This window comes from Colius striatus, chromosome 1 (genome assembly GCF_028858725.1).
Source record: "Colius striatus isolate bColStr4 chromosome 1, bColStr4.1.hap1, whole genome shotgun sequence".
NCBI lineage: Eukaryota > Metazoa > Chordata > Aves > Coliiformes > Coliidae > Colius > Colius striatus.
In genome coordinates, this window is record NC_084759.1 from 65301088 (window position 1) to 65436953 (window position 135866).

Here is a 135866-nt window from a genome sequence, read left to right on the forward strand (position 1 = left end):
CTAAAGCTGTTTATTAGATATATAGTAGAAGTAGGCTTCTGTTGATGAAGAGGGATTGACTGGAAATGTCATTATGTGTCATGCTCAGTTTGCCAGTCTTATATCATTGTCACTGGATGAGGACAATCTCCTTCAGCACAGGAGGGGTTATCAGGCGCCTTCACTACTTAACATAGATTAGCAAAACAACCTAAGACTAAAGAAACCAGTGGAGGAATAAAAACCCTGGTGGTAAGATGCTGAAGGCCAAATTCTGAGCCTAGTCTATAGCTCTATTGTATTTGGGTATCAAAGCAGACAGCTGAAGTATGCATGAGTGTGCATTCCTTCATTAATAAGGGGTTACTGTAGTACATCTTCTACTGATCCTTTTTCCTCCTCAGCTCAGTGCTTTCACTCACAGTCAGGTCCCCAGAAAGTTTACGCTGATGCAGAATGATAAAGTTGCACTTAAATAATGATGAGGCTTTCCAGAGAGTTCAATGTCCATATGGGCTCACACAGGAAACAATCCAAATTGTGCTGTGACATCACCCAGGAACGCTGGCTAAACCCAGTCTCTAGTTTTGTGTACTAACAAAAGGACAACTATAAGGGCTTGTGTTCCAGTGAAGTAATTTTCCAAGTCCTAGTCATTTCAGGCTATCAGAAGTTAGTGTAAGGGGCTGTGATTAAAAGCTACATTGACTTTGCAGGATGACTAACAGCAGCACCAATGAGACAAGCATTGAAACTGGCCACAGCATAGGCATTTTATCCCGTCTGCTTCAGAGACAGACGAACCATTGCTTTCGGGGAAATGCACAAATAGGTTGTTTTTCTCCAAACTAACAAAGCTTGTGGTTAAACCACACTGAGCTGAAAATGTAACAATCTCACAAGCCTTCAAAATGCTTTTCACTGTCACATGTAGAATCAGCAGCAGTATTTATGAAGAGGGCTGAACAGACAAAATCTGATATTGTGTGTGCTGATTACTTCTGCCCTTGAACAAAACTTCCCAGGTCCTTATGCTTCAGGCATCTCTGCTAGAGTTGAGAGCAAGTCCTTTACATCTGTGTTAAGCTGCAGAAAAGTCTTTCTACTTTAAGAGCTCAAGCACACTTTCCTGTTTTTAACTAAACCTGGATATTGCACCTAATAGACAACAGCACCTCTCTATTTATCCAGATATTTTTAATTTCTTAGAAGCAGTCATCCACATTATTAGGTGGTTTATATAATTAAAGCACACAAAAGAACAGGATAAACTGGCAGAGCATGAGCAGCTACCTACCCCACAAAAACAGACAGGGCAAAATACCACATTTAATAATATTACTAATAATTAAAAATTACTTTAGATTTAACCATGCACATCTTATTACCCAAACTTTTATCAAAGGACTTTGGGCTTTTAGCATGCACTAGTAGTTAACAAATTGGTCTTTGGGAGACTGGAAAAGCTTTGTCATACACACGCTCAAATGATCTGCCTTTCTTTAAAATTAACAGACAGTGAATACCAACCCCTCTGTCATTAATGTGTTCATCCATCCTTTATTTGAGGTTCTTCCTAATTCCTTTTAGTTCTTCCTGAAGGTGATAATCCACTCTTTAATTTAAGAGTCATGTCCTATTGCATTCCTTTTTGCATGAGGAAGAAGAAAACTGAATCAATGAATCAAACCTGTGCAAAGAAGCACTAAGCACAGTACCTCTTGATTAAATCTCATTTTCGAAGCAGAACTTGGCCCCAAGAAAGTTAACATTTCAATAGTAATTAATCATAGCATTTAAAAAACCCCAACGTCTTCTTATGTAGTGCTAAGAGTGCACCGAATTGCTCACCTGAAAGAGGAGCTGTAGATATGGCTTCGTTTTTTGCCTGTTAAAATATGACATTACTTTGGCCATTGCTCGGACACTTTTAACCCAGCTAAGGAGATGATGTGCAAGGAATAATGCTACAAATTGTGCTCATGGCTCCTGCTGTGTTTTACTGTGATGTTTCAGTGTCTCGACTGAGCAGTGAGCACACCGTTTATATGAATTGCTCAGGAGAATCCTTACTTGGAGGTTCCTGTTAGTTCCCAGCCAAGCTTCATCAGCCTGCAGGAAAGGAGTCCTCATCTTGGTATGGTTTTGTTCTCTTATACTGCTTGTGCCTAGGAACTATTAATGAAGGAGGGCAACTGAAGGAAGCTCCAAGATAGAATGGGAAAGAGCCGGGGGTAAAGTCATTTGAATGGCATGGGGCTGTTAAGGGTTTCAGAGATCACAGAATCAGAGTCACAGAATCTCAAGGGCTGGAAAGGACTTCAATAGATCATCTAGTCCAACCCCTCTGCCAAAGATGGAAGATGCCTTCAGAAAACAGTGGGTTGGATATCCTCCTTCACCATGGCCTCCAATTAAAATATAAATTAAAGAACCCACGAGAGTGAGCCAAAGGTCAGAGAATTAAAAACTGTGCATACTCACACATTCTGGAGCATCTCAGTCTCACCTGCAAGGGTCTTGGCGGTTCCCTCATCGCTCAGCTGCTGGGGTGCAGTGCTCCCGGTCAGCCTCTGGCCACTCTTCCTCCCTACTCAGTGGGGAAGAAAACATGCATCCCTCCAGGTCTTGTGACAACAGAGAGTCAGATTATGGTTGGGGGTCCTTCCCATGCATTTCACATGAGTAAATATTAGCTGCACAGAAAACAGCATTTGAATTTTAGGGATGGAACAGGTAAGGAACACCATGGTAAGGTTGGCTCTACATATTATCTATGTATTTTTACCTAGTCAAGCTACATTTCAACACAGACTGTGATGGTAACTGTAAGCACAGATGTAGCTTGGACCAGCCAGCTTGAATAAAGATGGTAGGGATAAGTTAATGCAACTGGCAAGCTACTTCAGAAACAGGTGCTGCAAGTTAATCAATTGGGCCCTGGGTGATCTCATGGGCAGAAGCAGCATATAAGGAGGTAGCTAGCAAAGGAAGGGTGGCTTTGAGTCAACTCTGGTGGTTGTATTATGTTGTCTCTGCATGTCTCTGCATGTCTCTGCATGTCTCTGCATGTCTCTGCATGTCTCTGCATGTCTCTGCATGTCTCTGCATGTCTCTGCATGTCTCTGCATGTCTCTGCATGTCTCTGCATGTCTCTGCATGTGCAGTAGTTAGACTCTCTACGTCTTTGAGTGAATATTCCTTGCACCACTACAACAGGTAACCTGCTGTTAAGATGCAGCTTCTAGAAGGATGATGTCCTGTACTTTCTAGATTTTTTTAAAGAAATGCCTGTGCACAGATCAATACAATACAGCAGTTTATACAGAAGTTCATTTACTATTTGAATCCCTAACTATACTAATGCATATAAATGGTCTGAGTGACAAAATAATTTCAGGGTAACTTCTACAAGCAAAGTGTTTGAAAACTGTTTTGTAGCTAAGGAATATGAAAATTAGAAAGCAACAAGATGACAGCTGCAGAAGCATAAAGAAGTATACCATAAGATTATCTGAAGTCATTCACATAGATCACTTGACTGTGATGGTAAATTAAATCATGCTGTTTTCCAAGAATCACTCATACTTAAAGCTGTGTATCTTCCAAAACAAAAGCTTTGTGCATTCTCAACAATATGTTAGAATCTCTTTTCATCTCTTAGGAAAATGATTAAAGATTTAATTTAAAATATTTTTCTTTGTGGCCCCTGAGGCTTCAAATGATGGAAAGTATTTCTGATTCTAACTTTTTTTTTGTACAGTTCAAAAGGAAACAATCCATTGTCTACTTGATTATTTTCAGGACAGCAGTGAAAATACATTATAAATATTTGAGAAAATGTGAAGATATATCAAAATGGATCATTTTGATTTTAAAAATATGGCATAGTTTATGAAATTAAATCAGAATCTATGCTATCCAATAATAGGGAACTCTAGTGGATAATTAACCAGCTTACTGCAAAACATAAAAAAGATTAATGATTACAAAAAGATATAATAAAAGATAAGATTTTTTCACTGTTCAGGTGAGGGAGTCCTGACGCAGGCTGCCCAGAGGGGTTGTGGAGTCTCCTTCCTTGGAGGTCTTCAAGACCCGCCTCGACATGTTCCTATGCGACCTGATCTAGGTGAACCTGCTTCTGCAGGTGGGTTGGACTAGATGATCTCTGAAGGTCCCTTCCAACCCCTACCATTCTATGAAATCTTGATAGTTGTATAGCTCAGGTTTTTCAATTGTTTTTCCTCATCTGTCAAAAACATTTTAGGATTACAGGAGAGGTTTTATTTAATTACATTTGAACGTACTGAAACCATGAGGCATGTGTCCACAAGATACTGGTCTCTGTACCTTGGAAGTGAAAAAATCTTTACATGTTCACTAGGTTTTCTTTTTTTATACAGCATGGTTAGAAAAAGAAGTTTCTTTTGTACAGCAGTTTTGGGTTATCCATTTGCAATTTTAAACTTGTTTAAGCTGACAAATATGAAGATGACGAAGAGTCATGACTTGTCATGCATGGTATCCTAAAAGTGTGTTACAATCAGTTCTAAAAGGTTTTTTGATTTTAAAGAGTTTTCAATTCAGAACGTAATTATGATGTATGGATTTGTTTATTCACAAAAAGATGAATTATGACTAGAGAAATTATTTGATCACGAGTAGCTGTGTAAAAACCCACTTTGTCAAAACAGCGAAAAAAATATTATCAGTGGCATATGTCTTGTGTTTAATAATAATCTCCACATTTTTATTTCAGCAAACATGATTCATTTCTTTTTCTCGAAAGGAAAAGGCTGCCTTTTGGGGAAACAGTAAGCATTACTGCAGGTTTGAAATACACTGCAAGGCTGAACCTCTGTGGCTTACATGAGGTATTCCTGTAGACTGAGAAATTCTGAAGAGCTGTCTCACATTCCCAGGAAGATTCTATTAAGATTAGCCTGATGTCCTATCCTCACATCCTAGCTTTTTCCCATTTTCACATCTTCTGGTCTGAACACAAAAGCAGCAGTAGAAAAAAACATATTCTTTTACAAATTTTGGCAAATTGCAGAAACTTTTAAAATACTGTTTCTGTCAAGACTGAGCTTCAAAGGAAAATGAATTTTAACTACTGCAGGTAAATGATTTTTTTAATTACAAAAAGTTATAGAAATTTTGTTTTAAAAAGTAGTTCAAGGAGGTATTGAAAATATTAAAACAGGTAATAAAACTCTGTAAATTGCTATCCACAGGAAGCAGTTCATTTGAGAGGAAAATGTATGAGGTACATTCTCTAAAATCATAGAATCATAGGGGTTGGAAGGGACCTTTAGAGATCATCTAGCCCAAGCCCCCTGCAGAAGCAGGGTCACCTAGATCAGGTGACATAGGAACATGTTCAGGCAGGTCTTGAAGACCTCCAAGGAAGGAGACTCCACAACCCCTCTGGGCAGCCTGTGCCAGGGCTCCCTCATCTGAACAGTGAAATAGTTTTTTCTTATGTTTAAGTGGAACTTTTTGTGTTCCAGCTTCACCCATTACCCCTTGTCCTGTTACTATCTTCCAATAAAGTTTTGTCTATTATTTTTCCCATAGTTCTGTCTTTTGTGATGGAAGGATGGTCACACTATCACTGGCTGCAGCTGCAATGACTCTGCCAGAGGAGAGTGGCTGTTCATTAAAGTTGCCTGGTTCCACATTGTACATTTTAATGTTCAGCAGTCATGTCATTCAAAAGTAAAGGGCAAAACCTATCTCTGTACTCTAAAGTGCAGAGATGCTGCGCTCTCCAGGTGTACTCCTGCTTAGTAACTAAGCAACCACATCCTGCATCTCTAACTCACATGCACTGATCTTACCAGAGGATTTTCATTGGCAAATTTTACCTCCAATCACTTGTAGATCTGCAGTTCATGTCTGAAATGTGCTCGTTGTAAAATTGTGAATGAATTACTTCAGTGAATAATTGTAGATGTGCAGATCATCTCATTTCTGAATTTTGTAATCCAGGTTGAAATTCTCAACTGGAGGAGTGTCTTCTATGATAAGTCAAGCAGCACTAATTTATGCCCATCCTGATTTTGTCTGGGATAGAGTTAATTTTCTTCCGTGTAGCTGGATCAGGGCTGTGTTTTGGTTTTGTGCTGGAAACAGTGTTGATAAATAGGAATGTTTTGGTTACTGCTGAGCAGTGCTTGCACAGTCTCAAGGCCTTTTCTGGCTTTCATTCTGCCCTGCCAGTGTGTGGGCTGGAGGTACACAAGAAGCTGGGAGGAAGCACGGCCAGGACAGCTGACCTGAACTAGCCAAAGGGGTGATTCCTACTGTAGGATGCCATGCCCAGTACAAAAACTGGGGGGAGTTAGTGGGAAGGAGTGGATCACTGCTCAGGAGTCAATCAGCGGGTGGTGAGAAATTGCGTTGTGCAGCACTTGGGGTTTTCTTTAGGGTTTTTTTTTTTCTTCAATTTCTCTTAAAAAAAACACAATTTTCACTACATTTATGATTACATTTTATTACTGTCGTCATGATTATATTTAATTTCCTTTTAGTTAGTAAACTGTTCTTACCTTCACCCACAAGTTTTACTTTTTTTTCCCTGATTCTCCTCCCCATCTCATAGGGGAATGAGCAAGCAGCTGCATGGTCCTGAGTTGCTGTCTGGGGTGAAACCACCCATACATCTTTTCATCTATACTGTTACATTTTTTTTAACCAACGAGTGTGAATGTTAATTGTCCCACTGGCTGTTTTGCTTTGCTTCATCCACACAGACCACAACATTTAAGTTGAATAAGTAATCAAAACACTACCAGTTGAAATTTCTGAACTGCCTTTTGGTGACCCAACATTTGAATTGAATATTTGCTTCCCATGAGTAGGTCACATGGGAATTCTCACAGAAAAATAGTTGTGCTAGTAAAGCTCACATGATCACATATTCAAAGACAAAAAAAAGAAAGGATTACAGCCACAGTTAAATTGGAGTTCCTTCTTTGAATGCAAATGAATATTTAGGGTATGTATTCACTCAACTATAGTCCTTGCCCATGCAAAACTTCAACAGCAGCAACCTGAGGGCCAGTCCCATGTTACAAATAGCACACAGCTGAAATAAGAAGTTTGAAGAGGTGGAAATTTTTTATATGAGCCATCTGAGGGACACTGAGCACTAAGAAATTGTCAGGAATACTAGGGTGTAGTTCAAGATCAATATCACAAATCAGGACCATAAATCGGACACTGATCAGTCCAGAAGCCCACTGCAGCTGCTCATACTCCAACTCGCTCAGAGCACCTTCATGTCAATGCAAAGCCGTGGAGGCAGAGTATAAACATGAAAACTGCTCATAAATATATATAAAGTATAAACATGCAAAAGGGGACTTTGTATCAAATGTTTCACAAGGGTTGACTTTGTCATTTATTCCAATAGAGACAGAGAGTATAAATTAATATAGAAGACATCTTCTCATCCTAAACAACATCTTCTCATCCTAAACAACATCAGCCTAATCTAATTTGCTAAATTGGGAAAAAAAATCACACTCTCATTCTACCAGAGCAATTGTTCCCAGCCTTTATTAAGCTTCACGTTTGCTGCTTGCTTTGCTGCAGAACCAGCACGGTCTGTGTGGTCTCACAATATCTGTATCTATTCTAGCTGCATCAGATGGCCTAAGAAAAAGAAACCATCTCTCTTTATAAAATGGCTTTGTCTATATCTTTCCACTGCTGCAGCTACAGCAATGCTACTGCTAGCAACATAAATGAATGTTCTACTTATTTGAACAAAAGCCAAACACAGACAAGTCACAAATGCTTCAGATGCAATTAAGAAAGAGACCGTGCAGCAATTATGGAATAAATTAGGTTGCCAAGGATGTCTGGACGGTGTCTAGTCCACCCCTTGGCTCAAAACAAGATCCTGGTGGATGTGAAAAACTCAGATGGGTCCTGGGACTTTCAAGTTTTGTTACTCCTACAGCGGTTATGTGGTAATCCTTATTAAGTCTGTTAGGGTGTTTTCTCCCTCACATTTACCAGTAGTCTCAGATACAAGTATTATATGAAAAGATCATTTATGTAACTATAAACAAGACATAAATCATGCTATCTCCCATCACATATTCTGCTCTGAACAGCAGAAGATTTGTAAAAGAATCATAGGAATATAGGACTTGCAAGAATAGTTATACAACTGTATACAGTTTTAATTGTATTGCCGCTTCCAACACTACATGCACACAGTACTTCTTTGATATGCCACTTTGGTCTAAGACATTCAAAAGGTGGGAAGATAAAACTACCTCACTCCTATAATACATGCTTTACCTTCAAAGAACTGTTGAGGTAGGATTTGTATTTATTATGATAGAAGTCATTCTAAGAGCAGGTTAACTAACTGCATTGTCATTTAATTATGTCAAATTTAGTATGCCAAAGCTGTCAACAAACACTTTCAAGAAAATTACTGCTTAATCTAGCTGTTTAAGTGAAACTCTTCTACCTGTCAAAAGACAGTACCTCTTTACCCAGTAAAGTCTGTATTTTTGCTGGTGGAGGAGGGAGATGTTTTCTCTCTTTCAAAAACTTTTGTAGCTGGACTTGGGTATATTTCAAAGCTGCCCTTAATGCCATTCCTTCTTTCAAAACTAATTGATTTCCTGCGTAAACATTCCTGATACACAAGCACAGTCAAGGGTCATTTGCATTTGGTCTGCAAATCAGGCACAAGACCTAATGTCAGAGCTGTTGTTTGATCCAGCAGACTCTGAGACTTTTTGTATGACTCACCCCTGCTTTTATTGGAAAGAAAATGTTTCTGTTCAAATTACATGCAAAACCAGCATCACTATTTCAGAGTTTAAGGCACAGCTGTTAATAATGGGTTGTCCTATTAAGTAGAAAGTTAACTCCAGTATACATCCAGAATGTAGAAAACAAAACAAAAAGCACAGAAAGAATCAATGGGGGAAGCACAATAAAATGCCACTTAGACTTGGAGGATCAAACATAGCATCTTCTGCCAAGCAGAAATGAAGCAGTTGCTTTCCCCTACAAGCATTACCTCAGCCACTTCTGGACAGATAGGCTTTTATCCATATCTCCATCTTCATGAGTCACCATATGAATTGTTGGCTGCCCTGAGCTGGTCTGAAGAGGGAGAAATATAAAGAGCAGGTGTCATCAGCACATGGTGGAAACTGCAGTCAGTTCTACAGTCACTTCCTACAAGCACTGCATGTACTGGGGGCACAAAGGGTGGCTGGAAGAGTCTCGGGGGAAGTGTTCACACCACAGTCTCTTAGGATGAGAGGGACAGAGCTGCTTAGATAGACCCTGCTACCACTCGTGGCAGGACCAAAAGCAGTCAAAGAATACAGAGACACATAGAAACGTTGTTGTGGGACCCTCATTCATCTTAGCCAAAAGGAGATCGGTAGCCAACGCTGCCCTGAGCAACACGTAGGATTATTGTTGTACCAACAGAGATAAGTGTCTCAGTTGCTGTGTGGAAGAAATTTCCTCTTAGTATCCCCACCAGGCACTCCAAAACTGGGTGATCTGAGACGGTCTCAGGACTGGAGCGATTGCCAATGACTGTCCCCCATCTCATGTCATCCGACCCTTCACATCTTTCACAATCTCTTAATCATGCAATAATTGCATTGTTTGAATCAGTTCATTCCAGTCCTGACACATCCCAATTTACATCTTATTTTGTGTTCCCAGCTCTGTCATTAATGTTTAATGCCTTAATTCAGCCATCAGTCCCCACTCAGCAAAACAATTCAGCTAAGTACACATTTGAAGTTGAGCACTTTCTAAAACACTTTACTGAAATGAAGTAGTCTTGCGCACATGTTGACATGTTTTGCTGAGCTGGGGTTTCATCCACAGAAGGGTTTACTTTCCATAGGCACTTAGGAGAGGAGCCTTCACCTTCCTCATGTCCATTCATGTGCAAGCGTGTGGCTTGTGAAGGGCACGGAATTTTCTATAACCTCAAAGCACCATGCTCAAGGAGAATGTAGCTGCAGTCCTGTTTTGGTTTTGCAGCTGTTCCAAATGCCATGATACAACCAGATATAATCTTTGGTATTTTCTAAATTCTGACAAGTGATGTATTTCAAACTAAAGTTTGAAAGATAGCTATGTCTCTGAAGATCTCTGTTCACAGTAAACCTATCGAATGGAGGTAATGCCTGGTCATTGGCATTACTCAGATCTCAAGAGAAAGAAAAATCTGTAAACCTTTGCACAGATGTCATTCCATTTCCAGTAGGTCAACTAGTAGAGACAAAAAACTATCATCAAAACAACAAAATGTACTGATTGATTTCTCAAAGCAGGATATTTACCTTTGTCTACCAGAACACTTACTCCAACACTGAATAATTTCTTTTAACTTTTCATATTGAAAATTTGATATTTTGTTGCTCCAGGGCCTTGATTTGATGGGTGGCAGAGAGGGATTTGGGTTCTTGTTTTCAATTTTCAACCTCTTTTACCAATTTCTTTTTTATAGCAGAATAAATTAAATAAATACCATTGAGGCTTTTTCAACTCTAGGGGAAAATACAATTTATTACAGTCATATATTTTTATTACTGCTGGTAGTGATGGAAGCAGTAGTGGATTCACTTGCTTTCATGACTTTTATACATACTTTAGCTTAAGTGCTTAAATAAGCATTTGAGAGATGTTAGCACTTCACTGTTCCTTTACAAGACAGCTGTCACCAGCAAGAGCTCTTACATGGTCTGCTTACCTCACAAACTATCCAAATCTCAGAAGGTATCCAAATCTTCTCTTGAATATTAGGAGAGGTGTGTGGAAAGACAGTAATCTGAAGAGCCAATTTTGTGCTAAAGATATCGACTGCAACAAGATGTCCGGTACCTAAAGTTTGATTTAAATTTGCTCTAGTTATAGGTGAAAGCCAGAGAGGGAAGGATTTTCCTTATCACATATTTTGACCTAATTTTATGTCAACATTTTGATTAGCCGAAGTGCATGATCATTAAATACTCTTTCATTTTACTCAAGGAGGATGTCCATGACAGCGATAAAGAGTACAACTTTTAGCTTCTGCAAGAATAAAGACCTACTGCAGGCTGACCTAGTGTACAACCACCCAGTCCTATCTAACTGGATTAAATTGAAGAAGTAGATTTTAGGTTTTCAATCAAATTCTACTAACTCCTCTTTCTTCCTACCCCCGCCTCCCCCCCTCAACAAAAAAATTATATTTATTTGAAAGGTTAAAGAGATGTTTTCTGAGAAACTAGAAAATCCTAATTAGATAACAGCTGTATCAAATTTGAACAGCACACAGATCTCTTTTATTATTATGATCTGGAAACTGGGTGAGAGAAATTCTGTTACCACTCAAGCCACAGAGAACAAATAACTGGACAGTTTCATTGAGCAACATTCACTTCCTCTCACTGAAACTTTTCTGAGGTGTTGTCCAGGGACTTCTTGATATGTGTGAGTCCCCATGTTTCAGTTTGTCACCACAGAAATAGCCCATTTATCTTTTTTCAGCTTTAGATAAGCTTAAAATGGGGTGTTTTTTCCTCTTTAGGCACCTTTGGGCCTAGAGAGCTTCACAAACTTTGTGGAGTTTCAATAGTACCAAAAAGTCAGTTGTTGGTCATGAACCTTGAGAGCTACAATCAGGATTCAGAAGCACGTGCAAACATGTAAACAAGCTAGTTGTTGGAAACTGGAGATGCGGCTTCTTCTTCCTCAGGTATATATTAAGTGGAAGGCACTGCTATGACTGCAGCCCATGTCAGGCACAGCTAAATCATTGTGAGCGTGCTGGGCAGAGATCTACTGCAAAACCTACCTCAGAAGCTCTGAGAGTACTTACATGGCAAAACCAAGCTAGTCTTACAGTTGCTGGCTCTTAAAACAGCTAGTTTAAAGAAACTTGAGAAAGCTGTCACTCTACAGTATTTGCAGGGGTGTTTGATGTGTAAGCTGAAGGTGAGTACACTTAGGAGCTAGAAAATCATGACCAAGAACTGTAACTACTGAGGGAAGCTTCCAGAACAGGTTATTAAGGACAATTATTGATGACACAGATTGTACTGGTTACACTGTCTACACTAACCTGTGTTTGGGGCAGACATCATTTTCAAAGCGAGGGAAAGTTCATTGAGTGAATAGCACTTTCCCACGAGATTCTCAACACAGCACAAGGCTTTACAGATTAAAAGCAACATGTATTATACATGACATCTGTATGCACTGCTCTCCAAAAGCGAGCTACGTTGAGGGAATAGAAAACCAGCAACCTTCCACTATTAAATTCCCCTGTCCCCTGTCCCCTGTCCTCCCTCAACACTTTTACTTGTGCTATCTACCGACACCTTGGCTTTGGTCACCTCCTCGTAACATAGCACGGATGCCAGTGTGCATCGATACGTGGGCTTTTAGCAGGTAATTAACACGAGGAAGGCAGGGTCGCGGCCGAGAAGCTGAGCTCTGGCGTAACCCAACGCCACCTGCTAGGAAGCTTTCAGGCTGCTCCAGCCATACATAATTTATTTTCGCCAGTCACACGGCAGCGCAGCTCATTCCGCAGAACGGCCACTTGAGATGGAGAAGCGCTGACAGGGTTTCGGTGGGGCCCGAGTGTGGAGGGGAAGGCTCCACGCGGGAGAGCCCCACCGACCCTTCTTGCACGTCGGCATCCAGCCCGACCCCCCACCCCGTCCGCCGCACGGACCCGCGCACGGGGAACCGCACCCCGGGGTTACACAGCGCCCCCCCGCCACACCTCCACCCCACCCCACCCCGCCCCGCAACCGCCGTCCCACTGACCAGTACCCAACGGCCCGTCCCGCCATGGCCGAGCGCAGAGACATCTCCCGCATCAAACAGTCCGTCACCTACTGGTGCGTGGTTGCTTTCCCCTTCCCCGTCTCCTCCACTCCCCTCCCCCGCCCCGGCCGGCTGAGGGTGGAGGGAGGTGAGTTTGGCAGAGGGAGTATGACTGTTTCAGAGGACAAAAGTCCGGTTTGTTGTAGGGATGGTGCATAATCGTTGCCATGAGTGCAGGGCAGTTTCACCGAAAGTCTCCTAGCACGGGTCTTACTGATGTGCAGGCAGTTTGACATGGCAGGGGTGGGGAAACAAGACCCTGAGACCCATCCCTGGCTGGACCGCTGGTGACTGATAAGATGAAAGCACACTTACATGCTGAGGAAACTGGCATGGTTTAGTCTGGAGAGGAGGAAGCTGAGAGGAGACAAGGTCACTCTCTACAACTACCCGAAAGGGAATTGTAGCCAAGGTGGAGATTAGTTTCTTCTCCTAAGTAATAAGTGATAGGACAAGAGGAAATAACCTCAAGTTGTGCCAGGGGAGGTTTAGGTTGGACATTAGGAAGAACTTTTACCAAGAGGATTATTAAACTTTAGAATGGGCTGGAGTCACCATCCCTGGAGATATTTAAAAGACATGTAGATGAGGTGCTGAGGGATATGGTTTAGTGATGGCAGTGTGAGGTTAGTGACTGGACTCAATCTTACAGTCTTTTCCAACCAAAATGATTCTGATTCTGTGATTCTGTACTGACATTCACAGTGATCCTTTGTGTTTGACGTTCTCTGAGGTTGTATTTCCTTGAGGTGAAGGTAATGGTTGAATTCCTCAGTCAGATAGTTTCAAGTGGTGGAGCAAGGTTGTCACCATCATTTTCTTGTGCTTTAGGAAGAGCGTCATCTTCCACATGAGAACAAAAGAGAACAAAGTCAGGGTTACCTCCCTTCTTTCCCCAAGTACACCTGAGTCCAGCTAGTAAACAGTGTTGGAATGGAACAAGACATACAAGAGAATGACTTGATCTCAATTAGCTCAACAGCTAATCTCAATTCTTTTTATTTTCCCTCTTAATAATACTTAAGCAGCAGGAGTTAGTCTGTGTTTTTGCTCTGACACGAATACCACTACTCTCATTTTAAAAGGACTGAAGGAAGAGATTCATCCAAAGTTATCCAACAAATTTGAAACGCTGCATAAAACTGAATCCTTGAAAGGATGAAATGATGATTTAAAAAAAAAAAATTATAACAGCCTTCTGAATCATGTTATGAAATTTTTATATATTCATCTGAGTGCACTGACAATACCAAACCAGGTTTCGATCCAGAAATGGTGGATCAGCAGACGTGCAAACCTGTATAGTGGCCTGACTGCCAAAACTTTGCAGTTAACAATTTAACAACCCCAAAACCCAGGAGTCTATGTGAGATCCTCGAACCCATCGTATTACAAACCCCACAGAAAGTGTGGATTGAGAGTAATAGATAAATGAAGGGGGTCTTTCACCACGGGCTTTTTCTTTAACCTTCGTCCTCTTCCCTTGCCACACTTTCCTCTTTTTTTTTTAGTCTTCACTAACAGTTTTGTTTTAATGTGTGCCATAAACACGCAGGTTTTGATAACCTCAAGGCTAACAGGCAAGAAGAGGAGCACTGTGCTCTTTTCTGTATGAATGGGTTTTTTTCCTGATAGACAGTATTTTTGTATTATGTGTCAGCACCAATAATGTGTTTGACTTGTTTTTTAGAAGAGGCTGGCAGTTTGATAGATGGCAATTTCATGAACTGAAATTCCCAAATATTTCATCACTGTGCAGTTAAATGCTGAGACAAAACTATTGGCAGAAACCAGCTACTGAAGCATGAATTAATTTCTGCTGCACTTCCAATGACTTTTGTTTTATTAAGGATGAATTTGGGCTTAGGTTTAAGGTCCGCTGGGACTGCTCAATTACAAAGGGTTTTGAGATGGTTGCTCTAGAAGAAATAAGATTTTCTGCCTTGAAGAAATTCTTGAAGGCAGAGCTCGGCCAGGTCTCTTATCTAGAATAGATTTAATTTACCTTTCAGCCCTGTGAAGGGAAATAGTCCATTGGCATAGCAGATTCCCTGTCTTTGGTTTAGGTCACGTCTAGCCACAAAACCTTTGCTGCTGGGTGGTAGGGCTGGAGGTGATGAGGAGCTGGTGAGGCACCTAGCACAGCTCAACCCTGATGCTTGGCAATGCCAGTGTCTTGGTGAGTTAGTGAGTGGGAAGGTGGACTCTGAGGAGGTAAAAGCAAGGCATATCAGGGCCTTTTGATAGGGAGAGGGAAACCTGGGAGAGGCAGTTAGCCTTCTCCCCTGGAGAAAGGGGAAGAGGCACAAATAAGAGGTGAGGTAGACATTGTCAGGCTGCACAGCCATAATCTTGTTCAGTCAGTTCTAGAAAGCCAGTTTGCTGAAGACCTTATCCACTCTCTACTTCCAATACAGCTAATACAGAAAGATAAGCACTGGGCCGCATGAAATCAGGCTACTAATAAAAGAGAGGATGCTGATTTAACATCCAACTGGCTTATCTCACCTGATGATTGATTATGAAAAGTCTGGTTTCTCAACTAACTCCACTATCAATAAAGACACAGTGAGTAACTGGCACTGTGCTGCACTAGCATTCAGACGATAAATTAATTAAATATGCATAAATCATTTGGTATAATGGAAGCAGAGTCAGAGTAAAAAAACACTATCACATAATCAGTGTGTCATGCTTTGAAAATTAATCTCTGCTCCAGCTTTCCCCCTGTATTTCTACTGTAGGAGGCTATTATCTTCTGACATTGAAACCATAGGCATTATCTCATAATTAAAGGTCTTTTTTTTCTGGTGAAGATAATACCTTAGGCTAATAAGTAATTAAATTTACGTCTTCCTCACCTTGTTCACGTAAGTAGTTGTATTTACTTGACTATAGCCATTCTGATAAACAGGATGATTAAGGGATTTAGCCAAAGGATGAGTGTTTAAACACCTAAATCACTGTCAGTCCTGGCAGTTCTTTTATATAGTAACTGTAAATTAAAATTCTGTTCTTTTATTAAACTTGTGTTAAAATCTGTGGGGTTCTATGAGAACAGAATTTGGTCCATCACAGTTTCTGCACGCACCATCCCAAAACATCATATGGACATTTCAGATGCAAAAAAGCTCATCATATTATCTTTGGTGTAGCAGAGACCTCTGTAATTAGAAGATCAAAGGTACATCCTATTAGAGAGATGCTAACACTTTGTATGTTGGTGTTAATGTTATAATGATATTACTAAGCTGTATATTTTATTAAAAACTATGAAACCTAGTTAATTTATTAGTAGAGTCTCACATGACCTCTCTTACACAGTGCAAACTAGGAAAGTAGAACTTAAAAAGCTAAAACCAAACATAGAATATAGATATAGATATAGATATAGATATAGATATAGATATAGATATAGATATAGATATAGATATAGATATAGATATAGATATAGATATAGATATAGATATAGATATAGAGATATTTTCCCCCAGAATATAAATTAATATAAAAGAAGTAACTCTTTTTATTTTTATTCTACACTTCTATAAAATCAGAGTAATCATTACAGAGTTCACTGTAAACCTGGTGAGCTATTAAAATCACAAGCTAGCAACTCTCTTCTAATTTTGGTGGTTTTGTTTTAAAGGATCGCTGATAACTTATGTTTGCGTGAAGGATGCACTGTACCGCGTTCTCTGTTCTATGAGCTGTACATGAAAACCTGCAGTCCAAATTCCTACTGTCAAGTAAATTCATCCACCTTTGGAAAGGTACAGAGTAGAGATATATAAGATAAGAAGCAGAGAAACCCAAATGTAAAACCTGCTGATCAAATATACACACTGCGTATCAAAAGGGACTAAATAACAGAGAAGAATGTCCATGTAATGTATTATGCTTGTGTCTTTTCTAATATATTTCTGGTAAGCCCTCATGCAGATGGAGTTATACTCTGAGTATTTTCTATGATGGGGTTTATTTTCTTCAGGAAGCTATGTTCTGTGTTCTCCTAGAAAAGATTTCTTTTGCCAATTTGTTTTACCAAGGTTTACCAGGGTAAACAGCACGAGGCTAATAAACTAGCCCTGAGGAAATGATTCTTTTCTCCTTGGAAGACCCCTTTGGTTGTTACATAATTTTGAGTTTTCCTTTTTACTATACTTGGGGAGATTTTACTTCAAACACACTTCAAAAATGTTGCGATAGAATCATCCAGGCAAAATAAATGCAGAGACAAACCCCAGTCTCCTTTAAACAGTTCCACTAATCTAATACACGGAGTTTGATGCAACCCACAGAACAGTTACCACTTAGAAATCCCAATTGCAACAAACTCTTCAAAGCTATTCAACTTTATTTGTCAAATTAAGGACGACGGAATGCCTGTGATGATTGTTGGTCACTCAAGACTTTTTATTCAGAATTTCCTGGGTTTACTGCTATTCAATTAGTGCTCATGGTAGAAGCTACTGAGCATTGTTCTAATACAAAATCAAAATAATTCAAGGACAAGTTGTACCTGAAATCAATTTCATTTATGCAGATAACCTCATTTTAGGAATCATTTCTCCCAATTCAGTTGAATATATAATTTTTTTGCTGGGTAAGTTAAATCATTCTTACTTAAAATTAAGATTTGAGTGAATGATCCAGTGTGATTTATTCCTGCAGCTTAATGGATCATCACCCATCAGCCAAACCCATGAGCAGAACTTGCCTGGCTCAGGGTAGATGCCTCTCATGAAGCTAGTCACTTTAAAATCTCTTGGTAGTCCATGGAGAGGAGTATGTAGTAACATATGATTCCTCTCATCTTAAATGAGTCATCTCAGGCAGCTCATATGAAATGTGCATCACAACTATTTTTCTCCATTGACAACAGGATCTGTAATGACTAGCTTAGACATCTCTACCTTGTAGCCACATAGGTAAGATTAATCCCATACTGTCTGTACACTTCCAGGTGCTCTAGCATGATGGAGTTACCACCTGTAACCTAAGCCTTCTTGTGGTTTAAGTTAATGCATTTTACTTTTAAGTTGGAACAGGCATGGATGAAACATGAGTCTGGTCATGCACAATAGCTTAGCTGATGAGCCATAGCTGCTATAGCTTGATGCTTGGCAACTGTTTGCTCACAGCCTTAACTGACCATTATGGTGCAAGTTTACATATCCCACGTGAGCAAGCTGGGGTGCAGCTCCCCAGCGGTCCATCCTTCTGCAGCAGAAGGTGGGACCATGCAGCAAGAAGCTGGGGAGGGCAGAACCAGTAACCCTGGTTTAAACTAAAGGTTCACATGTACTTGGTTACCACAGCCTAGCTAATGGGCTAAGCTGTTGATAATTCATCAGGCTGTAGTAACCTGACTGCATTACATGCATGTAAACTGACAAAAGGACTTTTGCAGTCAAGCCCCGTGTGAATCAAACCGTGATGATCTAAGACACTACTAATCTCATTCGCCCTGTCCCCTCTGCCCAAATACACCACCATCTCTGTAGAAGAGACAGTATAAAGAAGTATTTCATGCCACAGAAACCCAAGCTGCACGTGCTGTCCTTTTAGGAGAACAGGATTATGCTAAAGCACCAGTTTGAGAAATGGGGCAGCTGAGGTAGGTACATGTAGAAACATGCAAAATCAGGACAACTCCAACACCATTAAAGTTGGAGGTGCACATATGTGCAAGTTGGGGAAATTTGTCCTTCAGCAGATCTTTGGACCAGCAAACTGCGCTTTGCACAAAGTCCAAGCTTTGTGCTGCTGACAGGAGGCTTGCTCTCACTCCTTGCTAACATTGAGTACTCTTGTTCCTTCTATATAGCAAAGGTTAGCTCCCTCTGTCCTGGGCTAGTCTCTGTCTTCATAGGACAGCTCATGCAGAATAATCACAGTGAAGTGGATTATTGCCCTGACAGTATCTTGTTACTCTGTATGGCCTAACCTTGACAGATGTTGTGTGACCTCAGTTCACATTTCCCACCATGGTGGTCAAAAGGTTTCTTTGTAGCTTGATGATTCAAGTTCTTTTAAATCAGATAAGTCAAGCCCTATCCTGCAAGTATCCCTTGCATGAGTGATTGTGTAGGCAAAGTCCCTTATGTAAGTCCTGCTTAAATGAGTAAAGCTTGCTGGACTGGCAGAGTACCAGACAATCACAATACCTGCAGGTTGCCCGAATTTATATACCCCATGTGACTGTGGGTGGTCTCCTGGTGTGTGCACTGACTGTGTTTCAGTGCACGATAAAACAGACTAGTCTAAAAAAACATCCTGCTGAAGGGAGGTAATCCCTTGAATTATGTAGCTTTCAATCTGGAAAATCCCGATTGAGTTCAACAGCTATCATTTGAGAGGTAAGAACAGGTATTAGCTTGCAAATGATGGAAAGCGAAAGAAGTGATTAAGGAGAAAAAAAAAGTTGCAGATTTGGTTTTGCATTTTAGAATGAATTTGCCAAGTATTTCTAATTTTCTGCTTATTTTTTTTCAGCTTATTCGGTCAGTTTTTCCAGATGTGGGGACAAGAAGGTTGGGCAAAAGAGGCAATGCCAGGTATCAGGTTTACTTCCTTTGTTTAAATGTAATTTATATACTGCTTTAATAAAATCCTAAAATCTCAGAATGTTCAGCTCCAGCACTGTAATGCAGCAGCTGAATTCTTGGTCGCAAGTCCGTATTACATTGCAAGACCCAGAATGATTTGTGATGTCATCAAGTACATTAAAATAGAGTTAATGCCATGAAAATCACCACATCAGAACTGCTTTAGTAAGACATGGATTCTAGATCAGGCTGTTTTTTAAAAAGTTGGTGCTCCAACTTGTACTGTTTATTACAGAATGGCTTGCATGAGGCATCTGCCAGACATCACAACCTTACTCAGAGCCCTTGAGACACCGGGTCAGGAGAGCCTGGCTCCAGGATGCACGGGGGTGGTAGCCATGATTAATGTCTGTGTTGTGCTTTTCATCCTTGCACATATCTGTGGAGTGACCCAGCCTGCACTGGCGGTCAATGGAAATATTGTAAACTGTTTAAAACCATTTAAATCAGACCACCCCAGATCTTCCAGCTACATTTCTTTCTTTTCGCTTCCCTCTCTTATAGAACACAGGGAGTTCAATACTCTTTCATTGATTCAGTGTCCAAACTTACAATCACACTCTGAACACTCAGACTGGAAAAAAGGATGTTTTAAGGGCATTGAGATACAGTAATTTTACAGGCATTTTGAGTAGCTGTCGAGTACTGACTTTGAGACTGACATGCCCTTACTTGATTTGTGACTTTTCTCCACTACTCTGGACTTGCTGTCAACTTGATCCAGCAAGCTCCTTTATTCTGGGAGTGCCTCACTGCAGACACTCCCAGGCTTCTGCCTTACAGATGGCTGGATTTGGGACGGTGCCTTCATGCTGAATGACTGTGGAACGACTGCAACTAAATCCTTCAGCTTCCATGGGGATATGGGGACCTCTGTCAGCTGAGGCTTTGGTCCATGACTTCGCTAACTGTCCTGTACTAATCTGTTGCACTCCATTCACTGCCTTATTTTTTCTGTTGTTTAGAAGAAAACGGGGCAAAAAACTTAAAAAGAGTTTGTAAAGGGTTTGTGCAATTTTCTTTGGTTGAGGAAAACAAACTTTCAATTGAATTTGGAAAAAATGTAGCTTTTTTTTTACTTTCTATTCTTCAAATACCATGATCATCTGCTTTCAAAGGAGGAATATGAATTATTTGCTGGCTCATTGAAAAACATATGGTTGACAGCTCTCTTTTTATTTATTTTTTTATTTTCTAGGTATCATTATGATGGAATAGATGTCAAGGAGAACTCTTCCTTTTATCAACTTTACTGTTCTCTTCAGTGCAAAAGAGTTTCTCAGAGGTTTGTTTTTTAAAATGTTTTAATCACAGAATGTCACATGATAGTCTATATATTGTCTGTTCATAAAAGTCTGTAAATTATCTGTTGAACACTGACAACAGTGTTATCTTTTTCTTATTATTATACACATTGCTGTGCCATTAAGTTCTGTACCCTAATAGAGAAGATCCATTTTGAAAATGTGCCCTGCCTAATCGGGCTTCTTTGTGTTGGACATTTTAGCCATGTAGACCTTAAGAGCAGGAACTCGTGGTAAACCTAAAGAAAGATCTTAATATATTGAGAGAGAATGAGAATTCAAATATATATACTGAAATTGCTTCATGACTTTGTAGCACCTTCCTTATTAAATAGTAGGCTGAAGAGACATGCATTAAAATATAAATGACTGCACTGTTTTCTTGAAGAGTCCTACATTCAGCCACGTTATCTGAGTTTTTTACTGCATGACACAATGAGATATGTTACTTTGAAAAGTTAAAGTCACCTATTTTAAGAGAATAACAATGAGAAAGATGAGTGTAAATTGATTACAAAAACGAAAAGTCTGAAAAGAATTGATGAATGCAAGGTACTTTGTCAGAAGACAGTGTAGACAAGAGCATGGACTAGTTGTGGGCATATGAGGAAGGGTTATGGTTAAGGTTAAGGTCATGGCTGAGATAAACTACAGGCTCACATTTCCCCCCAGAAAAAAAGAAAGGAAGTGCTGACATTCCATAACAGGTTTACACTCCTTTTAAATGCACAGGAGAAGAAAAATACATGCAGCCTATGCCTTGAACTTTGGAGATCAGGCTTGTATCCTCACATACAGATTTGTACATTAATGTTTATATGGATTAACTCTGTACTTTGGTTTATATTCTTTAATATGAAGATACAGCATTTTTCTATAGCAGGAATGTTAGAGGGATGCAAGACAGCCTATTAAGCACCCAGATATTCTGGTGATGAGGAAACTGTTTAATCAGTGTCTGTGATATTTTATATTATAGTTGCTTAATTAAGTGTATGATCTGTAAGAGCATGGAAAAAAAACATAGGTTTGTTGCCTTTCTCCATGGGTTTTATAGCAGAGTAATGTTCCAGAAGTCCACAGAGTAACAATGGTGAAGAATGGGACAAGGCAGAGGATCAGGTTCTGCACATGATCAAATGGCCATCGGTTGTTGTGAGATCAAATGCATTATTCATAGTCAGCTTGAGGCTCATTTCCCATGACACCCTTACTGAAGTGATATGCCTTGCTACCCGTGCACCCAGTATAACCAGACAGGCCTAAGTTTTGATGTCTCTAACGAGGAAGGGTCTTGGCCACTGTCCAAGGAATGTTGCAGGTCTCTGACTGAATCTCTGCTGATATTTCCTCTTCAAAGAAAGAATGGTGTTTCCTTGCAGCATCACTTGAAAACAGCAATCTTGCTGGGCCTAGTAGGAGAACTGCTAGTTTTAGTTCATAGAAGAGAGGAGCAAGAGCACAGAACAAGTTGAATTGGTGCTCTTTTTTCTCACAATGCAGAAACATGCAGAAAAATTTACAAAAAATGGAGAACAAAAGAAGTGACACTGTCTGTGTCTAGGCCAGGTACAGAAACAAGGCCTTTAGCCACTGCTGGGAGCCAGACAGAAGCACCACGTGTGCCAGTATAGCTTGTGTCCTTGGCCTTCCTCATGGAAATGTGCCTTATTCTCTGATGGACTGAGGAAGAGGCTGTAGTCCATGCTTAACCACAGGGGAGAGAGACGCTCGCGCTGGCTGCGGGCCTCTGTCTGCTCTCCACCACCTGACAGAGGTGTCTGCCTGGACAACGGCTCCTGAAAAGCTATATTTAATTTAGTGATACCAAGGAAAAGGAGGTGTATTCCAGGGAGAGGGCTGACACCAATCAGCCATCTAAAGATCATGATATAGTTTCTTGGGATAACTTTTCAGATTTTATTTTAAAAAAAAATCAAAATATAAAGATTTAATTCAGACAAATATCTTTCTAGTTGCAATGGAAAAGCCTCTTAACTACAATATTTTCTTGTCTGATGCTTCCTTCATTTAAGGCAGTTATAAGAAGTCACTAAGCTGTTGTATGGAGCCAGGCAGTTGAAATTAGAACAGCTTCCACTCTAAATGCAGCCACATGTCCTTGTCCCAAGCCAACGTGCAGGCCTGCAACAGCCAGGCAACCAGATGTCACAGTTACTTCGTAATCTCTGATATAGGACAGCAGAAAAACACAGAGAGGAAGCAGTAAAAATGCACAACAAAACATAGCCCGAGAAGCATGAGAAGCACAATTCTGAGAGAAATAATTTGGTCAGATACAAAACAAGCAGCAACCTCAACCAAATAAGGGAGTTTGTTTCCATCTCTACTGAGTTTTGCACATTCTTTACAAATAAATAGGAACACATCAAGGAAACGTCTCATCTTTATTGTCCTCTCAGTAAGATTCAGTACTTTTTGAAAAACAGAATTAATTTTTCATGATCCAACGAAGATGTTAAAACCAACAGCAGCAAATTCTAGGCACTTTTTAAATTTAGAAATTTGAAATTTAGAAAAAGTGGAATGAAAACATGAGGACTTTTCTACCTGCAGGAACAAATTTTATTCTCTTAGAGGCAATTATATAATTGCAGCTGGGCTGTTTGACCCATAACATCTCCGTTTGTGTGAGTGCATTGGTGTGGAAATTTCCAAACTGTAGTGAATAAGATTTTCAGTATACCATTTCAGTGCAGTCCATATGCTGGTTTCTAGACCAGACACTGCTAATGGGATATACTTCTCTGGTTTGTTACCATTTCCTTCTGTCAGAGACAGGGAATGTCTGATTGAGTAGCAAATATATCCTGATAACTATTGCTCCCTCCCACTCCTGAATGGAATCCAATATGCATATGCTTTTCCTGTTGTGCCTACCTCAGGGGAAGGTGGAGCCGAGAGCCCAGTTGAGAGACCAAGGCATCCACCCAGCTTGTGAGTTGGTGAAGAAAGATATGGCTTCAGAACTATGATTCAGTGTGTATAATTACTGGAAAGACTGTTTCTTGACCGTATTGAGATAGTCAGCAATTGACATGGTGCTGGTAGTAAAGAACTAGGCCTGTGAAGGATGTGGCAGGTTGAGAGCTGTGCTTACTGGTATCATAGACATGGCAGTAAGATTAGAATAGTTTGCCTTTGACTACAAAGAAGGCATTTACCTTTTGATAGTGGGGCCTCAGATGTATTTGTTGGCTGGGTTGGAACACATTCACATGAGGGGTGACAGTGATGCCCTTATACAGCACCTGTGAGCAGGTTCATTTGCATTTTTTTTTGAGACAGGTTTACCACAGTTTTGATGATGGTGTTATGAAAGTAGACACAACTGTAATCAATTACATACCCAAATTTATGACAGAGATTTAAGGGAAGATGGTATTTACTGATTTGCATTACAGTAGAGTGTCCTCTAGGAATGAGAACTTTGAGGACAAGTTCACCCTAAAATGGCAGTTGCTCTGGGTCAGAGTATAGCAGTGTTAAAAAAAATGCCAGCGAACATTGGTTTTGAAAGAGTTACTTGATGATTCTAGTACTAGGAAAGATTTGGGCTTCTGACTTTCTAGTGAAGCAAACCTGTTATTTTTTTAATAATAAAAAAAGAAAATCTGATATGATTCTAGCAAATTAGTTTTTCTAATCTCAGTATAATCTGGCAGTCAACCGCATGCACATTCACCATCCTCCCTCCTTTCATTTTCCCTTTGTCCTTCCCGTTCGCCTCCTCTGTTAGTCTTTTTGTCATCACCAGCATTGTATTTCCCATTTTAGCTCTAGTTCCCACCCCATAACATCATCCGAAGTCTGCAAGAGATATGGTGAGAGTCTGTGTAATTTTGCTGTCACCCATTTTCTCATTCTCCCACCCACCTCCTCTTTTATGTGTTCTATCTTTACCCAGCCACTGCTCTCCAGGAGAAGTGAGCAGGTCTGACTTGCAGCTGAGCACCTCTGCAGGTACCTGGTGAGTCTAAACCCCATTTGCTAACAGTGGGAGCACATAGGTGTTAGCTTTCTGTAGGTATTTGTACTTAACTGTCACCAACATCCTGGTTGTCTGCGTGGATGCAGGAGGACCCAGGCAGTAACCCTTCTTGCACCTCTCTATCCCTGTGTTGGGGGAGCAGGGAACCAGCCTGCTGGAGGAGAGTGATGCTGATCCGTGTTGCCATAGTAGCAGCAGCAGAAGATACAGCTGGCCGCCTTCTCAGGGAGAGCAGGAGCTGGAAAATATTCATTAATTTTGTTTCACAGGCTTTAGAAACCTGCAGGAAGGACTCATTTGAAAGAAGCATTATGAAACACCTCTACTTACACATTCTTCCCTTTGTACAGACACCAACTCTAAAACGTCTGAGACAAAGAGTCAACAGCTTTACCAAATATACTCGAGAAGAATGTTGTGCCCTATCTTGGGCAGACAGTGTTTATGGTTTAGGCCCATCTAGGAACAAAGGACCATGATCAGCCATAAGTACCAAGGGCCTTTGGAACTCCTTAAGAACAGGGAGGGCTCAGTTGCCACTTATGATCCTGGGCAAACCAAACAAGACTACTCGACTTGGGGAAGAGAACAAAAATTAATTTAATCCACCACTAAGCAAAATCATATCAAATAGAAAACAATACAGAATGGTATAATTATGAAGAGCACAACCAGTCCTTTAAGGCCACCTTCTCCTCACCCCTCCCCTCTTACCAGGCTCAGAGCCCTGATCCTGGGTCTTTACGTCCTTACTCCTTAAATGGCTCAGGGGGCAAGGAATGGGAGTTTCAGTCAGTCCTTTCCCAATGGCTCCTGCCGCTTGTCTCTCCCCTGGGCAGACAGGCTCCTTGCTGATCCTACGTGCTCCTCTGCAGGGTCCCTCATAGGCTGGACAGCCCTGCATGGGCCGCTCTGACATGCGTTCATCCTGAGGGCTGCGGCTCCTCTCCATCTCTCGTGTGTGTCTCTGGGGCCCACAGGCTCCAGCACAGCCTGCGCCATGGCCGCCTCCTCACACAGTCTCTTGCCCGTCCAGGCACACTCATCCGAAGCTGCTGGTGGCTCTCAGTCCTGCCATTGCCCTCCATGGGTTGCAGGGGCACAGCCTGTGTTCTTGCCATGGGCTGTAGAGGTGTCTCTGGTCTGGCACTCCTCCTTCCTTCCTCCTCCTCTGACTGTGGCGTCCACATGGTCACCTCCATCTTGTACCACTCCTCCACTTCCTTTTCTGGTGCAGATTTCATTTCTTAAATAGTGCTGGCAGAAGTGCCATATTGGCCTGGCTGGGCTGGAGGTGAGTCCATCTCAGAGCCGGGGGGTGTTTTGAGAACTGCTTACTGGGACCAGCACTGCAGCCCCTTCCCCCTGTTATCAAGCAAAAAGCTGCCCCACCCAAACCCATGAAAACAGTTTTGTTGTTTCAGGGGAGTACCACTTTGATGGCAGGGAGTAGTGGCAGAAGGAAAGGTAATTTTTCGAGTGGCAAGGGTCAGTCCTGCAGACAGCAGAGAAGTCAGAAGAGGCAATTTCAGTGGCTTGAGATTCCAAGCAGATAAGCTGCTACATTTTGTCCTCTGTTCCTTCAGGACGTATGGTGGTACCCTGGTTTGTAATACACTGCAGCAGGGAAACCCAACAGCCAGGATCTGATTAAACAGCTTGAGTGTTGGTTGGCAGTCACCAGTGGAAACACATTTTCTACAAAGCTCCTGCCTGTCACCCTTCAAAATAGCCAAGTCCCAAAGGACCCTGGAATTTGAAATGCCTTCACAGACAGTGAGCAGGTGTTAGCAACAGATGGGGGCTTGACTGGAGGAATCCAACTCTCACAGCATGTCCCTTTTACTAGCAACATTGCCTCTCCCTCTCGTAGGATTAACCTCAGTGAAACAGGCAGGAAGAGAGGTAAAAGATGGTAATGTAAGAAATCTGCCTATTGTGCCTGCATCCTTTGTCTTTTCAGCCAAAAGCCAGTGATCCAGCCTTTGCAGGTCCAGGTGAATTCTGACAATGTGGAACATAATGGCTGGCTGGCAAAGTAAGTGTTGGGAGAAAAATGTGCCATTTAAACTGATACAGGGTGCATAAAGTGGAATTACTGTGAAATCAAAGCACAGGGGTGATTATGCTTTCATTAGTTGCATGTTTCTAATTATTATAATAATTCCAAATGAAATGGAACTGCAAATACAAATCCATTATTTTAATGCAAGAAGTTGCAAGACATTTTACTGTTAAATGTCTAATATCTTGCCGGTTTTATAATGAATGGTTCAGTTTTACCTCAAGTTTAAGAAACAGCTCTTTGGACTTGTTAGAAAATCATAGGGATAATGAGTGAGAGGAAGAAGAGAGGGATTTGTTTCCCAAACACAATGCTCCAACCTACAGCATTCTATCCAATTTAAGCTCATTTTCTTACTAAATACAGAATAAATTGGGTTTTCTGTTGTATATTTGTTTTACCACAGTGGAAATACTCGTAGTTCTCTGGATGCATCTGGTTACAGGAGCAACAGCCTACAAAAAACAACAGTGAGTTTCAGATATATTAGACTTATAACCAAATGTCTATCTGTGTGTTTAGATAGTAGAAGTGCTATATAATATGTTCTGATGAAATACAGTTAACTCATCTTCAAAATAATCTTTGCATAATTCCATTAAATGCTTACTTCTCCCACTCTTATTTCACCTGGAAGCTAAATATTTTTTGTTGTCTTAACATTGGCTTAAATAACTTTATCTTTGCCAAGAGCAGAAATTGTGGCTGACAGTCCCAAGTTTTGATTATTAGCGAAGTTAATGGGGCACAACCTTCCTTGCCTGAGGCTCAGAGTAACAGACCCTTGTGCCGTTGAGCTGGTGTCTTTTCAATGCACTCCAAATTTATTGGCATGATAAGTGTTTCAATACTAGGAAATTATTCCAACAAATGAACCCAACCTCTGCTCACCGAAAAGGGCAGATGCAAGGCTAACCCGTGGCAGTTCTCCCGTAAGTGTGCTGTCATGGGATGGCTTGACACCAGGGTTGCTGGAAGTCAGCCAGCAGAGCTCGAGCAACCAACTTGTGTGGAACAAAATGAGGTAAAAAAGGAGAGACTGGACGTCTGTCTTATTTTTAGAGAGCACTTGGGTGCAGTAATGAGTGCTCTGAAGTGGATATAATGACAGCTGATGAGAAATGTGCTGTCACCCCGATAGTGGAGCCAACTATCTGCAGCCTTATTTAGAGGGTTACAACTGTGACGTGAGTGCTACAGAAACTATATGTGGAAGATACGTATGGCATTAAATATTCATTGGTTTCGAAAAGAAATTCATGTACAGTTTAGGATTTAAATATTTAGCTGTGCTTGTTTCTTTCAACTAGCCCTACTTTCTAAAAAAAAAGAGCATGTATTCCTCTGAAGAAATACATCTTATTAAAAAATTGTGTTATACAATTTCAAGAAAATACTGAATACCTTTAACAGAACTGACAAGATAATTATGATTTATTTTTTAATTGTTCAAAATAAATTCTGGTGTGTGAGCAAGAATTTGCACTGTTCTCCATCTATCATTTATTTGAAGAATGAACAAGAAAGATTTCGATACCTTTGGACTGAATTCAGTGGATGCTATCTTTTGGAGCAAGAAATAGGGAACCAATCCCTCTACAAAACGGTACGTTCAAGTATTTGGTCAGCGAGTTAGCTCTTTGCCTGTATGATCTTTTTCTACCCTCTTTTTGGTTACCTTCTTCAGGTTGCACCGCTTGCCAATGAGTACTCCAGCTATTGTCAAGTTATTTTACATCTGGTGAGAAATGGTGAGCTTGACAAGGTATGCCTTTGCTTTACCAACACTCATTCTGACAACAGCAAACAATTCAAAGGACTTTGTTTTTTCTGTGTGGCTTATTTACTTACGTATTTGATCTGAGGTAGACGATCATTTATAGACAAAAGGACAATTCAGTCAAATTGTTCAGGAATTCTTAGTTAACATTAAATGCTCTGAGAACTTGAGTTTGTAGGCATATTGTGAGCACAACAAGCCTGAGTACAGCACAAAACACAAGGCCACAGACATATCTCTTTCATTATATCTGTGGCACAATTCTTTGTTTCTCTCCTCCTCCTCCTCCTTATTGTGAGTTCCAACTTGTAGCCCCAAGATGGGGTCAGGCGAAGAACCGAGCTCCATGGCCATTCTTTTGCTTCTCTGCTTCTTTGTGTTATTTTACTGAACTACACTTTAGGTTTTGCAAGCATAAAATCAGGGCAAATTCGTAAAGGATTTTGTGTGACAGGTGGACAGCTATATCATGTCATTCTGGAGGTCTCTGCAGCCTGAAAAAATCACACTGATGTTCTCACCAGATGTATGCCAGCTGTTAAGCACCTGTGATAGAGACCTCTTCAAGGTACTGCAGACACTTGTTTGTTGTAGTTATGTGATGATGTGTTTGTGTCTTTTTGGTAGTTCCACCTGAGGAGAAGGGCCAGATGTTTCTTGTGTGCTGTACAATGGGGTCTTCATTTGTACTTCCAAGTCTGTTCTTTGGCTTCAGAGACAGCACAGTACAGAATTTGAAAGGAGCCAATGGAAATTAAGATAACTTCCCTTTTACTGCTATGTATTAATTTGAAAGTCCCTAATATCAGCAAAGAATGCTGTTATGAATGTGGTCTGTGGTTCTGGCATGAGGCTATGTGACTGAAATTTCAACTGGTAACTGTTTTACAAATGACAAGAATTATTTTTCCCTCGAGAACAGTACTGCACTTGTTGATGACGTTTCACATAAAAATATGCAGGTTTATGATCAAAATAATTTGCTTCTTATTTGAAGCAGGTCATTAAGTAATATTGAGTAATTCATTCAGGAATCACCATTTATTGTTAGAATCTTTTTCCTTCTGATAATAAATGTGGCTTAGATATTGCTTAATTGGAAGAATAAAACAGACTTGTTTACAGTTAAATTATATCGATACAATTTTGTTTCATGCTGCTGCAAATATTTGTAGTACACCAATCATGCACAGCTCCATGCAATTGTATTCTAGAATATAGACAACATCCTATTTCATGATTTCCTGGAGGACATGCCTGTGCAACACATGAACACAATTCAATTGTTTGGTAAAAATGTTGAACTTTGCCTGTGTAATGCTTTGAAAGAGTTTCCATTACCACTCCAAGAATCCAAATATAAAGGTATGTTTGAGTAATAGATTTTCATTAAATAATCTTTGCTTAAAACTCAAAGAAGATTGTGTTACAAAACTCTTACAGATATTATTTTAAGAGCTTTTTAAGATGATGCAGCTTCAGTAGTAGTGAGGGCTAAAGTTAATTGGGGTACAGTGAAAAATAAATAGTCTCAGATCATGTGTGAAAACAAATTTAAGCCAAAATTATTCCCAATTCACAGCAAACGAAAGGCTACTTGGATCTTTTGAAAGATCCATCTCTTCACCTTGCAAGTAGTTTTGTGCAGATAAATTAATTAATAGCTATAGCACAGTTCAATATAAAGGGAAAAAAGTCGTAGTCCTGTAGGGCAACTGTGACTCAGAAGAGTGATTAGACTCATTAGAGGAAGATTAAAAAACATCTGCACTATACAAAAGTGTGTGCATATGTGTCTATTGCATGTACATACATATATTTCTATCTGATGCTGAGGATTATGACTAAGGCATAATGTTGCTCAGTTTCTCATTGAATCAAGACCAACTTCTCAATGTTAAAGCAGGGCTCCTATGTAGACAAAAGACTGTATTAGCACTAATATGCTCAAGGAAGACTTGCAGACAGTCTTAATTCTGGCATTCCTTACATTTGTATAATTGAGAAAGCAAACTTAGTAATGTATTTTAACACATGTGTGCATGGAAGTATATATAATTAATCAGCTGTGACCCTTTATATATAGATCCTGGTCTTTCTGATTTGTATAAACTTCAGAGAAACAGAAATTTCCACTTGAAAACCATTGCCTGTCTACAGAAGTCTTTCAGTTGCTTTATAATTGATTATCCTGTAACTAAGAATCAGTTATTTTATATTTTATTCTTAAAAAGGATATTCTTGGGCCATGCTTGTCATAATTACCATACATTATGAACAGGAGAAGACCGAACCAAAGAAACTAAGTGCTGTTAACAATGCAGCAGAATTATAGTTGCACGAAGGTGGAAATGTAAACCCTCTACACAAAATATGGGATGTTTAGAACGAGCATTGCTTTCATGCACCTTAAACCCTACATGTAAAAGAATATTAGTCTTGAAGAAGTATCAAATGCAAAAATGTAGTTTTTTTCTGTGAGTCATGGGTTAATAGATTTGCAGTGAAAGAAGAGGGGTGACTTGTAAGCTTCTGCTTACAAGATTTAAACAGTGAGAGTCCCCAACCCAGCCCATAATGCTGGCTCAGTGCCCCCACTATGCCCTCCGTTACCCTTTGTAGCTTCTCTAGGGATCTACTTTCTAACTGAAAAGATTTGCCTTCATTAATGTCATCTTTTAGACTGTAAAATATTAATGATATGAAACACCTGCCTCTTCTTCTTTAACAGAAGTTAGGATGTTTAGGAAAAGACTCCAGAGAAAGATCGAGCTTTCTAACATGGCCAAGGTATGTTCCAGAATTCATGAAACAAGAAAGCTGGGCATCTCATTCACTTAAGCAGTTTGAACTATTTCTGAGATACTGCATTGTAGGACAAATAGCAGCAACACAAATGTTCTTAGCTGTATACTGGCCATGGTTCAAATTGTACTTACCCTCCTACCCACCTCTTCCTACACCATAAGTATGCTGAGGGGTCCTTTTCCTCCCTCTGAGTTCTGTGAAAGTCTCTGAGATACGGTCAGTGGTTCCCTGTGGAGAGGAAAACACAGTAGCTGAAATGATTGCCCAAGGCCAGTTGCATGGGATTCAACAAGGCCAAGGGCCAAGTCCTGCCCTTGGGCCATAACAGCCCCATGCAACACTACAGGCTTGGGACAGAGTGTCTGGAAAGCTTCCCAGAGGAAACGGACCTGAAGGTGTTAATCAACAGCCACCAGAATATGAGCCAGCAGTGTGCCCAGGTGTCCCAGAGGGCCAGTGGCATCCTGGCCTGTATCAGGCATAGTATGACCAGCAAGAGCGGGGAAATGATTGTCCCCCTGTACTGGTCAGGCCACCCAGCACTGGTGAGGCCACACCTCAAATGCTGTGTTCAGTTCTGGGCCCCTCACTACAAGAAGGACATTGAGGTGCTGGAGCATGTCCAGAGATGAGCAACAAAGCTGATGAAGGCTCTGGAGCACAAGTCTGATGAGGAAAGGCTGAGAGAGCTGGAGGCTGAGAAGAGGAGGCTGAGAGAAGATATGATCACTCTATACAACTAGCTGAAGGGGAGTTGTAGTGAGGTGGGGAGTCAGTCACTCTAGTAATGAATGATAGGACAAGAGGAAATGGGTTCAAGTTGTACTGAAGAGGGTTTACATTGGACATTAGGAAGAACTTTTTCACCAAGAGAGTTGTTAAGCATTGGAAATGGCTACGCAGAGAGGTGGTGGAGTCACCATCCACGGAGATATCTAAAAGACACACAGATGGTATGCTGAGAGACATGGTTTAATTTAATGGTGGCCTTGGCAGAGTGAGGTTAGTAGTTGGACTCAATGATCTTAAAGTTCTTTTCCAAGCATAACGATTCTGTGATTCTGTGATCAGATCACAGTCTACAGTGTTTTTGCCCAGACATGCCAAAGCCTATCAGTTAGATAGCTATCAGTTAGATAGCACATACTGGAGTTACTCTAGAACTGGATTTATGCAGAGCCCTACCCATTCTTTCTGACAAGTGGTGCAGCAGCCTTAAAAAAGGAAATCACTGCCAGCTGCAGTGAGGCTGCATGGTCAGAGAATGGGCCATGAAGTCTTTAAGGACAGGCAACAAAGCTGGTGAAGAGTCTGGAGAAAAAGTCTGATGAGGAGTAGCTGAGGGAGCTGGGATTGTTTAGCCTAGACAAGAGGAGGCTGAGAGGAGATACGATCACTCCCTACAACTCTTCTCTCAAGTAATGAATGATAAGAGGAAATGGGCTCAAGTTGTGCCAGGAGAGGTTTAGATTGGCCATTAGGAAGAACCTTTTCACTGAGAGGGTTGTTAGGCATTGGAATGGGCTGCCCAGGGAAGTGGTAGAGTCACCATCCCTGGAGATACCTAGAAGACACATAGATGAGGTGCTGAGGGATGTGGTTTAGTGGTGGGCTTCACAGTGTGAGGTTAGAGGTTGGACTCGATAATCTTAAAGGTCTTTTCCAACCATAATGTTTCTGTGATTCAAAATGGTAAAAAAACAAAGCAAACGAAACCAAGACTTTTTTCATGGATCCTAGGATCAGTTGACAAACTTTTCTCCATCTTCTGACCAGACAGTGTTGGAAGGACCACTGAAGGTAGCATTGTCTGAACTTTCTTCCTCAGGGACATCACTCAGGTTGGCTTTTTCCCTTGGGAAAAAAGAGACAAAAATATCACTGATTATTAACATCTCTGTCTGCTTTTTGCTCTATGGTATCATGCTTCTCAGTTACAGAGGTGCAAGCAAGAGGTACATTTTTAACTCTTTGAACACTGCAAAGTAAATTGTTTCATTCAGTGCTGCATTATGATGAGGGACTGTACCTTCCTTGCAATGTTCCTTCCACTGGTGTCCTTGGTTACTTTGGGGTTTTGATGTGATCAGGGCCATGACAGAATACCTAGATCCTGAGTGGGGAAGAAAGTAGAAGGGAACAGGTGATATATTATCTCTTCTCCTTCAAACAGCAAGTATGAGATTTTCCCAACACACAGCCTGGCTTAAATCACTACATTGTGTCCCCACAGTAAAGGGAAGGAAGGAAAGAAACTGTGGCTTCTGGGACTGCACAGCAATGTCATGTTTTGCCTTAACAAATATAGCTTTTCTTTATGGGAAAAATTCATGACCAGCAGCATGCAAAGCACACACATCACTTACTTGAAAAATGTTCAAAAAATAACAATACACCATCATGTATAGGTCTGCTAACACCAGCAAAAGTTTGACTTCTGTGAAGTGCTGAGCACTTGCAGTTCCCATTTACTGCAACATCCCGTGGAGACAATAAGTGCTTGAAAGGCTCATCTTCGTGTGCTTCTAAACATGTGCTTCTTATACATCAAAGAACATGATCCAGCAAGACTACAAGGATCAACTATTCCCAGTCATTTGTGTTTGATTTACAAACTCAGACTTTACATCCCCCTTCTTGTGCCCAAGCCGTGAGGTCAAGGGACTGGTTGTAGCTTTTTTATTTTCCTTGCCTGTTCTAATGTGTGGAATAGCTGCAGAGAGTCAATATTGAATTTACACCCTCAAGATTTAGGGCAAGATGACTGCAGCTAGTTGAGAGGGAATCTCTAATAGCAGCCTCTTGCTGCTGTATATCCACTTTATACTGTTTAACCAGCACAAAGTGAATCTATCAGACCTGAGAATTGGAGTCAGATCTATGCTTACCGCTGAGCACATTCTGAACCTGGTTCTTGTTCCTGCTAACAAGCTCTTGGCACTACTCTCACAAGTGATGTCTGTACCTTCTCCAGAGCCCCCTTAAAATACAAGAGCAGTGCAAAGGAGTTCCAGTGTGCCTGATGATTAGTCCCACTGTTCAATTTAAAAATAATAGTTTCAGCATGTGAAATTATCTAAGCTGTGTAAATGAGCATCCCCATAGTTTTTAAGTGGCCATGTAGCATCTACAGGAGAACATTTAGCTAGTTTTTGTTTCCTACTCTGTCTCACTGCAGCTAAATGTTCTCCTGCAGATGCATCCTCTTGCCCAATACACACCAGAAGATGGTCAACTGAACACCACAGGTGTCTGAAATTTTCAGCTGGTGAGAAACACATGCAGATGCTTCATCGGGAGATAGACATCTCTCAGAAAAGACCATCAAGTGTTTTAGCCAGACAGATCTGATCCTAACCTTCTGTGAATTTGTATTCGATTTCCCCACATGGCCTTCACTAGATGCTCATGTGAAGTGGGTTTGAGTAGAGCAAGAGATACCTCACTCCTTCATTGAACTCTCCTGGCTCCCATCAACCTGAGGTGAAGGTTATCTGCATTTTGTATTTAATAGCTTGATTTTGGCATCCACAACACCTTAGGGCAATGATTTCCAGGGTTTGGTTATTTATTATGTGAAAAAGTACTTTCTTTTATTAGTGTTAAAATTTCTGCCCTTCTTCATGCAGTTATCCCTGCAAATCACATCCTTCCTCAGCTATTTCTATCCGAAGCTGAAGTTTATCACATCTTCTCACATAGGAGTCATTTGATATTTCTATAAATCCTTCTAAATTTTCTCTGTCTAAAACACACCTGGAATTTCAACTAGAGACTGGTCATCAAAGCAAGTGAAAGTGTTCCTTGTGAGAAGCACTATGGAGGAGCTGTGCAGCTGCAGCCTCTGGACAACGTAACCACATACTTTGCAATAATCCAGCCACCTGGTGAGAAAATATGAACAATTTTGTCAGGGTTGGCATTCAAATTTTAAAAAGTAACTTTCCTATCACATGTGGATAAAGCAGGCTGACAGCTGCTCCTACCTGGACATGCAGAAGTAATTAGAGCATAGAAAAGTGCAAATTCCCTGCGAGAAAGGAATGTGAATATGATTCTTGTCATTTCCTGAGGCTGATTCCTGCCTCTGGTAAACTGTATTTAAGTGCTATCAGAGCTGCCTCTTGGTCATTTAGAGAATTATGTTTAGTATAGTGAAGTGTAATGGCTAAAAAAACTAGTCTAAAACACTACAGCATGGAAATGGGTGCTAGTAGTGTACTCCTCTGGTCCTTCCCAGTGTTGAGGTCATGTGTTATTGTTGCAAGCAGCAAGTCTTCTTATGAAACTGGAAACTGCACATAAATTAAGGAAAAAAAAGTACTTTATTTTTAACTTAGGGAGATTACTGAGTGAGAGTCAGAGTGCTTTTGGTATCTCAGTAAAGCTGGCAGAATGATGAAAAAGAAAAATGGCTGTATTGGGAATTATGTTTACAAACAAATGGGCATCTGCTTTCACTGCTGATTCTGGGGTCATGGTAAACATCTGGTGAATGGGATTTGTTAAAACAATTACAAATCATGAAGGTTTTTTTTAAATTTTGCAAGAAATATCTTTCCTCTGAAAGGCCCAACTGTGAATTACTCATATAAAATCCAAAAATTCAACAAAGGCTTTAGGATCTTACTGATTACAATATGGAAGGGAGAGACTAAATGTATAGATTAACAAATTTTAACAGATTCAGGTTTAATTTCCTTCACTGTTTTCACCATTTCATCAAGAATCTGAAGGAATGCTGTGTGATATTACCAATTATTTTTTTAAAAAAGATGTGTGAAGATGAGGATAAAATGTTAAGCAGAATATTGTTTGCAATATCTGTGTGAGTAATACTTTTGGGGACAATTCTAAGGCCAGATTAATTCAAAATTAGTCATAAACAGATAAATGAGATAAAATCCTAACTAATGTAACTACTACCATGTTTCTGATGTTATTTTTTTTACCTTCTCAAAGATTTGGGCAACTTAAAAAACCTTGCCTTTAATTTAATTGAAACAAGTACTAAGGACATGTAGCATTGAGGGAAAGTTGCCCCCGATACACTATCATAGAATCATAGAATGGTAGGGGTTGGAAGGGACCTTTAGAGATCATCTAGTCCAACCCCCCTGCAGACGCAGGTTCACCTAGATCAGGTTGCATAGGAACATGTCCAGGCAGGTCTTGAAGACCTCCAAGGAAGGAGACTCCACAACCCCTCTGGGCAGCCTGTGCCAGGGCTCCCCCACCTGAACAGAGAAATAGTTTTTTCTTAGATTTAAGTGGAACTTTTTGTGTTCCGGCTTCATCCCATTACCCCTTGTCCTGTTACTATCCACTATAGAAAAGTAGATGTCCCAACCTCCTGACACCCACCCTTTAGATATTTATAAATGTTAATAAGATCTCCCCTCAATCTCCTCTTCTCCAGACTAAACAGCCCCAGTTCCTGCAGTCTTTCCTCATATGAAGGATGTTCCGTAATCCTGATCATCTTGGTGGCCCTGCACTGGACTCTCTCCAGCAGTTCCCTGTCCCTCTTGAGCTGAGGAGCCCAGAACTGGACACACGACTCCAGATGAGACCTCACTAGGGCAGAGTAGAGAGGGAGAAGAACCTCCCTCGACCTGCTGGCCACACTCTTCTTGATGCATCCCAGGATGCCATTGGCCTTCGCCAAGAGGGCACATAGCTGGCTCATGTTTAGCTTATTATCAGTCAGGACTCCCAAGTCTCTCTCTGCAGAGCTGCTCTTCAGCAGTTCAACCCCCAGCCCGTACTATTCCATATTTTAGACAAAATACCATTATTTCATGTAACTATAATAACTCTAGACAAAACCAATTGCCCAGGCAATTGCCCAGATGCTTCAAGCATGTTAGCCCCGTCTGCTCCATCACAGATAACAACACAGAGTGTCATTGAAAAGCATATCTCCCAGAACAAAAAACCCCTTGAAGACAACTTAAGATTCGTCTCCTTTGATTTATTATTTTTTCACCAGTTTGGAGACTGGTTATATAAAGTCTAGTATTGAATAAGGAGAGCTTTTTGACTGAGTTAGGGGCTTGAGAAAATGAAAGGCATTAACTGTTTTCTTTTTATCTATAGACAATGAAAATACTCTTGCAGGATAACAGCAAAGTCACTGTTCTGCAATCAGACTTGCATGCTCTCTTCAGTGAGGGATTTCTAGATGTGCCTGGAAACCTCTTTCAGAATTCCGAGGAGCTGCAGAATGTCACAGAACTGAAATGTAACTTTTTTTTTTTGCTCTATTTCATCTATCCACTGAAGCCTTTGCTTGCCATTGTTAAAGCTCCAGCATTTCCTCTTGTTTATTCATGGCATCTGCCCTAATGGGAAATACAGTCCTGCTGTAACCCAAAGTACTGGAAAGGAGCCAATAAAATAGAGAATGGAGCATGTAATGCTATCCTTTTAACTTTAAAGGTTAAGAATGAAAGGCTTTCCATTCTGACTCTCTCTTAAAGCTTTTGATGACAGCAGGAGTGGGGTTTATGTTACTAAATGTTGTATCTTCTAGAAGAAGGTTGAGAAACAGGGATATTAATTTTTTACCTTTTTCTTTGACAAAAATAAAAGAAGTTTCCAAGACTTGTATTTTCCCATGTTATTAATCAAAGTACACAAAATCATTTCCTGTGGCCAGATTTTAAACTATTGTATTCTGAACTGGTCAAGGACTATTGGCCTTTCAGCTTTTGTGTCCTTTCACTGTATTGAAGTCTGTGGAATCAATGTAAACAGTAAAATATACAGATTGTATGCAGCCATAATGTAATGCATTTGCCAGCTTAATTAAAAGGGATGGGAATATGATGGCAAGCTAATTTTTTAGGTTAATGAGCTGCCATTTAAATCATTAGCAAGAGATGGGCAAGCTGGACTAGGCTGTGCATGGAACTGATAGGAAAACATCTCTGTGTTCCTGGCCCACCACCAACTCACTTGCTGATAAGGGATGTGCCACAGCCTTTCTGTGACTGCTTTCAGCAGGAATAATAATGGGCCTTCTTCACAGAACCATCAGGAGAACCATTTAAATAATATGTATATACAGCTTACAATAAAAAACACTGTGCAGAATGCTTTTATTACATTTACTCATTATATTAATGATGGTCATATTCTTTCCAAATGGGGATTTATTGCATTGTCTGTTTTCAGTACTTTTACAAACTGTTATTTATTAATAAGCAAGTTTTCACAGACCCTATCTCTATACTTTCCTGAAGAAGTAGTCTCACTTAGAAGGCTATCAATTCAGAGAGGTGCAATAGCATTGTACCATCTGGCATTGGGTAGTAGGTTCCAATATTTGGAGTAAAAAAGGTTTCATTTCTTTTAGTAACCTTTAGTTACCTTTAGTTTACTTTTAGTACAAAAGGTTTGGTTTAGAGAATATTCTGCATTTTCTTGTATTGTTTTAAAACTGTTTTCTCCACCTCAGCAGATGAACCAAGATTAGTTTTTTCCTCAGCCATTTAAAATCTCACATAAGTAAGCTGGTATTGTGTATAACCAAATTCCAGCTGTCACATTGGAAGCATTATCAAGCGTTGGCACTGACTATGTCAGTGCAGATATCATGGAAATGGATGGACATATGAATTCTGACTGATTTCAAAGGAGGGTACAATTCCTCACTAAAGGAATACCGTAAATATATTAATCAAAATGCAATAAACAGATGTCTTAATATATTTTAAGATAAAAGAAGAAAGCTGAAAACTGCATAAGCAAGCCAATCACTCTAAGTTGATCTCCCTTCTACATTTCACAGGTTTGAAAGACTTTGTGTCTTTACTGGCATCTTCCACAGATATTCGGGCTCTCCTGAACTGTGTGTCTTCAAATCTTGACACTTTTGTCATTCAGGTATAAAATGAATTTAATAATTTCAGAAAAGAAAGACTGATCACATCATTTATCCTGCTACATACTGACTGTCAGTAGTCTGCAGGAGCTACATCGTACACTAGCAACCTGACCAGACTGCAGATTTGCATAAATACAGTTTATGCACGATGCAGAAAAAGGAAGAATTAATTGGCATATGAAAATTCCATCTGTGCAAACAAGAGGAACCATATTTCTGTGCATATATGCACTTGGACAGTTTCAGTGTCTGCTCTCGTTTCATGAATACATAGTATAACAGTCCTTAATAAACGAAAATTCAGAAGGAAAATGTTAGTAAAAATGAAAGGAACACATCACAATTCCTGAAACTGTTGATTTAACAAACCATTGACTTTCAACAGGTGGTAAAAAAGTGACAATTGCTAGCACAATGTGTCTAGCTCTTGAGAAAAAGTAAGGTATTATCATCCTTGTATATACACCTTTCCATAGGTTATGGTTACCAGCTCTGCCATCCCCGACCCATCACTCAGATTTAGCAGTACCTTGATGTTACTACTCCATTCAGTTGGCTTCCAGACCAATTAACTTGAGTCTGGGTGGTGGTAATATGGGGATTTTTCCCCTTCTGAAGAAGCATGGTAAAGTGTACTTCTTTAGTTTGATTGTTTCCTATTTTTAGTTGGGTTGTAGGGGTTTTTTTAAGCGTAGTACTTCACTACTGTGGTTCCTTCATTTCATAGAACCTCAACTACCTCATGCAATGGTATAGAGAAGGTGGGGAGGGACCTCCTAGGGATTCACAGTCATGGAGCATAAGGCAATAGACACAAGATGCAGCAAAGAAAGTTTCCAATAGATGAAAAGGAAAAAAAAATCTGTGAGAGTAGCTAAGCATGGGAGGAGGTTACTTGGAAAGGCAGTGGAATATCCATCCTGGAGGTGTTCAGAACTTGGCTGGACAAGACCTGAACTAAGATAGCCACTCTTTGAGCAAGAGGTTGCATTAGATTACTAGATTGTTATTATTAGATTAGATTATTAAGTGCTTAGGGCCATGGTTTAGTGATGGGCTTGACAGTGTTAGGTAGTGGTTGGGCTCAATGATCTTAAAGGTCTTTTCCAACTGAAATGATTCTATAATTCTGTGATTCTTTGTCCAAAGACTTCTTTTAACCTATTTTAGTATTCTAACAAAAAAAGCCCTGCTTGTTCCACTTTTGTGTGTAGTTTGTGCAGAGAAATGGCCTGAGAAACAGTAAAGAATTCTTCTAACAAACTTAATCATAAAGCAATTTTTAAAAATCTATTTACAGCCAACCAGGAGTAAAGAGGAGTTTAGAAAACTGGCATCAGATTTCCAGCTGAGATGGAATTTCCTACTGAGTGAAGTAAGCAAGGCTATGACTCTCAGCTATGCCGACAGTTTTGGTAAGCAGGATCTTCATGACTCTCATCTGATAGATTCCTCTGTGTCCTGAGATGGCAGAGGCACCAGATTATTTTAACTGATGTGAATTCATGCTACAGTCAATAGGGACTTCTTCCTGCTGCCTTGCATCAGGCAGCATCATTCACCTGCTGATGTGGCTAGCCAGGTTGGGGAAATTAAACAATTAGTTTTCAAACAGTTCTGTTTTCAAATCCGAACTGTAGGATGCACAGAAAGGAAGAAAGTAGGAGCATGCAGCTGGAGATAGATGGTGGGAAGGACAGGACTCCCTCTTTCGGCAGAAGCCATCATTTGTCTGAAAGAGAAAGGGAAAGAGCAGCCTGTGCTCTCCCTCCCTAGAAGAGCTGCACACTCCGGCAGAAGGGTGTGAGGGAGAGCTGGGGGCACTAATATCCCAAACCATGAAAACTTCAGATCACTCAAGAGATAGCTCCCGGTCCTTCAGATTCTTTCTTTATAACATGGCCAGAGCAGAGACACTGTGATAACTGCTTGCCAAAAACACAGTTAGTTCCCCTGACAACAGCTATATGCACCTCTTCCTTATGTCTTTTACTGACATAAGCACTTGTCTAGCCAGCAGCAAGCCTTTTTAAGGTGTTACACTGACCAGTTATTCCTTTAGCTGGGCTAGTTTTCTCTCTGGTTTAGGGCTCAGAGCTGTCAAACATCAAATCCACCTCACACCAGTGCAAGGCAAGAGAAGCAAAGGACAAGAGAAGCAAAGCAATTATGCAATCACATTCACTCAAAATGGCTTGAAATGGCACAACTATGTCTTGAATCAGTTCAGTCTTTTCCATTTCTAGATCACATCAACCCTACCTGCCATTCTCCTCATTTGTAAAACCTTTCAGAGGCTCTCTCTATTATTCATTCTACAGAAATGCACCATCTCCCATGAGTAGCATCTGAGCTCAAACTGCATGAACCGCTGTCCAGATTTTCAAAGGAGCGGCTTCATATTTTTTCCTCTGTTGGATGAGGCTTCACATAAATAGCAAAAGAATACTTCATTATCTTCTTAGAAATTCCCCTTCAAAGCTGTACTTTCATGTGTTTCCTACAAAGCAAAGGGGTGTGTTAAGGTTGTTGCTTTTTGTATCCTTGAGAATTCTTCGCCTGCTAATGCCTGTGTTTGCACATGTATGCACACACTCCTTTTCCACATCTGGCTGCTATCTTTTGCCTTAGATTTAGATTGCAAACTCTCTGCAGCAGGATCACAGTTTTGGTTTGTGTTTTTGGAGAACAGAGCACAGTAGGGTCCCTTGTCCATTAGCTGCTGCATTATAGTAACAATAAAATAATCATTCCTTTCTCTCTCCAAAGGCATTATTCACAAATGTCTCCAATGTTCCATGCAATATTTTGGGCAATGAGGAAATTAAGAATGAGTACCTAGAATAGCATGGGAAGGATAATGTTTGTGGAATTTCCCATGATTACGAAATCCTCTTCCCTCTTTCCACCACAAGAAGAGGTTAATGAATTGCCTTCCTGTTCTGCACTTGGTGGTGGTTGGGTATAAAACTGATGGAGAGCATCCCTTCCTGTGCTGAGCTTCCCTTAAAGCTAGTTACAAATGATATTTCCATCCCTCCCATGACAGTCTGCCTACTATACCTCACTAAGATTGAATTTTTCTCACATATAAAGAGTTAAAAATTGTTTTTTTAATCTTTCCTTGCGATGCTCGAATTCATTGGATCATTATTACCTTATTTCTTAACACCCTTGGTTCTTTAAGATGTTGGACTATATGGCCTATCGATACCACTTCTTTCCCCTATTTCTGTTTTGGTGGGATTTCAAGTTTTAGTGGGCAAGGCCAAAGCTGCTATGTTAACAAACCATCTGGTGTTAAAATTCTGTACTCAGGGTCACTGCTTTTCAGAAATGTCTTAAGTCTCAGCATTTCTTGCAGAAGTAGAGGGCATCTTGCAAGTGGAAATGTTTGGCATCCACACTGAGGAAATACAGTTACCTAGGGAAATGTAGGAGTATTGTGTTAGTGCAGTGTGCCTCCTCCCACAATAAACCACTTACCAGTAACCAATCCAAACTTACTTCTGTCTGCGCCTCTTCCCTTGGAGCTTGGCACATCTGGAACACAAGATATACTGGTATACGCACACTTCTGAATTTTTAGGACTGACTTTTACCCTTTTCCAGCCCAGCCTCCATATGAGTGTAATCAGAAGAACCGTGCCATTACCCCCACTGTAAGGCAGCAAGGAACAAGCATTGCTATGGCAGTCAGGGCTAATGGGACCTTTACAGAAATTTCGCCTCCACCTCCTCTCCAGCAAATATGTCACTGCATATCTCCATTACAGAGCTTCACATTGGCCAATACACCTCCATTTCCTTGCTGATCTCCCTTCTGAGGCATTCAGGGATGTATTGCTGAGCCACGCTGGCTAGACATGTGTATTCTTCTTTTGCAAGCAAAGCTACTTCAGCCTATTCCCTCTTCAAAACTGTGTCCCTCTGTGTTATCTCGAGGGACAACTGGAATGTTAGCTTTTGGTTTATGCTTACTCGTAGATTCAAAAGGACCTTTAGAGATCGTCTAGTCCAACCCCCCCTGCAGAAGCAGGGTCACCTAGATCAGGTCATATAGGAACATGTTCAGGCAGGTCTTGAAGACCTCCAAGGAAGGAGACTCCACAACCCCTCTGGGCAGCCTGTGCCAGGGCTCCCTCACCTGAACAGTGAAATAGGATTTTCTTATATTTAAGTGGAACTTTTTGTGTTCCAGCTTCATCCCTTTACCCCTTGTCCTGTTGCTAGCTACTATAGAAAAAAGGGATGTCCCAACCTCCTGACACCCACCATTTAGATATTTGTAAATGTTAATAAGATCTCCCCTCAATTTCCTCCAGACTTAACAGCCCCAGTTCCTGCAGCCTTTCCTTGTATGAAAGATGTTCCATTCCCCTGATCATCTTGGTGGCCCTGCACTGGACTCTCTCCAGCAGTTCCCGGTCCCTCTTGAGCTGAGGAGCCCAGAACTGGACACAGGACTCCAGATGAGGTCTCACCAGGGCAGAGTAGAAGGGGAGAAGAACCTCCCTTGACCTGCAGGCTACACTCTTCTTGATGCATCCCAGGATGCCATTGGCCTTCTTGGCCACGAGGGCACATTGCTGGCTCATGTTTAGCTTATTATCAATCAGGACTCCCAGGTCTCTCTCTGCAGAGCTGCTCTTCAGCAGTTTGACCCCCAGCCTGTACTGGTGCAGGTGGTTGTTCCTTCCCAGATGCAGGACTCTGCACCTTTCCTTGTTGAACCTCATGAGGTTCCTCTCTGCCCAACTCCTATTGGATATATTGAAAACACCTGTAAGACTGTTGAAAACACTCATGGACTATTAATGTCAGATCTGTATGATTTGAACTCCAAATATAAAACCTTTTCCTGTCCCATAGAAAAACAGCTATTTCCACTTACTTTGCTATAATTCAAAGATGCTCAAAAGGACAAATAACAGAAGCAGCAGCTTCTCAAGACGCATATGATATCAAAAGAGGCAGTAGTTTTCATTGTTAAAGCTTTGTAAACCTTGGTCATTCATATAAATTGTCATATCTTCTTGTTGATGTCCATGTAAACACATTTGTGGGATGCAGAGATTATGAATTTCTTGATGAATTGCCATGCAGATTTATGATATGGAAGACAAACTGTCCTTACTGTAAGGGCTTTCAACCAAGGTATGATTCAAAAGTCACTGGCTGCAGTGAGTATCTCTTGGCTTTTAGCACTTATGCCCCAAGCTGCAAGGTAGGACATTTAATGCCATAGATACAATACATACAGTCTTCTGTAGGAGAGTTTGCTCAGGAAGAGGTGTTTATCTATCCAAAGGGTGAATGGTGAAGAATTTGAATGGGAAGGAGAAGAAACACCAGTATACTTTCCTCACTACCTAAATAAGAGGGAAAGGCTTTAGCTTATATCTAAAATCTACAGTTGGCACCTATTTTGCTGTGGTATTTGGAGGTATCTAATTTTGTAAGTATTATTTGATGAGTGCTAGTCGTCTGCTACTTTGTCTAGCCCATTACTATAATGAAGCTCTTCAAAAAAATAACACATCATGAAGATAAGCACGTGATGAGGTTGCAAAAATTATTTTTGTTTTTCTTTAAACCTAGGAACCTGGCATTTGTTTACTTTGCTACTCGTGGATTTTGTGGCTCACATTTTCCTGACCTATATAGAGCAGGCGGGAGATGAAAGTTTCTGTATCACAAAGCAAAATGAACCCTCTGTTCTGTGGGTTTATGAGCCCAGTCACGTCTGGGGCTATTTTGCACAGGAGCAACCTTAAGCCAACACTCCAGAGACAGCTGCATAACTGATGCAGAGCCAGAGTAACCAGATGAAGCAACGTTTTCCAGAGTTCTGAGTTGTTTGGTAGGTAGAGAAGGGTGAAATAAACATTAACTTTAAAGAAAATTGCCCCCCCCAAAATTTATGAATTGGGTAAACTGGGAAGGCTTGGGAGGGATATGGTTTTCTTGGGTTTTTTTTACAGTGTGTAAAGTATAACTAATCAAATATAGGTTTGCATGGTGCTGTGTCTAGTGTCACCTAAAGACTCAAGCCACAAAGCATCTTCCACATCCCGCTCTTACCCCAGGATCCTATCAAGGGCTTGCAATTTCCCAACCACCCACCTTCCCATCACCACTGTCCCCTGATTCTTTCCCTAGGTTTCCAGATGACCTTTTCTAATCCTTCAGATTCCTCAAGTATTGTTAAAGCAAGAGCAATGCTGTTCTGGTGTGTTGGGAGCAGCTTGTGGACATGCTGACCAAACAAGCTGCACATTGATCAGAAGAGAGAGCATGTGGTATGGTCTTTCCTTGCTGTTGGAAGCACCAAGAGGCTCTCTACCTGTTAGTTTTAGCAAAAGGTGCAGAAGTATTAAATCCTTGAGACCTTTCTGCTCTGCCAGACTTTCCTGCAGTCGGTCCACTCCTTCAAACTTTGTGGAATAAGGGATGCCATACAAGTAGAAAACAAGACAGACTGTAAGTCTTCCTTGGATGCAAGGCTAAACAATAAGGACATATGGGAACACAGATCAAGCCTCTGTGCTTAACACAAGTGGTGAATTAGATATTCATCTGTTTTGAGATTTTTCTTCCATGCAATAACAGGACTTGCCTTAAATCTCAGAGAACATTGTGTTTTCCAGAAAACAATGCTGGAAAAATGTTAAAGGCACCAAGACTCACAAAGAAAATTGCATTTTGAGAGTTATCCTGCTACAGTTATTTTATTGTTTATCCTACACCTCCCAAGATGTGTTCAGCTTCCACAAAATAGGACTGGGATAGTAAATAGACTCTTTTCAAAATATCTTTACTAAAAACCCTTGGAGTACACTTGTTCTTAAATGTAAGGTATGCTAAAACCAGCTCAACAATGACAAATGGAAGGGATAAAGAAGACAAAAAGGGGACAAATCAAGAATGACTTTTACATGTGATTGGCATGTTTGACTGTTGTTTTTTTCAAAAATGTAATACAATGGCCCATCCTGCCATACCGCTAACCAAACTCAACTATGTGTAGGTGGTAAACAAGGAATCTCTAAACCACTGATGGTCAGAAATTAGGAGATAATCCAGGAGAAGGCTTACTCAGCAACTCCCTTGCTGCTTGTACTCTCACTGTGCTGCCCATATGGGCCCACAATGCCCATCACAGTGATTTATGTGGCTATCAGCAGAAAAGGGGTTTTTTTTGTCTGTTTTGTCCATGTACCTGTAAAAATGTCTATCAATTTTGCATATTTTTAACAAGATCTCAAGAACACAGCAAAGCTGATTAGAGAGATGGGGGATGCCAGAGTAAGACAGAATGGGTATAAATGATGAAATGGAGAATAGGATGACTTGAGAGAAGGTTTGAATTGAATGAAGGAGAGAGTGTAGAAAGAGTTTAGAGATGAAAGACCTCAACAGATAATGGACTCTAACATGCAAGATGCTGCTAATGGTGATATGAAAAAGACATTCTAGTGAGAGCCTGCTGGTGCTGTGGTTCAAGTGCTTGTAGTCTGTGAGTGAGCTGAAAAGCCTGAACCTGCAGCTCAGAAGGGTTTGAGGAGCTGTGACAGACTGTATGAGAACTTCTGCCTACTTGTGTGCTTCAAATGGATGGTAGCTCCCACCTCAACTGTTGCAGGCTCCTCTCTGGGTGTCAATACTAATTCTAAAGGCTGCTGAAAAACCCAGCTGCCAAGAACATCTCCATCGCCCACCACTTTGTTCAGATTGCCACTCCTGTAGATCTCCTGAATAGATTCTCACTGCATGAGGAATTGTGTTCTGTGCCTTTTGATCACCAAAAATCATCATCACGCTCCCAAGCAACCATCTGTCCTTGCTCCTGACTAATCCCCCTTTGGCCACAGCCTATTCTGCAAGGCATCTAAACCCTCAGCAGCCTTAGAGGCACCCTGCAGTAGATTTGTGTGTCCAGGTTTTGGTATCAGGGAGCTACAGGAGTGGCTTCATTAAAAAAGGGCTGCCAGAAGCTTTCCCTGTATCTGACAGGGCCAGTGCCCGTTAAATTTGAGATGGACCCATTGCTGACCAAGGCTGAGCCAATTAGCAACGGAGGTAGTGCATCTGTGATTAACATATTGCAGAAGGGGAAGAAGTTGCTGTGCAGAGGCAAAACTGCAGCAGCAGCAGAAGGGAGTGAGGATATGAGAACAACATCTCTGCAGACACTGGGGTCAGTAGAGAAGGAGGGGTAGGAGGTGGCCAGGTACTGGAAGAGAGATTGCCCTGTGACCTGTGGTGCAGCCTATGGTGAGGCAGCTGTGCCCCTGCAGTCCATGGAAGCCACCAGGGAGCAGAGAGAGCATCCACTCACAGCCAGAGGGGGTGGATGCCCAATGGAGGCTATGACCCCGTGAGAAGCTCATGTTGGAGCAAGTTCCTGGCAGGACCTGCAACTTGTAGAGAGAATAGCCCATGCAAGAGCAGGTTTGCCGTCAAGACTTGTGACCCCATGGCAGACCCATGCAGGAGCAGTTAGTTCCTGAAGGACTGTTTCCTCTGGAGCAGTTTGTGAAAAACTGTATCACGTGGGAAAGGACTCAAATTGGAGAAGTTCATGGAGGACTGTCTCCCATGGGAGGGACCCCACACTGTAGCAGTGGGAAGTATGAGGAAGCCTCCCCCTGAGAAGAAGCATCAGCAAAGTCCATCTATAATGAACTGTCTGTAATCCTCATTCCCCCATCCCCCTCCACAGCTGGACTAGAGGAGGTAGAAACCTGGGAAGAAGGAAGAGTGTGGGGAGGTGTTTTAAGATTCACCTTTTATTTCTCATTTCCCTGCTCAGATTTGATTGATAATAAATCAAACCAATTCTCCCCAGTTGAACTTTTGTTGCCCATGACAGAAATTGCTGAATGATCAACTCAGGAGCCCTTTGTTATATTTCTCTCTCCTCTGTCCAGTTTAGGAGGGAGAGCGATAGAATGACTTGGTAGGCACGTAGCACCCAGCCAGGGTTAAACCACTACACACCCACTAGCCATGCTGCTGTTTTCCTGGACTGCATTTCTGCTGCCTGACATATTGCTCTGTGCATCATGGGCATATTTAATAATTTCTCCTTTTAACTCCTTTACCTCGGGCAGCCTCTGCAGCTCCCTGCGACCCAGTGTCTTTCGTCAGTTCCCATCCTCCACTCCATCCTCTGCCAACAACACCAGCCTCCGTATCTTTTTCATCTTCTCCCACAAGGCATTTCTTTGCCTTCTCTGCAGCCTGTTATGCTTGGGAAAAAAAATCTGTTCATCGCACCTCCACCCTCATCTCATTGAAATTAGTGCTAAAAACTCAGTTTTGCTATGAAACTCTGGAAAAAAGAGGAGGACTGGTAACAGGAATCAGACAAGAATCTCCAAACCTTGCCCTGATATCAGCAACATCAATATGTGTCTGTGGCTTAGCAGATCCTTTCACGATCTCTTAGTTGTCACCTTCATTCTTGCTCTTCCTTCCCCATCTGTTTTGGGTCCTCCATTCCTAGCTCATGCTGAATATAAATTACACTCCTCGGCAGAGAGACCATGTTTTTTCCACTTATTTGGAACAGCATAGCACATTTCTGAACCTTAAATACATATATATATATGTATGATTTGAAGCATGAAAATAATTGTTAATAATTTTGACAATGGGATGCATTCCAAGTCGGTGAGATCTCCCAAGGGAAAGGTTATTTTTATATTCTATGAAAAACTGTAAAGGGTGGGGAGTGAGATGATGCAAGGCTTGAACACACAGGCTTAATGGGGCCTGTGGCAGGTGAGAGCTGCTCTATAGCCAAACGCACGTAGTATGAGCTCAGAATTGCTGAAACCGGTGGCAGTAACAAAAAATGCTCTGAGTGAGCTGTAATCTATAAAAATGCAGCTCAGGGAGCATTGGCTTGATCTTTATTCCTTATCACTGAGCTTGCAGTTGCTTTTTCTCAGCACAAATAACTTTTTTTTTTCATCTAGAAAATCCCATTCTAGACTTCCTCTCTTTGTTCACTTGTTACCAAATTAAAATCCTATTAAACTGCACACCTGCAGTGGATTTATCTGCAGAGCACCGTGCTGTAGCTTTTAATCCAATTCCACACCTTCGTAACACACAATATACTGCAAATCAGGGCGCAGACAGAGGTTGTGCTGTTCATAGCTCTGTTGGCAGAGAGCGAATAAAACACTTTGATTTCTTTAAAAGGGAGAAAAAATAAGGACATGGTTAACTACTTCATTCAAAGGAATGAGAAGTGTTCATCTGAGCCATCTGTATAACCCAGGATACAGAAGTCGAGTGAAATCGTTTACTAAAATGATCAAAAAAGGAGAGTATAAAATCTTGACCCTGCTTAAATTCAGTGGCAAAACATCTGCTGATTTCAAGAAAGGCAGGATTTCAGCATGAACAAGCAGTCCCCATCAGGGAAGAAACAGGCTGAGCCTATTTGTTTTAAAAAAGAATAGAAGGGCTTATAGCAGATGAATAAAGTGTGAATGATGTATTAAAAAGTGGATGTGGCCTCCGATCAGACCTTTGCTACCTTATGAGGAAACCCAATGTGTATCTCCTCTTGTTGGGTTAATTGATGTAAAATAATGTTGGGGATCTGTAAAATACTTGAAGTTCAATGAAGTATTCAGAGAAGAGGGTTTTATTCAACGAAGGGCTAAACAAATTACTTACAGTTCCTACAGTCAAAACATTTCCATGATTCTTTTTATAATTTTCAACTCATTCAGCTAATTTTGGAAGAAAGAATTCCTAAAACTTTTACTCAGTTGGAACTTTAATGGGCAGATTTTTGCCTCTGATGAACAGCAAATCTTCAGAGAAAAACAGTTTGACTTGAAAATTCGTTGTGCTAGACCATTCTTACTTTTTGGTACAACTTTAAGAAACACTGTTTACATTCTCTCAAATTTAAGATCTTTTTTTTATGGAAACATTAAACTGTGCTAGCAACAAAGTTATTTTCAGCTGTCACATGGTTTCATTGGTTTGAATATTTGAATAAATCTTCAGAAGAAAAAGGTGAAATATTTGTGGTTTGAAAGCCTACCTGAACTCATTGTGGTAAATTTATCTGGAAGGTACAGAAGAGACTATGTTGACTTTAAAATTTATTGCATATAGAACTAAGAGTACTATAGAACATTTAAAATATATAGCACTGATTCCTAATCTATATAGCCCTAATTCCTATGTCTTGAGAAATTCCTGCTTTGTTTCCCATTTCTGCAGGATACATATGTCAATATCTGACATATAATTCTATTAACTGAAAAAAAATAGATTATATATGACGTTATTGATTTCTTTATGTTAGAAACTAGATTGTTTGAACTTGCTCTATAAGTACAAGCAAAGACTCGTATAAAGAGACACTGTGGAATAAATGTGCATGAAATTGTAAATACAGAGTATAAAGTTTGTATCTTACATGCATCAGATTGCATGAAGGAATTCTCTAAAACACCAGAGAAATTGGGTTTTACAATATTTTTGAAAAGCAGGGAGTTGACAGGGCCTGGTTGTTATTTCAAGGAGGAGCAACTGCTTCCTTATTTTAAGAAGGGATGTTTCCCCATACTAGAGAAAAACACTTGTCAGGAGCTTAACAAGCTTTTACTCATTTTGGCTTTTGGAAACTTACATTTAATTTCAATTGCATCTACATTCTTCTGTGTCAGTTGAAGCACTGAAGCAGGAATCAATATTAAAAAGGATGACATTACAGCAAATGCAGACAGGGCCATGTGCTAAAGGAAAAGCTAGCAATGTGTTCAGTTTTGCTGCTAAAATTGTTTGATGGTGAAATTATATACTGCGGGGAAGTAGCTTCACAGTTAGAAAAACTCATTTGGGCTTTAAGACCCATGATACCCATTTTCACTGTCCTTCAGATTTTTCTGGTGAAGATGAAAAACAAACTAGGGGATCAAGAAAAAAAAAAATAGAAGCTAAAATTACTCAGTATTTTCCAGTTCACTTTTATTTATAAAAGTTTATTTTGTAGATTAGGTATGCAGTGTATTCTCATGAAGTAATTAAGCAGAAGTTGTAACAACAGCAGACCAACTATGTGGTCTGTTCTTCACAGCTACAGAAAGGTAAAGTCTGTTAGAAGTATCAGAAAATCTTGCAAAAGGCAGTCTCCTGCAAGACTGACTGACTCCTATTGAGCCTGTACTTAAATCATTTGCATAAATGCAATGAAAGTTTACAAGCATAGATTTTAAAGAATTTGCATTGCCATACTGAAGGAGTCTACTGCCAAGAACAGAAAAGAAGCAGGATGCAAAAGTGCCTTTACTAAATAGGACCATTGATACAAAGTCAAATACACATTCAAATCTTTGCCCAGTAAAACCTTGCCTGGGAAACACATCATTTAACTGCAACTCCATGTGTTTATATGTCAAAAAGAATTCCACAAGCACCAGATCTAATGATGTCTGCCTTGTAGGACTTAGGGTCTTGCTGGTGCTTGATGCTGGTGCCCAAATGAATCTTTCCCAATTGACATAGAATCGTATAATTGTTATGGTTGGAAAAGACCTTTAAGATCATCCAGTCCAACCACTAACCTCACGCTGCCAAGCACACAACTAAACTACGTCCCTCAGCACCTCATTTATGCATCTTTTTAATATCTCCAGAGATGGGGAGTCCACTACCTCCCTGGACAGTCTGTGCCAGTGTCTAAAAGTGCAGGTGTGTTTCCTCATGGATTCTCTCTTTTCTAATGAACTGAGACAACACACAGCCTCTGCCCAAGTGCTTTCATGTGCCTACTTTTGCACAGAAGGTACAATAAGGAGAATCATTTCATGGAACACCTGCCCGGCCGCACATCTGCCCAAGACGATCCGACAGCCCCAGGAAACACACGGGGTACGACCGCAGTGAGCCCCATTTCCCGGCCTCTGCCCTGCCTGGCCGGCGAACCCAGAGAGAGGGGCCCCAATCCCACTGCGGCTGCGAGTCCACGCCGTGGGTGGCAGTCCCACGGGTGTCACTCTCAGGTGTGGGCTGAGAGAAGGCCCGAAGGGGCACTACACGAGCCTGGCCGAACAGGGGTCGGTGGCGGTATTCGGGATTACCAAACTGGGACTTCCACCGGTGCAAGTCCCTGTTTGCGACTACTACTGGGGGGCTCGGTGGTGGGGGCGGCGCTGCGGGGCGGGCGCTGTCGGCAGGAGGGTGCTGCGGGAGCGGCGAGGCGCGGGGCGGGCGCTGCCGCAGAAGATGTCGGCGGCGGCGGCAGCGGCGGGGCGGTGGTGGTGGCCGTGGTGGTGCTGGCTGCTGGCACTGCTGTGGGGAAGCGCGCGGGGGTACGTGGTGGTCAGCTCAGTGTCCTGGCCGCTGCCCGAGGCGGGGACGGCGGCGGACGAGCTGCACAGCTCCTCTACCGAGGAAGCGGGAGGCCTCTGGAAGCAGAGCTACCCGGCCTCGGCGTACCGGGAGGATGCGGCTCTGGGCTCCGGGCCGGCGGAGCGGCAGCCGGGGCAGGGGCAGGGGGTCGCCCCTTCCAGGATGTTCTCGTACCGCCGTGAGGGCGGCGGGGCGGCGGGCCGCGCCGGGACCGCCCGTTTCCTCGCCCGCCACAACACCTGGGGCTTCGTGGCGACGCGGGCCGCGCAAGGAAAGGTACGGTGCCCCGCGGTGCCCGCGCCCGACCGGCCCCGCGGCCGCCGGCAGCGGCGGTTGGCTCCGTGCCGCCGCCGGCAGCGCCCGTGGTCTGGGTCTGCCGCCGCCAGGCGCGGGGAGAAAGCTGTCAGCTCTCTCTCTAGGAAGAGAAATCATGCCTGGAGTGCCGTGAGGGAGGCACGCTAAAAAAACAAACAGCAAACCGGAGGGGCGCGGAAAAACCAACATATCTAAGCCAGAACCAGAACCACAGCGTTGGTTTTGGAGAGAAACTTCTTCGTTGCTTGCGGCCGGGGGTGGGTGTTTGCACCCCCCAGCCCGTCCCTGTCCCCAGGGGGTTGACCGGGCCCGAGCCTCCTGTCTCCTGCGGGCTGTCACCTGGCGAGCAGGAGAGAAGAGCGAGGAAGAGGAAAGACAGCCTGCTTGCTGGGCTGCCGCAAAACCCGCCCGTCCCGCAGTGGTCCGGCTATACCAGCTTAAAAGACGATTTCTCTGTCGGAAGCATTCAGCAAAATCACTGGGCTGCGCTGGGCAATCGGGGTCATTATTTTTTTTCCCAGCTTTAAAATATTTCCGTCTTAAAAATGAGAGATTGGGATGAGAAATGACATCCAATACCATTCAGACAAAAGAAAAAAAGAGACAGCTTTAATTTTCTCCTGAAGGTATTAACAGAACGATTAACATGCAATTTAAAAAATGGACAAAGTTCTAAGCACATTAATGTTCAGAAAGCTTGGATGACTTAGGAGCAGTTTATGTTACTGTGAAATACAAAGCAACAGGTTAAAAAATATGCCATTAAATGACTAGGTACACACAAGAGGCATGGAATTCTACATCGGATCATTGGACTCTTCTGGTTTAAGCTCTCACCAGAAAACCCTCAGTGGAATTACAGCCGTAATTTAGTCTGCAGTTAGCTGCCCCTAGTTACAACACAGAAGCAATACAGGAAAAAAAAATCTGATTGGTAATAAAGTTTGGACTTGATGCAGGGAGTGTTGCTGCTGTGAATGCTGAGTTATGCTGCCCGTGATCCCAGTTCTTCTTGAGAATCCGCCGTGATGCTTAACCACGCGTGACAGATTGAGCAGTTTTGGGCAATGGAAACATGTCCTGCAGTATTACTGACAGCTGCTATTTTTATTTTTTACAGTGTAACTCTTAATAATAAACAAGTCTTTTTTGTTTTGAAGTTAGGTAGCTTCATTAAAGCATTCCTTCTAAGGAATGCTAACGAGGAGCATTAATAAGCACTATAAGCATTAAAATTGTAAAGGCATATAAACATCAAAAATCAGAAAGCATGCAATCCAGGTAATAACATCATCCAGGGTTTTCTTATTAACTATTCATACTTAATTCGATTTTGCTGTAAAGGATTTGCCAGTTACATTGAATTCATGCACTGACTGATAATTATACTATTTAACATCTAATTGACTGTGAGGAAAGAAATAATCCGAAGACATGAAAAAACAGTAATTCATTGAGCATCTGTCATTTCAATTTATAACAGGATGAACAGCATAGAAGGAGCATAAATTACTGCAGAGAACATTAATATGTGTCACTACTGAGCCAAGGACATTTTTGCATGTGTTATATCTGCTGTATGTACACAGGTCTGTGGATGGGAGAAAACTTTTTGAACACTTTACCCCTTGGTGTCCCTCCTCTGATGTGGGAGGAAGGTTTGATCTGTCTGGCTTGGTGGTTGAGAGACACTCCCTGCCATAGTTGAAGTTCCTGCCCCAGCAGCTGAGCTGATGCCCAGCTTGATTTCAAGCACAATTCCAGCTAAAATGCTTCCCTCTCTCTTGGCAAACTGATGCCATCACATTGCAAATCGAGGCCGAAAGGGGAGGCAAAATGAGTGTAAAAAAAAGGCTGAATCAAGGCTAAATTCTGCTCTATATTCTGTGTTTGAGAAAAGATATCAGCACTGATTTAGAGTAAACATTTACTGACGCTGCTGACATTGATTTTAATGCACTTAAACATTAAAGCCTTTAAGCTTTAAGCTCAGTGGAAGAGAAAATGTCATGGACAGGACAGGAAAGAAGTAGAGATCTATTTTCATAGAAGCTCAATTGATCTAATTTAGAAAGTCTTGTCTCATGATGACAAGAGAGAGTGGGAGCAACTGAAGGTTCCTGTCCTGCCCTTGAGGGACTCTGACACTGTAAATCATCTATGTGCAAAGATGTAACCGGTTGCTTATTTGGATTTGCAGATCCAGGATATGCCCTACGGGAACTGTTTACTGCTCAGTGACGGTCCCGTCAACAACAGCACTGGAATCCCGTTCTTTTATGTGACGCCAAAGGATAACACAGTGGCAGATCTCCTGAAGAATCCCGTGGCTTCTCTCACTCTGCCAGAGGCAGATGGAAACTTCTGCAGGTAACAAAGTTTTATCTGCCTACCTTCAGCGAGAACAGAATCCTCAGAACAAAGTGCTAGGTCACCTCCTTCACTGTCCTACTTTTATATTTGGCTCTCACCATCAGCTATAGGCTCCTGTTTAAGCTACCCCAGTAAAGCATGGTAAAGAAGAGCAGAAGTATCACTGAAGGATATTGTGGCATCAACAGCTGGAGCGGCTTTCAGCTTGCACGTTAAATGCCCACATAAAATCTAGGTGTTCAGAATCCTATTATAGGCTATGTTATCTAGTCAATAAAGTCCATAGAGTTTTGAGGGCTGTCCAAGTCACCTTTGCTCTGCTGAACAGCTCTTGGGACCCTGCTGGTTGCCTTGGCAGAGCTCTAGCTCTCTAAGCTCTATAAAGGGATCTCAGGCTCTCAGTTCATGAGCTGTACACTCAGGACCATGCCACTCAGTCTGATCTCTGCCCATTCAGAGGGTATGGTTGAATATGATACCATTGCAAATTTTTGACACCTTGTATATCACCTTGTATATCAGTCAGAAAACGATCCAACTATTTCACTGTGAGACTCTTGCCCAGGGAGGGTGTGGAGTCTCTTTCCTTGGAGGTCTTCAAGACCCACCTGGACACGTTCCTAGGTTGACCTGCTTCTGCAGGGGGTTTGGACTAGATGACCTCTAAAGGTTCCTTCCAACCCTACCATTGTATGATTCTATGAAGCGAGTCTGAGATTTACTGGTCTACAGCCAACCCCAGGTTCATTTCTCCAGAGACAGCATAAGCTGACTTCTTCCTAATCACATAGGTGACAAATAGGTTCAGATCACTGAAGCTTTACGTGTGTAAAATGTATGTATGTAAACTCAAAGATAGTTCAGTTTTTCCCTTCCATTTTTGTCTTCTTGAAAAAGACAATCTCTGCCATATGTTTGTTTACACTCAAACAAGTGGCAAACTTGGCTGGGTCAGCCTTGTGTGAAGTGTTATTTCCAAAGGCCTCTGTACGTGATGAGGTACGTGACACCAAAATTGTGTCAGACAGGATTCCCTTACCGAAGCAGATCTTAGCTGATATTCCAGGGGGAGAGAGGAAGAGAAGAACTGGAAATTACAGGCTGCTTCAGAAAGAAATGGCATTGAAAGTTTAAGGCTCTCTTTGAGGGGGGAGAGGTTTATCTTTAAAACTAGATCCCAGGTTTCCCCAGCTAGGGATTGCCTTGGGTGTCATCCCACCTCTCAAGCCCGCTAGCTGATAACACCGGAAAAAGCAGTGAATGGCAAATATAAAGCACATTACAGCCACACTTGCCCATATTTGCCCCCAGAATACACTATTTCTTAAGAGTTATATGCAGCAAAATTAAATGTTTCTTAGTCCTAAGGAGCATGAGTGATTTCAGGCTGACATCCCATTCCTTGAGAATAGAAGTGATGGCTTCCTCTTGCAACCTCAAATACCTAAAAGGAACCTTCTATCGCAACATTTGTTAAGATAACTCAGCTTTGAATGCTTGAGGTCAACAGGGTGGTGAAATGAACACCAAAATGGTTCTTCTTGTTCCTTAAAATGATTTCGTTAAATATTTTGAATTAATCCTTTAATAAATATACCAGTTCTTTCTTAACAGGCTAATGGAGCTTACTCCTGCTTTCTAAGCTTGTTTCATTCAAAAATAGTGAGCTGAATATCTAGACCAAGTGCTTAAAAATGTATATTAAGTCCTATGTCCTATCACCTACCCAATGTCCTATTTTCAGAGGCTCAAGACTCATCAGTTCCATTGATGGTAACTACTGATGTTAAGTACTTCTGATAACTGCACACCCATTTAGGCACTTAAGTGTGGCCTTTCATCCCTGACTTTTAACGGCCCTGCTTGAAAGTCTTTGCCTGTTATGTTTTAACAACATCACCACTGGATTTACCTGCTTGGGAAGTGCCAATTTACCAAAAAAAGTTAAATGCTGTATGATTTATAGAAACAAGAAATTTGTTTACATCACAACCCTTTGAGAATATTTATTCACTGTCTTTCTATTAAGTAACTATTAATTTCCAAATCAAACCATTACCCATTTGTTTGGTGTGCCAGATATTTGCTGCTGTTTGGTTTGCAGTCAGGGCAACCTGGTTTCTGCTACCTAACTCTCTAGCCCTCTCCACAGCCTGAGCTCTCTGAGGAAAAGAGCCCTCTGGAGGGAAGGAGCTAAACCTGGATTTCCAAGACAGCTTAGACCAAATTAATTACCAATCTCTACTCTCCCTTCCTACCACCAGTCGAGTGGTGACCCCCTCTCTCACATCAGCTCTAGACTTTGCCTGACCCCGAGTAACTCTGAAGAAAATTAAGCCAACGATGAGGATAAGGCCACTCCTTCTTCATTCCATCTTCCCTTCCCATGGCCACTGCTGCTCCTGGCCATGCAGTCCCACCCCCTCCCTTCAGCTGACCATATGGCGGGCCTATTTTAGCTCAGGAACCCAGCAGAAATGTCCTTCCTCTTCTTTTTTTCTGGATAATATTTCTACTGGGTTAATAACTTGAATCAGCTCTGGAAGAGCCAAAGGAGTGCAAAGGAGAGGGGAAAGGAGAAGCTAGAGAAAAATAGGATAGCCTCATTTCAGCATGTAACCATACTTTAAGTATTGAGCTTGCTACTGAATTGACTACACAGATTCAGAGTCTTATCAGTGCTGCTTGCATTATTTATTTTGCTCTTACATTCAGTTCGTTTTTCATTATTCCTGGAGTTCTTATCTGGAACAGATGTTGGCTGGCATTAGTGCAAAGAACAAGCAATAGGGAGAAAGAAAAGCTGGGACATTTGTTGAGCTGCAGTTTGTTTTCTTGATGATAGCTGGGAAAATGTGAGCAAGCTTTAGGACTGTCTCACAGCCAGAGTGCATGTGGGCCCCAGGACTTTAATTTTGTTCTTTCCCTTCCCCCTGTAACCAGGGCTAGAAATGAATTTACATTTTAAACTAGCAACATCCTAAACTGCATCTCTCTCTATATACACCATCCAAGAAAGGGCTTCTGTGACCAGCACGACAGGGAGGAAAAAACAAGTGTGTTGGGGTGCTGCAGCCAGTGCTTGGAGTGACTTGTCCCCAGCACTACCCATGGCACTGGGTCTGCCACTGGTAATACAGCCAGCTTACAGCCTCTGCCCAAGCACCCCTTCAGAGTGCACTCAACCTGCTGAGATAGCCAGGCTATGCCAAGCAAACAGCTCATAGCACCCTTAATGCAGAACTCTGTGTGGTGGCTGAGGTTTTGTAGAGCAGGTTTCTGCCTTTCCTGTACTCACAGTATAAAAGAGGCAAGACATTTTGCTCCAAGAGACTTCAGGTGTCATTAGTATTAAAACGGTATCTATGAGCTTTTCTTGTCAAAGGAAAGTGTCATTTATAAGTTACATTTAAAAAAACCTATTTCACTGTTCAGGTGAGGGAGCCCTGGCACAGGCTGCCCAGAGGGTTTGTGGAGTCTCCTTCCTTGGAGGTCTTCAAGACCTGCCTGGACATGTTCCTGTGCAACCTGATCTAGGTGATCCTGCTTCTGCAGGGGGGTTGGACTAGATGATCTCTAAAGGTCCCTTCCAACCCCAACTGTTCTGTGATTCTATGATTTTAATACCATAAGCTCTCTTGGACAAGAGCATCATTAATTGTTTTGGCTTTGAAATAGCTATACAAAACAGCTAAGTGAAGAATGCTCTGCATGAGAAAATTCATGGTCCTTGTATGCCGGCAATGTATTTGGATCTTGTCTTCACGTGGAATTTTATTAGCATTTCATTATTAACCTACTCTGAGTTGGGAGAATTAAAACAAATGTGAAGACTGGTCAATGCCTGTACTCAATGCTCCTGGGAGTATTTGGCACTCTCCTGAAAAATGCTTCTGACCTATTGCACACAAAAGAAATCTCTGGCCTTTGGAAAGAAAACATAGCTGACATTTCAATAGTCGTCTTCTATCTAATGAGTATCAACTGACTTGTGTGCATGTACATTGGTTTGATATTAAATTTATTTAGTAGTGAATTTAATTTGTTTTGCTTCAGAACAGGCTCAAGTTCCAAACCTTGACAATAAAACAAATATTTTGACTTTCAGGTATGTGAGGAATACAGAGTGGCTTTTTTTGGTGCTCCAGCCTTCATACTTAATCAGCTGCAGAGCCTGAACTAATAAGAGAAGTAGCAGTTAATAATGAAAGAAAGAAAGCTGTAGTACTTCTAAATAGGCACTAATTGCAAGATGTTAGAATGTTGCAGTCTGGATTCCTCATCTCTGACCCAGAGATTGCTATTTCCCAGGGGCAAATGGGCTGCACTTCACTGAGAAGACTCTCTGATGGCCAGGCTAGAGAAGGCATTCGTTAGCAACTACACTGCATCCTATCTGAAGGCTGATAAATGGATAATAGAGGCAAGAAAAATCAAATGGTTCAGGGATATAAATGGACTGAGCTGGCATGTCTATGCCTCAGACAAGCTGAAAAGATTGAATCCCATTCTTACAGCTTTCAGAAGGAGCTGTAAGACCAAGCCTGACGTTCAAGAATAGAGAAGCTATTGTTCTAAATGTATTTCTCAACACACAGGCTGCTCAGAGGATCTCCTCTTCCAAGTAAGCTCCTGGGCCTGCCTCATTACAGCTGCAGTCTGGATAACAGGCAATTAATGTTAAACTTATGTTGCCTCCTTGACATAAGGTTCAGTGTAGGGACCAACTGCAGCTTTCTTAGAGAAGGGAGCAGTTACTTGTCTGCCATGGACAGGTTTTCACACAAGGGAGAGAGAAAGGAAGACAATGAGCTTTGGGGTCAGTCTACCTTTTGGTTTTCCTTTGCTATTAGTTTGGAGGATAGCGTTTCAAATCCACACTGTAGACTGTGAATGATTTTGAGGGATTCGGGTTCCTCTCCAGTTTTATGACCTGCATCAGAGGTGGCTCTGTCAGAGCCGTTTTACCCACTGTGCTCATCTGCTGCTTGACCAGCAGATGATGTCTTTGGTGGATGTAAGCTGGCTTCATAATCAGACAGATGGTTTTAGTGGATATAAGCTGGGTCTATAGATTTCCTAAACTCTGCATTTAAACGGCTAATGGGGAGCACTGAGCATTTTTGGTCTTCCTGGATCGCAGCAGACCATAGGAGAGTAATTTGGTGGGTTAGGTGGATTGTCAGCATGTATAAATTGCTGACTTAATTCCTGGCCAATCCTGAGAGGTGATAATCTTGCCATGGGTGGCAGGCACAGCCTTTGAGATGTCAGTCAGCCATCCAACACGTAGCTGCCTCTGACTGTTAATGCGAGGACAAATGTAACAAAGAAATTTAGCACTGCACCTTCACACAAAGAGAAATAATGTGTGCAGAGGACAAAGGCTGAATCCAGACATCCCTCAATTTTTGAGATCCACCTCCTGGTTCTGTGGCACAGACACATTTCTTGTTCTGGTATTTATATTGGCTCTTTTTAGTCATATGCAAATAATTATGTCAGTAGCTGTTCCTGAAAAATCCATATTTAAAAATCAGGAAGATACCAAATTAGAAAGTCAAACATGAAACCTACTATCATCATGACCCAATGCACACAATATAGCTCTAAATTACTATTTTTTTTCCTGTATTCTTAAATAACAAGCTTCCCCAGGTCCCTCGCTAGTGAACTAGTATGTGTTTCTCTGACTCTTGTTCACAGAAATAGTTGATGCTGTGATTCTGTTTTTTCCTGTGAATTGTCTATGGTTAAACTATATAAAAGTTTCCTGTCTGAAACACAGAGTTCAACTGAAGAAAAGAGTTGTTATTGTCAATGAAGGCAGACAGACTGACTCACCTAACAAATTCTAATTAAACCATTTGAGGAAGGGTTGTCTTCTAGGAAGACTGAAATTGTTTAAAACATGAAATATAGGTATAAACTGTAGGTACTGGCTCACTTGGATGCAGAGGAGCCATTGTACCAAAACTCTTTATCTCCCAAGCCTGACTTCAGATACGGAACAGAAGACTGCTTTTCCAAGAGCAAAAGCAAAGATATCTTTTAACTGTCTTTGCTGGCTTTCAAACACAGCCGATAAAGAAATTCTTGTCAAAATCAGAGCAGGGCAGGGCAAAACTGCTCAGCCGTATCCAGCTGAAGGCCAGCAACAGCTTTTCAGATTAGGAAATTGCTTTCAGCAGAGATTTCGTTTGACGTTCATGGCACACAGATTAGCAGCACCAATACATTCTTTCTGGTTCAGAGACTCTGGTAGTTAGTGCTGAGCAAATGAAATGTATGAGGAGGATAACTTGCTTTTCAAATTTAATCACATTTGTGAGTCAAAATTATAAGCACTTGACAAGAATTCTCTGAGGGCACAGCATTTCCTCCCTTCCTTTCCGTGGATTTTAGGGGACAAAATAATCTAACCATGGATTGTATATACTCTTGAGTCTGTATATAATTGTTGAGTCTTCCCCTCATGCCCAGTTTGGGGCTAGGGGAAGAGGAGCCCTGAGCAGGGTGACAGGGTGCTTACCTTGCATCCGTGGGAGGTGACAGGGATGAGCTGTTCCAGCAGCCAGTCCTCACTTCCTACTCACATGGCTTTGTGTGGCAGCGGCTGCTGCTGCTATAGGAAGGTTAGGATCTGTGGAGACAGTCAGTGCCACATTGTCCTTATGCCACACACAAGCTGTATGCTCTAAAGTAGGAAAAAAAAAGTCCCAAACCCCTTCTCTGGGGCTTTCTTCCTGACTCTCTGGCTCTCTTTTTTTTTGCAATAGGAGAAAGCTCTTTCCCAGCTTCTTTTCCATTTTGCTCAAGAGGTAGAGGGGAAAAAGCAGTGCTTTCTCACAAGACAGGGAGAAGTCTGTTCAGGAGGATATACAGATCCTGACAGAGAGAATGGTAGGTCCTGTTTCCTCAGGAGGGTAGAGAAGACTCTGTGGGAAAAGGAAGCAGTGGAAGAAGGAAAGGAGAGAGATTCTCCTCCATAGACACATACTTCTTCCCCAGTCCCTGGAGATTTCTGAGCCCTCCTGCCTTCCTCTTACCAATTCCTTCTTGGGGACATCTGTCTTTCCTTCCCATGTGCCTCCTAAACTTCTGTTTTGCCTTTATGGCTGATCAGTGCAAGAGCTGTTTCACCTCACGAGTCAACTGCAGAGTCCAGGAATGAACATAATACTCAGAGATACTTTCAGTCAGAAACCAGGAGACAGAGCATTGTCAGTCAAAGCTGAGATCTCAGCTGTGAAGTGGAATCCTAACAAAGTCCCAGCATCCTCACCTTGTGTGCCAATATAACCCCATCAGCCTGAACTATGGGTTCATCAGATCTGGGTTTGGCTAGCTGTTGTACAGGAACCTTCTAATTACAATTCAAGAGATAGCTAGTGTAGTAAACAATTTAATGAGTAGGTGGCACTATTTACTCTGAACCACTCTTGAACCATGACCCAGAAAGTGCGGAAGTGGTACACAGGGAAAGAAGTGGAACGTGTTCATCAGCAGTGCACTTCACACCACTGCATCTCTGTTGGGAAACATTTTTCACTTGGACACGGCCTTCTTAAGCTTGGTAAAGCTGGCACCTTTCTAAGTGAATGCAGCTCAAGCTTTCATCTCACATGCTTGGAAGAGACAACTGCCTGGACTGGGTCAAGCTCTGCATACCTGATTTGCTTACTGTAAGCAGAGGAACAATGACAATCAATTCTTCTCTCTTTATAAATCAGATGAATAATTAATATGATCTGTGTTAATGCACTGCATTCTTATAAAGTGCATAAACTGAATCTTATTCCATTGCAACCTGGATTCCCTGATTTTCTGCAACAAGGTGTATGTATTTTTAAGTAAGCATAAAAAAAATACATGCATTCCCTATTGCTTGGTCCCCTTTTACAGTTCCCTGCTTTCTGTTCCCCTCAGTTGGTATTTTATCACTTCAGGGAGACAGAGGACTTGATTCTGGTAAAGACAAGGCCTGAGGAGGCACCTCAGGTTTCCTTGACAGAGACAGTGTCACTGGCCTGCCCTCTCTGCCTTCTGCTCTGCCTCCCCCTTGCCCCCAGTCAGCAGAGCACAAATGTTCTGTAAAGCCACTCCTACGCGCCTACTTGTTCTCGTGCAAACAAAAATGAAAGGAACCCAAGGACTGAGAGCTGAAGATGTGCTTATTTATACAGAAGGCAAGAAGTGACTAGCAAATGCAAGACTAGACCTCTACAGATGTGAGGGAGGAATATTTTAGTAAATATCATCATAGAATCATAGAATGGTAGGGTTGGAAGCGACCTTTAGAGATCATCTAGTCCACCCCCCCTCCAGAAGCAGGTTCACCTAGATCAGGTCTCATAGGAACATGTCCAGGCGGATCTTGAAGACCTCCAAGGAAGGAGACTCCACAACCCCTCTGGGCAGCCTGTGCCAGGGCTCCCTCACCCTCACAGTGAAATAGGTTTTTCTTATATTAAAGTGGAACTTTTTATGTTCCAGCTTCATCCCGTTACCCCTTGTCCTATTGCTAGCTACAATAGAAAAAAGGGATGTCCCAACCTCCTGACACTCATCCTTTAGATATTTGTAAATATTAACAAGATCCCCCCTCAGTCTTCTCTTTTCCAGACTAAACAGCCCCAGTTTCTGCAGCCTTTCCTCATAAGGAAGATATTCCAGTCACCTGATTGTCTTGATGGCCCTGTGCTGGACTCTCTCCAGAAGTTCCCTGTCCTTCTTGAGCTGAGTAGCCCAGATACACCTATTTATCTCTAGTATCCCTGTATTACTTTTAGTAAAAATGTATGTCCCTCGCTATATGCTTTACTCCTAGGAGTCACAGCCTGCATTGACATGAGTTGCACTAGAAATAACCACTGAAAATTCAAGACCTGTCCACAATGGAGTTAGAAGTGTTTTCTGTAATTTGATGACTGTTGATATTTTTAAATGTATAAAAGTAATCACACATTATTATGGAAATACTGGGCTAAAAATGACACTGAGATTTACTTCAGAATATGAAAGGCTCCTTTGATAAAGAAAATACTAATGCTAAAGTAAGATTAGAAATCAAGGTTGCTGTTCTGAAACAGAAAACCTATGATAAGGGGCAGCACTAAAACCAAAACCAACAAAGTAGTAACACAGTGGGCTGAACTCAAATGTATCATTGTCCTCTTCAGCTCTTCCAAAACTTAATCTAATAGAATCTGAACAAATAGTTTGTTTACCTCATTTCCCAGAAAAAATAGATCCTCCTGAATGTTATTCTGATATGCAAAATTCAGCATGAATAACTTTTACTGGGAATGATAGTATTGTTTATGTCAATTAGTGTAACACCTCGATTCACAAGAGGAGAACATGGAGAAAACTTCAAGCAGAAGGAGGCAGGAGGAGAGAAAAAAACCAGCAGAAATAAAGCCATTCCAGATATGGATGTGCAGGGTGTGGGTTTTGTTGTCAGACAAATATGCAGAGAGCAGTTTTTCCTGTAAATCGGGGAGAGTCACATCTGACACTAGTCCTATCAGACAATGATGCATCAGCAAAGGCAGGCAGGATTCACTGCTTAACCACAGCAAAGTCAGATCTATTGCCTACTCAAAACCAATGAGTATGCTTTTAGCATTAACATGTATTTGCAGAAAAAGCTCAAATAATTGTAACCTGGTGAGATGTCAGACCAGAATCTCTCACTGCTCCTGATCACATCCAAATCTATTGCCTTGATCCACTCTGTGAAATGCACACATCCTTTAATAATGATCCCTTTCTAATTCCTCTCTGAAAGTAATTAACAACATCTTACCTAGGAGCTGTACCCAAGAAAGACAAGTGCAAATATGCCAGCTTTTCCTAGCTCCTTGGTTGTTTTATGATATTGTTAGGCTGCAGCAGAAATGATTTTGCAATTATCAGTTTAATGCAGTCTGGAACAGAGGAACCTCACAAGGTTCAAAAAATGCAAGTGCAGAATCCTGCACCTGGGAAGGAACAACCCCATGCACCAGTACAGACTGGGGATTGACCTGCTGGAGAGCAGCTCTTCAGAGAGAGAACTGGGAGTCCTGGTTGACAATAAACTAACCACAAGCCAGCAATGTGCCCTCATGGCCAAGAAAGCCAATGGCATCCTGGGATGCATCAAGATGAGTGTGGCCAGCAGGTCAAGGGAGGTTCTCTTCCTCCTCTACTCTGCCCTAATGAGGCCTCATCTGGAGTACTGTGTCCAGTTCAGGGCTCCCCAACTCAAGAGGGACAGGGAACTTCTGGAGAGAATCCAGGGCAGGGCCACCGAGATGATCAGGTGACTGGAACATCTTTCTCATGAGGAAAGGCTGAGAGATCTGGGGCTACTTAGCCTGCAGAAGACTGCAAAGAGATCTTATCAACACTTATAACCCTAAAGGGTGGATGTCAAGAGGATGGAGTGAATCTTCTTCTGTAGTGTCCAGTGACAGGACAAGGGGTAACGGGCACAAGCTGGAACACAGGAAGTTCTACTTGAACATGTGGAGAAACTTCTTTCCTGTGAGGATGAGGGAGCCCTGGCACAGGCTGCCTGGGGAGGTTGCGGAGTCTCTTTCTCCGGAGGTTTTCCAACCCTCCTGGACACGTTCCTATGTGAACTGATGGAGGTGAACCTGCTTTAGCAGGGGATTGGACTGGATAATCTCTAGAGTTTCCTTCCAACCCTGACCATTCTGTGACTGTGTGAACTGAAATTTTGCTAGTGAGTGGTCCCCTTCATTCTGTATTTTGAAGAATTACAAACTTAAATATAGAAATATATGTAAAGGGTGTTGATTCTGTATTAACATTAAGCACTAAAGATAACAATAGATTAGGAGATCACTTCAAATGCAATTTAAAACTCTACTATCTAGGGCCAACAGCTGGGAGAGTGGGAATCTGCACTGCCTCAGCTGCTGGACATGCGGGCCCTCAACTAACATCCTTTGTGGGATTCAGCTCCTATTTCTACAGCTATATACACTATATTTGCACGTATTTATTCATGTTTTGTGGATGAGCTTCTCATTGGACCATGGATGGTGAAGGGCAACACAACACACAAAGCCTACACAAAAGAAATATCAGGAACTGTGGGTGTCCCTGGGGCATGGAGCTGCGTTGTTCAGAGACAGGATGCTCTCAGGCCACTGTTAGCTAGCTGGGAAACTGCATCTTCAGCAGTTAGTGTTGAAGATCTACAGTGTGCCAAGGAGACCAAGTAGACAAGTTTATACTCTGAATATACACTCACAGAAATAAACCCAGTGCCAGGGCAGAAAAAGCAGATTTCCAGGTACTCAGAACATCATTCATTTATTATTTCATAATAACAACAAAAAATGTACTAGAGAAAACGAGACGATTATTTATTGATGTGAACAGATAGTTTGAGCTTGATCTTTGGCAGCTGCCCTTCCTCCCGTGCGGAAAGTGCAGTAGAGGAAAAAGAATGAGTGGAGCTCGTCCAGAGGTCATTAAGCTGAACACCCCCTTCAGACAACTGCTGCTCCAGACTGAACAGAATGCCAAAAAAACATCCCAGAGATGATGTGACTGCAAGTGGCTCTTTGGAGCTCAGGCAACAGACGGTGCCAAGTGCTTACTGGGCATAGCTTAGTATCAGTCAGCCTGCTATATTTCCTCGTTTATCTCTTTTTGTGGCCTTACCTATAAGAGCAGGTATTTTATCCAGTGAGCTACACAGTCTTTCATAACCATCTGTGGGGTATCTGCAGGTGTTAAATTAGCCGCAGGGGGATGCCCATATGTTTCCTGCATGCAATAGACACATATTGAGAATTACAACACCCCCCTCCCCCCCCCCCAAAAAAAAGCCATTGCAGATTGCACATAGTTAAGGCTAAAGGACTGAAGCCAAGATCTTTGAGGAAAAACATACAGATGAGATGTTATTTACTGTGATTCGCTGCTTCCAATTAAAACACAAAGAAGAAATGAAGTCTTTGTTTGCTCATGTAGTTTTTCAGGCTTACATCCTTGTGTGGGGAGATAGTCCTGTGAGATGCTGAGCTGCTTAACACTTGCGAGGAGTAGACTTTTGTGGTCATTTCATGCAATTTTGCTTTGTGACTGCTCCATTTGCTTATATCCTTGTACTGCATATGTCCAAGTCAGCAATTGCCTCCCAGCTGCTAATGGGAGTAATTTATTATTACTGTATAGAAAGAGACAAAAAGCAAGAAGTACCTTCCCTGTCTCGAGAAGACAGGTGGAGAATAGATCTTATTTGTCTCTTTGGTGTAAAGTAGTAATGGGAAAAATGGGTAAAAATGAAGAAGGCTTGAGTTTCTAGGATAGGCACAAGGAAAAGACCTTTACATTTTCCACACAACTACACGTGTGCACATTTATTTTGTAGGCACTGGCTAACCATCTCCCTAGTTCTTTTCAGAATCCTGAATTCAGGTCTGTGCATATATCAAGAAAACTGCCATTTTCACTTTTTTTTCCCCCAACCCAACATTTATTAATCCAGTTTTTGAGAGCATAAATTAAGCAAATACCTACAATGGAGATCTGTTTCAAGTGAGTATTCCTTCAAGACCCCTGCCCCCACAATACTATAACTGGGTGTATGAAGGACCTGCAAGGCTTGACAAAATATTGCAGCTTTTTCTACATGAGCAGGAATTCATATTTCACCAAAACCCTTCACAAAGAAACCAAACTATTACATGTGAGCTGTTTCTTCCCTCTGCGCACAGAAAAAACGTAATCGATCCGGAGGATCCTAGGTGCGCCAGGCTGACTCTCACAGGACAGATGGTCACGGTGCCTCCGGAGGAAGTGGAATTTGCCAAGCAAGCAATGTTTTCCAGGTCTGTAAACAGGCACGTAGTAGAGTGCAATCCACGGGTTTGAGACAAATATACGGATGTGGCCGTTTGGTATGGAAAATCTGAGAAGTAACAAGCCTGATCTTTACTTTAGGGCCACAGAGCATGTTGGCTCCTGTGTGGCTCAGGACGGCAGGCAGAGCTGTGCAACCTCCCTTGAGGTAACGAAACAGGGAAATGCAATTAGTAGTGGATTATAAAAATATTTCATAATTTCTGAGGAGAGATTCCATAAATCCAGGGTGTATTTGATACCTTTAGTGATTCTTCCCCACCCTACTCAAGAGACACAGCAGAGCTGTGCAGCCTTTGGGCTTGTGCCTGTTTGTAGGGTGGAGCTTACAGGTTTTATTACCTCTCCTGATGGATCGTGACTGCTACCAAAGCTATAATACGTACCCAACAGTCTCCTTTGAACAGATGTAAGCACAGCCCAGACACGTAGGCATACACCCAGGGTGTGCTCCCTGCCCTCCAGTGGGTCGTCAGAACAACAGGCGTGAAAAGCCTGAACCTTAGCTGGGACATGCACCTCCCTCAGGTCCTCTGGGCATGCCCTGCCTGCTCGTTCAAATACTGCTGGGAAACTGGGATGAGCTGGGACACAAAACAGCCCAGAGGTGACACAGTCTCTGGCCTGCTGGAAGGGATTAGAGTGGGACCGTGTCAGCAGATATCCCATTAGTAACAAAAATGGAGCCAGGGATAGACAGGAGCTATATTGACACATAAACCTTTTTTACAAGCTTTACGGATATCAGATTCCTGTGTTGAACCAGAGTCTGCTAGCACCTCAGAGAGCAAAAAGACTGACATGGTGAGAGCTACCAGGGCTCACTCCATCCAACACTGGCAGCAGTTGGAGCCACTTCCCAATGCCACAGTCATGGATGCTCAAAGGGACAGCTCAGAAAATGGTGGAAACCCCAGGTGAAGCCAGAGGTTGCCAAATCAACCATCTCCTCTGCAGGTGGAGGGGCACTGAGCTAACCCTGCCTGAACTTGCACCACTTCCCCCCAGGCTCCTGTGAATACTGCAAGTCAAGCTGTTTTATCTGCTCCATGCAGCATTGCCCACAGCATCTCACAGCATCCTCTGCAGAGACACTCACTGGGGCTTGGTAACTCCATGTCTGTACCCAGAACTGCCAGTGGGGAGGGTCTCTTCAAGCTAGCTGGGAGTGCAGGCCCAAGAAATGAGACAGAAATACAGGACAAGAAGGCTCTAGCAGGTAGCAGCTCAACGAGGCTGTGATCTGCTTGCCAGCTGGTTCTATTAGCTGTCCTGCTTTACCACAACTGCTACCAAAGATGTTGTATTTTCAGAACACCATTTCCTTTGAACAGATACAAGCAAAACTCTGACACACCTCCTCTAGCTATTTGTCACTTATTTAGAGACCAAACAACAATTGCCTTTAGAGATGGGGTTCTCCAATGAGGGGAAAGATGGTATTCACTGGCTGCCTTCCTTGCAGTTCTCATCAGACTGGGTTGTGGAAGATCATAAACCTTACTGCAAGGGAGGGGAAAAGAGAGGAATGGTGGTGGTTCTCAGATCTCAGGTATCACTCTGGCTGAGCTCACTAGGCTGAAGAAACAAGTAGACTAGGCATATGCTTTGGCACTTGTTTTTTTTCCCTTTCTTTGTACTTCCAGGCACCCAGTGGTAAGAAAGTGGCCTCGTAGCTATGAGTGGTTCTTCATGAAAATGAACATTGAGCACATCTGGCTTCAAAGCTGGTATGGGGAAGTTTCTACCATTGCAGTAGAAGAGTATTTAAAAGCAGTTCCAAGTAAAGGATGATTGAATGGGCTTCAAGATAGAGGTCTTCTGAGTTTCCTTTCCAAACACTTACAAAATTCCATGCTGGATGGTTACTTTACAGTGATTTCTCCCCCTCCCCCCAAAAGGCTTCAAAATAGCCCTGTCTCACATAGAGCAGAGTGAAAATAAACCAACGCAGACTTTCAAATTATAAAGGAGAGGTGGATACTAGCCCTACCCTGCAATGTACAAACTTGTCATTTCAAACAGGCAATGCATCATCTTAAATGCTGCTTAAAAATGCTTTGTGTCTGTTTGTTTTGACTTCTATTGCTGAGCACCCACAGGGAAAGTACCGTATGTGCTAAATATAATGTTCTGATTTACAGAAAAAGCAAATTGCCTACTCAGAGCCCTCTGTGAATTGTGAAGGTATTACTACTGCTTGGTCTCCCTTGATTTGTAAGTACTCTTAGAGAAGCTTAATAGCTGCAAATTTATATATTTAAGTTAAAAAGAAATATTTTACTAAAATAATCTTTACTCTCTTCATTTGCTAACTTAGATTTTCTACATGTGCTTTTCTCTGATTACATAATTTGATATTTCACTGGAAAATTGAGTACGAATTCTCTCTGTCAGTAGAAAACCAACATGGCTCTAATATAACTTGTGTCTCACTGACACAAAGCTGGTTAAACACTTTAAGGGCCAAAACCAAATCAGTACGACAAGGATTATCCTAAGTATAAACATTCTCATAAGAAGACTTGAAGTAAATGTTCTCAGCTAGCTTGTTCCTGCCTGTGAGACAGGAAAAGTATTTTTAATGGCTTGTAGTCCTTTTTCTTAAAATTCCTTCTCCATCCACTGCTTTATTTTTAACTTATTTGTGCAACTGATTTTTGTAAACCATCACTAACTCATCTACAGGTGGATCCAGTCCCTTAATTCTGTTTCCTCAGCAAGTTTTCAAGGGATTGTTCATGCATCTGTTTTTCAAACAAGCCTAGTGATGGGTAGATATTTCCAGATATGAAAAACTCATTTTCCTAGTGTGGAAAGTGCAACGACGTTATGAATAAGCATCTCGTGTGATAATACCAAAAGAGTTCAAAGGTATTTTATTCACCTTCAGCCCTTTCACTAGATGTCCTGGTAAACATACTCTGCAGTTCCTAAGGGTATCACAGTAAGGAACGTTCCATGGCTATCCAGCCAAGTCATTACACAGTCTGAAAATTATGTGTTTCTCCCCATTACATTAAGAAAGAGATACACTGAGATGGGGCTTCTGTGCCTGTGGAAAAGGTATTCCAGCATCCCTGGGAGGGCAGCCAAGCTCTGGACGCTAGCCTGCACCATGCCTGGGCTGAGGAGGAGCCCAAGTCCCTGGGTGAGTGACCTGAACTTGTACAGGTTAATCGCTGGGCCGAGCTCAGAAGCAGCTGCCTGAGCTCTGACCAGCTGGAAGCCAATTAAGTGTAGCTGAGCTTATTTTGGTTCAGGCCTGGAGAGAGGGAGTCATTCCTGGAGCACTGCTGGGCACCATGCTGGTTTAACTACCAGGGGCTACTTAGCCCTTGAGCACATTTGAGGCTTCAGGCATTGCTACCATTCCTGATATTCTTTAGGAATCAAAGACAAATGCTGGAGAACAACTTTTCTGAGACACTCATTAAGCATTTTTTTTAAAATTGTTTCTTTGCCAGAGACTCTGCAGATCCTCTGCAGAGGTAATTACACAAAAGGAGGAAGCATTCTGGCTGAATCTATTTCCCTTTTTTTCTTGGCAGATGAGTAGCGTCTTCCCATTTGAGTTTGCCCCTGATTCTTGCACTGTGTAGTACTGAAGCAAAACTGTATAGATTTACAGAATACCATCAAGTGGAACCCTCCTCGATTCATACCTTTTTGTTGTAGAGATCTTTGCCCACTATGGATTGATTCTTTGCCCATTAGGATTAATGGGACTTTTAAATCTGAGTTCTGTAAGGGCATCTCTACATGTCTAACATTTTTGTGAAACTTTAATTACATGTTTCATTATTGCAGTCCACCACTATTCCTAGAGAAATCTGAACTACCTATTCTCTCTGCAACCCCTAAATACATGCACACAGAGAATAAGCAAATCCAGTGTACAACCTTAATGTTCAAAATAAGCTGGAGAAAAGAGGAAGAATTTTAGAAATGCTGCTGTTGCTGTACTCTCAATTTCACTGACATCCTTAGACAGCCTGGTAAGTGACATGGTCTTGTGTCCCATCTGTTACATTATTAACACTCTCGCCTTAAAGCAGTAAGGGATTGTATCAGAGGTGTTCAGTAGAGCTTCAACTCTTTAAGAAGTTAGTGTGCGCTAAGAAAGGTTTTGAATTTACAATACCCTACCTGCTATAGGCCATCTCCCTGTACACCTAGATTAATTGGAGTCACTTCCATGTTGTAAATTGACACATTTTCTATGTGGACCTGCCCTGAAGCTCTTGCCACAACCTCTCAACATGAAACAGTGATGACATGTCAAATGACAAAAAGGGCTTCAGGAAGAAATGGCATCTTAAATCACCTGTCCTCGTGTCATGCCGCCTTCTCCCAAGGAACAGCTGCCACAAAAGTCCTTGAAAGTCTGTAGAAAATTATCAAAAATAGGACCTGCAGGTTTTGAATGGAATTTTCTGAACCAAAAAAAGAGGAGGAGACGATAGTTTGCTTAATTAGGCTTTACATTATTAATTATATGCTTGTTCCAGTTTTTCTTTAAACTGACAGATGTCTCAACTGATACTGGTCATCCTGTGGTAAAGGATGGTTGTGAAAGAATTAACCCATAGTGTTACTGAGATATCATAGTCAAATTATCATTCCTTGAGACTGTAAAGGGTCTGATCTTGCTTCAGTTCAAGTCAATAGCCAAAATCGTATTTATTTGTTATGCTTTAGTTATTAGATAAAAAAAACATTGTTATAAAAGGTCCTGATAAGCATTTATTAATTTATGAAGCATTTCCACTAGATAATGTGTAATTTTTTTCCATGGTTTCTGTATTAGATGTATTTCTGTAGCTTCCCCCAAAAGCTGGTTGTGCAATGTGTATTATTTAAAACCTTAACTGTGGTTTTGTAAGAGATGTGAGAGATGCATTTAGTTGTGTCTGTATACTTGCTGAAAAAAAAGGAAGACAAAGTTCTAAACTCGGGTTCTCACTTTTTGCTAATTTGTGCAAACATAATGCATGCACAGGATTTAAGCACAGCTAGTTTGAACTGCTGTTCTTATTTAACCAAAGAGTGCTCCATTTCTGATGAAAATGTCATCACTTCGATGGATGAAATGCAACCCATCTTGTTTCTGGACGTGTATTGCAATTTGCGATGTATTTTGATTCCTACAGATACTGAATGTTGTTAACAAAAATACATACTGAGGAGACATGCAAATAAAACAAGTTTCAAAGTGGAAATCACAGTTAGAATGTTCTTGAGTCTGCAGCACAGAAAACTGACCTTTTGCTGACAGCCATTATCATTTCTATCTGATCTAACATCTGCTCTTTTTTTTTTTTTTGCTGAACCAAGCTAATTTCACTCGAAATATTTCTAAGAATTGAGGCGCGGATTTGCCTTGGTACAGCCTCGCTTTTCTCTGGAGAGAAAAGTCTAGCCAAGCACCTTTCATCTTTCCTTCGTCTTCTCATTACTGTCAGCTTTCCTTTCCCCGTGGCAGTTAAATGTCACTCTTAACAATGCTTGCTCTTCTTTTCAGCACGTGGGGACTGAGCACTCACCTCTCAGGTGTGCATTTATGCTGTTTTGGAAGTTTCCTCAATGCTGTTTCTTCCTTTGCTAGCCTTGCTCTTACAAGTTCTTGTTACAGCTTGTTCTCTGCTTTCTACTTTTCTCAGCCAAGGCTCACAGTTTACCTTTTCATCTTGCATTTCTGCACCATCTCCTTTCAAAAAAATTCAATCTCACTAAAATTCCCATTTCATATCTGATACAGCTTATAAGAAACAACCTGTGTCTCCTGTCTGTGCCTTACTGAACTGCATTCACTGTAAGGATCATGACAAGTTTGCCAACCTGTACAAATCACAGTCAACAGAAAGTTTCCTATTTCCAGTAACTCCATATTCTTAAAAGAACATTTCCTGCAGCTGTTCTTTTTCCTTTGTACCTACTCTTTTCCCTTTTATCCTGTTTCCAAAGTGATGTCTATTCTGATTACACTGTTGTTCACTTTTTTACAAGAAAAAAGTCTCATTTGAAAAACACTTTTGGACTAACTAAAGTACTGTCACTTTTTTTGATCTGCTTTTTGCCAAACACTGACTTTGTGCTTCTTCTGAATTTGCTGCTTGCCATCCTTCAACACAGCTCACCCTTTACCTGCCTGTGCTCTGTCACTACCTCCATACACCCTCTCTCATGTAACAATTTCCTGCTCCTCTGTTGCCTTATCCTCTTTTTCCTATGTTTTTCTTTGTTAACTCTAGTTTTCCTGTGTTCTTTCTTTAATTTCCAATTCCTTCTCCACAGCCCCTTCCATATTACTTTGCTCAGTCTTGGCTGTCTTTCCTACTTTGATCTTGTCCTCACAATGCTTAGTGTCCTTGGAGAGAGTTCCAGCCCTACCAAGTATTTTGAGAGAACACTAAAGAGTTACTTTAAAGACTGCTTGTGGTTTGAAGATACCTATTTGTTTGTTTCTTTCTTTGTTTAAACACAGACTCTGGAACACAAATGGGAATATATTGGCCTTGGTGCTGACACAAGAGTAGCACAGTTCACTGAGTTCATTGCTTTTGTCCGATGACACCTGTATAAACTATTCCAGGCTCTACTAGACCTTCTCTGTGTCAAGAGCCACACTATAATTGTGACTAAGAAGGACATTACTTGATTTTGACAAGGCTGTCTGATGACATAGGTAACAAGGTATGATCACATGACTGTTGACTTCTGGAGGAAAGAGAGGTGTATGAAACTGTTCAAAACACTAGTAACTGGTGAAAATAAGCAATCCATTTCAGAAGCTGGATAAAGGTCCTGATGTCTTGTATGAAAAAACATGCATGGCTTTAAGTGCATGTATTTAATAAGAGGTATGTCTCAAATATTTCCATTTCATAGAAAAGGAATCTGTAGAACGATGATGTTTATTCAGTAACTTCATCTCCCATTTCAAGACATTTTTATCAGGGTTTTTTATTGTTTTGGGGTTTTTTTTCCCACGTTATTGGTTCATCCTTCTGAAACGAGCTCCCCTCATTACAACAGCACAGCCGCCTTTCCCTGCTGAGCTTGGGCGGCTTTGTTCCCTCTCCCCTGCGCTGCTGCCCGTCACACCACTCCTAGCCCGCCCGCCTTCTGACCGTCCCTTCTCTTGCTCCCAGCACCCTTTGCCCTAGAACGAGCTGTGCCCCGCCGGGCGGAGCGGTGACTAACTGAAAGCCACGCGCGTGTCACTGGCCAAACTGGCTGACTTGCACTTAAGCTGCCACCCATCGCTAGGGCTAACGGCCGGGCCGCCTCCAAGGGCTCGTTGGTGTGGGCAGGCGGGTGCGCGGAAGGCGCCTAGTTTCACCCGCCTCGGGCACCGGTTGCGCGCAGGGCAGCGGCTGGCCCTCACGCCCCGAGCCTGTGCCGCCGGATCAGGCCGCGCACCCCACGCCCCGAACGCGCCCGTGCCGAGCCCGACGCGGGCCCCAGGCGCGGCGGGGTGGGGCGGGGCCGGCGGCGGAGGGGGCGGGGGCGCCCCTGGCGGCGGGGCCGCTCGCCTTGCCCCGCCCCGGCTCCCTCCCGGCATCCCCCGCGGTGGGACGGGCACCCCGCCGCTGGGGCCGGGCGGCGCGTGCGCAGGCGGTTGGCCGGGGCGGGGCGGAGCGGCCTCCGCCTCTCGCCATTAGCCGGGGCGGCGGGCAAGCTCCGCCCGGGGCGGGCAGCGGGTGGCCGCGGCGTTACCTGCGCGGTGCGGGCGTGGGGCAGTAGTGCGGTGCGGCGGCGGGGCGACCTCATCTTCCCGCACCTCCTGCTCGTCGGCGGGCCGCGGCGCATGTGGCCACGGCGGGCGGGCCGGCCAGCCATGGTGCGACGCGCGCGGCTGGCGCTGGTGGCGGCGGCGCTGGTGGCGCTGGGGGCGCCGGTGGGCGAGGGCGCGCGGGCCCTGGAGTGGTACACGGCGTGGGTGAGCACGGCCTACGTGGAGCCGCTCAGCAACCGCACGGTGCGGGGCAACACGGAGAGCGGCCGCTACGGGGACAGCTCCCCCAAGGAGAGCGCCCAGGGCCTGGTGGGCATCCCTCGCGGCGCCTCGCCGCGGCATATGGAGGGTTGCGCCGCCGACACTGACTACGACGTGCCGCTGCCTCCCGGCGGCCGCGGACCCCCCGAGGGCGACCCGCCACCCTGGATCGCTTTGGTGGCCCGCGGCGGCTGCACCTTCAAGGACAAGGTCACTAACGCGGCGCGGAAGCGGGCGGCCGCCGTGGTCATCTACAACGAGCCCCGCTTCGGCAACAGCACCGTTTCCATGTCCCACTTGGGTGAGCGGGGACGGGATTGGGCTCTTCCCCGCGCTTGCGAAGTGGTCGAGGGAGGTGGTTGTGGTGGGTGGCTTTGTCTAACGCCGGTTCGCCTCGGTGGCTCCGCGCCGCGAGGGATAGGGATCGGAGGAGGCAGAAATCCCCGTGAAAATGATACAAAGGGATTGTGTTTGGTTTCCTCTTCCTTTAAACCTGGCTAGGGAAACGCCGGGACCGTCTTTTGTCTTCCCGAGTTCACCCGAGCCCAGGTGTTGGGAGAAGATGCGGTGAAGCCATCGAAATGGGCAGCCGTGTGGCCGACTGCAGCGAGAGGCGGTGGGGGGGAGAAATGTGTATGTGCACGGCTTGATTTAGAGCTGCCTTTTTCGCTTTGTATCTAGCTACCTTTTTGCTTTGTACCCTCTGGCAGAACGGCTACAGGGTGACAGGTAGGCCGCTTCCTGCAGGCTGTGTGGAAACATGCCAGGTATCTTGAAAATGCCTTCTGGTGCCTTTGAAGGCATAGCTGTAGCTATTTGAAGATAGCTTTATTGTAATAGCTTCATCGTTCTTTCCTGCACAGGTCTGTAAAGAGTCAGAGGTATTGGCATCAGGTAATTCTTGAATGCTGCTGCCTGCGGTAGGAAAGCCTAGAGGAGGATGTTGGCTTCGTGTGTCTCTAAGTGTGCTGGTGATCTGTAGTCTACAGAAAGGATCTGTGATTTCTTGTTGAGATAAGACCCCTAATATTCTGTCTCTGCAGTCTCTGCTTGGGCTATGGTACTAGTCTCCCTGGATTTTATGGACATGGCATCAAATACTTAAATTGAAAGGGAGGGTAAAACCCCTCAAAGCTCTGCAATCTGTTTCCATTTGTAGACTTCAGAGGAACTGAAAGTATTTGGAGGAGGATAAAAAGGCAAAACAAAGCAAGTAAGAAATTTTCCAAATGTGTGTTTTGCATGGTCCTGGTGCCATGAGTTTGTTAATGCCCAGACTGTGATTTCTGATGGTGAGGAAGGGGAAGATCAGGGACTTCTTTGATATAGGACCATAATGTGTTTCTAAAGAGAATAAACTTACTTTCTTTAATATAGTGAACTGAAAATCTTGGTTAGGGAACTGTTTGTTGCTTCATAGTATGTATGGTATATAGGGAGCAAACCAAGTCTCTCTTCTTGGAATATCAAGTGACACCAACTTGAGAGTTGGAGGCATGGTTACCATTCCACATAGCATGCTGCTTGCTTGGGTAAGTCAGCCTTGTCTATCTCTTAGTCCTTAATCCACTGTAAAAGTGGAGGTGGGATGCTAGGTAAGATGTACTTTCGATTTTGATCCCGTGGGGTAACCAAAGTGTTTTGTTTGGCAATAATTCTTTACTCTTTATCAACTGTCAGTTTCTATTTTACTCACTGTCACTCTGTATTGACCAATCAGTGTAAAAAAAAAAAAAAGAATTGCTATTCCTCCCTATGGGGATTTTCCCACATTCCTCTCCATGCCCCACTGTAGCCTCTCATAAGTATTATTTGCTTGTTTGTGGAATCTCCTCCTCCTTTTGTCATCTTGTTTTTTCATAATTTTTTTAAAATCTTCTTCTTTTCCTCCTATCATCTCTGTGCTGCAGAAGACTCACTTGGACTTAATACTTACGTTTGGACTTGCGGGTATAGTTACAGCTATCAGTGGTATAAAGATAAGTGCTCCCTGACTGCTGTTTGTTTTTGGTGAACTGACAGAATCTTGTTGCTAAAATCCCAATATAAAAAGTGAGATTTAATATAGTATATATACAATAATACATTTGTACTCGTTTATACTGACTGTGCAAATGCAGATTGGACCTCAGGTTTGGGTTATTGGGACAGGAATGTAATAATACATCACAATATAATCACTGACTCTGCTGGAGTCAAAAATCTTTGTTTCGTGGTTGAAACTTTCAATCATGTAGATGTTTAATTTTCGTCAGTGCACTTTGGGAATATAGAGAGGAATTACTGCTGGTGTTCTAAATCTTTAGATTTTTTTTTTTGAAGGGGAAAAAAAAGGTCTGAAAAAAATCTGTGGATGACAGGCAAGGAAGAAGGTGGAAGGTAAACCTGTGTCTTACGGGATCCAAGTTTGCCATTCCTGTAAAGGGGTTTGTGAACTGACAGATGATGGAAGAAACACTGGTTTTTTTGGAGGAGTACTGAGAATAAATACTCTGGGAAGTCTGTGGTGCTGTAACTAAGGAGTGGAGTTACATGCATAAGGAGCATCCACTCAATGGATTCATAGTTTTGTAGCACTGAAAATGATGTGAGATGGAACAATGGTTACGGCTGAGAGAAGTGCAGCCTAAATGATTTCAGGGTGATCAGTGGATAACTTCTGATCTTGGAGTTTCATCTTTTCATTCTTTTTCTGAAAATCCTGGCTTTTGAACTTTCTGCCGTGTATGGTGCGTGTATGCTATTGTTGGTTGCTTTTTTGTTGTTGTTTTTAGGCATACTACAACTTCAGGAAAAAGAGAGATTCTTAATTAGTCAAAGAAATGTTTTTTTCTCTAGCTAATGTCAAAGCATTTAATAAAGGAAAAATATTCCAAGTACTCTGCAGTTCAGTTATTTTTCATGCATATCTTGTGAGTTTCATGAGTGCAATGAGTAGGGATTTTAATTAAGGTTTTGGAACGGGAGGTTGAATATGTAGCCTTGCAATCTGTCTCTCCTTCTAAAAGAAAGTTCTTCAAATGTGACTGTTGGTGTGTCTGATGCTTTTTGGACCTTTGCTCTCTGCCTGAATGACATTGTTGAAAATGCTGGATGACTTTCCTCCTTGAGGGAAGTAATAATGAAACAACTTCACATGTGGCTGAGGAGGTTTTTTTTTTTTCCAGTGGAAGAGACTCATTTTACCAGAATGACTCAGGAATTTGTGCTTCAGTTATTGAATCTGAATAGTATAAACTCCAAGTTAGGTTTTGCAGGACTGCAGACTTTTCAGGCAGTCTTAACTCTTAATTTTTGGAAGTGATAGTGAACTTAACACAGTACAGAGGCTTTAAATTCCTTTCCAAAACCAAAATAAGTACTGTATGTAAATATTAGCTGGGAGTGGTGTGGAGAGAAGTGTGAAGAAGCAAGGTGTGGAGTATTGTGGAGAGCAGGCTGAGGAGAGTTAGAGGCTCAGTGCTGGTTATGAAATAAGGGGGAGGTAGAGGCATATTACAGTGAAAAGAAAAATGGTTCATGTTACATTTTTCATGTTATACTTAATGGTCCACATTGAGCCACTTCTCAGTCCTCTTTCAAGTTGGGATTTGGTGATCCTGGTAAGAATGTAAGTTTGATACCTTGAAGACTACGGAATAAAACAGTGTTCTTGACACACAGGGGAAGGAGGAGAAGGGATGCTGGCTATGCTAGTTTGAGATAGATCTGAAGTAGTGCTTTCAGTATGGCTTGTGGATTTAAGGGAAGCTTAGTACCCCACTTTGGGTGGATTACTTTGGCTACATAAAGAAAATGATCTTTGATTCACTTCAACTTTGCCAACATAACCCAACCAATTCTTTTGTTCATTGTCATGGTTTTTCATGCAGATGTATTGATCAAAACGGATGTGAAGGATTTTGTACTCATGATTCTATAGGAAGCTCTTGCCAGCTCCAAAGTCACACTTAGGGTTATTTTGACATGTAGTTCAACTCTTTGCCACGTTGCTCTCAGCACTACTCCAGATTCTCAAGTGGCATGTGACATCTGCATTACTGATTCATTTTAACTATAGCTTCTGGTACTGTTCTACAGAACAGAAATAAGTAGCTTGCTTAACTCAGTGACATTGAGTTGCTATGTTGTTCTGAAGAAGCAGGAGCAGACCTAGTTATGCTTAGACCTAGTTTATACATAAGAGTGCATTCATGTTGGAAATGTGAGAAAAGAGGAATGTGTACCAGTGTTGATTTGTGTGACTACTTGAGTCTTCTGGTTACACATCCTCCTTGAGGCAAGTGAAAACACAACATGTAGCACGGATTTGCTGAGATGAGATGGGGATAGCTGGTTGGGACAAAGCTTGTCGTTGGACTGTTAGTGTACTGTTATGCGTTTGGTAAAGGTCAGAGACATTTGTTTGGACCAGGAGTTAAAGAGAACGTTCAGTGCTAATTGTGGAAATATTAGTAAGGAGCCTATGCTTAAATCTAAAGGCTGATCTCAAATATTTTTACCACAGTGTTCAATTTCTGGGAGCCTTTAGGTGTCTCTCATGAGGACAAAAACTATAGTATGTCTGCAGTTGGTTTCTGGATGATAGAAAGATATTTCCAGGGGTGAATGAGAATAAATGTGGTAGTTTGGGATGCTTGGAATCAAGATCTCTATCTGTACTACTTTTTCCTCCTCAAAAGGGTGCTAGTTTCCATTTGCAAGAGAGGGCTAGCAATATTAGCAGTAAAACTGACCTTGGCAGACTGGCAGAAAACATACTTTTGTCCTCAGAGTTTGAAATTTGCCCTCCTTCACAGGGATCCTAAGGATCTGCCAGCTCTCAGTCTTTTATTTGGATGATAAATGTTAAAAAATCCCCACATACCAGATTTCAAGTCTACCTGGTTCCACTGAAACATCAATCAAACCTAGAAAAGAAAACAAGTTTACTCTAGCGGAGTAAAAATGTGGTTGGTTATTGCAAAATTAGAAGTTATAGGAAGGAAAAGCCAACAAAATATGCTCTCAGTAGTACACGTAGGTGACATTTGGGAGTTCTTTGAGAAAGTGATTTGAGGTCTCAGAATTGTGTTGCAGTTGAAGAAGCTGGTGGAATGACTCAACAGCATTTCAGTCTTTGAATAGTATATTTCAGAACAGAAGTCTAAAATTAGTGAGGAATGAGTTAAAGCCCTTAGTCTTAAAGGCTGCACAGGGAAACTGCTTCTCTGAGACTGCTCTTGTTGCTTTTTTAATAGAGAATTTCAGTTGGTTTCTTCTTCCCCTCCTTCTGTCTTGTGACCTTCAAGGCCATTGTCTTTAGTTACATGTATTTTTTTTTTTTATCATCAACGCTTTAAAACTATTAAATGCTTTTAATGGCTGTTATTTATTTTCATGGCATACTTGTGTTTGTTCTGAAACTAGAAGATGTCATGGTGTCTAGCAGACATTGCCCAAGAGAATTCTGATTTCCATTCCAAGGCAATAACTGGCTGATAGTTGGACATGCTAGTGACAAAACAGAGAAAGGCATTACTGATTGTTGTGGGGTTTTAAATACCTCTTTGTTTGAAATGGTGCAGTGAACTAGATAGCAGGATTAAATTGATTTAAGATTTTGGGCTTGAGAAGGAAACCTTTATTGATTTAAAAATCCAACGTGCCTCTAATCTTGAAACTCTCTTTTCTTTCCCAAGCCTCAATAAAACTATATAAATCTTTCCAGCACTAGCCATCCTTAGGCACTCCTCCTGTTATTTGTAACTCTTATAGTTGATTAAGGACACAGGACCTAATCTCCTGATTTAGGTATGTGGACAACAGTTCTCAGTAATGTGAGATAAATTTCTGCCTTCATACATTCTTTTCTTGTTAACTCCCTGTGGGGTTTTGCAGGGTCAGAAGGCCAGGAGTGTTTCACACACTCTCTGCCCTGAGATTCATGAGTCTGGTAATGCTTTCATGCTGGTTCAGAGAGGAGAATAGTATTAATTAACTAATTCTTAGTATGCTTGAACTTGTGGTATCATGTGGATTGGCATGTTTTTGTCGAGTAGAACTAATTAGCAGAGCCTAGTTGCTTGCAGATTTGTCCTGTTTGTCTTCATCTTTGCTGTTTTGTGTCTCCTCACACATCCACTGGCCAAGGCAACACGTGTGGGAGGTGAGCAGGGTGCCTGAGAGGAGGTACAAGTTTGGCCTCTTTCCCCAGTAGTGTATTTTTCTTTGTCTCTCTGCACCATCGTCAAAGCATCCAGAAATGTAGCCTTGTTTGGAAGATCTACCTTGTTTCTGAGTCTGGATCTTGGCAGATGGCTTCTTATAGTAGGTGATCACAAGTGGGATAGTTGCATAAGGTGAAGCTGAAAAAGGGTAACTGGCATAGAGGTAGGAGGGTTATTCAACTACTAAGTGCAGCCTTTAGTTTTTCATCCACAGCAGACTGTCTGCACCTTATGGAGGGGAGGAGCTGCTACATACAGAAGTGAAACTTCTGCAAATTCCCCTTGGCATGGTAGAGGAGTAGGCAGGTCCATGAGGTATCACAGCCAGAACCGTCTCAACTAAAGGAGGTTATTTGCATTCTTTCAGGCAGATAGCTCTTTGTCTTAGCAGGCAGAGAAGTGGGTGAGTCCAGAATGCTGCTTTGAGTTCTGAAAATCACCACTTGATGCAACGTTATAAATTAGGCAACCGTTTCTATTGACATAGCTTCTGAGTAGTTAATCTAACACGCCCTGGGGGGAAAAAGGCTTTTAGTCTACAGTGAGAGGTCTTGCAGGTAGGTAATCTTGTGAGTCTAAAAAATAGCTGTGACACTACAGCTTTAGCTTTCTGGCTAGGAAAACCCTTCTCTTCATTCTTCCTTTACTTTCTGTCTGAACCAAGCTTAGATTTACATTTTCCTCAGATGTAGGAGTGCAAATTCATCTATAAAGCCATGACTTCCAAAGGGTGTACAGCAGTGTTGGTATGCACAGAGTAAGAACTATTCAAATAAAAATATCCTAGACCAATGAAAAGGGGACACTTTAAACAAGTACAGTTGTTTGTAATTTATTTTGTAATACTTGGGTTAGATGTTTGAGACAATACTAGAGATGCTTCCAGACAAAAAGGAGTGAAACTCTAGTCACAGGGAATCTTTGGTTTCTTCTAGTCAGTCTTCACAGTATCTTACAGGTTTTGGTGGCAGTATGGTACTTAAATATATATTTTTGTGTGTGTGTGTTTGTTCAGTCTTTGAGGTTTTTTGAATTAGGTAATTTTTCTTACAAACTGGGTGCTTTTGAGTTCCAATGTAATAGAAAAATCCTTTGGTTCCATGCTCCCCAAAAAGTCCCCAAGTATTTCTTGACAACGTCTTGTCATGAACTCTCAGTACATTTGAATATCTAGTATTTAAGGATCTTTAAGCATTTCAACATATAATGTAATTTAATGTTAAATGTCTGAACCTTTTTTCGCTTCTTGTACACATGTCCAGTGTAATTGTGCTATAGATTCAGATTCAAACTTAATTGAATGAATCTGTCTTTCGTGGTATTCACATACTGACTCTATCTGTAGCTAAAATTCCCACACTGACAAATAACAGACTAGAACTTGAGCAACTTCAAGATGAGACGTGTGTAACTTGCCTGGGTGTTTTTGCATGGCATCCACATCCCACCTGATTGTGTAGAATAAGGAATATAGGGCCTTAAATTGTAACAGATGCATCTTTACTGATGATCTTGTGTTTGAGAGTTTCATCAAGTAAATAAAGGGTTCTTTACTAGTGAACTTGATCTCAAGTCTGCCGTGCCTGAAAAAAAATCTGAGATTTTCCTTGAACTTGTGACTTGGAGGCCTAAATTACCATCAAGCCAGAATGCCTAAATTTTTGCTGTGATGACTGACTTCTTTTCTTTTCCCCTTCCAACAGGAACAGGAAATACAGTGGTGATAATGGTTGGCTATCCAAAAGGAATAGAGATATTGGAGCCAGTACGAAGAGGGATCCCAGTAAAAATGACTATTGTTGTTGGCACACGACATGTGCAGGAATATATTAGTGGTCAGTCGGTTGTGTTTGTAGCCATTGCCTTCATCACCATGATGATTATCTCTCTCGCTTGGCTCATATTTTACTATATACAACGTTTCCTGTATACAGGATCACAGTTTGGAAACCAGGTAATTGGAGACGATGATACTTTAGACTATTGACCATCTTCTCATGTCAAATCAGTCACTTACCTTTGCTTGTTCATTGAAGCATTCTTAAAGATCTGTGCCTTCTTGCTACTTTACTATTTGTGAATGCTACTCAGTAATGATTAGTGAGGCTAATAAGTAGTATGCTAAATGGCATTGCAAGTTTGTCTAGGTGTAATTATTAGATACTCATATGAAGTTGGAGGAAATGTATTTAGCTACTTGTCAATAACAGAGTAAAGGCAGCTGCTTCTGTGATTTGTCACCTAAGTTTTGATGTGAAAAAATATTTTCATTCTTTGTTAATTTTAATCTTGAAAGTACTAACTTCTCTGACTAGACCTTTTAATGGAAAGAGACCATGTTAATTTTTTTTTCCTTAAAGGGCTCTGAAGTAGTTAGGGCTAGGATTTTTGGTCCTAAAGCTCTATGAAAACTACTTTTGATACTTGTAATCCTACCACTCTACTGTAGAGTACCTAATTGCAGCAGATTAGAAGGAGCATGTGTGATGAGATTAAGCTCTCTTGGACTACCTGAAGTGTTGGGCAGTGGGAATACAGGGAAGATCAAGAAGGAATAACTTTGCTACTTATCTGCCCCTTCTACATTCCTGCTCTTTAATGGGTTAAAAAAGAAGTCAGCTTTATTTTTTTTTTCCCCTGAGCAAAGTACTGCTTCATAATTTAGGTTGCATGGGACCTAGGTTATTTGGTTCAAACCCCAACTTTTAATGGACATGTTGAGGACCTAGTCTAGGTAAGTTTTGAAAATATCATAGGATGGCATTTCCCTGTGATTTTCAGTTCTTGCAAATAGATTAGATTCCATCGTTAGCTCTATACCATAGTTCTTGACTAAAAGTGAAAAATAGTCACACTTGTTTTCCTTTGCAAGCAGTTCTTTTTTTATGCCCAATTCAGAACAAAAAGAATATTTGAAATGATTGCTTATTCTTTTGACTTGCTCAGCCTTCTGCTTGAACATGTGTATTTTAGCTTTAAGGGAGGAGGGAAGGGAATTTGTTTGCCTTCAGGAGTCTCTACTCGGATTAGGATTTACAGGACTCTTTCAGGAAAGTACTTGATTTGTTTTTTCAGTAACTGAGGATAACACATGGGACTTCTGTATTGGTTAAACTTGTAGTCTCTGTGAAATATTGGTTCCCCAGAGTCAGAGTCTTGTCTTTTTTTTTTTTTGTTATTAACTGTTAAGTCTTAGAACTCAGATTCTGAGAATACTTTCAAGAAAACAAAATTTTTGAGATGCGTTTATAAAAAAGGGCTGTGCTTTTGTGTTGTAACAGTTGTCTGGTGAAGAATGTTGCTTCTTCCTGTTGAGTTTAGTATAGTTCACGCTAAGGGAAGTTCACATGCTTTATGAGTAATTTAAGAGTGTTTTTTAGGGTAAATGTGATCTTTCCCAGAAAGATGTACCACAGATTCTTAATAGATTTTGCTATTGGACTTGTCATCTAAATGTGTCTTAATTAAATGAAATTGTCTAGCATTAGAAGGTTATTCTACTTCCTCAATTCTCCCTTTTTTGGTTTTCATTGACCATTTTAACTTACAAAACTATAAGAAGTTTGAAAATGATGTGAATATCTTGATCAAGATCTATCATTGGGAGTCTTTAAAGAATTTTTGAAACAAAAAGCCACTTTTCTAACCCAAAGTAGCTAACACTTTGTCTTGGTATACAGTACTGCTTTTCTTGCTTCCCCTGAAAGCACAATTAGGACTGTTACTGTATAGAAGTCCAGTATGGTGTCTCATGTCTGTTAAGCCTTTCTTGTCATCTCCTTTGCATAATGTGTCCTTTCAGTGCAAAGTTTTGTATGGTGTGTGAGACAGTGTTCAACTGAGGGGGTAGTATTAATAGCTACAAGCAGCCTTTTGACATGGTGTCCATCTGTAGGCTGCCCAACAAGATTCCACCACCTTTTCTCAAGCTGCTGCAAAACCTACTGTGTGCCTTGCTCTTGGGCTTGCCTAACTAGAAAGTCTGGTTGTACGGCTATTGTTTCAGCTCTGACCACCTCTAAAGCCTACATGAGTTTCAGTTTGCCTGTGCAGGAAGGTGCATAACACAATGTCAGCTTGGTCTGCAAAGTTCTGCAGTGGTTGAGATCATTCTAAAAGCAGTACACTTACAGATAGTGCTTGCTGCCATGCCCTGAGAATGTAAAACTTGCAGTTCTTCAACATCTATTGGCTCGAAGTATTTTGTAAACAAATTAGTTAGCCAGGGATTAATTTTTTTAGATGCATTTAGAAGACTTGGCAATCCACATGTGAAGTATTTAAAAGCTTTGAAATGTAGCTCTTAAAACCAACTTAAGTACTAATACATGAAATCTTTATTTAAGGGCCATAGGAAAGAAACCAAGAAAGCAATCAGCCAGCTTCAGCTGCATACTGTGAAACGTGGAGAAAAGGTAATTCAGTGGCTCTGGTTATTGCTGTATAATTTAAAAACTGTTGGAATATCTTTCTAGAATTTAAAGTTAAATTCTCACAACATAATTGCAAGGGGACTTAAAATTTTAGGCTCACTGTAGAGTTTTTACTTACAAGGCAGAATTTAAAATCGAAGAGTCAAAATCGAACTACTTATATTTCATAAGGCTGTTTTGTTGCAGATAAATTCTGGTTAAACAGAACATTGCAAGAGACTACAGGGCTGATAATGTAAAAGTGAGGAAACACTAATATCTTCTCATCACTTGAAAACATCAACAAGTGCATTGCAAAACACTTCCCTAGTACCCATTGGTTGCGCAGTTCTTGCAGCTGATGTAATATTTTGTTTTCTAAAAAGAATCTTTTTGTTGATCAGAAGGCCTTAGAAATCGAAAAAGCTTTGAAAAATGAAACACTTGTTTCATCTCCTAACATACAATACCTTTATGGAGCTGTTATTATTTGAAACAATTTTTTTAGGAGTACATTTCTATTTATTAAAAGCTAATCTAAAAATTAAAACTGCTTTCAGGAAGTTAGCTTGGACAGTGTATGGCCTAAACTCTTAGCTATATTAGAATAACTTTAGAAAAAGCCAAGATTTTGAAAGAAAATACTGTTTTAGTCAGAGTTTTAGGCCCCTCTGATGCTAAATGCTAAAGTAGCTTTTGACTAGACTTTACTACATAGACATTTTTTCCCCAACTTTTGTCTCATTAGTTTTTACTGAAGGACTGTTTTGCTCAGAGATGAAAAACAAAGATTAGTGGGGTTTTTTTAATTGATGAATAAAATGTAGGTGAGAAAGTTTTAAAAGCTGTGGTTCAACAGAAGCTGTTCAGCTTCAGATCACATGCCACAGAAAATGTCCTTCATTTGATGAATTGGTTTTGAGATTTTAAAACCCAAACTGCTTTGAACTTGCCTTTTTTCCTCTTATGCGTTCAGCACATTTAAGTAGCATTTTACAAGTTTTTATTACTTCAAATTATATTCTAAATGCCATCAAAAAGTAATCTGTTTCAAGCTGTGAACAGAGGGATATTCATACTTCTGTTCATACAATGATAAGATCAGAGATGAAGAAAGATGGAATTGAACTGAAACTTGTGTAAAGCAGTATAAAAACATAACATCAGCACAGGAAGAAAGGGGTATAAAAGGGTCATCGTGAAACCTATGGTGAGAACCACAAGGAAGATGTTAACAGCTTTTAAGTTGATGTTCAGTAAGCCTCTGAAAAGGTTTTGTATTGTGAGACTTTTGCAGTGTCCCAGGTTGTTCCTTCCTATCAACATTCTGTTGACTGAAATTAATTAAATGGGGGAATTTGAAGTTATTACACAGTATGCTGGTTTTAACTATGAATTCTCTGTTAAGCAATGTAGAATGAGATAAGATGAAAATATCTATATTAAAATGAATTTTTTTTTCTGCTTGGTAAATCATGTCTTACAATTGTATTTGAAACACCCTACTCTCAGCAAATTTATGTAACTTGCTGGTGCAGCGTAAATTTCATGAACTAATTTAAACTTACATGGAAGTTCAACCCTGTCTGCTATGTAAATGTACGTGTTCCTCCTTTAAATTTTTCCTTTCAGCCATTTAAAAGAGTGTATTTCTTTTATTGAGACACAGTATAGTCTTTCATTATCCCTTGTTTTCGGGTTGAGTTATTTAACTAAAAATAGGTCAATATTTTAAAAATGTATTTGCTATCATGTAGATCTGTCCTGAGAAGCTTATGGGATTATTGTAAAATGGACACTCATTTGAATATGTGCCTACATATGGCATGCTTGGATTTTGCCTCTCGTACAGAACAAAAAAATACTTGTTACCAAATAAGTACTCGTTTTAACTTTGCTTATATAAAAAGCCTTAATTTGATTTAGTTGGGAATTTAAGTCATTAATTGTGTAACTTGTTAGCATGCAAAGGAGGGGAAAACTTGCCCTGAATGTGAAAGTTTGCTTGCAGTACTAATTCATTTGGGTGTTTATGGTAATGAAATTGAAGTGCTTCAGTAAGCAGCAAACAAAAAACTACTAATTTTGTGGAGATGAAAGGGAATAAGTTGGCTCACTCTCTGTTCTTTTAATATGTTTTTATACAACCCAGTTAACATTCAGTTATTTCTCTTGCATCTGGAGATACCCATCATAGTTGAAGTGCAACTAAGCGAGAAGACAGTAAGACCTTTTAGGAAAGATAATTAACTCTTAGAAACAAAATGAGGTGGAGAAATACTGCATTTTGACTGTCTGTGTGAGCTTGGAGACAAGTTTTTAAAAAAAATCTCAGTTTGAGAATTTCAACCTTTTTCCGTTTGCTCCGAACAGAGATCTGCTAGGACGTGATATAAAAAAGTGGGGAAGAAGAGATTTGCAGTATTCAACCCCAGGCATCTCTTCCTAGTGAAGAACATGGAAGTCTTTGAGACCATCAGTTAAGAATTAGATTGTGTGCTTTCAGCTGTGCTGACATCTTTTAAAGTTTCTTAATTTATTTATTATTTTAAACTGAAATTTTACTGTGTTCCTATGAGCAAAGCCAATATTTGAGACTTAATGGATTACCCAAGGTGCCATGTATAGCTATTTAAATTAGAAAATTCAGGTTTGGCTGCTTTTAGTGTTTGATACCACTTGCTCAAATCACCTCTTGATGGAATTTTGAATTAAATAAATGAGATCTTTTCACTTGCTAAACCATTTAATACATTTTACATATTGCTGTTACACAAAACTTGTTTTGTAATGAAATATATATGTAATGCATTTAAATGTGTTGTCTTATTTAGGGTTTAGATGTTGATGTGGAAAACTGTGCTGTGTGTATTGAGAACTATAAACTGAAAGACACTGTCCGAATTCTACCATGCAAGTAAGTTGCCGTAATTCTTCTTTCCCCTTCAGCATATTTTCCCCTAAGTATGTGATGAGCTTTCCAGAAACTCTTCTGGAACTCTGGTGACAGAGCTGAAGCTGTGCCATTGGTATAGCCTGTTACACATTGGACAGCACTGAGAGACCATGTAGCACTTAACATCTCTGCAGGGTAAAGGAGCAATGAGGAGAAACGCAGAAGTGAAGCAGTGCATTCTTAAGTTAAAGCTGTACAATCTTGATCTGGTAACTCTGTGGTGTCCTTGTGGTTATTAACATCTCTTATTTCAGAAACCTAGCATGAGAGAAGATGCTTCCAGAACTGTGTCTGTGCTAGAAAATTAAGCAGTACCTTAATTGTCAAGGTTATAAAGGAATGGGTTAATTTTTTTCTATGTAGTAATTTGCATTGTTTGAAGGAATAGTGTGTCACTTTCATGCTAAGTTCTAAAGGGCATTTCTTTTCTTTAGGCATATCTTCCATAGAACGTGCATTGACCCTTGGCTTTTGGATCACCGAACTTGTCCAATGTGTAAACTAGACGTTATCAAAGCTTTGGGATACTGGGTATGTTGTACACTCTACTTTAATCTTCAAGGTAGAAGTACAGTGCAGGAGGCAAGACTTCATGTAACTGATATGCGAACAGTTCTTACTTGATGAGACTGAAGAAGCTGGGCAAAGATGCAAGAGTAATTGAGTAAGAACTGGAAAAACAAGGGAATTTTATGGGTAAAGGCTTAAATGGTGTATCGAGCAGCTTATGAATCCTCTGTGTACTCTTCTCCAATAACCCTCCTTTTTTTGTCTCCAGCTGATGAGAGTAAGTTGAAGCAGAGGTGAGGCAATTGGTCCAAGCTGCAAAGATTTAATTTAATTCAATAGATCTAGAGCATATATTATTTGGTCTTGTTGAGAACTGATTCAAGGGAGGAAATTAGAGTTTTTCTCTTGAGTCTTTGTGTACTTCCACATATGTCCAGTGTTTTATCCCTGTAAATGAGCCAGTACTTAGAACCTTCCTGAAGATATTCACCAGGAATTGGTTAAATAGAGAAAATGATGTGCTCTCATTTCTTTCTGACAGCACCAGAAAAGAAAGATGAAGACACATGCGGTAGGTTACTTGACCCTATTGATAAATAGTCTTGAGTTCCGCTAAAACGCCATAGGCATAAATGTACCTCTACTTTACAGAGATCTTGAGAAAAATAAGGGTGTTCCTTGGTTTCAGGGTCCTTGTCATAGAATAGTTCTGCTTTTCTCTCATATTGTTGCAGAAACTGAGCAGATCTATGCAACACTTTTGTGAATTACTTTTTTTGGTTAGTCAGAGGTGAACATATTCTTGCTATGTAATATATATACCAGCTGGTGGCACTTCTGTGTATTAAGTCAGACTTTACCCCAGAGTTGCAATCACTCTGTCATGTGAAATATCTGTTGCTACTTTTAACATTGTTATGTTAGCAGCTTATGTTTTGCTCACTTTCAGTTCTCGGAGTTGCTGTAACTGTGTGACATTCAGAAGGATATAACCTTTCCTATACAGGCTGAAAACTGAGATACTAGAACCTTATTCCCTGAATTGATGCTGTTGCAGAGAATACTGATACCAAGCCTAACCAGGAGGAGTAATACCTCCTCTGCTTGTTATGCAAAATAAGTGTTGGAAAGAATGTTGAATGGGATTGTGCTAGAGAAGCTCAGTTGTTGGTTGCTTTTTCCCTTGCTTACACATCAATCATTCAAATCCCACTGAAGCTAATAACGTACGAAATCATTCAGTACTTACTTTTTAGCTTGTTTTTTAGCCTGATCCTGATTGACCAATCTAGTTTGTAGAGTGGTTGTGTGAATTTTTTACTGATGTGAGGAAGGGTAAAAAATTGCAAAGAGAAAGGCAGCTTCTTTCAGCAGTGTGCTCGCTGAGTGACGTAACTGCAGACAAGAATGTGCAGCTTTATTGCAGAAATTTACTATACCTTCTGCAAAAACGCCAAAGGTTGAAATCAGTTTTATGGAGAAGAAATAATCCAGATGCTTCAAAATAGTTAAAGCCTGAAAGTAGAAAGGAAGGCACCAAGTCCTATCACCTGGCATTCGTTTTGTGAAGAGTAAGCTATAGTGGTATGGTTCTGCATTATGCTCTTTCATAGAATCATAGACTGGTAGGGGTTGGAAGGTAGCTCTAGAGATCATCTAGTCCAACTCCTCTGCTAAAGCAGGTCCACCTAGATCAGGTCACACAGGAATGTGTTCAGGCAGGTCTTGAAGACCTCCAGAGAAGGAGACTCCACACCCTCCCTGGGCAGCCTGTGCCAGGGCTCCCTTATCCTCACAGTAAAATAGCTTTTCCTTATCTTTAAATGGAACTTTTTGTGTTCCAGCTACTTTCCATTACCGCTTGTCCTGTCACCAGATAACACTGAAAAAAGTGATGCCCCAACCTCCTCTTGATTTCTTACATGAACTACAATTTAGCATGTCTGACTGATTTAGGAGAACACTGTTGAATCTTGTTTCAGTGCTAATTTAATGTCCTAAGTTTCAAAACCTGAAATCATTAATGCCCTTCACCCACACATGTAGAGATTAGTATCACTCGGGTCTTATTTCGTGTTCAATTGTAGCAGTTCTATAGCTTATTAAAATTCAGTACATCTTTAAATATTCTGCTTTTGTGCTAAAGAAGGAATCAGCCAAGAATTAATTATTTCTTAAGATGGGCCTTTGCTAATTGTTTCAGGCGGGGAAAATACTCATTATGAAGTCCATAGAATAGTTACCTGCACTGCACTGTACTTACATATAAATGTCAGTTTGTCAGTGTTTTGGTGAAGTCAGTCTGTTTTAATTTTTTGGAACAGAATTATGCATGTAGGATTTCAAATTACCTTTCAGGATGGATCAGAAATAGCTCATGTTATACAATAGATAAAGTAGATTCCTTTGCCTGTGCAGCAGATATCTTTGTTTCTGCAAAGTGGCAAGCCAGCATATTTGCATTTTTGGAACAGATGTAAAGTTAGGCTGGAAGTAGAAGAAGAGGGAAGTTTGTTATGATGTCAAGTGTTTGCTGACCTCAGTAAAAAAAAAATTGTATTTGCCTAACTGCTGCCTGAAAAGCAGGCTTCCCTAAACTGGTAAAGGATCCATAGGCTTGCTCAGTGAACATTTTGTTTGTGCTAAGCCTGTTTCTAACCAGACTGCAGTAACACTGTTGCTACAGTCTTGAAATAGTCCATCCAAAAGGCTTTCTCTGTTGACTCTTCCTGTCGCTGCACTAGGATTCGGGGTGGCTTTGAAAAAGTAGTTTTTCTTTTGCTTGGCTTTGTTTCTTTGCAATCAGTGAGACTGAAAGTAGACACTGCTCAACACTGTACCCACGAGTGCATAGATAATAGGCAACAAAAGGTGTGGTTTTTTCCCCATAGGGTGAGGTTACAAAGTGGTAACACACAGAATTGTTGGTGCATAATGGTAGACACAAGTGTCAGGTAAATATATTTACTTTTGAAGGGGGACCCTGAAGATGTCCTGGAGGTTCCCATCCCCGAATCAATAAGCGGCAGCGTGTCCGTCGGGAGCCTCAGTATCGCCTTGCAGGATGATGACCGAAACGAAGTGAGCGAATTGTCGGCTTCCTCCACTAATGAGTCTGTTCTGCAGTGCACCAGCTTAAAAGAGGATGCAGGTGAAACCACAGCATTACTTGGTAAGCTGTAATGTCATCTGGCACTTGACGATTCCTAACACCATTCCTTGCATTAGAAGATGCCATTCACTTAGCTTATTAACACTTAGTAGCTTATTAGTAATACTTACTTACTAGTAGTGTTAGTATTGCAGTGCAGACCAGACTGGGTGGTGTCACTACTGATGTTCAAAATACACAACCAGGTAGATTTTGAGAGATTTTTATTGAGCTGGAGAAAACTGGTCTGGGGGGGTTGAGGGGAGGGGAAAGCCCCTGTAAAAAGTGTCTTAGGTTCTCAAGAGGGACAGAGAACTTCTGGAGAGAGTCCAGCGTAGGGCCACCAAGATGATCAGGGGACTGGAACATCTTTCATACGAGGAAAGGCTGCTGGAACTGGGGCTGTTTGGAGGAGATTGAGGGGAGATGTTACTAACATATACAAATAGCTAAAGGGTGGGTGTCAGGAGGTTGAGACATCCCTTTTTTCTATGGTAGCTAGCAACAGGACAAGGGGTAATGGGATGAAGCTGGAACACAAAAAGTTCCACTTAAACATAAGGAAAAACTATTTCACTGTGAGGGTGAGGGAGCCCTGGCACAGGCTGCCCAGAGGGGTTGCGAAGTCTCCTTCCATGGAGGTCTTCAAGACCTGCCTGGACATGTTCCTATGTGACCTGATCTAGGTGAACCTGCTTCTGCAGGGGAGTTGGACTAGATGATCTCTAAAGGTCCCTTCCAACCCCTACCATTCTATGATTACTTACACAGAGACTCTTGAGAACCTTAGGTATATGAGAATATGAAATTTGTTAACAGAGTTTGGATTAATGTATCAGATAAAATGTACTAAAATGGCAAATCAACAAAGAACTTTTTTCTTCTAATCCCTGACTTGTAGATGTGGATGTCAGTAATAATCGCCATGGAGAACATCTATCTAATGGAAATTCCCACTGAATTGCTTCATGGAAGATATCTTGAAGAGACTGTTGAACTATTATTTTTTATTTAATTAGTATGGACTTTTGTCTAGTTAATGGAAAAAAATAACAATGTAAATTATTTTACCTTTCAAACTTTTCTAGCTGGTGTTCCAAAAGGGCTAATAACTAAGAATTTTGTACACAGGGGGATTTTATGAAATCTCCTCTGGATGTCTCATCCTAAAAAAAAGAGATGCAATAACCCTTTTTCTGTAAGCATTGTTACAATGTCATTGTGTTCCAGAGGGCTGTAACAGAGATGAAGACTAGGCAGTGAAAACGGTGTAGAATGTCTAACGGATAAATATTTTGGATGCACTATTTACATTCACTATGTACACATGGAGAACACTTACAAGACTGCAACTGTTAAAATGTTCTGAAAGTTCTTCTCTGTTGTAATTGGAGATGGAGATTCTTAGAAAAGACATAATCTGGCCTTGAAGGAATGAAATAACTTCTCAGATATGTTGCAGATCCTTTTTTTGAGATTAAAAAACTGCTAGTTGCAACTTTCCTTACATGTAACAAATACTAATTTGATCTTGTATTGTGTTCTACTCAGAGTGGATGCTGAGAGAAAAGGAGACTTTCTCCATCTTGCTAGCTTTTTATACTGAATTTGGCAGTAATAGGTTGTGCTAAGGTGGTCTTCACGTGCTGAGCATGTAGACTTATTTAGGTATATGCACACTGGTTACCTCTTTCAATCATAAACTCAGTAGAACAGAGGTAAAGGGCTAATTATGGCTAAAATATATTTATTAGTCTATTTATAAGAATCTACTTAATTCCTTCTTACTCCTGTTCCCATCCTGTCCCACTTAGTTTTGTACAAATTGAAAATGTTTCTTAGGATCTACAAAGTTTGGGTTTGTCTTTTTTCCTTTGCATAGAGATGCTGGAAGTTTTCTCTTGAGTATTCCACATTAGGAGTTTTGACTGGGTTTGCCATTAGCTTTTATTCCTTTCTTTTAGATTAGCAGTATTGTGCCTTATAGTAGAACACTTAAGAAACCCGAAGCATCTGAGAGTAAATATAAACCCTGGCATCTCCCACTATGACCTCTCGTTCAAATATTTATATACTGTAAGTGGTAGGAGGAATTGCTAAACTGTTTTGTAAAGAAATATGTATATTTAAAACACTACTTATTAAGAGGGTTAAGTGACTTGTTTAGGATTTTAGCATTGTCATGTTATGAATAATATGCTACATTCCTCAATTTTCTTTTGTAAAGCTGTTACTACAGGTTGCTTAAAACAGTGTCTTTTACCAGACATTTGTTTTAGAGTGCATTTGTTTTTAAAATGTATATTTGGAATGTTTTTAAGAAAATATGCAATTCTTTTTCTAACTTATATTGAGCTTCAACAGAAGCAATAACTTTTTTTTTAATTTTAGAATGAATGTTCCAGAAATGACAGAGGTTTCAGCTGGGGAAATATAATCTGAACTTCTACTTTGCAGAGCAGATGTTTCACCCTAAATTTCCTTCTCAAAAAAATTCCTATTTATGCCTACTTCCAAAAAAATAAGTCTGCCTCTTCCCTGTAGGAGTGTAACTTTTTAGGTTTACTGGAAAATTGTCAGGTTGTAGTTTTTATGTCACCAGCAGGTGCAAGTTTCTGTGATGCCTTTATCTTACAAGAAGCACATGAGAATGGAATATGACTGACCAGCCATCTCCAAAACTGAACAAATGAAAACGAAAAACAACCCACAACTAAACCAAACGATGTACAGGGACACTTAACGTCTCCAAAAGAAGCGTGTCAACATTTCCAGAACTGCCTTTTTAACTGTCTCTTCGATATTAAAAACAAAGTCTTCTCCCTCTTCCTTAACACAAAACTGGACATTGATGTAGTAAACGATGAGAGGGTTTAAACTCTAGCTCAAGGAGGAACCAAAAGGCGTTATCAAGAGAAGTCTTGTCAGTCTGTGGATTGTGTCTTGCTGATACCTGCAGCGCAATATTCACGCTGGAGAGCAGAAATGTGGTAAGTACTTCAGCTTTTGGTTTTACAGGCATCACAAAAAAAAAGCGTTTCTTAAGAATTGAAGGTGAGGTCTGGAAGAAAAGCTGAAGGACATGCAAACTGAGAAATGTGCTTGTAAAATCTGAAGTGTGCTGGCTTAGAAAAAGAGCCAAGTATGGAGATTCCTGAGGTATGTTTCTAATGCTGGCACTCTGCTGCTTTTCACCCTTTCCAAAGAGTAGTTAGAGTTGTTGCAGTCAAATTGGTTTGTGCATAGTTCATCTTTGATGCAGTTTGGGTCTCGTAAGGCCAGCTGTGCAGCTGAGGAATGATGACAATGAAAGGCCGAATTGCAGTGCCTCCAGCAAGCAGTTTGCTCTCCTTTGGAGCACGATGACAAAAGTCTTCCGAAGCGAATCATTAGTCTGACCTCAGTTAAAAACCTGACACGTACTAGCAAAAGGAGTGGTAGGATAAAGAGGGCAGGACAGGAAAGAGACAATCTAGAAGGCTTAAAACAGGAAGAAATTATTAGAAACAGGAAGCTTGTGACTTGCTGTTACAGCTCTTGTGATACATAACTTGTAAACAGGTGTATGCAGACATAGGTGAATATAGGTTCCCAGACTTTGCTGATCTGGACTGTGTATGTTGGATCAAACCGGTATTCCTAGTTTCTAGCACTTTATCTTACCAAAAGCTTATGAAGGTCAGAACCAAAGAGTCTTTTTTTTTTTCTTTGTCCCGCTTACGAATGTTTTTTTCAGGATAGGTGCCTTGTGACTCCCTTCCCTGCCATCTTGTAGTATCTTTAATCTGACTCTTCTGCTTAGGCTATGCCCTGCCTAACGTGGGAGCTGATGCTATATGTGATGTGGCTTCTTTCTGCCCTCTCCCCTGCCCTGATCTCTTTTCCTGCCTGCACAGTTTTCATAAAACATGCAGGAACTTGTCTCGGAGACCTCTGTCCCTTTGTCACATTTTGCTGTAAGCAGGCAGAGCATTTCTTACAAGAAGTGTTTGTGTGGTACAACAAGACAAAGCTGAAGCACAGAGCCCATGTGAATTGGGCAGCCCCTCAACGGTGATGTTGAATCTCCTCTAGCAGAACTAGGGGATGTTATTGTTGTAGAATGAGTTTTGTTAGTACTGTGTTCATTGGGATGGCTTTGTTAGTTCTAGTCTTGCTGTTAGGGAGAAAAACTTTAAAAAGGAGCTATGAAGATTTCAAACTGGGCTGGTGTTTAAAGGGGAAAACTAGAGGCCTCTCTTTGTTTGGAAATCTATTGATCTACAAATGCCAAATTGGAAAAGAAGTTTGATAGCAATTAACTGTTTACGGTAGCTTCAGCTTTCAGACTTGATGTCTACAGTTTGTTTTTCTTTGCTATTTCAGATATAAATGCCTGTTAATAGTTTTTATTACCTGCAATACTGACTTAACTAGAAGATTTTTATTTCCTTTTACTATTTGATCCCTAGACTGGATTCTTCCTTGGTTCTAAGCCATACTGGGGGGAGATTCTTTGCATGTACTAGAGAAGTTTGATTAGATGGCAGTAACGCCTTCCCCTTGCCTCTCTGCCTTCCCACCTCTCCTCAGGTATGAGACTATAGTCCAGTAATTAGTGCTGGATTCTGGAGGTATGCCAGAGAAGCTGCAGGATAACTACAGTAAGAAAGCTTTTTATCCATGTTGACTTAATGAATTGGGCACTAATATATTCTTGCCAAAACCGGGCTGTTACACCCTGACATGGGACCAAAGTTCCCAAAGTGTAACTGGCACAGAGTAACACCCATTGCAATAACTTTGTCAAAGGTGCAAAGACTTCTGTTTGTTTGGGGTTTTTTTTTTTTAAGCACTTGCTTCAGAAATGGTTGTCCAGGACTTCTGCCTGGCCTGCTGAGCTTTCTTTAAGACCAGGCAATAAGTAGTTGTGTGATGAGGTGCCCAGCAAATGTGTAGTGATGGTTACCCCACTTCTACGCCCTGTGCGTCAGAGGATGAGGCAGAGTCAGTGTCTGTGCTTGCAGGTTTTGATGAGCTCCTTCAGCAGCAAAAGGTGTTGGTTTTATATTATGATGGCAACAGATAGGAGAAAACAGGTTGGGCTGATGATTTCTGTTCTGATGATTTGAGTTCTGTCTAGGCAAGCAGCTACTGCTAGCAGTGCCAGCTGTACTGGTATAGACCAAGAGGTCAAGAATGGCAGTCTGAATTTGTGGAACACTTCTTCAATTGCCACTCTTTGTAATAAAAACATTGAGTTCTTTATATATCAACATTCTGAGTGTCGGTACAACCAGGAATTCTTGCTCAATGGAACATTTAGCACCTTGAATGAAGCCAGTAATGGTGATACTGTGCTGATGGTTAGGGGGGTGTTGAGGCTTTTTTTGAGTGGGGAGGTTGCATGCATAGTTTGCCTTGACTTGACTTTCAGCACTTGGTATTGAAGGCAGTGTTTCTGGGCTGGATGAAGATGCTGAAATCAGTAACAACATACCAACTGTAGCTCTAGAAAGGTGGAACTGAAATCCCAGTAGAGGAATCAGCTGGAGTATCTCATCAGGTTAACCTGGAGGGAATGGAGTTTCTGGTGTTGGTTGCTGAGTGAATCAAATTATGTTGGCAGCTTGACAAGAGCATGTTCTCTATCTCCCCTGAAGCCACTGGGCTGGGCTTCAACCAACTTAATGGCTTGCTGTTACAAGAGGATATAGAGGGGTCTTTTCTGGACTTCCTTTTCTGCTATATTTACTTAGCTGTGTCTCAGATTAAGAGTATGTGATGAACTAATTCAGCTGAAGTGGCTGAAAATTAAGTACATCAAAGCTGTATTTTGACAATATCCTTACTGTGCCATTAACTGAGTTTTGGAGCTTGGCTCAGGGGCTGAAGAGTTGAGGGAGGAGGAGGGAATAGTAAGACTGTCCTGTGGGGTAACTGGAAGAGATACAGTTTTATAGTAGGACTGTGTGGAATTTCAGTTCTTAGAAGATGGCAGCAGCAGCAGGGTTTTTTTTAAACCAGAACAGCTTGTCATGTCTTCTGTCCTTGAGACCGATCTTTACTAGTTATGTTCTTTTCTCTCATAGGTGATATGTGAAGATTTGGGAATTGGAATTGTAGATTAAACATGCACAAATCAAGCTGAAGGCTTTTGTTTTTGTTCAGTATGGGTCCTGATCTTCTCAGATATCCTGCTGTGTTGCAAAACTTGATTTGAGGAAGTTTTAAAAGTGTCTCTATAATTGCATGTGTTTGTGTGAAGAATGCATTGCCTGGAACTGTCCACAATACTTCCATTGGACCTTGAAGCTACTTTTCACCATCTGAAACATGGTAATGATACTGCATTTTTAAATGAGCATATCCTTCTTAATTTGGAAGAGCAAAATAATTTGAGTTTCCATCATTTTGTTAGTCTGAAGCTTAAGTCCAAAACTTTGAAGCCAGTTACTTCTACTATAAACAGAACTGCAGAGAACCATTTGAACTTGCCAGTCTCTCAGCAACTCTTCACAATTGACGGTCTTTTATGGTAACCTTGTACTAACTTGGTTGCATTGTTTGGACTAAGCCCTGGGCTGTCTTTTCCATGGTGTATGTACAACTGTAAGAATGTCAAGTTATGCATTGTTGATGTAACTTAATGGCTAAAAAGCTCAAATTCTGTAATAAATTATACAGACCTTTTAAAGAGCAATGTCTGTGGTTTTGTTTCTTCGCTATGCTTATGTAAAGGAGTCTGAGCTACTCAGCACAGCCCCACCCAAGCTTCATTTCATCCTGGGTGGCTGTCAGCAGGGTGGGGAGTCTTCCCTGTGCCTCCAATACCTAGTTTTTGGGCAAGGTTTAAATTCTTTTCAAGTAATTCTGTAAATCATAAGGTAGCTTGCCATGCCTTGACACAGCAGGCATCAGCCTTCTCATTGAGCCTCTTGCTTTGTCAAAGGTGTAGCACCAAGTTGCAAAGAAAATCCTAAAGTGTATTAACATTTTAACCACACTTTTGAAGAAGGGTACATAGCAGACAGTCAAGCTGTACTTCAAGTGTAAAGCATTAAGGTACACATTCAGAGCATGAGCTAGGTTAAGCACTGCTGCTAACAATGACTTACAGCAAGTGTGTTCAGTTTAAGTAGGAGGGGCTAGAAAGGGAATAGACCCTAAATAAATGCTACTTTAGTCAGCCTAATCTATCTTAACTCTGGCAAGCTGTACAAATCTAACTCCTCATGACTAAGGCCTTTGTACCAAAAGATTATGCTGCATGAGATGAGAGATCAATGGGATTTTTTCAGTCCAAGCAATTCAGCAACTTAAAATTACTTGGAAAGAAAAAGCCGAAAAGACCTTCTTGACCTTACATTATTGATCTTGTACTTCATAAAAATTGGATGAGTTGCTGTAGATTTAAACCAGCTTTAATTTATCAAGCAGCATTAAATTAGAACTACTTAGCTCTTCAAGTTACTGTCATTTTCAGTCTCAGGGCTTAAATAACAGTGAACCTACCATCCTTCAGCCAACTCCTTCCCCTGTTCCCACAACACCCAGCATCTAACACCTGACTGGCACTCTGACTAGATGATTTATGAAGAAGAGGTGCTTTTAATTTTGGTAGCCACAGAGCAGCTGCCTCTGCATCTTCTGAAGGGAGGCTTGTTATGGGAAAAAACCCACATCCTTACAGCATGAAATAGGTGTGGTACTTCAAGTACTGATGGTATGGGGCCACTATTGGGGAAAGATTCTATGATCTTGAACAAAAGACAGTACCACTCTGAGCTACAGCCCCTGCCCTGTAAAAATAAGCCTTTAGCTTTTTCTAGACATCAAGACAGACTTTTCCTTAAAGCATGCAGCATCACAAGTTGTATCCAGCTTTTCTATGTCTTACACAGTGAAAGGCAAACAGGAACTGAAGTTACTTACCTTGATGCAAGTTGACTGTAGTTATTCACAAACAGCTTTAGACACATAGACAGGGAGGGCCAGATTAATACTTCAATGTACTGTGAAAGGGCAAGTATCACTTATATCCTCTTTGGAATTACAGCCTGTAGGTCAAGATACGCATACGATACACAGTTTAACCCACAGTCAAAACTAGGGTAAGGCCTAACACACTTCACAGACTCAAGCCCATTTATCAGAAAAGGTATTATTTATTGTTTAAATGCATAAAATGCTATTTATAATGTATTACATTATTAATCCAGTGATTTAAGTTTAAAATATACAATTAATCGGGATAGAATCCTGGCAGGGCGGTGAGGTTTTTATTTGCCAGTGTCAGTGGTTTTATTTTGAGGTTTTTGTCTCTGATGGGTTTTCCCCAGTGTCTAGTGTCTTCAGCAATCTGAAGAGGCCAGCTGCTTCTCGTATCCGACTGAACTCAATACAGAATGCTTGCACTTCTATAAACAAGTCCTGGACATTAATAATTTTGTTTCTGATTAAAGACTGGAGAAAGACACAAACAAGACGGACCAGGCGATTCTGAAACAAAAGAGACAGGGTTTCATCATCCAAATAAATGTTTGCAACCAAGTCAGCTAAAGGGCTGTTGGCCCTCAGCAGTACAACTAAGGCATTTCAAGAGCAGTTTAGATTCAGCAGTAATCTTGTTCCCAAGCTTTGTACGTGCTGCCCCTTCTCTTCCATACTACTATTATTTAAATGGATTCCTCTGCTTTCTACTGCTCTACTTATGGGTACAGGAGCTTTCTCAGGTTTAACCCCAAGCACAAGTGAAACACCAGCTCTTATCATAGGATCACAGAATGGTAGGGGTTGGAAGGGCCTTTTAGAGATCATCTGGTCCAACCTCCCTGGCCTACCTATGTGCTGTACTTCATTACTATGTAATCCCTCATTAAAATCAGAAGGGACTGTATCTTAAGATGACATCCTCACTAGGGTCTTGCTTACTCTTATTTTCTAGAGTAACACCATAAAGAAAGATGAACAAGCTTCACATCCCAAAATTGCCCAGTTGCCACACGATTAGAGTGCTCCAGATGGGAAGCAACAGCCACAGAACTGATCCCAAACTTGCTTGGTGGAAAGCGCACTATCACCGCATTAGCACACCAGGGACACCTAATCCAAGGACACGCCTCAGAGCTCATGGCTTATTTCCTGCCCAATCCAGGGAAAAGATGGATCTTGGAGAAGTTCTTTCTTCCTTAGGGCCGCTTATGTGACGCCTTGGAGGAGCGTGCTGGGAGTTGGGAAGTGGAGACCTAGCAACTGGCACCCAGAATTTGTCATGCACAGACCCAGTCGCTAACTGCCTGCTTTATACAGAGGGCGTTTTTCCTCAGGGACAAAAGCAGATCTTAACATTATCATTAAAGTGGTCTCATACTTCACACTGTGAAACAGAGCTGAATCCAAACCTTTCTCTAAAGGCAACTATATACCTGGATAAAGTTTATCAGCCAGAACTGAGAGGACTTGATAGGTTAAGTGTCCAAAGTATTTTAGGTTATTTGACACTGAAAATAATTCATTGACTGTATTTACAGGAACTGAGCCTCCTACTGCAAAATGTGCTACCTATACCAAGAGAATTCAGAAAAGGAAACAGTTATTTCCTTCACTGCAATCAAAAGGCATCACGTGTGTTCTCAACAACACAAATTACTTAGAAGAGTAATAACAGAGGAACATGAAATGCAAAATGAAAGCACAAATGCAACATTTAGTGGCCGACTCCCAATCTCTGAGGATTGTGCCTCTTTCACTTCCAACAGGAGTGGCTTTGTATCGTGCTTTTCAAACAAAACAGCTCGTGTCTCAGTTCCTGAGAGGCCTCATATGCAGTATTAACAAATATAAGATCTCACAAGCTTTGCATGCTACTTGGTGACTGGTATGTGTTCCTCCACCCTCTTCTTTTTCTCCCCGTGTGCATGAAGCACAGTTGCTGCATGCTCTCAGCAGCCCCTTGGAGCACAGAGTCCCACTCTGGGGGCATATTCTTAGCTGCAGCCCAGGTCTGGTGCTATTTTCCTATCCCATTAACCACATGCAATAAGCACAGCTATTGAAGCCACATGTGGCACAGCCCCAAAGCAGAGAAACAGCAACAGCCACCAAAAGTTAGTTATCATCTGGAAGGGTACTCAGAACAAGACAGAGGGTTTTTTTTCTGCTATCTAAAAAAAAAAGAAGAAAAAAAACAATACTGCACCTATATCCAGTGCACTGCACACAATTTTTGTCTCTGCAGCTCAAGGATACAGTGGAGCTAGAGAAGACACCAAGAAAAACTAAAAGGGAAAGGAACAGCAGCAGGGGTTGCAGTTCTTCACTACTGAGAAGAAAAAGCTGATACAGGCCTTGGTCAAGATTCACAAAGTCTTGGGTAAACTGAACAAGGAACTGTTTTTCACCAGTGAGCTATCCAAGAAAACAAGTTCTACTGGGCACTTGGTGAAACCAGCAGCTTGGTTCAGCACAGAAGGAAGTACCTCACACAGCATGTAGACAACCCTATGTCCCAAAGGTTTGGAAACCTCCCCAGGGGGCCGAAATCCTTGTGAAGGGGCTACAACTTGTATGCTGGTACCGAGGAAGTATGATAGGCTTGGGAATTGCAGAGTATGGTGTTAGTTCTTTGTGGAGATCTACAAACTGCTTTAGGTGATAACTGAAGAGCAAGACTTCCACATGAGTTTTGTAACGTCACCTCAAAGGTCTGGAAGTAGTGGGCACGCTTGTACAGAGAAAACTGAAACTTAAAACTATGCAGAAGGCAAACAACTAAAAGCAGGGGTAAAGAAAAAGCACACTGTGTGACAGATAAACCTTTTGCATGTAAGAAGTCACAGAACACTGCAGTTTTGCCATGGAGAAGTGCGTTACATCTACAGAAAAAACAGGGACCAATACCTGTGAGGTCTCATAACAAGGTGAAGAAACACCTATTAAACACTATAAAAGCACTGCATAGTGTGGTAAGGAAAACGAAAAGTGCCTTTGAAATAAAGACAGAATAACCAAATGCTATCAGCCTTATGAAGTACTGGCACATACTTACACAGACCAATACATGAGACCCTTTTTCCTAACCAGTTTACTAAAGTACTCACCTGCATATATTTGTCTTTAATCTGTTCACAGGTGGAGATACAATTGGAGATATAAAGATGAATAAATTCAGGTGGGAGATCAACTGCAGTGGTAAGCCTGTGCAAATTCAAAATAGCCAGTGGTTTATAAATCTCACCGTTCCATTGCAAAACAGAGGAGTGATATGTGACACTGGTTTATTCCCAGTCATGTCAGACAGAGCTGATTCCTGACAGCTTCTACACATATATTTCTAGTGAAATAGATTTCTTCATTAGGAGTCCAAACCATTTCTTTTAACTCTTGACACAGTTCAGAAGCTGAACTGTTGGTTTTTAGTTTATTTCACACACAAACATTTGCTATAGCATAGAATCATAGAATGGTAGGGGTTGGAAGGGACCTTTAGAGATCATCTAGTCCAACCGCCCTGCTAAAGCAGGGTCACCTAGATCAGGTCGCATAGGAACATGTCCAGGCAGGTCTTAAAGACCTCCAAGGAAGGAGCCTCCACAACCCCTCTGGGCAACTTGTGCCAGGGCTCCCTCACCCTCACAGTGAAATAGTTTTTGTCTTATGTTTAAGTGGAACTTTTTGTGTTCCAGCTTCATCCCATTACCCCTTGTCCTGTCACTGAATACAATAGAAAAAAGTGATGCCCCAACCTCCTGACACCCATCATTTAGGTATTTGTAAATATGAATGAGATCTCCCCTCAGTCTTCTCCTATATATTACACAACTGAGCCAACGATGCTTGTTTCAGATTTACGATGAGTAGAAGCTGTCCAAGTACCCAGAGTCTTCTGGAATAAACACTTCATTACGATTTTGCTTATTCATATTTGAATTTCACGTACTGAATCTAAATGCTGAACTCTTTCTTTAGGCATACAACTGAAGTAATCGCTTTGTTATGGCAAAAGATAGATTTCCTTACTTCCTTCAGATCCACATTTGAGTCTTAGGAACTGAAACATCACAAATATCTACAGCTCAAATAACATTTTCCTCTAGTTGGGGTCACTTAACTAGAGAGTAATGATGCATGATAACCTCAGAAATTTCTTACTACAGAAGAACTGGAGAGCTACTGCATCAAAGAATGGTATGAGTGTATTTTTAAGGGTTAACAGCAAGGCACTCCTATTTGTGATTTAACAATACCAACTGCTAAAGTATGTGCGCTGCCAATGTTTCTCAATTGAAAAATAAAACACAGCTTTCTCAAGATAACAACATACACTACATAATTGTGTACAACAGAATTTGACTAGTAAGTCTAACCAAACCTATCTCAAGTAGTGAAAGGGGCAGGGACAGGGAAAATTCATGGGTTTTTACACATTCCAGTTTCAATATTTTGTCCTATTTCACTTAAAAGTCAGTGTCTCCCTGTTTGCACCAACAGTTGTTCTGCAGTCTGAGAAAAGTTGTTCCTAATGTAGTTATGCTGTGGGAGAGAACCTGTATGCCTGACAGGTGGTGTAGATATCCCAGACGGAGGAAAAACTCCTTTCTGGCAACAACTCCTTTCTCCACGTTGTGATCATCAGCCCAACATCCCAGGGCAGTATCTGCTGTCAGTCTGCAGCAGTAGGGAGGGATTTACTTCAGAAACTTCAGAAATGGTATTTGAGGTGCAATTCAACTCTGCTGCAAAGAGACTGATGAACATGGCTGGTGTGATAGAAGTAGAAGAAAGTAAGTGGGAAGGATGTGGCTGTTTGTTAGTAGCTTGTGGGGATTAGCTGAGACAGTCTCTCATTCAAGGCACTAGCTTTCTGTTAAGAAAGTGGGTTGTACCAATATGAAGGCAAAGCAGGATGGCTATTTAACAATGCCACCTTTTGTTTGCTCAAGCCCCATCAAGAATGCAAGCTGGGTTTAAACAGATTAGCTGGGTGGGATTAGCTTTTTGTGGAGGATTCTCACAATAACTGCCCTTTGTCTCACTGTAGCCTTCTATCTTCCAGAGCTGTACCTCAAGAGGGGCAAGATTAACATTTCCAGATGTCCTAATAAAACACAGCTGCTACTTGAGTTGAAACAGAGAAGGAAGATAGAGACAGGCCAGTTTTTAGATAGGAGAAAAGACTCTGAATTCCTCATCAGGAACAACTGGGCTGTGACCCATTAGAGGGAGTGACAGTGCTACTGTGACAAAACCATACACATTGAGTCACTGGTCACTTTGTGTGTCAGCAACTAAACATGCAGCTTCCTGGGACATAGGACACGTACTTGCTGATAAAATTCATCTACTAATAAGGAACCTGATGTCTGAATAAAGGTTTGGCCATATTATAGACTGCAGTGACAGACTCCCTTAAGTGATGATCATTTTTAAAAAACCCATTTCGAGCTGAATGTATCAAACAGTTTGATAGAATGATGTTCTAGTAATTATCAACTCCAGCTGAAGCTATCCACACCACAGTATGTATTTCCCCATTCTTTCCAAAGTAGGAACACTTTTCTAATATTAAAGTGTAACTCAGGGTTTTCTTTGAATAAGTCTCTCCATTGTAAGAGCAGGGACTTAGACATGAACTAGCAGAGCACTTGTGCAAGAAATGTGCTTTTTACCATATCTAATATGGGGAAACATGGTGTGCTATATACATACTTTTAAACAATTATATCCATTTTCATTCAAAATAATTAACACAAAAAGCAATATATATGCCTCTACCATCACATATTTCTAGTGGGAAACTGTTAAGTTTCCTGTTAAGTTATAGCCCTGTGGCCAGCTCCACAACCACTTAATAACTGTTCAGTTTACGTTCTTAAGGAAACCTTTTTAGATTTGAGATAGTGCTCACCGGTTTACGACTTCCATTGAATGTAACGACATGTCCATGTTGACCAAGACAGAAAAATACTCTGTTATCTGACTAGACTGCATCAGTTTCAGCAACATTTCTATAGCTACTAAAGGATTGTTTTCAACCAGGTCTGGCAATTTGGCAGGAGTGAGACCAATATGGTATACAAGCTTCGGGTCCTTTTCCAGTTCTCCAAGGAGCTGTAAAAGCAAAAGACATCAACTCTCAGGCTTTTTTTCCTTAACTATTCACATCAGTGCTTGAACAAACTGCTGTAATACACTGAAGCTACAGGAGAACGATAACCCATTAGACTGAGGCATCTCTATTGGAAGACACTAGAAGTATACTTAAAAATTTCTCTGTAAAGACAAATGTGTCCATAAAACTTTTTACAAAAGCATTTCATAGAATCATAGAATGGTAGGGGTTGGAAGAGACCTTTAGAGATCACCTAGTCCAACCTCCTGCAGAAGCAGGTCTACCTAGATCAGGTCACACAAGAACATGTTCAGGCAGCTCTTGAAGACCTCCAAGGAAGGAGATGCCACAACCTCCCCGGGCAACCTGTGCCAGGGCTCCCTCACCCTCATTTAGTAGTCTTTCCTCAGTAAGTGGCAAGGAAGGGAAGAAAACAAGACATGAAAAATTTCAGCCTTTTTTTTTTCTGCTGGAAAGGAAACTAACATCTGAATTTTTAGTTCCTTGATAGAAAAAAGTTCTGCAAGTAAAGGGCATTTTATAGTGTTAGCATTTAAATCATCCAAAAAGCCCACTAAAATCAGAGGGAACATTATCAAATGGGAGGAAAATAAAATACCTGTATTGGCATTTCTGAAATAATTACTTAGCAAAAGCCTCCACAGAGGAATGAACAACTTTCCTATAAGATTTTTCCATGCAGAAAAATAGTGGTGCCACTTTATAGGTCAACTGAGACTGTGTCCAATCAACACTATGAAGTTTAAAGATTCCTTCCTTGTTCATACAAACCCCAATGAAAACTCCAGATTTTTTACAATTTAAAGGCCTTGGAGTTTCCTGACTCCAAACAAAGATCAGTTAAAGTGACCCAAGTTTTCTAAAATACATGTTAAAACCATTTTAAGATAGCAAAGTGCATGATACTTGCCTGTGTTTGCTGTGGGGAAGTCAAGGGACTTTTAAAAGCTTTTGCCATGATTCTTTTTATCTCAACTCCAGTGCTGTTCTTAACACACATTGACTTATCCCACTGAATGGTGTGATCTGGCTCTATAGGGTTTAACCATGCCAACTCATCCTCACATATATGGAGCGGAGGTGGTGGTCGAATAAACTCTGGTCGAAAGTGACCTAAAATGGCAACAATGTGAAACATTTAAGCTTCAAGGATCCAGTTTTACAGCAGTACAAAAAGAATACCCCCAAATCTTCCATTACTTTAAGCTGTTATAGCACTGAGAATTACTGTCTTACTTGCCTCCCAGAAAAACACTTATTTTCTGATTTTCAGAGCTGCTGTTAGATCAGCCTGTTTCTCCTTTGATTCAGGTCACTACTGATTCTATGGTCTTTTTTTTCCCCTTCCACACTAACTGCTTCCTTGGAAGATGTTAGCAGTCAATGCAGATCTTTGGGCAGGGGCCTAAGATCTGAGGGGGCATCAGCCCAAGTGTTTTAGCCAACAGATGACAGCCTGAAGACAGGCTCCAGACTTTTTTAAGTCTGGAAACATGAACACTATGGAGTCTGATCCAGAGACAGACCAATACAGTTCCACATGGCTTCCTTCATCTTCATCCCCATTTCATTTACATGACATTTCACTTCCTCTGGAGAAGTATAACAACATAGAGCATGTCATGAGTCACAGACACAAAGATGTGAAAATGCACATACTTTCTATAGGAGGTTTTGGCCCACTCACTAAGGCTTCTGTGATTTGGGAGGCAACGGAGCTGTCGAAGCCGGAGTTGGAAGAATCTGGGTCAGGATCGCTGAGGATGCTGGGGAAGCTGGCCTTGCTCTGCGTTGGCAACTCGGACTGACGCTCTGAAACAAAGCCAGTCCATAATATTAAAGCAGAAAATTTGAAACACAGATGCCTGGAATACTAAAAGCAGTGAGAAACGTGCAGCTTTAGAGAAGAACTAGCTTAAAAAAAACCCCACAACCCAGGTAACATCAAGATGAAATTTAGTACTGGGTCAGGCAGCTGGTACTCAGAGTGCCAACTGACAGAGGTATGCAGCAAGGATACAGGAGAAGTAGAAATGAATCTAAGATGTAGTCTTGACTTTAGAAAAGGTAAGTAACTGATATAAGTCCAAAAGCACATTAGTGGGTCCACATGGTACTCCTGAAAGAGTTCACGTGCTACATCTAGTTTTGCGATCACTTCTTCTCAGAGCAGGGAAGTGAAAAAACTACAGATACATTTACAGACTCTGCAATGATAACGGCCGTGCCAGACATGAAGTCACCTATTCAGGTGTATCCAACACATTTCAGTGCTGATGCCTAAGCTACTTCTGCATTCACTGTCAAGCTACAGTAAGTGTTTGTGTGGAAAAAGCGGGAGCTTAATTGTTATGCAATACTACGTACATCATCATAAAGCAAATCTGAGAGGAGCTGAAAGAGTCTCTTCAAAGGCCAAACTGCAGACCATAAACAAGTTACATAAAAATAATGTTAAGGTTAGTATGTACAGCTGAAGACCTGAAGAAACTGGACAAAAAGAAACTCACATTGTCAGATTTTAAGGTGTTCTTTTGTCACAATCTAGCACTTCTCTGTATCTGAAAACTTAGTGGCTGATATTCTCTGTACTGTTTTGGTTTCCATGTTTTTCATGGTTTCCCTAGTTTCTCATGGTTTCTGTTACTTTGCCAAAAAAACCCCAAAAACATGCAAAAACCAGAAGAACCCCATCACAGAACACCACCTGACACTCTTTCCTCCCCACTCCCTTAACAGAGATCATTACTTAAAGGTTAATATGCTGCTTAACCTGAAGTCCAAAATCATTGGTACCATGCAGGGAATCTCTTCAAAAAGTTCCCCATGAAACTAAACATCAGTCCTTTTCCTAACCAAGAGTAATGCTGTCAGATTTAGTGTACTGGTCCTATCACTTCTAGGCAAAGCATACTTGCTCTTTGTTGTCTCACCATGTTGACCATTCCCAGCTTCCCACACACCCCAACTATTTCATATGACTCCAACCAAATCCCCTGTATTAGGCCTTGGTGAAGCTGCACCTCAAATACTGTGTTTGATTTTGGGCCCCTTACTACAAGAGGGACACTGAGGTGCCGGCAATGAAGCTGGTGAAAGGTCTGTAGGACAAGTCTTAAGAGGAGTGGTTGAGAGAGATTAAGATGTTTAGTCTGGAGGAGACTGAGAGGAGACATGATCACTCTACAGCTATCTGAAAGAGTGTTGTAGTGAGGTGGGGGTTGACAGCTTCTCCCTAGTAATGACTGATAAGACATTAAGAAATGGGCTGAAGTTGTGCCAGAGAAGGTTTAGGTTGGAGATTAGGAAGAACTTTTGCACCAAGAGCATTATTTAGCATTGGAATGGGCTGCCCAGGGAGATGGTGGAGTCACCATCCCTAGATATTCAAAAGATGCAGAGATGAGGTGCTGAAGGACATGGCTCAGTTTAGCGATGTACCTGGCAGCGTGAGGTGAGTGGTTGGACTCAACAATCTTAAAGGTTTTTCCAACTAATGATTCTGTGATTCTTTGAAATCCATGAGAGATCATAGAATCACAGAATGGTAGGGGTCGAAAGTGACCTTTAGAGATCATCTAGTCCAACCCCCCTGCAGAAGCAGGTTCACCTAGATCAGGTCGCATAGGAACATGTCCAGGCGGGTCTTGAAGCCCTCCAAGGAAGGAGACTCCACAACCCCTCTGGGCAGCCTGTGCCAGGGCTCCCTCACCTGAACAGTGAAATAGTTTTTCTTATGTTTAAGTGGAACTTTTTGTGTTCCAGCTTCATTCCTTTACCCCTTGTCCTGTTACTACCTACTACAGACAGGATGCTGAAACTGTGACAAAAGGATCATCAAAACAAAGCACCACTCATTGCTAATTTCTTTTTTGGCTTTCTGACCTACTTGATCTAAGTATTTTGGATCAGGCAAGCATTTGCATATAAGCTCACAGAAGCAGCACAGCAGGGTATTTTTCTGTTGAAGACAACAAGCAGCACACTTTTCAGTTACTTCTAAAAAAACAATTTTAAAATCAAACCCCAAATGAGCTGGTTTATAAAACACGTCTTCCACTTCACAAACCGTCTCAAACTCCATCTTGTGAGTACATTAATTCAGCCGTTGAACAGAAGGCTGGATTTAAGAGATTTGAAGTGCTATGGGAGGAATATTTTTTCTTAAAGAACAGTTATTGTGCATCTTCTGTCAGTCTTTTCATTTGTGGTATAGAAACTAAATCTATCAGTCAGTAAAAGTAAGCCACTGATTTGTTTGTATCATCGTAGTCTCAAATTATTAATGATGCTTAATTGGAAATACAAAAGCTTAGGATACAGCCCTTCAACTCACTGATTTTAGAAGCCTGCATGAGCCTTTAGTTACATGTATTGAAGCTTAAAAGCTCAACCTTCACTGCTTCAAGTATTAGGGCTGGACCAACAGTTTCAGGTAAGCAGAAGCAAGAATTAGGACATGGTAATTTAACATGACAGAAGACAGCATCTTGAACTAAGGCATTTAAATATTAAAAAACCCAATCTGAAAGTCACTATTTAGGTTCTATTATGGAGCTGTATTTTTTTTCTTTTACAAGTAAAACCAAACTTACTTTGAACCTGAAAGGAAACCTTTACAATGCAATACAAACTTAACTTTGATACAGGCTAAATACTCTTAGATGAAATAAGGGTTAGCAGACAAACAAACAGGAGCATTTTGCCAGAAGATTCATTCCTGCAACTAGGAGAAAGTGACATTTTTTATGCACTAACACACCAAATCAACAAATCCAAGAGAGACCAAGGCTTGAATGAACTTGTAGACCAAAGGTAGAAGAGAACAAAGCAAGTTTTAATAGTTAATCCCAAGATGTTCTATTCGAATTCTCCTTTTTTTTTTTTTTTTTTTTTTTTTTGGAGAGGAACCCTGAAAACAAAAAGAAAACCAAAACTAGAAGAATGTACCACAGAGCTTCAAGTGAATTGTCACAATGAGCTCAAGTTCAAGAGACAAGCCAAGTAATTTTCTCCTCTACAAAAAAGGCACAGTCATAGATAAATTTATAAAGCATTAATTTTCTCAATCATTTAAGTTGATTTTGCAGGTATACTCTAAAGCAAGTTTAAAATCACCCTGCTCTATATAGCCCTAAATTCATCTGGGGAGGCTACAATTTTGAAGGGCTACTAAGTCTTACAGCTGTTACATTCTGTGATCTACAGAGGGGAAGGGTGATGATGCCACACCACAAATGCTGCATCTAAGCTGAAGCATCCTGCACCAGCTTCATCCCTCCTATGTATCATTAGGAGGAATATACTGAAGACTTGTGGAAAAACTCTCAGGCCTTCTAAAACACAATTAACGGGGAGTCAGGAAGTATCACTACATTAGATGAGACATCTTTTCATAGAATCACAGAATGGTAGGGGTTGGAAGGGACCTTTAGAGATCATCTAGTCCAACGCCCCCTGCAGAAGCAGGTTCACATAGACCAGGTCGCATAGGAACATGTCCAGGTGGGTCTTGAAGACCTCCAAGGAAGAAGCCTCCACAACCCCTCTGGGCAGCCTGTGCCAGGGCTCCCTCACCCTCACAATGAAATAATTTTTTCTTATAAGTGGGACTTTTTGTGTTCCAGCTTCATCCCATGAGAATGTGAGCAGAAAGCATAGAGAGCTAGAGCACAAAGTCTGAGAAAGACAGCATAAATTTCTTTCAGATGCAGCTCCTTTTGTTAAATAACTCCAAGTGCTAGAAGCAATTAACTGTGTTTGCTGGATTCTGTAAATAATGATACAAGCATATCTTACACTGTTTAATTTTGCAAAGCACCACTAATGACTCTGTACTGTACTTTAAGCCATGTGTCTTCTATTTTAAAAAAGAACAAGATAAAATGTGTGGCCTAGATTACCCATCCACATTAACTACAGTTTGAGCTTCTCTATGCCTTTTGCTTTTCACAAGAACAAACTTTTCAGAAGAGAAACAGAGTACCAAGGAGAAAAAACAAACAAAAACAAAGTAAAAACCTCTCAGCTTCCTAAAGGCATACACAATGCCTTTTGTTAAAAAGCACAAGTTACCCGAATTTTCACAAAATGTGAATTTACTATTCTAGAACAGAGAGAGGATGAAGGGAACAAGAACCAGATGGGGTTGTCTCGCTTGTGACAGTACATTAGGGTATTCCAATTACGCTTTTCAAAAGATCTCACAGGCTGGAAATAGCACCTGAGGACACCAGGGGACATTTGTAGACTGTGAACAATGGACAGTATACCACAGCATAACGACTCAGTGCCAGATTTTACAGGCAAATAAAAAAAAGACAACTTCAAGATAAAACCGTAGGACAGAGAAAGCCCAGTTGGTGACTGATCTCAGAGCAATAAACCACATTGTACACAGTTTTCAAGCAAGCAGCTCCCTTTACACGTACTTAGGAAAAAACACCACTATGTTTTGGTGTTCAAACCAGCTCCTTGTTTCACAACAATATTTTCTAGTTCAGATCAGCTCCAGATGTGACTCATCAGTCAACGTGATCAGAACAATCATGTTCCTGTACCTTTTCTCCTGTCAAGGGATAAGCATCACGTTGCTTTTCTTTTCAATCTAATAAAATTAGACCATCTTCCCACTCTTGAGCTAATACTGTAAGATCTGACTTTATATTTTATAAAACTGAAGAAATAATTGTAAAAGCCAATTTGCCAGCTATGGCTGAAGTACTGGCATGTCACAGCGTGACAGTCTTGCTTTCTCTCACACCAGAAACACTGCACAGAGTGAAAAAAAGAGATAAAAATATGCACACACAAAAATTGCACCCTTCCCCCCAAACCTTCACAAAGCTTTAAAGTCTTCCTATACTTGAAAAACGCTCTCAGGTTTAAAGCAGTGACATATATGTCTAAAAAGCTGCTTGTGAAGTACAATAAAGCAGTTAAGACGGAACCACTTCTTGAAGTTTCTCTATGTGCCTGAACATGGCCTTGAAGACTGAAAAGCACAGTTCAACCTTTCTCATATGTAGGATAGGCAAGAGTGTTTCTCTGGTAACTCACAGCCACATTACAATCAGTATTTCCATTCATAGGTCTTCCATACCTGCTAATGCCAGTTGAAGGCCACTTATGTCCACTGACTGAGCCATGTTCCCTACGTCCATTGAAGCAATCTGGCGAGGAGTCTTCTTGAACAGTTCTCTAGGAGGGGCCAACATCAGTTGAGAAAGAAAGAATTTTTCTGGAGGAGTTATGGGAGGTAAGAAGCCTGCGGAGATACGATGAAAACAGTCCCTGATTATTAAGCCAGTAACATTATCAGTTTCCATACGTTTCATGTAGAACAAGCAAAACTAAAGTACGAACTAATGTGTTAATTATGGTGCAGCTGAAGAGTCTTTGTGAGTACACACAAAACTATAATCAACTCAGCTCCTAGTGATGTAAAACAGCATTATACAGATGGGCACCACACACCTGGACATGCAACATCTGCTGCTACACCTGTCTCAGAGACTTCTGTACCTGCCTTCCCATAGCAAGCTATGAAACACAACCAGACACTGAAATTCATAGGCTAAGTTATAACAGTAATTATTTTAGAAATTATCACAGAAAGATAGAGTGGTCAGGCTTAGAAGGCATCTCTAGAGATCATCTTGTCCAACTCTCTGCTAAAGCAGGTTCCCCTTGATCAAGTCACAGAGGAACACATCCAGGTGGGTATGAAAACCTCCAGAGCAGGAGACTCCACACCCTCCCTGGGCAGCCTGTGCCAGGCCTCCCTAATCCTCACAGGAAAGTTTTCTGCTCATGTTCGAGTGCAACTTTTTGTGTCTCAGCTTAGGTCCACTGCCCCTAGTCCTCTCACTGGACACTACAGAAAAATGTGCCACTACATTTTCCTGACATTCACCCTTCAGGCAAGTGTTGATAAGCTCCCCTCTCTCGAGTCTTTTCTAGGCTAAACAGCTCCAGGTCTCACAGCCTTTCTTGATTTACCATTGCTCTCACGCTTGTATTTACTGAGGTGGGGAGAAGTGTTTCACTGTCATATACTTAAGAGGTTTGTTTCACAGCTTTAAAGCTCTCACACGCCTCCTGTGACCCCCAGCTTTTCGTAACGGCTTTCTCCCCACAAACTCCGCGTCGCGGTCCCACTCCACGAGCGCTCTGACGCCGAGCCCAGAGCCGCTTTGCCCCCAAGGCGGAAAGCGAGGGCGGCCGGCAAGACGCCGAAATGGGGCGGCGGTAACGAAGCCGCGCTGAGCGGTGGCTCCGGCAGGTCTCCCGGCGCCGGGAAGGCTCCTCGTCCCATGTCCCGTCCCCCGCGCTCCCCCCGGCCCCGGGACGCACCCGAGAGCGGCGTGCGCTCCGCCTCGTCGCCTCCGCGCTCGGGTGCGGGGTTAAGGAGGTGGGCGAAGACGGCGGCGAAGGGGTTGGCGGCGAGCGGCTCGGTGCGGTACATCTCCCAGAGGAGGTAGAGAGCCGTGAGGCGCTGCGCGGGGCTGGGCAGCAAGTCGGGCTGCTGCAGCAGTAGGACGAGCACGGAGCCCAGGCGGAAGTGCTCGGCCTTGCCGAAGTAGTGATGGAAGGCGCTGGAGAGGCCCTCAAAGGTGCTGCCGCCCGCCTCCTCCGACACGATGCTCAGCAGACTCGACAGCTCCTTCGGCGACAGGCTCATCCTGCCGCCCGCCGGCCCGCCGCCGGCCGCGCCGCCCGCCTCGCCCGCCTCCGCTCCCGCCTGCGTGCCGGGCGCCGGGCTGCCCCCGCCTCCGGGCATCCGCCCGCCCGCCGCCGCGCTCAGACTCGACTCGACCCAGCCCGGCCAGGCCCGGCCCCACTACTGCTTGCTGTCGCGCCGCTCTCGCTTTACGGCGCGGCCGTAAAGGTGGCTGAGCCGACGGGACGTTCCTGCCCGGCGCCGCGGCGACGGGGAGGGGAGGAGGCGCGCAGGCGATTGGCCGCGCGGCGGGGGGCGGAGGGACGGCCGTGCCCCCACCTTCTGCGGGATGCGATTGGCCCGAGCCCGCCGGCAGGGGGCGGGGCGGCCGCGGCCGATTGGCTGCCGCCACGTGACGGCCGGGCCGGCAGAGGGAGCCCGGCGGCGCGCGGCTGAGGCGGGGCCGCCGCCCCCCGCCTCGGCGTGTCCCGGTCCCCGTGCCGGGAGCGCCAGCCGCAGCCGCTCGGCCGTGGGCGCCGCGATCCTGGGCCGCCGTGCAGGGAGGACATGGGAGAACGGCCCCGTTGGATCCGCGGCATCCTGGCTGGCCCCAGCGGTAGTGTGGCCAGCGGGGCCAGGGAAGTGGTTGTCCCCCTGTGCTCGGCCCTGGTGAGGCCGCACCTCGAATACTGCGTTCAGTTTGGGCCCCTCACTAGAAGAAAGACGTTGAGGTGCTGGAGTGTATCCAGAGAGGGGCAACAAAGCTGGTGAAGGCTCTGGAGAGCAAGTCTAAGGAGGAGCAGCTAAGGGAGCTGGGGATGTTTAGTCTGGAGAAGAAGAGGCTGAGGGGAGACATGATCACTCTCTACAACTGCTCTTTCACAGGAGTTGTAGTGAGGTGGGAGTCAGTCTCCCCAGTAATGAACGACAGGACACGGGGAAATGGGTTCAAGTCGCACCAGGGGAGGTTTAAATTAGACATTAGGAGAAACTTTTTCACCAAGAGTGTTATTAAGCATTGGCACAGGCTGCCCAGGGAGGTGGTGGAGTCACCATCCCTGGAGATATTCCAAAGACACATAGATGAGGTGCTGAGGAACATGGCTTAGTTTAGCAATGAGCGTGGCAGTGTGAAGTTAGTGTTTGGACTTGATGGTGTTAAAGGTCTTTTTTAGCCAAAATTATGCTACGATTCTGTGATTATCTTTCAGCCCAGGTAGCCAACCACATTGTGGCCTGTACCCCCCAGCAGTGCTCTCCTCTCAGGAGACCCCACCAGCAATGCTGCATGCAACTTAAGAAGGACATGGAGCTATTGGGGCAGGTCCAGAGCAGGGCTATAGAGATGGTTAGAGGACTGGAGCACCTCTCCTGTGAACAGAGGCTGAGACGTTTGAAGTTTTTCAGCCTGGAGAAGAGAAGGCTCCGGGGAGACCCTATAGCAGCCTTTCAGTGCCTAAAGAAGGTCTGTAAGAAAGCTGGAGAGAGACTTTTTACAAGGGCATGTAGGGATAGGAAAAGGAGGAATGGCCCCAAACTGAGAGTAGATTAGATATTAGGAAGAACTCCTTTACTGTGAGAGTGGTGAGGCACTAGTACATGTTGTCCAGAGAGGCTGTGGATGCCCCTTGAAGTGCTCAAGACCACACCACGCTGGATGGGGCTTTGAGAAACCTGGTCTAGAGGAAGGTGTCTCTGTCCATGGCAAGGAGACTGGAACTAGAGGACCTTTAAAGTCCCTTCCGATCCAAACCATTCTGAGATTCTGTAATTCCTTCCGTTTCCACCTTCATTGCAGTGTTTTACTTTGCATTCATCAAATATTTGATATCACTGTCATTTAATTCAGTCATGCAATACCATGAAAATCCTCTGCAGCACCTTCCTGACACTTAGTTTTTGCAGTCGAGTGATTTTTTTCTCACCAGGAAACTTGGCATGTACCCAAGAAGAGTCCGTCACCCGTCACTGTTAGCACACACAGAGGAGCTACTCCTAGGTCTTGCCTTCCCATGCACAAGTTCTGGCCATTGCTGGAGTTCCATGCAGAACAGAAAGCAGAGGTGGTGGTTTATAGGTTGTTGAATTACCTCCATGGCTTTGTTAAACACTGGAGTCACACTTGCCACCCTTATTTCTTTGGTGCTTAGACCATTTCGATGAGCAGGTTGCACATCTCAGTTCATAGTTTAGCATCTTTATCCTTCAACTGAGTGAATCCTGACTGATCCTGGTGATGAGCAGTGACTCATTTTGAGTGCTTCTTTTCAGCTGTCTTACTAACTCTCCACTGTGAGACAGCTCTTTCCACTTGTAACCCCATCAGTAAAGGTTCTCCTCTGGGAATGCCCAAAGTTCTCATGTGGAGATGCAAAGAATTAGTTTAACTTTTCTTCTGATCCTTCCTTGAGGATGTTGCATGTTGCGCTCATCTGTTGCCTTCAACATGATCAGTAGATTTTCTGTCTCTGTCTGTGTACTGACAAAAGTTATATTGGTTCATTTTTGGGGTGAAGCTTACAGTTAGAGATGATCATGCCTGAAATTGCACCATAAATTGAGGTACAGTTTGGTGAGTGCTTATCCACAGTCAAATAGATCCATGATGCATCTGCCCAGGGAGTCTTTTTTTTGTACAGCCTCCTCCTAATAACTAAGTGCTGAAGACAGCAGAGCAAAAAGAAGAAACATGTTTAGAAAGCAAAAGCTGCCTCTGTTTTCCCCTAAATCTCAGAAACATAAGCCACCCTCTGATAACATACTTACTGGAATAATGGAATTGCAGAAATTGACTTTGGAGGAATAAAAAATTTCCCCAAAGACTGAGATGGAAAAAAAAGAAAAAATAATGTGGCCCATGTGTGGCTAATGCAGCTCTCTGAAATGATTCAACCAGAGTTAAAAGGTTTCTGGTCAGAGCAGGAAAGCTGACAGTTTAGAGGATGGTGTGCTTTACAGGAAGTGGATTAAGCACAAGCATTGGTTGACAAAGGGAATTTTGAGGTCACAGTGATTAAAGCAGATTGTTGTTTCAGGGTAGCACAAATCATAATCTAAGGGGAAAAATGGGAGTAAAATAGTCCTGGGGCAGGAAGTTAAACATACTAAATGTGTAAATGTGCTGCTAAAGAGTGTTTCTGTAACTGCACAGGGTGCCATGTGTTGGGGGTACCTATATTGGATATTCCTGAGCTCAGAACTTGTGTAATGAAGAAGTGAGAGTGTGTGATGCTAGTGTAAACTCTAAAATGAGCTGTCAGACAGATTTGATGTCTGAAATCATAGAAATTGCAGAATCGTTTCTGTTGGAAAAGACCATTAAAATCATCTACTCCAGCCATTAACCCAACATTGCCAAGCCCACCACTAAACTGTGTCCCTTAGCACCTCATCTACAAGTCTTTTAAATGCCTCCAAGGATGGTGACTCCTGGGCAGCCCATTCGAATGCTTGACAACCCTTCTGGTGAAGAAGAAATTGTCCCTCTCCCCATCCATTTTCCACCCCCCCCACTCCCCCTATATCAAACCTATACCTCCCCTAGTGCAACTTGAGGCCATTTCCTCTTTTCCTATCACCTGGTATTGGGAGAATGGCTCACATTACACCTGAGGAGGAATACTGGGGCCCTGGCTACCTCAGTGGGTCTGAGGGTAGTGGATTTGCAGGAGATACATCACTGCAGCACAGTCTAGCCATGTAAAGGCAAGAGATTCTGTTTTCTGCCTCTGCAGAATAGCTCCTCTGGGAGCAGGTGGAGCATACTCTTTTAAATGGCTTATAGAGTAGCTATTAAATGCACAATAAAAGCTTAAAATACACCCATCATTCTTTATGTTTGGGCTTGATTAAGAACCTCAGTAAAAATCATGCTTTGAGTTCCCAAAGAGGGGATAAAGGGATTGGGGCTGTACTTAAATTACTGACTCCATCTTCTTGTCCAACTCTGTCCTTTTGGCTCATAATTGCTAATACAAATGCAGAGATTCCAGACCAAAAGTGGCACAGACAATCTAGTTTGGCAGGTAACCCTTTGCAAATAAACATTTACATGTTTGGATTTTGGTTTATTTTAGTGTTTAAACAAACGCCAGCATTTGATAAATTGCAATTGTTATAGGAAAATTAGATCCACGACCAAAGGAGCACATTCAGTTTTGATTCATTTCCTGAGCTAAGGGAAAGACGGTGTAATTTAACTGTAGAAGTTGTTTTTCCTTCTTTCCTTATTAAAATGGATTGTGTTATTGTTTGCTATTGTATTTTAGATGACAGCCAAGGAACATCAACTGCATGTAGGCGCTAGGAAAAAGCCCACTAATGAAGGATCAATAGAAAAAGACAGCATTTGGAAGGAGAAAGAAAAAGTGGCAAGGAAGCTGTGTTAAATTGACTTGCTCTGCAGCAAGGATTTGAGTTTCTTCTAGTAAAGTGGCTGAATACTTAGGAAACAACTCCCACCATCATCTCTTTGATCCCACATTTTATTTGGGAAGGACTCATTGGGAAGGAGTTAAATCCTCTCACTTTAAAGTCACAGGGTATATTAAAGCACTTCCAGATTGTTCTGTTTAATCTCATGAGAATTCTCTCTTGTACACAAATTCCTTTCCATAATAACTTAAGTGACCCATCCCATCCACAGTGTATTTTAAATAGCAACGTATCACAAAGAGGACAGAGTTAGGTGTGTTTTGGATGCATCTCTTCTAGTGACCCTTGCATTTTTTATTTCAATTTGAAACACAAAGCTGGATCACCAGTGCAGAAATATTTTGTCATTCCTGGAGTAACCAATGATATTTACAGGCAGACAATGCCTAAAAACCTCCCCGAGTAACTGTGTGAGAACACATCTTCCTTTGTTAGTCAGAGTTGCAAGATGCCAAAGGTTCTTGTGTACAGCGTAAAGAGCACTTAAGAAAGACCAAAAATATCACCCCATGAAAAGCTTCACAAGCGTTGAAATCTCAGCTCAGAAATCAACATATTTGTTGGTAAATCCTTTGGCTACTGTGAATTTTAGCGGTACTTCTGCACTTTAAGCCAGTTTTCAATTGGTGGATACTCGCACATATAAATTAATGTTAGTCCACTCACTTGGCTTCTTGAGTGTTAGACACTTCCAGAAGAAATGGCACTTTGTCCCCAATTAAAATCCATGGTGAAACTCCAGCAGGGTCATTTTGGCACATAAAAGCAGCATACAACATGACTATTTACATATATGTCTTTGCACAGACCATTCTTCTGCCTAAGAAACCTTTCCCTCTTGACTCAGAAATATTTTTTCCTCAAAGTGATTTGAACCAAAACGATATTTTCATTCGTCCCTTTTTCTCACTGTTTAATCAGACAGGGGTTTTTCAAAATCCATCTGTAATTCTAAAATAGCTGAGCATGTCTCTTGTGTGAAAACATTCAGTATATGCATTGCTCGGGAGCTCTTCCCCGTGAACTTTAATTTGAGCACTCAGCATATTTAATTTGAGCTATGCAGTTGCACATCTGACTCAAATAGGGCTGTTTCCGTTCCCTGGCTCCATGAGTTGCTTTGTGCTTTATGTTTCTGTTTTCATCCAAAATCAATTTCAGTTGAATCTTTACCTACGCAGATAAAATTGCGGGAGGAAGAACTTTCTGCTTAAGCTACAAATTTCAAATCCACCTTCTGAAAAAGTATTCAATAATTCAGAGCTGATGACAGAACTCTTGTCCAGGAAGTGGGAGACTTGGGTTCTCTTTCTTCCTCTGCCCATAGGGTTTGAAACTCCAGCACAGACTACGGCTATTAGGAGCAGAAAAAGGTAATTTATGAACGAGCTTTTCCAACCTAATACATTCTGTTTGTGCAAGAAGGCAAAAAGTAGTATTTTTAGGGCTATTGCTGAGCATCGTGGTACAGTGATATATATATATAGAGAGAGGTCAGGCAAAAAGAGAACCTCAAACTGTAAAGATTTATTTGTAAAAGTATCTTTAAAAATATTTGATGATTTTATTTTGCTCCAGCAGTGGTGCAGCTCCACTCATTCATCTGTATCCTGGGTTCTGTGTCATTCAAGAAGAGTGTGGCCAGCAGGTCAAGGGAGGTTCTTCTCCCTCTCTACTCTGCCCTGGTGAGGCCTCAACTGGAGTCCTGTGTCCAGTTCTGGGCTCCTCAGCTCAAGAGGGACAGGGAAGTGCTGGAGAGAGTCCAGCGCAGGGCCACCAAGATGATCAGGGGAATGGAACATCTTTCATATGAGGAAAGGCTGCGGGAACTGGGGCTGTTTAGTCTGGAGAAGAGGAGACTGAGGGGAGATCTGATGAATATTTATAAATATCTAAAGGGTGAGTGTCAGGAGGTTTGGGCATCTCTTTTTTCTGTTGTATCTAGCAACAGGACAAGGGGTAATGGGATGAAGCTGGAACACAAAAAGTTCCACTTAAACAAAAGAAAAACCTATTTCTCTGTTCAGGTGAGGGAGCCCTGGCACAGGCTGCCCAGAGGGGTTGTGGAGTCTCCTTCCTTGGAGGTCTTCAAGACCTGCCTGGACATGTTCCTATGTGACCTGATCTAGGTGAACCTGCTTCTGGACGGGGGTTGGACTAGATGATCCCTCAAGGTCTCTTCCAACCCCTACCATTCTATGATTCTATGTTCCCATATGTTTCAAGCTCTTTGCAGGGTTTTCTTTCCAAATGCCTACAAAGTTTCTCTTCTGCCTTACTCTTTATTGCTTTCCGAGTATGCTGTATGTTCTCAAAGTGTCTTATTATTCATCTCCTGTTTTATGCTGAAAGCTTTTAAATACATTTTAATGATGCATAGTGGCAATATAATGAGCCTAATAGCATGCTATTGATTTTCATTTGAAACACTGACATTTGAACATTTCAATAACCTTTTAACAGTGTGTATATTTAATGTGATTCAAAGAGAAGGCAAATGCAACACAATATCTCCCTACTAAAAAAAGATCCACAATCTCTATCTACCAAATGTCTCCTAGCCTCCCCCCATAATCTGTTTGTTGCAATCAGCCATGCTAGCAGTGTATAATTTTCAGTGTGTTAAAACAAGCAAGCTATAATCTTTGATATAAGGAAATAAAAAGGAAAACCACAAAATCGCTGCATCCAGACACAGCTTTGCTCATCTACTCTGATCACGCTGGAGATGTTAACAATCCCTGTCCAGCCAGTGTTGGCTGAGAATGCAACACGCTGGCTCCATAGAGAAGTAAACTGTCCAAGGATGCCCTCTAAGGTAGGAGATGGCTGAGTTATGGGACACTCTAACTCAGTCTAAGTGAGTGGACTAAGAAAACACACAAAGAAAATGAAATTGGGAAACATGCACGTCAGATAAGGTAGCAGTTCCCTTTTGATGAATAACTCTCTAGTTGCATCCTATGGAGAGTTTTCTGAGGTTTGTGAGTAGGCAATGAGCAAGAGGTGAAGCAGCCACACAGTGTCTTGACTAGCCTGCCTATGTGGCTATTTGGCCATAAAACTAAGAGCAGCATTGCCAGGCTGCACCAGCCATATATTTTCCTTGTGTTATAAGTAAAGACCCTCTTTAGTTTGGAGAAGAGGAGATTGAGGGGGGAGCTCATTAATATTTATAAATACCCAAATGGTGAATGTCAGGAGGCTGGAGCATCACTTTTTTATATAATAGCTAGCAACAGGACAAGGGGTAATGGGATGAAGCTGGAACACTAAAAGTTCCATTTAAACATAAGAAAAAACTATTCTACTGTAAGGATGAGGGAGCCCTGGCACAGGCTGCCCAGAGGAGTTGTGGAGTCTCTTTCCTTGGAGGTCTTCATGACCTGTGTGGACATGTTCCTATTTGACCTGATCTAGGTGGACCTGCTTCTGCAGGGGGTTGGACTAGATGATCCCTCAAGGTCCCTTCCAACCCCTACCATTCTATGATTCTGTGATTCTTTGTTTTTAGGGACTGCATATAACAAACAAATATGAGTTTATATCAAATAGCGACCGTAGCCTTTTGGCTTTTCATAGCCTCACTCATCTTCCTTGTACATCAATCATCTGTGCAACAACATAAATGTGCATGAAGCTATCAAGATATCAGGAAATACAGTTTCTGCCCTATGGGTTGATTGAACAAAGTACTACAGAGAGAGAAAAGCAAAAGATCAAGGAAACAAGACAGACTTGTGCTTTTTTAAAGGTCTTCAGTTTGCTTGCTTTCCCAATGTGCAGCTGTTGGTTTGCAACCACAGCAACCAAGAGAATCATCTGACAAGTCATGGCTCAGACTTTATTGCAGTTGGATATAATTTGACAGGGGTTTTGCTATTGAGCTTTAAAAAAAATGAATCAGCTGCTTTGATTACCATTTTGTTCAGATGCTTTTCCAATTTTTGTGCTTTCCTTTCAAGATCATGTGCAAGGGAGTCTAGGAGGAAAACTTCTGAGAATACATAAGTGATTTTGAAGTCTAAAATGTTTTTTGAATTAGTAGCAGTTCCCAGTGTGCAAATGAGGTGGAAATTAAGATATGTGATTCTCAAAGGTTACCTAAGAAATCCAAAACTGCTTAACAAATAAAGTACCTAAGACAGGCATAGGCACATGTTTTGTGATTAAACATGTAAGTGAAGTTCTATTTCTGCCCATACCAGAGACGCTGACTTTTAACCAGTGACAGAGATGATCAAGAGTACCATTTTCATCTGGTTGACAAATTTGGAAATGGAAAAATAGTCTGTGTGTCTTTCATAGGTGGTGGTAGCAGTGAGTTGACTCTGCTGAAATCAGTTGAGCAAAACATGGATTTTAAACCAGTCTGAGAAGAAATCTTAAATGCATATCATTGAAGACGGAAGAAATGGCTGTTGTATTTTTATTTAAGATAAAGTCACTTGAATGGTCTCCTGGAAGTATCTAATTATTTTGGCTGATGTTCAAAGGGTTGTAGAATGATGAGCTCAGATGTCTCATTTTTTTTACCTCTAAGTTAGGACAGATCAATCCCATCCCCTGTGGAAGCAAGATCAATTTTGAAGCTGAGTTGAGGCTAACTCCTGGTGAGAGCCCCAGTTGTACCTGCAATCAAGATATATGTTCTTTTTCTTTTCTTCCAGTGATGTGTTGCGTCCCTTTTACTCGGATCGTGCTGGTCTTTCATGTTTTAAACATAGATTCTGCAGGACAAGGACTGCCTCTAGTGACGGTCCTCAGTACAGCACTTGCCGGGACCGCAAAGTACCCCTGTAACGGAAATTATACCATGTCTCAGGAGGAGGAGGCTTCCGTGCACTGCCCATTGAAGCAAAACCTAAAAGGTAGTGCAAAAGCAAAGAAGAAGGATGATACAACCGCTTCTGTTCTGCCAAGCTGCCACGAGGGAAGTCCCCCTCGTCTCCTACTGTATGAACCCGTCCCTTTTATTGAAGCAACGTCGGCACTCATGTCTCGCAACAATCAGGAGTTTCTGAGAGGATGTGGAACTACTTTGTTCCCCGTCTGTTGTGTGACTATGAAATCTCAAGCCCACAATGCTGCCACTGCAATGAGACTGAAAGGCAGTACATTTGAATCTTTTAAACATTTTACATACAGCCTGCATAAAAAGAACTTAACTGCCACAGACTATTGCTGAGGCCAAGGTTGTCAGGAGGCACATCATATTTTCAAAGATAACGAAATATCCAGAGTTAATACAGCAAAGGAGAAATTTAGAAGGCGTACAAGTGCTTCTTCAGCTTACACGATCTATTAATGGTGGATGAGACCTTTTTTGAGGAGGAGTTATTTCCTCTGAAGTAGCCAGGCTTGGTCACTGTCAGACAGGAATCTTTAGACCATAATTATGATCAAATATAGCAATTTCCGTGTCACTCACTCACACCCAAGAGAGTCCACTGACTTCAAAGCGCACAAGGGTTTGATCTAAAGCACATCATCCATCACTGGTACAGAAAAAGTGCCACCACAAGTTTTTGTGGTGGTGCAAAAACTTGCCCAAGAGGCAGTTAGTTTGCAGTCCAACGATGTATACACATAGGCAATGTAGCACTGGTGTATGGGCCACTGCATTTGTTGCTGTGGTGTTGTATGCCTAAAAGGACCCCAGGTTTTGAAATCCACTCACCTCCTGTTCTTCCTTTTAATTCTTTGCTCAAAATCCAGTGCAAACTTCCTCTCTCATCCTATTTATAAGTATACATAAAAACAAATGTTTTGCAAAGATGTGAGAGACATTCTGCTTTATTCCCAGGGGCAAATAAAGCCTTTTATTTTTAGCCCAGTTTCCTAAGGAAACGAGACCGATGCAATCACATTGTCTATTTGTCTGTCTATCAAATCAGCCCCCTTCCCCCCTTCCCTCCCCCTGTCAACTTCTCACCATTAATCTTTTCCAGCTAGACCTCAGAGAAAGGCAAAATTCTTTCAAAAGTGTTAAAGGCATGTAAGTTTTGTGAAAATCAATGGCTAAGCCAGAGGAGAGATCTGATCAGTTCCCTCATTGGAGAAGTAAGTACTGGTTGAATTCTGGCAAGTCACATTGTGCATAGCTGTAACCCTGCCATGATGCATATTGTCCCCTGAAGGAGGAAGAGCAAGAGGGACTGGGGTGGCAGTTCAGAGATACTTCTCGTGAGTACTTGGCAGTATATCAGGGGTGGGGAGAGAGAGGTGGCACAGGTGGAGGGAAGGAGCAGGGCTATAGGATATGTGGGAAGTGGAGGTCATGAGGTTCAAAAAAGGCAAGTGCAGAATCCTGCACCTGGGAAGGAACAACCCCATGCACCAGTACAGGCTGGGGGTCGAACTGCTGGAGAACAGCTCTGCAGAGAGAGACCTGGAAGTCCTGGTTGATAATAAGCTAAACATAAGCCAGCAATGTGCACTCATCACAAAGAAGGCCAGTGGCATCCTGGGGTGCATCAAGAGTGTGGCCAGCAAGTCAAGGGAGATTCTCCTCTCCCTCTACTCTGCCCTGATGAGGCCTCATCTGGAGTCCTGTGTCCAGTTCTGGGCTTCCCAGTTCAACAGAGACAAGGAACTTCTGGATAGATTACAGCAGAGAGCCACCAAGATCAAGGAACTGGAGCATCTCTCTGATGAGGAAAGGCTGCTGGACCTGGGGCTGTTTGGCCTGAAGATGAGAAGACTAGAAGGGACTTCTTAAACACTTAGAAATATCTAAAGGGTGGATGTCAAGTGAATGGGGTGATACTTTTTGCTGTAGCCCAGTGACAAGATGTGGTGGTTTAACCCTGGCTGGATGCCAGATGCCCACCAAGTTGTTCTATCACTCCACCTCCTAAACGGGACAGGGGTGACAGAAATAAGGACAGGAAGATCACTCAGCACTTACCTTCATGGACAAAACAGACTCAGTTTGGGGAGAAATGGTTTGATTTGTTAATGAACAATCAAAACAGAGCAGGGAAATAAGAAATAAAAGACAAATCTTAATACACTTGCCCCCACCCCTCCATCTTCCCTAGTTTCTACCTCCTCCCCCTGAGTGGCACAGGGGGATGGGAGATGGGGGTTATGGTCAGTTCATTACAGATGGACTTTGCTGATGCTTCCTCTCAGAGGTGGGCCTCCCCACACTTCCCAGTGCTACAATATGGGGTTTCTCCCATGGGAGATTGTCCTCCACAAACTTCTCCAACCTGGATCCTTCCCAAGGAGTGTAATCCTTCACAAACTGCCCCAGTGTGGGTCTCATCCACAGAAGAAACAGTCCTTCAGGAATAAAGTGCTTCAACATGGGCCACCCAGAGGTCACAAGTCCTGACAGCAAATGTCATCTGGCATGGGCTCCTCTCTCCATAGGTCCTGCCAGGAACTTGCTCCAGGGTGAGCTTCCCATGGAGTCACAGCTTCCTTCAGGCATCCACCTACTCTGGCATGGGATCCTCCATGGGCTATGAGTGGATCTCTTCTCCCTGGTGGCCTCCATGGACTGCAGGGGCACAGGTGCATCAGCATAGGCTGCACCACAGGTCACAGGGGAATCTCTCTTCAAGTGCTGTGGCATCTCCTTCCACTCCTTCACTGACCCTGGTGTCTGCAGAGATATTGTTCTCACATTCTCATTCCCTTCTTTTGCTGCAGTTATGCGTCTGCACAGCAACTTGTTCCCCTTCTGCAATATGTTAATCACAGAGACGTTACCTCAGTCACTAATGGCTTGGTCTTGGTCAGCAGTGGGTCCATCTCAGTGCCAACTGGCACTGACCCTGTCAGATACAGGGGAGGCTTTCGGCAGCTCTTTTTTAACAAGGCAACCCCTGTAGCCCCCCACTACCAAAACCTGCCCACACAAACCCACTACACACAACTAGGGGTGATGGACAGAAGCTGGAACACAAAAAGTCCCACTTAAACACAAGGAAGAACTTTCCTGTGAGAGTGAGGGAGCCCTGGCACAGGCTGCCCAGCGACACTCTGGAGTATCCTTCTCTGGAGGTTTTCAAAGCCACCTGGACATATTCCTGTGTGACCTGCTTAAGGTGAACCAACTTTAGCAGGGGATTGGGCAAAATGGTCTCTAGAGGTCTCTTCCAACCCCAATCATTCTGTGATTCTGTGATTCTGTGATTCTGTGATTCTGTGATTCTGTGATCACCTGCACGTTCCACTGTAAGGTATGGTCCTGAGGAGCATGTGTGTTTCTGTGTTCAAGGGAAGTATGTAGTATAAATATTTATTTACTCTACCTCTGTTTGCAGTGATGTCTGGAAAATAGGCCAGCTGCCTGGGAAATTGTCTGAAAATAAAGCTAAGATTATAAGCCTAGTCAACATGAGTTCTTATTTCCATTGTGACATATATATGCTCTTATATTACAGCATAACGGCATTGTCCTCAGTGAAGTGTATTTTAAGTGTAAGTGGCAGTGGAAATGAGTAAACACTTTGTAGCATGATGCCACATTAGGAGAGAAGAGTGCACAGATAAAAGAAGTTTTGTTTTTTTCAGACAGCTTCTCCAACTTAGTCTGACATTTGCTAATGCCTTCCTAATGTCCTTATTATAATTTATGTCAATGGAGAAATTGGTAAGGTCACTTAAGAGACTAAGCTTTCTTTAGTTTCTACCTATTCGCTTATGTGCTGGTCAGCAGATAATGTTTAAACACCTTTTTAGCAAAGAGGTAGTCTTTTGTCACAGCTCTGGGAAACAGCTGCTTCTGTTGGGGAATTCGAACAAGTTGGTACCCTAAAAATCTGTTTAAGCCAGTGTTGGTGATATGTCTTCTCTTCAGTTGCCCTACCCTTCCTCACTAAACCTGAATTACTTGTTTCCCAGATTCTTTCAAGCTTAAATCTGAAGTACCTGAGTGTCTGGAAACTACTGTCTTGCAAGGGATTCAGAACAGGCTAATGGGTAAAGATGAGATAAAAGAGTTACCACAATGACCCTGTGAGATGAGCAATGTCGATAAAATTCTGTTCTCCCTTCCCCCATTAACACAAAAAGAAGAAGGTCTTTTTTTCTTAGATAAGATGACAAGGCAGTAATCTATTGGTGGAGGGGAATAAATGTTCCCTGTTCTGCTGCAAGTGCTTAGTGATTTTGGACACAGATCCAAGTTTTTGTTTGGTTTTTTTTTTTTCAATTGTGTTTGGCCTTGGAGTGCATAGGAAAGGAAGAAGAGGCAAACAGCACCTACAGCATGAAAGTCTTCCTCTCACATGCACAAAGCATGATACACAGAAGTGCACAAACATGCCTCTTGCAGAAAAAGACCCTGTGGCATCCCTGATTTGTCTTGTTGTCCCTGCCTGTCACACAAGACTGAAGCTGTGAAGGTGCAGAATGCTCTCTTAGCACAGGTGGCACAGAGCACAGTGGCATTCAAACAAGTTTGAAGACTAAGCTGTTTTGCCTTCAGCATCTGAAACCATTCTGCAAGTATTTAATATATAATTAAACTTTCTTTTCTGATCAGGTGACCTGACCTCAGCATATAACTTTGTATGCCAGGACAGAAGATGGTGAGGTGGATCAGATAATGTAATAATGGGCAGAAACATTTTATTTGTAAATATATTATTGGAAATAAACTGAGTCTTGTCTCCAAAGGGGAGACCCTAGCTTTCCTCAGGATCCTCGCTTCATGTACTATATATCCTATGCTTGTGTCCATAAATGTTTCCCTGTAATCAGCCACCATCTGCAGGTCTATGCCCAGGTCTGCTAATCGTTCCTGTGTTTCTTGCAGAGATCATACTAAGGACATTGCACGCAGTCAGTGAAGCTGTGGAAAAGTGCACTCTCCCTCATCCAGCTACTATTTCATGTGTATTAGCCACCAGAGCCTGTGGTTTGGCATCAGCAACCACAGCACAAACATCTCACTATCTCAGTGTTAGAAGTTGTCTAATCAACACCAAAAAAAGTTACCTAAGCCTGTGTCATGGGTTTATGTGGGACCACTTGTTGCTTGGTAAGAGAGGGAGGGACCTGCAGTGCTGGTCCCATTAAGCAGTTCTTGAAACATCCCCCGGCTCTGAGGTGGACCCACCTCTGGCCCAGCCAGGCCAATCTGGGACCTCTACCAGCACTATTTAAGAAGAGAAATCTGAGCTGGAAGAGGAAGTGGAGGTGACCATGCAGACCCCACAGTCAAAGGAATAAGGAAGGAGGGGTATCAGACTGTTGACCCTTCTTCAGTCCATGGTTAAAACACAGGCTGTGCCCCTGCAACCCATGGAGGGCAATGGCAGGGCTGAGAGCCACCAGCAGCTCCAGGTGAGTGTGCTCAGACGGGTGAGAGACTGTGTGAGGAGGCGGCCATGGCTCAGGCTGTGCTGGAGAGCCTGCGGGCCTCAGAGACACACACAAGAGGCAGAGAGGAGCTGCAGCCCTCAGGATGAACGCATGTCAGAGTGGCCCATGCAGGGCTGCCTGACCTGTGAGGGACCCTGTGCTGGAGCAGGGAGGCCCAGCGAGGAGTCCATCTGCTCTGAGGAGAGACGAGCAGCAGGAGCCATGGGGAAAGGACTGACTGAAACCCCCATTCCCTGCCCCCTGAGCCATTCAGAGTGTCAGGAGGTAAAGACACTGGAATCGAGGCTCTGAGCCCTGGAAGAGGGGAGGGGTGGGGGGGAGGTGATCTTAAAAGGCTGGTTGTGCTTTTCATCATTGTATCACTCTGTGCTGTTTTCTGTTTATTATGTTTTGGGGTTTTATGGTTTTGGTGGATTAAATTTCTGTTTTCTTCCCTCAGTTCAGTAGTCCTGGTCTGTTTTTCCTGGGACCGTAAGAGGCAACTGAGCCCTCCCAGTTCTTAGGGAGTTCAAGGGCCCTTGATACTTATAGCTGATCATGGTCCTTTGTTCCTAAATGGGCCTAAACCCTGACAGCCTAACACAGCCATCTCCTGGTTAGTAGTGATGACCCATTTTTGCACTGTACCCCTTTCTTGGTTTATTATAGCACCTGTGGGTCAGAGCAAGATCTTCACAGGGCTCCATGAAAGTGGCTCTTCCTATGAAATAACTCTGTAGCTGCTGCTCATCACCTCTATTCTAGATCTTGTTGCGATTTCACAACCCTGTGGCACCAGGGTCCTCAGCTGGTGGGGGCCAAGGCAAACAACAGCTGTCTCCATTCTGCTATGACAGCAGCACCATTTCTTTGCCAGGAACTATCACCGTCAAGTAAAGGTTAAAAGAAACACTTCTGAAACACCCTTCGTGGCCAGAGCCTTCCGTGTTGCATCCTTCTGAAATAACATCACAGTCCAAAACAGGAACAGCTCATTCAGTGGTTCAGTACCCATGCCTGGGCAGCAACTGGAGAAGACATACAAGGGAGAAAATGCTGAATCATAACTATTTTATTTTTGGTAGTTTAATAATGGACTAAGAACGCTGGTGAGCTAGAGTTCAGGAAAAATAAACATATCTTTCTGTAGCACACGATGAAACGGTTCCTTAGGTAGTTCATACCAGTGATGCTTTGAAGTCCTAAGCCACCCTCCCAAAACTCCTCATGGATATTTGCATATAGAACTGTGAATCAAATGTATGCTTTGGGGCAAGTTTGGTTTGTCTGGGTATCTGCACTCACAAATGTAAGCCAGGGTAAATCCTACAGTGAGACAGAGGTAGAACTGTACCTTTGCCAGAGCTCCAAATGTGTGGCAGAACTGAAAGCATCAGGTTTCCTGAGTCCTAGGGCTGCTTCTCAGCCAAAAAAGGCAAAAAGAGCAACACAATTAGCTTGATTTCAGTTCCTTCATTGGCTCACTGCTTTCTCCATGTAGGTATGCAGAGTGCCCATACAGATGTACACGTTCCTGTATTTTTGTAGATACATTCCTTGTCTTTAGAAGACTGGATGCCCCAGCAAGCTCCTCAGTTTTCAACGTCCTTCCTCTGATCAGAAAGTGTTACTGCAGCTTCCACAGACTATGCCAGGGCAGAGTAAACTTTATGTTACATTGGCACAAGGTAGATGGGCTGAGAGCTTGGTTAGGTTAGTTTGATAGTATGAAAATGCTTCTGAAGCTGCTTTTTTTGTTAAGGCCTGAGTCTTGTTGCTGGAGAGCATAAGCACTTCAGAGAAAAGCCACTGTGTCCTTTAGAAGACTTAACCTGTACCATGAATGCATGAACTCACATACACCTAGCACCGTGAGTATAACATTATAAACAGGAGCACAGGGAAATGTCAATACAGCACTAAGATAAAACAGGAAAAAGTGAGTTTGCTCAGCACAATTTATTTACAATTTGAACATTTGGAGCATTTCTAATGTCTGCTTGATCAACAAAAGAAGAAACCAACTCTATATTTGCACAGTCTTGTGCCATCCTCCTCATTCCTGGTACCTCTTCAACTTGTGGCTAATTGCAATCAAAGGAGAGAGACAGGCAGAGGTCTGGAAGAGATGGAGGAGTACAAGCTCCATCAGCTGGAAGCCTGGCAGAAGAGAAGGGCTCAATGATGAAGTCTGCTCTCATTTTTGCTCTTCAATCTCTCAAGTCAAACCAATTTTCATGCTCTCACTTCATGGCCACTCTGCAGCTGTTGGACCAGCCAGCCTCCGCATAGAGGCCTTGGAAGGTACTCCAGGATCATGCTTCAAGGAAGCATTGCAGCAAGCGAGGATTGAGAAGGCAAAGGCAACGTGAGGATCTGGAGAGAGGGTTCAGGGAGACTTACGTGAAGGGAAGGCAGAGAGGAGAGTGGAAGCTGTTGCAGGTTTTGCTGGTTCTGCTGCCTGCAAAATCCCCTTCTTTGACATGTAAAAAGCAATGTGAAAGTGCAAGACAAGGAGAATTAATAAATAATCAGTATTACTCAGTGTTTTTTGGTTCTAAGCATTTTAATGAACCTTCATGAGCTGCTGGAGAGGTATTTAAGTCCTATTCTGTTTTCACAGATAAGGAGATGAAAGCTTTGGCTTAAGTCCAAAGTTTTCAAAAGCAGAGAGTACTTTTAAGAGCTCTCCTTGACCCTCAGCACCACAACTCCAAAGGGATTGATTTCACAGTTGCCTTCATTGTCAACTATACACTGATTACTTCTGCAAAGCTAGGTCTACTCAAAAGCAACAATACCTTCTGAAAATTCAGGTTTTGTTAGCCTGTCAGGTTTTCCCAATGTATATAAGGAGAGATTGGTTTACGAGAGAAATTGATATGTAAAAACATTTTACATATAAAAACGTTAACTTGTTCCTATTGCACCATGGCAAGAATGGAAACAAAGGCTTTGTGGCCTTAAGACACTTACAAAAAGGGCAAAGTAAAACAAATATTAAAATAAAAGGTTCCCAAGTAAATCCATTCATCTGTGCAAATGGGAAAGGAAGCAGAGCATGTTTTCAAATCTTTCTACATCTCCTGTAAAGACTAGGCAGATGGTTGGAGTGTGTTTCTTTAAGTGTGTGATGAATATTTTATTCCCAAAAGGAACAGAAAACATGAATGTTCAGCTTTGCTGAAGCGAAGGAGAAACAGTGCAGGATTTCAGTGGAAACCACGTGAATTAGTAGTCCAGAAAGTGTTTATAGCAGTATAATAAAAAAAGGAAGAGAAAGTGATAGTTATTCTCTTTAGAATGAGTTCAGCGCAGGGTCACAAAGATGATGAAGGGAGTGGAGCATCTGCCTTATGTTGAAAGGCTGAGGGAGCTGGGGCTCTTCAGCTTGGAGAAGAGAAAACTGAAGGGTGAACTCATTAATGTTTACAAGTATGTAAAGGGCAGGTGTCAGGAGGATGGAGCCAGGCTCTTCTCAATGATGGCCAATAATAAGACAAGGGGCAATGGGTGTAAACTGGAACACAAGAGGTTCCAAAGAAATACAAGGAAGAATTTCTTCACTGTGAGGGTGACGGAGCACTGGCAGAGGCTGCCCAGATGGGTTGTGGAGTCTCCTTCTCTGGGGATATTCAAAACCCATCTGGACAAGTTCCCGTGTGACCTACTCTAGGTGGTCTTGCTCTGGCAGGAAGGTTGGACTAGATGATCTTTCAAGGTGCCTTCCAACCCTTAAGATTCTATGATTCTGTGAGTCTGTGATGTATTCCTAATTGCAGTTGTTCTGTGGCCATGTTTATTTCAGACTAACATCTTATTTGCCTACCTGCAAACACATGCGTGGTGAAAGAGAGTCCAAATTCTATTGAAATAGTGGGTGTCACGTTTAAATGAGCCAGCAGCCAAAACAGGAGGAAATCACAGAGCTTTCACACAGAATATAGCAGTCAGGTAGAAGCAGAAATGATCAAAGAGAGCAGGTTCAAACCCAGTCCTAGGCACATGTAGCACGGGTTCCTACCCAGGAACTTCAGTGATGTGCCAAAGTATAGTCTCAGCATAAGTTTGAGTGTCATAGCAGATCAGTGGGAAGATGCAAGAAGCACAACAGAAATGCTCTTTTGGAGATTCCCAGTGCACCAAAATGAGTGAAAAATTGCTAGGAAAAAAAAAGAAGATCTTAAAGGGTACCTCAAAGGCATTCACATAAACATTTTAAAACATACCTCAGAGTGCTGACACTTCTGTGACAACCAGGTTTGTGCTTGTGACACAGATTTGCCAATCTTACAGCTGCAGCTCCCCATGGGTTGTTCAAAATCCTGAAGAGATGAGCACAAATGGTTGTTTCTCCCTATGCTTTCTGCAATAACTCTGTGCCCAGTCCTGGCAGCCCAGGCACACTCACCCACAGGCTGCTCAGGTGGTGACATGGAATTAAGCCCTATTGTGGGAGATGTTGACTCTCCACAGCTGCCAAATAGGTAGGCAGGATGTGCAAAAATGGGAAGCACACTAGAATTTTATGTAGCTTCAAGCTGGTTGTAGGATCCCTGTGTGTGCAGTGTTATGATGAATCCTGTGGAACAGCGGCACAGAACCAGCATCTGCTGCATATAGGCAGGATGGAGACCATAATAAATGGAAAGGAGATAATATACTTTCAGGTATTTGTTTTGCAACTCTTGTGTGCCTTGAGTCATCTCTGACTGAGAAAAAGGCATGGTTATTTTATGATTTCAAAAAGGTCTTATTGTCTACAAAGGCCACGTTCAGGGAATGGTTGTT

General features: G+C 41.9%; 4 protein-coding genes and 1 non-coding gene across 6 annotated transcripts; 4 read left to right on the forward strand and 1 right to left on the reverse strand.

Annotated features, from left to right (window-relative positions):
• The first annotated feature begins 16583 nt into the window (after nt 1-16583).
• RFX8 (regulatory factor X8) lies at nt 16584-45115 on the forward strand. The gene is made up of 14 exons (XM_061998125.1): nt 16584-16640; nt 19366-19427; nt 20677-20763; nt 26758-26832; nt 27266-27329; nt 28337-28465; nt 28547-28624; nt 29094-29207; nt 29854-30004; nt 31371-31429; nt 37547-37691; nt 39243-39337; nt 40639-40753; nt 44940-45115. The coding sequence occupies exons 1-14, from the start codon at nt 16584-16586 to the stop codon at nt 45113-45115; spliced, it is 1407 nt and encodes a 468-aa protein (XP_061854109.1).
• A 3177-nt stretch (nt 45116-48292) lies between these two features.
• On the forward strand, nt 48293-70543 carry CREG2 (cellular repressor of E1A stimulated genes 2). The gene is made up of 5 exons (XM_061998240.1): nt 48293-48300; nt 52379-53003; nt 55243-55412; nt 68159-68272; nt 69950-70543. Exons 1-5 carry the CDS (start codon nt 48293-48295, stop codon nt 70095-70097), a joined length of 1065 nt encoding a protein of 354 aa, XP_061854224.1. The 3' UTR covers nt 70098-70543.
• Nucleotides 70544-75959: 5416 nt separating this feature from the next.
• Nucleotides 75960-100225, forward strand: RNF149 (ring finger protein 149). The gene is made up of 8 exons (XM_010208796.2): nt 75960-76606; nt 84218-84468; nt 86861-86929; nt 89761-89843; nt 90317-90413; nt 93369-93564; nt 94445-96533; nt 99615-100225. Exons 1-7 carry the CDS (start codon nt 76117-76119, stop codon nt 94501-94503), a joined length of 1245 nt encoding a protein of 414 aa, XP_010207098.2. The 5' UTR covers nt 75960-76116; the 3' UTR covers nt 94504-96533; nt 99615-100225.
• LOC133624739 (small nucleolar RNA SNORD89) lies at nt 96833-96948 on the forward strand. Its single transcript, XR_009818089.1, has one exon. It is a non-coding gene; the product is annotated as a small nucleolar RNA SNORD89 (small nucleolar RNA).
• Nucleotides 100226-101670: 1445 nt separating the features above from the next.
• Nucleotides 101671-116549, reverse strand: CNOT11 (CCR4-NOT transcription complex subunit 11). Of its 2 annotated transcripts, XM_061997588.1 has the most exons (7): nt 116012-116547; nt 114759-114923; nt 109316-109468; nt 108567-108769; nt 107432-107634; nt 104625-104721; nt 101671-102024 (listed from the first exon to the last, which is right to left on the reverse strand). In XM_061997588.1, the coding sequence occupies exons 1-7, from the start codon at nt 116436-116438 to the stop codon at nt 101827-101829; spliced, it is 1446 nt and encodes a 481-aa protein (XP_061853572.1). In that variant the 5' UTR covers nt 116439-116547; the 3' UTR covers nt 101671-101826. The 2 variants fall into 2 exon arrangements, with proteins under 2 accessions (XP_061853572.1, XP_061853578.1); XM_061997594.1 differs by lacking the exon at nt 104625-104721 and having other exon boundaries at nt 101900-102024; nt 116012-116549.
• Between the last annotated feature and the right edge of the window lie 19317 nt (nt 116550-135866).

Excerpts from the sequence above, each read along its gene's own strand:
- RFX8 (XM_061998125.1), top strand. The coding sequence starts at position 16,584 with ATGAAAACCTGCAGTCCAAATTCCTACTGTCAAGTAAATTCATCCACC. Across the intron at positions 30,005-31,370 it reads CCAAGAATCCAAATATAAAG|AAGTTAGGATGTTTAGGAAA; the intron begins GTATGTTTGAGT and ends CTTCTTTAACAG. Across the intron at positions 31,430-37,546 it reads AGCTTTCTAACATGGCCAAG|ACAATGAAAATACTCTTGCA; the intron begins GTATGTTCCAGA and ends TTTTATCTATAG.
- CREG2 (XM_061998240.1), top strand. Across the intron at positions 53,004-55,242 it reads CGCGGGCCGCGCAAGGAAAG|ATCCAGGATATGCCCTACGG; the intron begins GTACGGTGCCCC and ends TTGGATTTGCAG. Across the intron at positions 68,273-69,949 it reads AAGCAAGCAATGTTTTCCAG|GCACCCAGTGGTAAGAAAGT; the intron begins GTCTGTAAACAG and ends TTGTACTTCCAG.
- RNF149 (XM_010208796.2), top strand. The coding sequence starts at position 76,117 with ATGTGGCCACGGCGGGCGGGCCGGCCAGCCATGGTGCGACGCGCGCGG. Across the intron at positions 76,607-84,217 it reads CGTTTCCATGTCCCACTTGG|GAACAGGAAATACAGTGGTG; the intron begins GTGAGCGGGGAC and ends CCCTTCCAACAG. Across the intron at positions 89,844-90,316 it reads GTCCGAATTCTACCATGCAA|GCATATCTTCCATAGAACGT; the intron begins GTAAGTTGCCGT and ends TCTTTTCTTTAG.
- CNOT11 (XM_061997588.1), bottom strand. The coding sequence starts at position 116,438 with ATGCCCGGAGGCGGGGGCAGCCCGGCGCCCGGCACGCAGGCGGGAGCG. Across the intron at positions 109,469-114,758 it reads CCTTCAACTGGCATTAGCAG|AGCGTCAGTCCGAGTTGCCA; the intron begins GTATGGAAGACC and ends GCTTTGTTTCAG. Across the intron at positions 107,635-108,566 it reads CTTCCCCACAGCAAACACAG|CTCCTTGGAGAACTGGAAAA; the intron begins GCAAGTATCATG and ends TTGCTTTTACAG.